The sequence below is a fragment of the Trichomycterus rosablanca genome, chromosome 22, assembly GCF_030014385.1.
Source record: "Trichomycterus rosablanca isolate fTriRos1 chromosome 22, fTriRos1.hap1, whole genome shotgun sequence".
Classification (NCBI taxonomy): domain Eukaryota; kingdom Metazoa; phylum Chordata; class Actinopteri; order Siluriformes; family Trichomycteridae; genus Trichomycterus; species Trichomycterus rosablanca.
This window is the reverse complement of record NC_086009.1, coordinates 7949896-8087577: the sequence shown is the minus strand read 5'-3', so window position 1 is coordinate 8087577 and position 137682 is coordinate 7949896. Positions and strand designations below refer to the sequence as shown.

The 137682-nt window shown below is 40.0% G+C and overlaps 4 protein-coding genes and 69 non-coding genes across 73 annotated transcripts in view; 70 read left to right on the top strand and 3 right to left on the bottom strand.

The window, feature by feature from the left end:
* The window catches only part of LOC134300312 (alpha-N-acetylneuraminide alpha-2,8-sialyltransferase-like), a 12213-nt gene extending 1025 nt beyond the window's left edge, over window positions 1–11188 (bottom strand). The window contains exons 1-6 of the mRNA XM_062985031.1: window positions 11106–11188; window positions 7804–7866; window positions 6068–6148; window positions 3671–3815; window positions 1654–1766; window positions 1–15 (exon numbers count right to left, since the gene is read on the bottom strand). The exon at window positions 1–15 is cut by the window's left edge and continues 78 nt beyond it. Of these exons, the coding sequence (XP_062841101.1) occupies window positions 1–15; window positions 1654–1766; window positions 3671–3815; window positions 6068–6148; window positions 7804–7866; window positions 11106–11188 (500 nt within the window). The remainder of the gene's footprint in view (window positions 16–1653; window positions 1767–3670; window positions 3816–6067; window positions 6149–7803; window positions 7867–11105) is intronic.
* A 12224-nt stretch (window positions 11189–23412) lies between these two features.
* Window positions 23413–73859, top strand: cacnb1 (calcium channel, voltage-dependent, beta 1 subunit). The gene is made up of 14 exons (XM_063018449.1): window positions 23413–23540; window positions 32727–32813; window positions 52626–52745; window positions 54423–54545; window positions 55723–55859; window positions 58136–58203; window positions 60218–60246; window positions 62882–62962; window positions 63227–63285; window positions 63433–63542; window positions 67616–67767; window positions 67869–67964; window positions 69361–69546; window positions 73198–73859. Exons 1-14 carry the CDS (start codon window positions 23451–23453, stop codon window positions 73669–73671), a joined length of 1812 nt encoding a protein of 603 aa, XP_062874519.1. The 5' UTR covers window positions 23413–23450; the 3' UTR covers window positions 73672–73859.
* An 8075-nt stretch (window positions 73860–81934) lies between these two features.
* Window positions 81935–88596, top strand: arl5c (ADP-ribosylation factor-like 5C). The gene is made up of 6 exons (XM_063018893.1): window positions 81935–82169; window positions 84472–84532; window positions 84643–84790; window positions 86447–86530; window positions 86653–86804; window positions 86963–88596. The coding sequence occupies exons 1-6, from the start codon at window positions 82124–82126 to the stop codon at window positions 87009–87011; spliced, it is 540 nt and encodes a 179-aa protein (XP_062874963.1). The 5' UTR covers window positions 81935–82123; the 3' UTR covers window positions 87012–88596.
* Window positions 88597–91403: 2807 nt separating this feature from the next.
* trnac-gca (transfer RNA cysteine (anticodon GCA)) lies at window positions 91404–91475 on the bottom strand. The gene has a single exon. It is a non-coding gene; the product is annotated as a tRNA-Cys (tRNA).
* A 145-nt stretch (window positions 91476–91620) lies between these two features.
* On the bottom strand, window positions 91621–91692 carry trnac-gca (transfer RNA cysteine (anticodon GCA)). Its single transcript has one exon. It is a non-coding gene; the product is annotated as a tRNA-Cys (tRNA).
* Window positions 91693–92181: 489 nt separating this feature from the next.
* On the top strand, window positions 92182–92253 carry trnac-gca (transfer RNA cysteine (anticodon GCA)). Its single transcript has one exon. It is a non-coding gene; the product is annotated as a tRNA-Cys (tRNA).
* Window positions 92254–92732: 479 nt separating this feature from the next.
* trnac-gca (transfer RNA cysteine (anticodon GCA)) lies at window positions 92733–92804 on the top strand. Its single transcript has one exon. It is a non-coding gene; the product is annotated as a tRNA-Cys (tRNA).
* A 146-nt stretch (window positions 92805–92950) lies between these two features.
* Window positions 92951–93022, top strand: trnac-gca (transfer RNA cysteine (anticodon GCA)). Its single transcript has one exon. It is a non-coding gene; the product is annotated as a tRNA-Cys (tRNA).
* Window positions 93023–93385: 363 nt separating this feature from the next.
* trnac-gca (transfer RNA cysteine (anticodon GCA)) lies at window positions 93386–93457 on the top strand. Its single transcript has one exon. It is a non-coding gene; the product is annotated as a tRNA-Cys (tRNA).
* A 148-nt stretch (window positions 93458–93605) lies between these two features.
* Window positions 93606–93677, top strand: trnac-gca (transfer RNA cysteine (anticodon GCA)). Its single transcript has one exon. It is a non-coding gene; the product is annotated as a tRNA-Cys (tRNA).
* Window positions 93678–93819: 142 nt separating this feature from the next.
* trnac-gca (transfer RNA cysteine (anticodon GCA)) lies at window positions 93820–93891 on the top strand. Its single transcript has one exon. It is a non-coding gene; the product is annotated as a tRNA-Cys (tRNA).
* A 124-nt stretch (window positions 93892–94015) lies between these two features.
* Window positions 94016–94087, top strand: trnac-gca (transfer RNA cysteine (anticodon GCA)). The gene has a single exon. It is a non-coding gene; the product is annotated as a tRNA-Cys (tRNA).
* A 145-nt stretch (window positions 94088–94232) lies between these two features.
* Window positions 94233–94304, top strand: trnac-gca (transfer RNA cysteine (anticodon GCA)). The gene has a single exon. It is a non-coding gene; the product is annotated as a tRNA-Cys (tRNA).
* A 144-nt stretch (window positions 94305–94448) lies between these two features.
* trnac-gca (transfer RNA cysteine (anticodon GCA)) lies at window positions 94449–94520 on the top strand. Its single transcript has one exon. It is a non-coding gene; the product is annotated as a tRNA-Cys (tRNA).
* Window positions 94521–95956: 1436 nt separating this feature from the next.
* trnac-gca (transfer RNA cysteine (anticodon GCA)) lies at window positions 95957–96028 on the top strand. The gene has a single exon. It is a non-coding gene; the product is annotated as a tRNA-Cys (tRNA).
* Window positions 96029–96171: 143 nt separating this feature from the next.
* On the top strand, window positions 96172–96243 carry trnac-gca (transfer RNA cysteine (anticodon GCA)). Its single transcript has one exon. It is a non-coding gene; the product is annotated as a tRNA-Cys (tRNA).
* A 125-nt stretch (window positions 96244–96368) lies between these two features.
* On the top strand, window positions 96369–96440 carry trnac-gca (transfer RNA cysteine (anticodon GCA)). The gene has a single exon. It is a non-coding gene; the product is annotated as a tRNA-Cys (tRNA).
* A 145-nt stretch (window positions 96441–96585) lies between these two features.
* Window positions 96586–96657, top strand: trnac-gca (transfer RNA cysteine (anticodon GCA)). The gene has a single exon. It is a non-coding gene; the product is annotated as a tRNA-Cys (tRNA).
* Window positions 96658–96803: 146 nt separating this feature from the next.
* On the top strand, window positions 96804–96875 carry trnac-gca (transfer RNA cysteine (anticodon GCA)). Its single transcript has one exon. It is a non-coding gene; the product is annotated as a tRNA-Cys (tRNA).
* Window positions 96876–97000: 125 nt separating this feature from the next.
* On the top strand, window positions 97001–97072 carry trnac-gca (transfer RNA cysteine (anticodon GCA)). The gene has a single exon. It is a non-coding gene; the product is annotated as a tRNA-Cys (tRNA).
* Window positions 97073–97217: 145 nt separating this feature from the next.
* trnac-gca (transfer RNA cysteine (anticodon GCA)) lies at window positions 97218–97289 on the top strand. The gene has a single exon. It is a non-coding gene; the product is annotated as a tRNA-Cys (tRNA).
* Window positions 97290–97656: 367 nt separating this feature from the next.
* On the top strand, window positions 97657–97728 carry trnac-gca (transfer RNA cysteine (anticodon GCA)). Its single transcript has one exon. It is a non-coding gene; the product is annotated as a tRNA-Cys (tRNA).
* A 145-nt stretch (window positions 97729–97873) lies between these two features.
* Window positions 97874–97945, top strand: trnac-gca (transfer RNA cysteine (anticodon GCA)). The gene has a single exon. It is a non-coding gene; the product is annotated as a tRNA-Cys (tRNA).
* A 146-nt stretch (window positions 97946–98091) lies between these two features.
* trnac-gca (transfer RNA cysteine (anticodon GCA)) lies at window positions 98092–98163 on the top strand. The gene has a single exon. It is a non-coding gene; the product is annotated as a tRNA-Cys (tRNA).
* A 363-nt stretch (window positions 98164–98526) lies between these two features.
* Window positions 98527–98598, top strand: trnac-gca (transfer RNA cysteine (anticodon GCA)). Its single transcript has one exon. It is a non-coding gene; the product is annotated as a tRNA-Cys (tRNA).
* Window positions 98599–98746: 148 nt separating this feature from the next.
* trnac-gca (transfer RNA cysteine (anticodon GCA)) lies at window positions 98747–98818 on the top strand. Its single transcript has one exon. It is a non-coding gene; the product is annotated as a tRNA-Cys (tRNA).
* Window positions 98819–98961: 143 nt separating this feature from the next.
* trnac-gca (transfer RNA cysteine (anticodon GCA)) lies at window positions 98962–99033 on the top strand. The gene has a single exon. It is a non-coding gene; the product is annotated as a tRNA-Cys (tRNA).
* A 125-nt stretch (window positions 99034–99158) lies between these two features.
* Window positions 99159–99230, top strand: trnac-gca (transfer RNA cysteine (anticodon GCA)). The gene has a single exon. It is a non-coding gene; the product is annotated as a tRNA-Cys (tRNA).
* Window positions 99231–99375: 145 nt separating this feature from the next.
* On the top strand, window positions 99376–99447 carry trnac-aca (transfer RNA cysteine (anticodon ACA)). The gene has a single exon. It is a non-coding gene; the product is annotated as a tRNA-Cys (tRNA).
* Window positions 99448–99594: 147 nt separating this feature from the next.
* Window positions 99595–99666, top strand: trnac-gca (transfer RNA cysteine (anticodon GCA)). Its single transcript has one exon. It is a non-coding gene; the product is annotated as a tRNA-Cys (tRNA).
* Window positions 99667–100030: 364 nt separating this feature from the next.
* On the top strand, window positions 100031–100102 carry trnac-gca (transfer RNA cysteine (anticodon GCA)). Its single transcript has one exon. It is a non-coding gene; the product is annotated as a tRNA-Cys (tRNA).
* A 143-nt stretch (window positions 100103–100245) lies between these two features.
* Window positions 100246–100317, top strand: trnac-gca (transfer RNA cysteine (anticodon GCA)). The gene has a single exon. It is a non-coding gene; the product is annotated as a tRNA-Cys (tRNA).
* A 125-nt stretch (window positions 100318–100442) lies between these two features.
* trnac-gca (transfer RNA cysteine (anticodon GCA)) lies at window positions 100443–100514 on the top strand. Its single transcript has one exon. It is a non-coding gene; the product is annotated as a tRNA-Cys (tRNA).
* Window positions 100515–100659: 145 nt separating this feature from the next.
* Window positions 100660–100731, top strand: trnac-aca (transfer RNA cysteine (anticodon ACA)). Its single transcript has one exon. It is a non-coding gene; the product is annotated as a tRNA-Cys (tRNA).
* Window positions 100732–100878: 147 nt separating this feature from the next.
* On the top strand, window positions 100879–100950 carry trnac-gca (transfer RNA cysteine (anticodon GCA)). Its single transcript has one exon. It is a non-coding gene; the product is annotated as a tRNA-Cys (tRNA).
* A 363-nt stretch (window positions 100951–101313) lies between these two features.
* trnac-gca (transfer RNA cysteine (anticodon GCA)) lies at window positions 101314–101385 on the top strand. The gene has a single exon. It is a non-coding gene; the product is annotated as a tRNA-Cys (tRNA).
* Window positions 101386–101533: 148 nt separating this feature from the next.
* Window positions 101534–101605, top strand: trnac-gca (transfer RNA cysteine (anticodon GCA)). Its single transcript has one exon. It is a non-coding gene; the product is annotated as a tRNA-Cys (tRNA).
* Window positions 101606–101748: 143 nt separating this feature from the next.
* Window positions 101749–101820, top strand: trnac-gca (transfer RNA cysteine (anticodon GCA)). The gene has a single exon. It is a non-coding gene; the product is annotated as a tRNA-Cys (tRNA).
* A 124-nt stretch (window positions 101821–101944) lies between these two features.
* On the top strand, window positions 101945–102016 carry trnac-gca (transfer RNA cysteine (anticodon GCA)). Its single transcript has one exon. It is a non-coding gene; the product is annotated as a tRNA-Cys (tRNA).
* Window positions 102017–102162: 146 nt separating this feature from the next.
* trnac-gca (transfer RNA cysteine (anticodon GCA)) lies at window positions 102163–102234 on the top strand. Its single transcript has one exon. It is a non-coding gene; the product is annotated as a tRNA-Cys (tRNA).
* A 148-nt stretch (window positions 102235–102382) lies between these two features.
* On the top strand, window positions 102383–102454 carry trnac-gca (transfer RNA cysteine (anticodon GCA)). Its single transcript has one exon. It is a non-coding gene; the product is annotated as a tRNA-Cys (tRNA).
* Window positions 102455–102600: 146 nt separating this feature from the next.
* trnac-gca (transfer RNA cysteine (anticodon GCA)) lies at window positions 102601–102672 on the top strand. The gene has a single exon. It is a non-coding gene; the product is annotated as a tRNA-Cys (tRNA).
* A 363-nt stretch (window positions 102673–103035) lies between these two features.
* Window positions 103036–103107, top strand: trnac-gca (transfer RNA cysteine (anticodon GCA)). Its single transcript has one exon. It is a non-coding gene; the product is annotated as a tRNA-Cys (tRNA).
* A 148-nt stretch (window positions 103108–103255) lies between these two features.
* trnac-gca (transfer RNA cysteine (anticodon GCA)) lies at window positions 103256–103327 on the top strand. Its single transcript has one exon. It is a non-coding gene; the product is annotated as a tRNA-Cys (tRNA).
* A 143-nt stretch (window positions 103328–103470) lies between these two features.
* On the top strand, window positions 103471–103542 carry trnac-gca (transfer RNA cysteine (anticodon GCA)). Its single transcript has one exon. It is a non-coding gene; the product is annotated as a tRNA-Cys (tRNA).
* A 125-nt stretch (window positions 103543–103667) lies between these two features.
* trnac-gca (transfer RNA cysteine (anticodon GCA)) lies at window positions 103668–103739 on the top strand. Its single transcript has one exon. It is a non-coding gene; the product is annotated as a tRNA-Cys (tRNA).
* Window positions 103740–103884: 145 nt separating this feature from the next.
* trnac-gca (transfer RNA cysteine (anticodon GCA)) lies at window positions 103885–103956 on the top strand. The gene has a single exon. It is a non-coding gene; the product is annotated as a tRNA-Cys (tRNA).
* A 146-nt stretch (window positions 103957–104102) lies between these two features.
* On the top strand, window positions 104103–104174 carry trnac-gca (transfer RNA cysteine (anticodon GCA)). Its single transcript has one exon. It is a non-coding gene; the product is annotated as a tRNA-Cys (tRNA).
* A 146-nt stretch (window positions 104175–104320) lies between these two features.
* On the top strand, window positions 104321–104392 carry trnac-gca (transfer RNA cysteine (anticodon GCA)). Its single transcript has one exon. It is a non-coding gene; the product is annotated as a tRNA-Cys (tRNA).
* A 362-nt stretch (window positions 104393–104754) lies between these two features.
* Window positions 104755–104826, top strand: trnac-gca (transfer RNA cysteine (anticodon GCA)). Its single transcript has one exon. It is a non-coding gene; the product is annotated as a tRNA-Cys (tRNA).
* Window positions 104827–104969: 143 nt separating this feature from the next.
* On the top strand, window positions 104970–105041 carry trnac-gca (transfer RNA cysteine (anticodon GCA)). Its single transcript has one exon. It is a non-coding gene; the product is annotated as a tRNA-Cys (tRNA).
* Window positions 105042–105166: 125 nt separating this feature from the next.
* On the top strand, window positions 105167–105238 carry trnac-gca (transfer RNA cysteine (anticodon GCA)). The gene has a single exon. It is a non-coding gene; the product is annotated as a tRNA-Cys (tRNA).
* A 145-nt stretch (window positions 105239–105383) lies between these two features.
* trnac-gca (transfer RNA cysteine (anticodon GCA)) lies at window positions 105384–105455 on the top strand. The gene has a single exon. It is a non-coding gene; the product is annotated as a tRNA-Cys (tRNA).
* A 146-nt stretch (window positions 105456–105601) lies between these two features.
* Window positions 105602–105673, top strand: trnac-gca (transfer RNA cysteine (anticodon GCA)). The gene has a single exon. It is a non-coding gene; the product is annotated as a tRNA-Cys (tRNA).
* A 363-nt stretch (window positions 105674–106036) lies between these two features.
* Window positions 106037–106110, top strand: trnac-gca (transfer RNA cysteine (anticodon GCA)). Its single transcript has one exon. It is a non-coding gene; the product is annotated as a tRNA-Cys (tRNA).
* Window positions 106111–106973: 863 nt separating this feature from the next.
* On the top strand, window positions 106974–107045 carry trnac-gca (transfer RNA cysteine (anticodon GCA)). The gene has a single exon. It is a non-coding gene; the product is annotated as a tRNA-Cys (tRNA).
* A 143-nt stretch (window positions 107046–107188) lies between these two features.
* trnac-gca (transfer RNA cysteine (anticodon GCA)) lies at window positions 107189–107260 on the top strand. Its single transcript has one exon. It is a non-coding gene; the product is annotated as a tRNA-Cys (tRNA).
* A 125-nt stretch (window positions 107261–107385) lies between these two features.
* Window positions 107386–107457, top strand: trnac-gca (transfer RNA cysteine (anticodon GCA)). Its single transcript has one exon. It is a non-coding gene; the product is annotated as a tRNA-Cys (tRNA).
* Window positions 107458–107602: 145 nt separating this feature from the next.
* On the top strand, window positions 107603–107674 carry trnac-gca (transfer RNA cysteine (anticodon GCA)). The gene has a single exon. It is a non-coding gene; the product is annotated as a tRNA-Cys (tRNA).
* Window positions 107675–107822: 148 nt separating this feature from the next.
* trnac-gca (transfer RNA cysteine (anticodon GCA)) lies at window positions 107823–107894 on the top strand. The gene has a single exon. It is a non-coding gene; the product is annotated as a tRNA-Cys (tRNA).
* Window positions 107895–108481: 587 nt separating this feature from the next.
* Window positions 108482–108553, top strand: trnac-gca (transfer RNA cysteine (anticodon GCA)). The gene has a single exon. It is a non-coding gene; the product is annotated as a tRNA-Cys (tRNA).
* A 148-nt stretch (window positions 108554–108701) lies between these two features.
* Window positions 108702–108773, top strand: trnac-gca (transfer RNA cysteine (anticodon GCA)). Its single transcript has one exon. It is a non-coding gene; the product is annotated as a tRNA-Cys (tRNA).
* A 145-nt stretch (window positions 108774–108918) lies between these two features.
* On the top strand, window positions 108919–108990 carry trnac-gca (transfer RNA cysteine (anticodon GCA)). The gene has a single exon. It is a non-coding gene; the product is annotated as a tRNA-Cys (tRNA).
* Window positions 108991–109135: 145 nt separating this feature from the next.
* Window positions 109136–109207, top strand: trnac-gca (transfer RNA cysteine (anticodon GCA)). The gene has a single exon. It is a non-coding gene; the product is annotated as a tRNA-Cys (tRNA).
* Window positions 109208–109570: 363 nt separating this feature from the next.
* On the top strand, window positions 109571–109642 carry trnac-gca (transfer RNA cysteine (anticodon GCA)). The gene has a single exon. It is a non-coding gene; the product is annotated as a tRNA-Cys (tRNA).
* A 124-nt stretch (window positions 109643–109766) lies between these two features.
* Window positions 109767–109838, top strand: trnac-gca (transfer RNA cysteine (anticodon GCA)). Its single transcript has one exon. It is a non-coding gene; the product is annotated as a tRNA-Cys (tRNA).
* Window positions 109839–109985: 147 nt separating this feature from the next.
* trnac-gca (transfer RNA cysteine (anticodon GCA)) lies at window positions 109986–110057 on the top strand. Its single transcript has one exon. It is a non-coding gene; the product is annotated as a tRNA-Cys (tRNA).
* A 143-nt stretch (window positions 110058–110200) lies between these two features.
* trnac-aca (transfer RNA cysteine (anticodon ACA)) lies at window positions 110201–110272 on the top strand. Its single transcript has one exon. It is a non-coding gene; the product is annotated as a tRNA-Cys (tRNA).
* Window positions 110273–110397: 125 nt separating this feature from the next.
* trnac-gca (transfer RNA cysteine (anticodon GCA)) lies at window positions 110398–110469 on the top strand. Its single transcript has one exon. It is a non-coding gene; the product is annotated as a tRNA-Cys (tRNA).
* A 145-nt stretch (window positions 110470–110614) lies between these two features.
* Window positions 110615–110686, top strand: trnac-gca (transfer RNA cysteine (anticodon GCA)). Its single transcript has one exon. It is a non-coding gene; the product is annotated as a tRNA-Cys (tRNA).
* Window positions 110687–110832: 146 nt separating this feature from the next.
* On the top strand, window positions 110833–110904 carry trnac-gca (transfer RNA cysteine (anticodon GCA)). The gene has a single exon. It is a non-coding gene; the product is annotated as a tRNA-Cys (tRNA).
* Window positions 110905–111267: 363 nt separating this feature from the next.
* Window positions 111268–111339, top strand: trnac-gca (transfer RNA cysteine (anticodon GCA)). Its single transcript has one exon. It is a non-coding gene; the product is annotated as a tRNA-Cys (tRNA).
* Window positions 111340–112943: 1604 nt separating this feature from the next.
* lasp1 (LIM and SH3 protein 1) lies at window positions 112944–132844 on the top strand. The gene is made up of 7 exons (XM_063019097.1): window positions 112944–113162; window positions 120383–120477; window positions 125161–125245; window positions 128314–128421; window positions 129387–129468; window positions 129665–129753; window positions 131361–132844. The coding sequence occupies exons 1-7, from the start codon at window positions 113094–113096 to the stop codon at window positions 131532–131534; spliced, it is 702 nt and encodes a 233-aa protein (XP_062875167.1). The 5' UTR covers window positions 112944–113093; the 3' UTR covers window positions 131535–132844.
* The last annotated feature ends 4838 nt before the right edge of the window (window positions 132845–137682 follow it).

The window sequence follows — 137682 nt, the reverse complement described above, 5'->3', positions numbered from 1 at the left end:
GGTGGAATATTGCACCTGAACCAGAACATTGGAGAAGGGCAGTTAAGGCTTAAGATAAACACCTGTGAACCTTTGTCAAGCACTACAATATTTACATTTTTACATTTACACTTTCAGCATTTAGCAGACGCTTTTATCCAAAGCGACTTACACAATGAGCGGAACACGATGAGCAATTGAGGGTTAAGGGCCTTGCTCAGGGACCCAACAGTGGCAACTTGGTGGTGGCGGGGCTTGAACCGGCAACCTTCTGCGTATACTAGTCCAGTACCTTAACCACCAAGCTATCACTGGCCACAATATGGATTTACATTCACAAAGCCTTATGTTAACCATGTCCAAAAGCGGCGTCAAGTTCTCTGGGCTCTGAGGTGTCTGGGATGGACCAGTGGAAACATGTATTGTGGTCAAACGTATCAGTATTTCAGATCTTTTTTGGAAAAAATTAACATCGTGTGCTCTGGACCGAAGACGAAAAGGACCATCTAGACTACAAGTCCAAAAATCAGGGTCCATCATGGTATGGGCTTGAGTCACTACCCTTGGAAAAGGTCATTTACACTTCTGTGATGGCAGCATTAATGCAGAAAAGATCCATTGAAAATCAAGAGCAACATATAGAGCTCTGTATAACTCTGTGGATCCTTTCTGCTGAAGAAAAAGTCGAGGACTAAAATTGTTTAAAGATTTGGGTAAATTGGTTAAAAGTTAAGATACCTTTCCAAAAAGGGGCTGTTCTCAATTTATTATGTTAGGGTTTTAGATTTAGAGCTAACTAGACATTCTTGTCAACTTGAAATTTAGTCTCATTGCTTTATGCTTCAATCAACAATGCTTCAAAGTCTGGAACATAAAATATTCCTTATTATTGTTTCCTAGCCATAGTATTGACATCGAGATCCTTGTTTCTTGTTAAAGCCAAGCCATAGTATTGACCTTGAGACCCATGTTCCTTGTTATAGCCCAGTCTTAGTATTGACCTTGAGACTCTTGTTCCTCTATGGGTTTTTTGTCTTTTTTTCTCAGATTTCTTCCCCCAATTTTCTCCTCTAATCTAGTCATATCCAATTACCCTGATTGCGTTATGCTTTACCTCTACCTATACAACACTCCACTGCTGATTGAGGAGCTTCGCAACTGACACACGCCCCCTCCGACACGTGCAGTAACCACTGCATCTTTTCACCTGCACAAGGTGAGTTAAAATGCGGACCAGGCTCGTGCACGGAGAGCCACACCCCGATGAGCATTATTCCCCAACTCTGCTCAGGCACCATAAATCAGCCAGCAGAGGAACCCTGGTCTGGCCAATCCCACCCTACAAACAACAGCCAATCGTTGTTCATGTAGCCGCCCAGCCCAGCCGGATGGCAGAGCTAAGGTTCGATACGATGCATTCGAAATCCCAGCTTGGGTGTGCCAGCGTGTTTTAACGCTGCGCCACCTGTGCGACTTGGTTTCTTTCTTTTGAAGAAAAAGTGAAGGAGGACTAAAATTGTTTAAAGATTTGGGTACATTGGTTAAAAGGTATCTCAATTTATTATATTAGGGTTTAAGATTAGAGCTAACTTAATGCTTCAGTCAACAATGCTTCAAAGTCTGGAACATGGTTAATTTTTCAAAAATTGTTCAAGGCTATTAAAGCCGTCGGACCTGATCACAAAATTGGCAGAGTCAATTTTCTGTCCACAGCTGCTGTTGGCAAGAATGCCTCCATTTCCCACCACAGAACATGACCTCTGTGTTGCATCTCCAAAGGGCGACTCCTAAACATGAAGAGAAGAAAGAAAAATTAGCTTGTGTTTAATGTGTAAGCTACGATGCTGAGCAAGAATAGCCTAGCCATAGTATTGACCTTGAGATCCTTGTTCCTTGCTATACACTAGCCATATTATTGACCTTAAGATCCTTGTTATTGCCTAGCCATAATATTGACCTTGAGATTTATGTTCCTTGTTATAGCCTAGCCATTTGATTGACCTTGAGATCCTTTTCCTTGCTGTATCTTAGTCATAATATTGACCTTGCGATCATTGTTATTGCCTAGCCATAGTATTGACCTTGAGATCCTTGTTCCTTGCCATATGATTGACCTTGAGATCCTTGTTGCTTGCTGTATCTTTGTCATAGTATTGACTTTGAGATCATTATTATTGCCTAGCCATGGAATTGACCTTGAGATCCTTGTTCCTTGTTATAACCTAGCCATAATTTTGACCTGGAGATCCTTGTTCCTTGTTATTGTCTAGTCATAATATTGACCTGGAGATTCTTGTTCCTTGTTATAACCTAGCCATAATTTTGACCTGGAGATCCTTGTTCCTTGTTATTGTCTAGTCATAATATTGACCTGGAGATTCTTGTTCCTTGTTATGACCTAGACATAGTATTGACCTTGAGATTCTTGTTCCTTGTTATAGCCTAGACATAGTATTGACCTTGAGATCCTTGTTCCTTGTCATTGCCTACCCATATAATTGACCTTGAGATCCTTGTTCCTTGTTATAGCCTAACCATAGTATTGACCTTGAGATCCTTATTCCTTGTTATAGTCTAACCATAGTATTGACCTTGAGATCCTTATTCCTTGCCATATTATTGACCTTGAGATCCTTGTTCCTTGCTGTATCTTAGTAATAGTATTGACCTTGAGATCATTGTTATTGCTTAGCCATAGTATTGACCTTGAGATCCTTGTTCCTTGCTGTATCCTAGTCATAGTATTGACCTTGAGATCCTTGTTCCTTGCCATATGATTGACCTTGAGATCTTTGTTCCTTGCTGTATCCTAGTCATAGTATTGACCTTGAGATCATTGTTATTGCCTAGCCATGGAATTGACCTTGTTCCTTGTTTTTGCTTAGCCATAGCATTGACCTTGAGATAATTGTTCCTTGTTATTACCTAGCCATAGTCTTAACCTTGAGATAATTGTTCCTTGTTATTACCTAGCCATAGTCTTAACCTTGAGATAATTGTTCCTTGTTATTACCTAGCCATAGTCTTGACCTTAAGATCTTTGTTCCTTGTAATTGCCTAGTCATAGTATTGACCTTAAAACCCTTGTTCCTTGTTATTGCTTAGCCATAGTACTGACCTTGAAACCCTTGTTCCTTGTTATAGCTTAATCATTGTATTGACCTTGAGATCCTTGTTATAGCTTATCCATAGTATTGACCTTGAGACATTTGTTCCTTGCTATAGCTTCTGTAGATCTATAGATCCTTGTTCCTTGTTATAGCCTAGCCATAGCATTGACCTTGAGATCCTTGTTCCTTGTTATAGCCTAGCCATAGTATTGACCTTGAGATCCTTGTTCCTTGTTATAGCCTAGCCACTTCCTGCAGAGTTTTAAAAGCATTGTTGGTCTGGTCTGATCTGATTCCAGGCTGTCAGTACCTAGGTACAAATGTCCCTTGACGTTAATCCTTTAAACCTTGTTGCCTGAACATGCCAGTGCATCAATTTCAATGTGTCTCATTTAGGGACAGGTAGCCTGTGGGACACACCCTAGCTCAAAGGCTTTTTGAAATCATTTATATGAAATACTCGAGGCAACAATGCAATCACTGGAGACCTCACACTGTTAGCCAACGTCCGAGTGTCCTTGTTTCCAGCCGACTGGACATAATGTACATACAATATCTGTATAAACACAACCACCACATACCTTGACAAATTGGCTAAATAGATCTTGTTTTACTTCCAGGGACCTTTTTGGCTCTCCATCATACACCAGTTTTGACCCCAGAGGTGTATTATCTTGTGTGACTACAGCCCTGGAACTGGCATTACACTTGTTGTTTAGCAATGACCTAAAGAAAAAAAGGTAAATATATATATATATATATACGTATATATATATATATATATACAGTGTATCACAAAAGTGAGTACACCCCTCACATTTCTGCAAATATTTTATTATATCTTTTCATGGGACAACACTATAGAAATAAAACTTGGATATAACTTAGAGTAGTCAGTGTACAGCTTGTATAGCAGTGTAGATTTACTGTCTTCTGAAAATAACTCAACACACAGCCATTAATGTCTAAATAGCTGGCAACATAAGTGAGTACACCCCACAGTGAACATGTCCAAATTGTGCCCAAAGTGTCAATATTTTGTGTGAGCACCATTATTATCCAGCACTGCCTTAACCCTCCTGGGCATGGAATTCACCAGAGCTGCACAGGTTGCTACTGGAATCCTCTTCCACTCCTCCATGATGACATCACGGAGCTGGTGGATGTTAGACACCTTGAACTCCTCCACCTTCCACTTGAGGATGCGCCACAGGTGCTCAATTGGGTTTAGTCCATCACCTTTACCTTCAGCTTCCTCAGCAAGGCAGTTGTCATCTTGGAGGTTGTGTTTGGGGTCGTTATCCTGTTGGAAAACTGCCATGAGGCCCAGTTTTCGAAGGGAGGGGATCATGCTCTGTTTCAGAATGTCACAGTACATGTTGGAATTCATGTTTCCCTCAATGAACTGCAGCTCCCCAGTGCCAGCAACACTCATGCAGCCCAAGACCATGATGCTACCACCACCATGCTTGACTGTAGGCAAGATACAGTTGTCTTGGTACTTCTCACCAGGGCGCCGCCACACATGCTGGACACCATCTGAGCCAAACAAGTTTATCTTGGTCTCGTCAGACCACAGGGCATTCCAGTAATCCCTGTTCTTGGACTACTTGTTTTCAGCAAACTGTTTGCTGGCTTTCTTGTGCGTCAGCTTCCTTCTGGGATGACGACCATGCAGACCGAGTTGATGCAGTGTGCGGCGTATGGTCTGAGCACTGACAGGCTGACCTCCCACGTCTTCAACCTCTGCAGCAATGCTGGCAGCACTCATGTGTCTATTTTTTAAAGCCAACCTCTGGATATGACGCCGAACACGTGGACTCAACTTCTTTGGTCGACCCTGGCGAAGCCTATTCCGAGTGGAACCTGTCCTGGAAAACCGCTGTATGACCTTGGCCACCATGCTGTAGCTCAGTTTCAGGGTGTTAGCAATCTTCTTATAGCCCAGGCCATCTTTGTGGAGAGCAACAATTCTATTTCTCACATCCTCAGAGAGTGCTTTGCCATGAGGTGCCATGTTGAATATCCAGTGGGCAGTATGAGAGAATTGTACCCAAAACACCAAATTTAACAGCCCTGCTCCCCATTTACTCCTGGGACCTTGACACATGACACCAGGGAGGGACAACGACACATTTGAGCACAATTTGGACATGTTCACTGTGGGGTGTACTCACTTATGTTGCCAGCTATTTAGACATTAATGGCTGTGTGTTGAGTTATTTTCAGAAGACAGTAAATCTACACTGTTATACAAGCTGTACACTGACTACTCTAAGTTATATCCAAGTTTCATGTCTATAGTGTTGTCCCATGAAAAGATATAATGAAATATTTGCAGAAATGTGAGGGGTGTACTCACTTTTGTGATACACTGTATATATATATATATATATATATATATATATATTTATTTTTATTTATATATGTATATATATATATATATACAGCCATAACATTAAAACCACTTCCTTGTTTCTACACACGTTGTCCATTTCATCAGCTCCACTTACCATATAGGAGCACTTTGTAGTTCTACAATTACTGACTGTAGTCCATCTGTTTCTCTCCATGCTTTGTTAGCCCCCTTTCATGCTGTTCTTTAATGGTCAGGACTCTCCCAGGACCACCACAAAGCAGGTATTATTTGGGTGGTGGATCATTCTCTGCACTGCAGCTGAGATGGTGGTGGTCCACTAACACACCACCACCATGTCAGTGTCACTGCAGTGCTGAGAATGATCCACCACCTAAATAATACCTGCTCTGTAGTGGTCCTGAGAGAGTCCTGACCATTGAAGAACAGGGTGAAAGGGGGCTAACAAAGCATGCAGAGAAACATATGGACTTGGTCAGTAATTGTAGAACTACAAAGTGCTTCTATATGTGGAGTGGAGCTGATAAAATGGACAGTGAGTGTAGAAACAGGGAGATGGTTTTAATGTTATAGCTGATCAGTGTGTGTTTTGCTTGATCACCTGAACTTTGTAAAATTGGTCTCATCCCTTCTCCATCTGGGAGAGTACGTTTTTAACAGTTGGCTAATAATGCTATTTTTCCTGAAACAGAAATACACACAAGAAAGGTAACAGGTAGATGATATTGGCATTACTGCGTCCACATAACATTGCTGTATGAAATTATATTTTTATTAATATGCAGTTCCCCAGTATCTTAATGTTTTTGTTTCATCTGACATCTAAATACAACCCTAAATCAGAAAGTTGGGACAGTATGGAAAATGCAAATAAAATAAAAATGCAGTGTACCTGATATTTATTGAACCTGAGATATTTCATGTTTTATCTGCTCAACTTCATTTTATTGGTTAATATACATTTATTCCTGAATTTCAGGCCTACAACACATTCCAAACAAAGTTGGGACGGGGGCAATTTAAAGCTAGTAATGATGTGAAAAAACTAAATAATTATGTGATTCTAGACAGGTGATTGTAATCATGGTTTGGTACAAAGGCAGCATCCAGGAAATATTGAGTCTTTGATGAGCAAAGATGATCAGAGGATCTCCAGCTTGTCAACAAATGTGTGAGAAAATGATTGAAATGTTTAAAAACAATGAACCTCAAAGAAAGATTGGAAGGGATTTACATATTTCTCCCTCTACAGTGCATGATATCATTAAGGAATCGGGAGGAATTTCAGTGCGTAAAGGCCAAGGTAGCAAGCTTAAGCTGAATGCTTGTGATCTTCGATCCCTCAGACGGCACTGCATTTAGAACCACCACTCAACAATAGCTGATATAACCACATGGGTGAGGGATTACTCTGGCAAACCTTTGTCGAGTACTACAATACACAGTTACATGCACAAATGCCCCTTAAAACTTTACTGTGCAAATAAAAAGCTTTATGTTAACCATGTCCAGAAGCGGTGTCGACTTCTCTGGGCTCGGAGGCATCTAGGATGGACCATCACACAGTGAAAACGTGTATTGTGGTCAGATGAATCAGCATTCCAGGTCTTTTTTGGAAAAAATTGGATGCCGTGTGCTCCGGACCAAAGACCAAAAGGACCATCCAGACTGTTATCAGAAACAAGTCCAAAATCCAGGGTGTGTCATGGTATGGGGCTGTGTCAGTGCTCTTGGCAAAGGTTGTTTACACTTCTTTGATGGCAGCATTAATGCAGAAAAGTACATTGAGATCTTAGAGCAACATGTGCTGCCTTCAAGACGTAATTTTTTCCAGGGACGTCCATGCATTTTTCAACAAGATGCTGCACACATTACAAAGGCATGGCTGTGAAAGAAGAGGGTACTGGTACTGGACTGGCCTGCCTGCCTGCCTGCCTGCAGTAGAAAATGTGTGGAGAATTTTGAAACGAAAAATGCGACCACGACGACCCTGAACTGTTTCACATCTTAAGATGCGTTTGCAGGAAGCCAAAACGTCTTTTAAGTGTGGTGAAAAGGAATGGCAACATTACAAAGTGGTAAATGCTTTACTGTCCAGACTGGCCTGAAATGCAGGAATGGATGTTTATTATTATGTTCATCCTGTCTGCAATCAAATTAAAGTCTAAGTAAATGTAAGAAACTCTGTGTTTTTTATTTTTTGCATTTTCCATGCTGTCCCAACTTTTTCTGATTTGGGGTTTTTCCCAAATGAAAGCGAGTTCTAGTCTGCCCTGGCTTTGTAGACGTTTCTTTCTATTTCTGACAGTAAACTGAGTAATGGGTCAAAGTTCTTACTTGCAGGTCTTGCAGGTGAAAATAGCTTTAAAAGGAATGGCATCAGTATGTGGTTTTTGCAGACTGTAATAAAAGAAAGTACAACAGAGATCATTAAAAATGTTATAAAATATACTGTTGAGGTCATGTCATGGCAGGATGGAACATTTTTGCCATGGCAGTAGTGCCAGAATTTTAATAATCTCAAGCAACTGGATTTAATACGCAACCTTATTGCAAATGGAATATGGCTTAGAGGAGTGTTGGCTCCTACATTGCCAAGCATGTAGTTGTCAGTGATGACATGGGGAGATTTTTTCTGCAGAAAATATCACCCCTGATTGACTGTCTTTATTATACGGCATTTTTGAAGTCTTTGTTGGTTTGATGTTTGCTTGACACAGTGTACCAACATCATGGAATTTAAAACCTGTTTTGGTGGTTTCACTGTTACATGGTTCAGACATGAATCGGTTTTCTTCAAAAAGTTGGCCAAGCCCACTGTTCCATGTACTTTAAAATACACCGATCAGGCATAACATTATGACCACCTTTCTTATTTTGTGTTGGTCCACTGTTTGCTGCCAAAACAGCCTTGACCTGTCGACCCCTGAAGGTGTGCTGTGGTATCCGGCACCAAGATGTTAGCAGCAGATCCTTTAACTCCTGTAAGTTGCGAGTGCATCCTGTTCCCATAGTGCATCCTGGTGCCATGTGTTCCATTTCCATTTCCAGCGTTTAGCAGACGCCTTTATCCAAAGCGACTTACAGTACTGTGACAATGTACAGTCTGGGTTAAGGGCCCAACAGCAGCAACCTGGCAGTGGTGAGGCTTGAACCAGCAACCTTCTGATTACTTGGCCAGTACTTCAATCGCTAGGCTACATCACAACGTCCCATGTTCTCCAGCTAAGCGACACACATGCACCCGGCCATTCATATGATGTAAAAGAAAACGTGATTCATCAGACCAGGCCACCTTCTTCTATTGCTCCGTGGTCCAGTTTCTATGCTCACGTGCCCATTGTTGACGCTTTCGGCGGTGGACAGGGGTCAGCATGGGAACCCTGACTGGTCTGCGGCTATGCAGCCCCAGACACAACAAACTGTGATACACTGTGTATTCTGACACCTTTCTATCAGAACCAGCATTAACGTCTTCAGCAGTTTGAGCTACAGTAGCTCGTCTGTTGGATCGGACCACACGGGCCAGCCTTCAATCCCCACGTGCATCAATGAGCCTTGGTTGCCCATGACCCTGTCGCTGGTTTAACACTGTTTCTTCATTGGACCACTTTTGATAGATACTGACCGCTGCCAGTTCCAGTTCCTATGCTCACATGCCCATTGTTGACGCTTTCGGCGGTGGACACCCTGACTGGTCTGCGGCTATGCAGAACCATACGCAACATACTGCGATGCGCTGTGTATTCTGACACCTTTCTATTAGAACCAGCATTCACTTCTTCAGCAGTTTGTTGATTCGGACCACACGGGTCAGCCTTCGCTCCCCACGTGCATCAATGAGTCTTGGCCGCCCATGACCCTGTCGCCGGTTTACTGTTCCTTCCTTGGACCACTTTTGATAGATGCTGACCAACTGCAGACCAGGAACACCCCACAAGAGCTGCAGTTTTGGAGATGCTCTGACCAAATCAGCAGAGCTGAGATTCGATATGACGTATTTGAGATCCCAGCTCCGGTTCCAGCGTGTGTTTTTACCGCTGCGCCACCTGAGCGGCCCCTCGTATTTTAGTACTTAACCCTTGTGTGGTGTTTGGGTCTGTGGGACACGTTTTCAATGTTTACCAAAAGAAAAATGATGCTATTTATTATTATCTTAACCTCAGGATCGTTTCTTTTGGTTCATTTTGTGTGAAGATCATATAAAATAACACATTTTTAATAAGTTCACACACACACACACATTTATATTACACATGTGGTGTTCGGGTCCACAGAACCCACAGGTATAAAAGTGTGTCCCTTTACTCTGTCCTATTACAACATGTCCTGCTGTGAGTGTGTGTGTCCCTGTGTGTGAGAGAGAGAGAGAGAGACAGACAGACAGACAGACAGACAGACAGACAGAAACAGAGAGAGAAACAGACAAACAGGCAAAGACAGATATATAAAAACAGACAGGCAGAGACAGGAAGACAGACAGACAGACAGACAGACAGACACAGCATACATGCATCAAATAAATGTATGCAACACACACACACACTTTTATACCCGACCCAAACACCACATGTGTAATATAAATGTGTGTGTGTGTGTTGCATACACTTATTTGATGCATGTATGCTGTGTCTGCGTCTCTGTCTGTCTGTCTGTCTGTCTGTCTGTCTGTCTGTCTGTCTGTCTGTCTGTCTGTCTGTCTGTCTGTCTCTCTTCCTGTCTCTGCCTGTCTGTCTCTCACACAGAGACACACACATTCACATCAGGACATGTTGTAGAAGGATAGAGTAAAGGGACACACTTTTATACCCGACCCAAACACCACATGTGTAATATAAATGTGTGTGTCCCTTTACTCTATCCTTCTACAACATGTCCTGATGTGAATGTGTGTGTCTCTGTGTGAGAGAGAGACAGACAAAGTGCCAATCAGAGAAAGAGGCAGGCAGACAGAGCGAAACAGATGAACAGACAGAGAGACAGAGAGAGAAACAGACAAACAGGCAGAGACAGATAGATAAAAACAGACAGGCAGAGACAGAGAAAAAAAACAGATAGACAGGCAGAGGCAGTCAGAGAGAGAAACAGACATACAGAGAGTTATACTGATACACAGAGACAGACAGAGACACAGACACAGCATACATGCATCAAATGAACAGAGAGAGAAACAGACAGGCAGAGACAGAAAGGAAGGCAGGCAGTCAGACAGCGAGAGACCGACATACAGAGAAACATACTGATACAGACAGACAGACAGACAGACAGACAGACAGACAGACAGACAGACAGACAGACAAAGAAACATTGGCTGAGTAAAAAACTATGAACACCATGAACACAATGAAACATGACTATAACATGCATGAACAACTTAAACTTTATTCCAAAACAGCATTTAAACAGTGGAAAAACCGTCCAGATGACTAATTGCATTGTGATAGATAAGATAAAATAAACTAGCAATAAATGATATCTATATGACTTGTGAGTTCTTAAGAACTCACATTTGTAACAACGTTTCCCAAAAATAAAACAAAGCAAAAATACCATAACTTGCATGTCTTTTACTAGTGTATAAAACATCTGAGCTTAATTGTATATGCATATGTACACGAGCAGGAGAAATATCTACCCACCTGTTATTCTGGAAAAAAAAGAGCAGCAGGCAGCAGGACGTGAAGCAGAGGAGAGCGAGTAGCCTGGAGTAAAAAGCTGCCATACCTTATACATGCACAGTGCTCTCTTTCTCAACAGGTGAGTATGATCTCTTTTACAGAAGCACAAAGTCCCTCTTGGTGTTTTCTGTCCTTCTCAGTTATCACATCCACAGGTTTTGACTGCGTATGAATATGTACAGTTGGAGGGTAAAGAGTACTAGCCCACTATTGTTTTTGTTATTTATTAGACTTTCATACTTTCATACTTTAAATGTACAAACATGTAACTGTACAGTCTCATCCGGTAATATTTACTGCAATTACACTTTTTTAAGTTTTTATATTACATACTACTTTTTTTATTCTATAACCATACTTCAATACTTTGTAATTTAATACTTTTGTACTTAATAGTTTTTTGCTTTAATTGTATCTCGAGCTGCTGTAATAATTGACTTTCCCTTTGGGATTAATAAAGTGATCTGTCTGTCTGTCTATCTGTCTATCTGTCCGTCCGTCCATCCATCTATCCTTCCATCTATCCATCTATCTGTCAGTCAGTCTCTCTGTCTATGTAGTATCTATCTATCTATCTGTCTGTCTATCTATCTGTCCGTTCGTCCGTCAGTCTGTCTGTCTATCTAGTATCTATCTATCTGTCTGTCTGTCTGTCTGTCTATCTAGTATCTATCTGTCTATCTATCTATCTGTCTGTCTGTCTGTCTGTCTGTCTATCTATCTGTCAGTCAGTCTCTCTGTCTATGTAGTATCTATCTATCTGTCTGTCTATCTGTCTGTCTATCTATCTGTCCGTCCGTCCGTCAGTCTGTCTATCTAGTATCTATCTGTCTGTCTGTCTGTCTGTCTGTCTATCTAGTATCTATCTGTCTGTCTGTCTGTCTATCTGTCTGTCCATCTGTCTATCTATCTAGTCCGTCTGTCCGTCCGTCCATCCATCTACCTACCTACCTACCCCCCCACCTAGGTAGGTACCTGGACAGCACGTTCGCTAAGTGGGTAGCACTGTCGCCTCACAGCAAGAAGGTTCTGGGTTCGATCCCCAGGTGGGGCAGTACGGGTGGAGTTTGCATGTTCTCCCTGTGTCTGCGTGGGTTTCCTCTGGGTTCTCTGGTTTCCTCCCACAGTCCAAAGACATGCAAGTGAGGTGAACTGGAGTCACTAAATTGTCCATGACTGTGTTCGATATAATCTTGTGAACTGATGAAACTTGTGTAATGAGTAACTACCGTTCCTGTCATGAATGTAACCACAGTGTAAAACATGACGTTAAAATCCTAATAAACAAACAAACAAACAAACCTACCTACCTATCTACCAACCAACCAAATAACCATCCATCCATCCATCCATCCATCCATCCATCCATCCATCCATCCATCCATCCATCCATCCATCCATCCATCTATCTATCTTATCCATCCATCCAATGTTCAAGGTTGTGCCAAGCTGATTTCATTTCAAATCTATTAAAACAACTGTAGTCAGAGGAACACTCAAATCCATAGAAATCGTTTTATCAATACAGTGGAACCTCGATTTTAACGGACCGCCACCAACTTTGGGGCTTTATGACTTTATGACACCTACATTCTAGATAAAGCTTCTTTGTTACTAAGAAACTGTGTAAAACTGTGTACTCATGGTGGAACATGTTTGGAGAAGATGAGTAATGTGTGTAAACCTCAGTAAAATATTGAAAGGAGTCGCGAACAATTCATCTAAGCCAGTCAGAAAAGAGGAAGTCTATTGGTCAATTGGTTCCTGTTTTATGTATCCCATACCCAATTTCACTACACTTTAATTAAAAAAATACAACCCCAATCAGAAAAAGCTGGGACAGTACGATAAATGCAAATAATAAAAAAACACAGTGTTTCTTACATTTACTTTGACTTTTATTTAATTGCAGACAGTTTGAACCTGAGATATTTCATGTTTTATCTGCTCAACTTCATTTCATTTATTAATAAACATCCATTCCTGCATTTCAGGCCTGCAACACATTCCAAAAAAAATTGGGACGGGGGCATAAATAATGATGTGATTCCAAACAGGTGATTGTAATCATGGTTTGGTACAAAAGCAGCATCCAGGAAAGGCTGAGTCTTTGATGAGCAAAGATGATCAGAGGATCTCCGGTTTGTCCACAAATGTGTGAGAAAACGATTTAAATGTTTAAAAACGATGAACCTCTATAAAAAGATTGGAAGGGATTTGCATATTTCTCCCTCTACAGTGCATAATATCATTCAACCATTCAATGAATCAGAAGGAATCTTAGTATGTAAAGGCCTAGGGCGCAACTTGAAGCCCTACAGACGGCACTGCATCAAGAACTGCCACTCAACAATAGCTGATGTAACCACATGTGTGAGGGATTACTTTGGCAAACCTTTGTCGAGCACTACAATACAGAGTTACATGCACAAATACCACTTAAAACTTTACTGTGCAAAAAAGAAGCCTCATGTTAACCATGTCCAAAAGCGGCGTCGACTGCTCTGGGCTCGGAGGCATCTAGGATGGACCATCACACAGTGGAAACGTGTATTGTGGTCAGATGAATCAGCATTCAAGTTTTTTTTTTTTTTCTTTCTTTTTTTTTTTGCAAAAAATGGACGCCATTCGCTCCGGACCAAAGACGAAAAGGACCATCCAGACTATTATCAGCAACAAGTCCAAAAGCCAGGGTCTGTCATGGTATGGGGCTGTGTCAGTGCCCTCATTTACACTTCTGTGATGGCAGCATTAATGCAGAAAAGTACATATAGAGAATGTGTGGAGAATTTTGAAAGGAAAATTGTGACAACGACGACCCCGTACTGTTGAACATCTTAAGAATTGTTTGCAGGAAGAATGGGACAAAATAAAACCCGAAACACTAAATCGCTTGGTATCCTTGGTGCCAAAACGTCGTTTAAGTGTGGTGAAAAGGAATGCCAACATTACAAAGTGGTAAATGCTTTACCGAATGTGTTGCAGGCCTGAAATACCTCAGGTTCATCCTGTCTGCAATCAAATAAAAGTCAAAGTAAATGTAAGAAACTTTCCATACTGTCCCAACATTCTAGGATGTGCATATTTATGGTAGGTTATCAAATACTTGTTATTAAGGTTGATCTGGCTGTCACAATGGGTTGGTTATGATGGTTTAGGCATTTTATGATGTTACTGTAACATTCTGTGTCATTAAATACTCCAGTAAACTGTGTTTTACTTGGGTGTGAATATTTGAGTGTAAATGTTTACTTGGGTGTGATTGTCACAGGAAGGCACAGGAAATTGTCACAGAAAAGGAAAGTGTTAGTGAATCTTTAACATATTAGTTATATAAAAAGTTCTAGATAAGTCATGACACAGTCAAGCCAGAATGTCTGCACACCCCTTTCACCCTCTCCACGTTTTATTACATTACAGACTCATTCCATAATAGATTAAGTTCATTTTTTGTCACACAATTCTACACAAAATAACCACAATGACAAAGTGAAAGCAGGTTTTTAGACATTTGTGCTAATTTATTAAAGATCAAAATGTAAAATATCATATGTACACAAGTGTGCACACCCTTTGATATGACACCCAAAAGTGAGCTGAGCTGCATTTTGTTTTCACTGATACTGCTTGAGATGTTTCTACAGTTTAATTGGAGTCCACCTGTGGTCAATTCAATTGATTCAATTGGACATGATTGGGGATTGCACATGCCTATATAAGGTCCAACAGTTGACAGTGCATATCAGAGCAAATTCCAAGCCATGGGGTAAAAGGAATTACCTATAATAGACCTGGCCTCCCGGCCAAACTGAGCTATCGGGGAAGACGGACCTTGGCCAGGGAGGTGAGCAGGAACCTGAGGGTCACTCTGACAGAGCTCCAGCGTATCCTTGTGGAGATGGGAGAACCTATCAGAAGATCAGCCATCCAGGCAGCACTCCACAAATCAAGCCTTTATGGTAGAGTGGCCAGACGAGTGGCGCTAAGGGAACTCAAAGCGACTTTACAAAATCCAGGACTGACAGACCAAAAAATCCAGTTGAGCAAGCTGAGCGTGACAATGGCAAGAAAAAACACCCTTAAAATTACAATCTTGAGAGAATCCTAACTCATAAATAATGTCTGTGGTGAGTTCTTGGCATTTTTGGAACAGACACGCCAGGTTTCCGTTTTATATAACAGGAACGGCATTGTTGGCACAGCAGACTGGTCTTGCCGGCTATAACCTCGTAGGGGTAAACAGGTTTTGGTCAGAACCTCCTTGGGGTAAATAACTATAAATGTAGTTTAACGTGAAATCATTAAGAGTAAAATGTCAGTTTGCAGAGAGTAGCATGAGACTCCAGCACCCCTAATTATTACAGCATAAATAAAAGGGAGAGATGGTTGGGGAGGCCGAATGAGATGCCGGCTGCTGAGGTGCATAGTGCGCAGAGGTCGCCAACTTTCTGCGGAGTCAATCGCTACAGACCTCCAAACTTCATGTGGCCTTCAGATTAGCTCAAGAACAGTGCGTAGAGAGCTTCATGGAATGGGTTTCCATGGCCGAGCAGCTGCATCCAAGCCTTACATCACCAAGCGCAATGCAAAGCGTCGGATGCAGTGGTGTAAAGCACGCCACCTCTGGACTCTGGAGTGACGAATCACATGTCTCCGTCTGGCAATCCGATGGACGAGACTGGGTTTGGTGGTTGCCAGGAGAACGGTACTTGTCTGTGTGCATTGTGCCAAGTGTAAAGTTTGGTGGAGGGGGGATTATGGTGTGGTATGGTATGTTGACAATTTCATGCTCCCAACTTTGTGGGAACAGTTTGACAGTCACGCATTTTTTTAGAAAAAGTATGGCTAAGGAATAAGCATACAAGAAATGCAAGTGAACTCCCTGTATATACAGACTTTTGTTGGATGTTCTAGCACGTAATAAATAAGTCAAACATCTGCCTAACGTCTTGTCTCTTTTAATAGTCTCATGTTTTATAAGTATAAATAAACATGTATGACCTTGTACCACTTATGCAAATAAAACCTACTGTATTTCATGGTGACAGCTTTCTTTCAGATTTGATATGGTTGGATAGTGTTCTGCACGCACATTTGAAAGTGAAGTCTTAGAATAATGTCATGTAGATGACCTTTTACTTTTCATCAAACTGATCTGTCAATAATCAGTATAATTATATATCATGTTTAATTTTACAACCCCAAATCAGAAAAAGTTGGCACAGCATGGAAAATGCAAATAAAATAAAAATGCAGTGTTCCTTACATTTACTTTGACTTTTATTTGATTGCAGACAGTCATGTTCACAAGATATGTCATGTTTTATCTGCTCAACTTCATTTCACTTATTATTAAACATCCATTCCTGCATTTCAGACCTGCAACACATTCCAAAAAAAGTTGGAACAGGGGCAATTTAGGGCTAGTAATGAGGTGGAAAAACTAAATAATGATGTGATTGTAATCATGGTTTGGTACAAAGCAGCAGCCAGGAAGGGCTGAGTCTTTGATGAGCAAAGATGATCAGAGGATCTCCAGTTTGTCCACAAATGCATGAGAAAAGTATTGAAATGTTTAAAACAATGCACCTCAAAGAAAGATTGGAAGGGATTTGCATATTTCTCCCTCTACAGTGCATAATATCATTAAACCATTCAAGAAATCGGGAGTAATTTCAGTGCGTAAAGGCCAAGGGCGCAAGCTTAAGCTGAACACCTGTGATCTTCGATGGCAAACCTTTGTCACACTGAACACTTTTTCCTGAAGTCTATTATTAGTTCTTTTCATAAGTTTTTGAGGAGTTCAGGGTGAGATTGTTATCTGAACACCACTCAGACAGTCCACTCAGACTTCATCCCTGTAGGCGGTCTCATCTCCTCCAGAGATAAGTCCAACCCCAGTTGTGTCGTCCTTGAACTTGATTATGGTGTTGCTGGACAGTCGTAAGTGCCCCCACCCACTCCAGCAAGACCATTAGTATTAGCAAAGGTGCAACCAAAAGTAGTGTTCCTATAAATAGGCTATAGGTTTTATACACTGATCAGCCATAACATTAAAACCACCTCCTTGTTTCTACACTCACTGTCTATTTTATTAGCTCCACTTACCATATAGAAGCACTTTGTAGTTCTACAATTACTGAGTGTAGTCCATCTATTTCTCTACATACTTTTGTAGCCTGCTTTCACCCTGTTCTTCAATGGTCAGGACCACCACAGAGCAGGTATTATTTATATATCAGAACCAACTGACAGTGAGTTTCAAGGTACTATTGTAGTTATATTATTTTATTACGGAAGGATGGGAGGTGCCCCGTGCCTCTCCACTTCTGCCAGGAACATAAAAAAGGCAACACCTGGCTGCCCAGAAAGGACAGACTGTGAGCCAAGAACTTGACAGGTGAAGTTAAGACAGAGATGCAGTTTCTCTTCTATGGAGGAGAATATAAAAACAGATTTTAAAATGTCAACACCTAATTTGAAACTCAGTCTCCAACCTAAAAAAAAACACGTCTTTCTTGTAGAAGGACACTGTGGGCAACCATCCCGGGGTAAGGCACGGTGGCTCAGTGGGTAGCACTGTCACCTCACAGCAAGAAGGTCCTTGGTTCGATCCTCAGCTGGGGAGGTATGGGTCCTTTCTGAGTGGAATTTGCATGTTCTCCGGTTTCTTCCCACAGTCCAAAGACATGCAAGTGAATTAGAGATCCAAAATTGTCCATGACTGTGTTTGACATTAAACTTGTGAACTAATTAATCTTTTCTGTCCGTTTCTGTGATGAATGTAACCAAAATAAGTAAAACATGACGTTAAAAACCCTAAAAACTAAAATAAATACAACAGTGCCAGTCCTGAACTTGCAGTGAATGGCCACTGGAAAGCACCATCTGCTGTGCTGTGCTGATCAACCGTATAAAAATGGCGACCTCACAACTTGAAAGCTAATAGTTAAAATAAGTCTAGGTTTAGTTTAACATGTTGACTTTCAAGTCATAAGCAGAAATAAAAGCAGAAATACCACATTTTAATACATAACTCTACATTAGAATGATAATTTAGGTTGAAATAGGTTTTGCTTTTACTTAGGGACATTTACTAACCTCCAAATGTAGCAATTGAGGTCTGGATCCATAAAGCTGGCCTTTTATCTTGGTGAAATGTCAAGATTTAGATTTTGGGGGAATTAAATTAAATTCACCAATAACATGTTTTCTTTCACTCACTCACTTGCGGGTTGCGGGTAGGGTTGCCAACTTTCAGAACTGGAAATAAGGAACACCCTGGGCTGGCAGGTTGGCGGAAGGCATAGGGTGGGGGTTGCTTTGGCGGGTGTTTACACCTATAAAAATATTACGGGTCTTGCACCGTCATAGGAACATTATTAAAACATTTAATATAGGCTGTTTAACATGTATTATTTTCGCTCTTTATAATAATAAATCAGAACCATATTTTAGGCAAAACAACATGCATGAAGAACATCATGTAACATTTTTTCTCAATAGTGCAAACTATTGCAAATTTCACTTTAAAAAAAAAATAAAACAGACCTTGTATTATAAAAAATGCTGAACATTTCTCACTCTTTTTCATAAATACTTGGATTTTTTTTGGTCTTGTTTAGTTTATGTGTTACAGTGGGCACTGTTTGAAATAAACTCAACTGTGTGGCATCATTTGCTGGCATGTTACTTTTTTGTATTATATTTTGGTAGAATTTCATATCACATGTACACTGTCAATTTGATATTTTCTTCCACAAAGTAATTTTAGTTAACCAAACTAGATTTCTTCTTAGGGTAATTTTGCTGTAGTTCAGCTTCTTCCAGTGTGGAGGTCTCAGTCTAATCTGCAGCATTTCTCTCCCATTGATAAAAAATACGGAATAAAGCGCACTATACACTATACATAATTATACATAATTATGCACTATACATAATCACCTGTCTTTAAACCCTAAATTGGGCCCGGGCTCAACCAAACAACATGGGGTTAACAGAAATACCATTATCTAGATCTGTTCAACACTTAATATAAGCCGTGTTTAATACACAGACATGTCCATTTCTTCACGTCATTAATAAGTATATTATCAGCTAAATTTATTTAATGATGTTCTATTTCTTTTTTACAGGTCCCTCTCTCTTTAAGTTTACAATGAGCCTTTCTGGTTACTATCACAGAGCAAAGTAAGTGTACTTTTTCACACATATTATAGCACATTTAACGTTTGCTTAAAATCTATCAAGTCTTTAAGGGTGAAAATGTGTCAGCAGTATTGGTGATGTAAAAAAATCACCTCCTGAAATCACATATAGGTAGAGGAACAGAATTACAATTAAAAGGTAGTGACATTAATAAGTGCAGGATTAGTTTCCATTTAAATACTTTCTTAATATGCAAGTCTTTAGTCTTGATGTCTGTCTTGTTCAGATTCTGACTGGATTTCCCAGTGTTTTTCTATATGGTGGCATGGTGGGGCATGCACAGCAAGAAGGTCCTGAATGACTAGGGTCCAAACCCATGTGTCCTCAGAGGTTTCCCAAAGAGCTGTGTGTGTCTCTCCTGTGATGGAATGGCGACCTGTCGAGGTGTTTCCTGCCTTTCGCCTAATTAATTAGACCCACCTTGACCCTTAACAGGATAAAGTGATTGTAAAACAGATAATGGATAAACAAATAAATGAAAGCTCTGCATTAATTCTATGCAGAAACAAACTCTCTGGGCCCAAGCTTATCTTAACATGGTCTCAAAGAAATGGAAATGTATATATGAGTCCACATTTCAGCTGACAAAATGGACCATCCAGACTGTCATTAGTGAAAGATGCAGCAGCAGCAGCCAACATCTGCCATAGTATGAGGGTGCATAGATGACTTGCTTAGCATGTGTAAAGGAACCAATGATGCAGTGGCATATATTCTGATTTTAGAGTGCCATGTGGTGCTATCAAATTGGCATCTGTTCCTGGGAAGTCCATGGTTATTTCGACATGCGTTACAATGGTATGACAAGTTGATTACAATTATTAAATACTCACCTCTTGCCAGAAAAATGTTCTTTATAAACGTTTTACTGGATATGATTAATCGCAGTATTAAATGATTGTGGCAGTATTAAAACTGTTTGAAAGACCATCTATCAGAAAGCTCGTTAGGAAACCATACTTTATGAATGACATTACTGTTTGTTTGTTAGGATTTTAACGTCATGTTTTACACTTTGGTTACATTCATGACAGGAACGGTAGTTACATTTACATTTTCGGCATTTAGCAGACACTTTTATCCAAAGCGACTTGCAGTCTAAGCAATTGAGGGTTAAGGGCCTTGCTCAAGGGGCTAACAGTTGCAACCTGACAGTGGTGAGGTTTGAACCAGCGACCTTCTGCTTACTAGTCCAGTACCTTAACCACTAGGCTACAACTGCTGAGTTACTAATTACACAAGATTCATCAGTTCACAAGGTTATATCAAACACAGTCTTGGACAATTTAGTATCTCCAATTCACCTCACTTGCATGTCTTTGGACTGTGGGAGGAAATCGGAGCACCCGGAGGAAACCCATGCGGAGAACATGCAAACTCCACACAGAAAGGACCCGGACCACCCCACCTGGGGATCTAACCCAGGACCTTCTTGCTGTGAGGCAACAGTGCTACCCACTTAACCACCGTGCCCGAACACTACTGTAAATAGCTTCATAGCACTTTTTGTCTAAGTATTGGGGTAACTGAAGGCAACCTTGTATCTTCTGTTATGTTTTTGAGAGGTTTGGAGGTACCCAGAGTATTTAGGGGAAACCCACAAGAACATATAGGCACTGTAACCTGATAAACTCATTAGCCTGGGTCTGTGTGGCACTGGTACTCTTTATTTACACATTTATTTATTTGTCTTTATTCAAATTAGAGGGGTGGCTCGGTGGGTAGCACTGTCGTCTCACAGCAAGAAGGTTCGATTCCTGGGTGGAGCATGGGTTTCTTCTAGGAGTGCCGGTTTTCTCCCACAGTCCAAAGACATGCAAGTGAGGTGAACTGGAGATACACAATTGCCCTTACTGTGTTTGACATTAAAAGACTTGAAGTGATGTATCCATTATGTAACCAGTAATTACCTGTCCTGTCATGAATGTAACCAAAGTGTGTATCCAAATAAATAAATATAAATTATTCAAATTATGGTCACGTTGGATATAAAACATCTTGGACAGGTCAAGACAAGCATTTGTAAAAGAGCAGAGCCTCGATCAGCCAATCACAGCAAGCCTCGCCAGCAAACGCTGTTAATTGATTACCAGGAGAAGAAAGCATGGGGCGTCGCCCGGACTAACAGCTGGAAGTTGAGCTCCAATGATTGTCTTTCTGGCTCTGTTCATTGAGTCATATCAGTTAACCGAGCTCACCAAAAAGAGCCGACTCCCGGGATCCAAAACTCCACTGCCTTTTTTTTAAAACGAGCTCAACAAGACACAGTGTAATGGATATTAATTTATAATATGAATATTGATTATTTTGTCTGTCTAAAACTTACACGTGTAAATATTTAACTCTACTGACTAATAAATGAATAATAAATGATTTAAAAATCATTACAAATAAAAAAATCTTTTAAAATACATAAAATGTATTTTATTTAAACAATTATTTGGATTTTTATCAGTGTATGACAACATATACTAAATAATGTGGACATATAATAATTATATAATACACCACAGATGCAAAAATATGGCAATTTGTAAGATATAAATCCTAAATGACAGGGAGTAGTTTCCAGACTAATTGTTTGTTAAGTCATGGACCCCTTTTAATCAATTTAAAAATGTCAACAGACATTTAATTGACTAGTATAATCTGTTTGAGAATTTATTCACATCATGTTAGGGATGAATTGGAATGCCAAGTGTGAACCAGGCATTCTTTTTTACCACCTGTGCCTGACCCCACAATTGCTGTTTTACAGTCACTGCACAGGAGGAAAACTGCACAGACACAGGGAGAACATGCACACTCCACATAGAAAGGACCCAGACCGCCCCACCTGGGGATCGAACCCAAGACCTTCTTGCTGTGAGGCGACAGTGCTACCCACCAAGCCACTGCATCCTATATTTATTTTGTTTATTTATTTTTTTGGACTTTAACGTCATGTTCCACACCTTGGCTTCACTCATGACAGGAACGGTAGTTACTCATTACACGGTTTCACCAGTTCACACAAGGCCATATCGAACACAGTCATGGACAATCTAGTATCCAATCTAGTATCTAATTTAGTATCTAATTTACCTCCACACAGAAAGGACCAGGACCGCCCCACCTGGGAATCGATCCCAGGACCTTCTTGCTGTAAGGTGACAGTGCTACCCACTTAGCCACCGTGCCGCCCACATCCTACATTCTTCTTCCTCGGCCTTTGTCCCGTTCGGTTGCGGGGTCGGCTCATGATCTGCATTGATTTGGCACAATCACACCGGATGCCCTTCCTGACACGACCCTCCCTATTTTATCCGGGCTTGGGACCGGCACTACAACGCACTGGATTGTGCATCTAGCGGCTAGGTATCTATAGGACAATTCAGTGTTTCCAATTAGCCTGGCTGCATGTTTTTGGACTGTGGGAGGAAACCGGAGCACCCGGAGGGAACCCACGCAGACACGGGGAGAACATGCAAACTCCAAAGAGAAAGGACCCGGACTGCTCCACCTGGGGATCGAGCCCAGGACCTTCTTGCTGTGAGGCGACAGTGCTACAGACTTAGCCACCGTGCCACCCGCATCCTATAATAAATAAATAAATAAATAAATAAATAAATAAATAAATAAATAAATAAATAAATAAATAAATAAATAAATAAATAAATAAATAAATAAATAAATAAATAAATAAATAAATAAAATATATGCTTTTTAAAAACAGATTGTGAAAAATCAACAATGTTTATATTTATTTTGAATAATTTTAAATTTTATTAAGGTCACCTGGTGTACCACCTGGCAGTAGTACTTGTACTACCAGTGGTTTTCGTACCAAAGTGCACGTCTGCACCGCGAGTCGACTCCCAGAGTGTACCAAAAAGAGCCGACTTAATGAACCGACTCTCTCGCGAACAACGCATCACTACCGAGAGCCGCGTCTATCGCCCGGTATTAGAAGAAGCGCTACAGTCCATGTAGCACGCTCAAGCAATAAAACCCTGGAAAAAAATACATAAATAAATAAATAAAATGTTTTGACAATTAATAACAATGAAATATAGTACCGAGCGGTAAATGAAATAATAAAGCTTGAAGCTGAAATCAATGGTACAGAAAGGGATGTCCAGGACGCCTTCCACATCTACGCAGGAAATCCAGATGGATATGTTCGACCACCATGGATCACTCACACAGGTAAGAAAAGCTAACAATTTCTCAAGGAAACTACAAATATATATATATATGTACATAAATATATCTATGTATACTAGACCAGGTGTTTGTAAAGTACAATTGTCCATACAAATAATAGAAAAAGCAAAGAAAACCAGCTATTAATGCAATTGGTCTTCTAATACAGCGTTAAATGATTCCTGTGTTCTGAACAGAATTCATGAATTCATTGTTTTTTTTGACACCTGACACTTAAACAAAGTGTATCTTTAACTCTATAACTTTAAAAGCACTTTAAGAAACGTAATACATTTAATTTTTATTGTGCAAATGTGTGTGATATAATGTAACATTGAAGGTATAACAATAACCATTAGGGTCCAGTTGTGTGTCTTGGTGATGTTCTCCTTAGTGATGCTCCTGTTGCATAAACCTGTTGGGTTTAAACATTTCACTCACACACACACACACACACACACACACACACACACACACACACACACTAAACACATCAGGATAAAACAGGAATGATGTCATTCAGTAGTCCAGCTTTATTTGGACCACACCCACATCCACCCTGAAAGCTACATATTGTACATTAGCAGTGCTGGTTCATATGACATTTCATTAATTACATTGATATTATTATAGTGTATTATAGTAACAATCAATATTTTCTATAATCTACAATTTGTGTGTTAGGCTACATAGTTATATTGTTACACTTATGTTAGTTATAAAATAAAATGCCTTTATTTGTCATATATACATACACACTGATCACCTCCTTGTTTCTACACAAATTGTCCATTTGATCAGCACTTTGTAGTTCTATAACTATTGATGTAGTCCATCTGTTTCTTTACATACTTTTTTAGCCTGCTTTCACCCTGTTCTTCAATGGTCAGGACCACCATAGAGCCGGTATTATTTGGGTAGTGGATCATTCTCAACACTACAGTGACAATGACATGGTGGTGGTGTGTTTGAGTGGACACGGTATTTAAAAACTCCAGCAGCGCTGCTGTATCTGATCCACTCATACCAGCACAACACACACTCTGTCCACTCTTATTAGACACTCCTACCCAGTTGGTCCACCTTGTAGATGTAAAGTCAGAGACGATCACTCTATAATCTATTGCTGCTGTTTGAGTTGGTCATCTTCTAGACCTCCATCAGTGGTCACAGGATGCTGCCCACGGGGCGCTGTTGGCTGGATATTTTTGGTTGGTGGAATATTCTCTCTCCAGCAGGGACAGTGAGGTGTTTAAAAACTCCATCAGCGCTGCTGTGTTCTATCTACTCATACCAGCACAACACACGCTAACACACCACCACTATGTCAGTGTCACTGCAGTGCTGAGAATGATCCACCACCCAAATAATACCTGATTTGTGGTGGTCCTGTGGGGGTCCAGACCATTGAAGAACAGCATGAAAGTGGGCTAACAAAGCATGCAGAGAAACAGATGGACTACAGTCAGTAATTGTAGAACTACAAAGTGCTCCTATATGGTAAGTGGAGCTGATAAAATGGACAGTGAGTGTAGAAACAAGGAGGTGGTTTTAATTGTATGGTTGATCAGTGTACAGACGTACAGTACAATGAAATTCTTTCTTCGCATATCTCGGCTTGTTTTGGAAGTGGGGGTCAGAGCGCAGGGTCAGCCATCATACAGCGCCCCTGAAGCAGAGAGAGTTAAGGGCCTTGCTCAGGGGCCCAACAGTAGCTGCATTGCAGAACTAGGATTCGAACTCTCAGCCTTTCAGTTAATAGCCCAAAGCTCTACCCACTAGGCTACCACTGTCCCAACTGTCACTGTAGCAGCAAGGTGGCATAACAGGTAATGTTGGTAACTCACTACTGCCTCAAGATCCAGAGCGTCAGTCCCTGTCTGTGTGAATTTTGCCATTTTTCTTTGCGTCCATTAGTTTTTTAAGGTTAACCCATTTCCCTCCCACTTAAAATACTAGTAGGTGGATTTGCAATTAGACATAGGCAGAGTTTGGTGGCCTCAGGCCTTGAAACAACAATGCACCACACTGTTTGACTTTTGGTATAATGTTGTTATCGTGGAATTATGTGGTGGCAAATGTAAGATGAGCCTTTATGATTATTTTGGTTAGCTGTTTTTTACTTTGCAGCTATGCCATCTTTGCCTAGTCTATTTTTATGGTGGGATTTTGAAAGCTAGTTTTATAAGACAAGTAAGACCTGCAGTTTCTTAGATAGTTGTCTGGGTTCTTTTGTACGAGTTGTTGATTTTGTTGGAGCAGGCACTTGTAGAAAAATTTATCTCTCTGTTACACTCCTCCACTGACAGGTAAAGAAGTTGAAGAAGTCCCATGACTTATTGTGTGGGTGGTAAATTTAAATAAGAATGTTTTATGTGATTGTATTTATTATTCATTTATTGTTTAGGTAGGGTAGGGTACGATTCACTGGGTGATAGGTCAGAAACATTTAGACAGGTCGCCAGTCCATTTCAAGGCAAACACACAAATAGGGTGTGTTCGAAAACCTAGTGAGCTCTCTACATAAACATCATTTTACGTCATCCTACGTGTGCTCCCGAATTCCTAGACGCCTTAAGATGATGTTTACTAAGGCACCTTAAAACTGAACGCTATTTTGACAGAATAACGAGTGAGCATCTGATGCTGCCTTAACAGTGAAGGCAATCCCAGCATTCAGTGCGGCACAACTTTTCTCAAAGAAAAGAGTTATAAATTATTATTGATTGTTAATTTGTATATTCTTGCACAAGTTTACTTACAAATTCAGGCTTGTCAGCGAATTTAACCCTTTTTGGTACACGGAGGGAGATGTTAGTTGACATGCTAGCGTGTTGTGCCACCCCATCCCATTGGTTTGAATGGCATGATGCTAACTGTGTTAGCTTAGTAAGCGAAACCCGATGTTATCCCTGTCTAAGTAGTGCGTTCGAATAACCTGCCTTATAAGTCGATGACTTATTAGAATCCTCTCTACTTAGGCAGCTGCCTGTGTAGGCAGTAAGACAGCAAGGCAGCTCACTAGGTTTTCGAACACACCCGTACATTTACATCTTGGGCAATTTTAGTAGCTCTGATTAACCTGACTGCATGATTTTGGACCTTCTTGCTATGAGGCAACAGTGCTACCCACCGAGCCACTGTGCCACTCTCTGATTGATTTTCTTAATATATATTAGCAGAGACTTAATAACACAGCTATTCACATTTATACATTTATTCTATTGCTACATCAGCTTTATAGCTTATGTCGTCCTGATGATAGTTATTTGTTTTTAATAATTGTATTTAACTTACGTTGAATTAAACATATTATTTAGTGCACTGCCCTAATAGCACTTTGTTCCCATCAACTGTTAAGACTTATTTTTCTAGAGATTCAGTGCCGACCCCTGAGACTAGTAAGCAATGAGCATTAGAGCTGGGCGGTTCCTGAATCACCTGGGTTAATGATTCGAATCTTCATACTGAATCAGGAATCAAGAGTCCGAGGTCTCAGTTAACCCGGATCCTATGAGTCCTGAAGTACACAAGGCGAGTGAACAGATGATTTGGCTGAATTGGCTTTACTCCAGTCTGTGAATCTAAGTAATAAGTTACATATTCTAATATACAAGCGTTAAACACACTGGTGTTCGTTATGTGGCTCATTTTATGCACATGCTATTATTATTATTATCAGTAGTAGTGGTATAGATTAGTAATGCAGCATATTTTCTTGTAAGCAAAACAACAACAAAATATAGTTATATTATTATTAAAATGCAAATGCTTACAGGCTACTTTAGGACTGTACCACTTAAGGAGTATCATAGCCCTTTGTTTTGGTGCCACTGTGGCTGCCTGACTGGGTCAAGTTACCATGGCAATTTGTTGTTGACCATCCCCCTTGAACCCTTGATCCATTAATATACCCGTCTGATTGGTAGTTGAGTCCACCCCCTCTCCCCCTTCCTTGTCCCTATCCCCTATGATCAAGATTCCACTTAGTAAAAAGTGTCAACTTGTCACTGACAAGAAAAGTGTGAGGTGCCAGGAGAATTAAGAGAGAAGGATTTATTTACAGAAGATGCGTGCATGGAAGACAAGTGATATCTGGATGCATTTTCATGCAGTACTTCAGTACAAGTGACTCAAGTGAACCGGATCAGATTACTGAGGGACTCAGATTAACCCGAGTCCATAAAATGACCCGAATTCACCACCACTAATGAGCATCATACCCCAGCATAACATTATACTTCATATAGTTACTACTGCCACCTTTTGTTTATTGGCCAGTTTTTTAAATTTTTGAATGACCGTGCCTTCACACACTATAAAATCAGATTTCAGTGCTACTAAGTGCAGCCTCAATTTTGTGTCACGATTTGTATATAAAGCATCTGCGTGTTTTGCGAGTGCTGTCGAGAGGTGTTCTATCTGAATCAGCTCTATACATAACAGTGTGGAGGCGGTGGAAAAGATGGTAAAGCCGGTCGTGTGTGAATGTGTGAGTGAGTGTGCAAGTGTGTCTGTAATGAGTGGGCGGTTTGGTAGGTGTGGATTAGGTGGTAGGTCTGGATTAAGAACGTGTGCGGGGGTGATTGCCAGTATTAGAACATTGATGGGTACAGTACATGGTCATCAGAATGAAGAGTCACCAGTGAAGGTGAAAATGATACTCAGCTCATGAGGCCACATGAGTCACTGGTTATTGATAGATCGCACATATTTTTTTTTAAACTGAAATCTCATTTTATTCTCTCATTTTGTTATTTTATCCACAGGAATATGTGCTTTAGGCATTTAAAGACCTTTTTTTGTCTGTGTGGGTTGGTGTGTGAGTGGAATATTGACAAGGATCTGATGGAGCGCATTTTACCTTAGCAGCATGGGTTTTATTCTATTTCCTTTGCTTTTTTTCATTTTCTTTTTAGTTCAAAGCTCATTTCTTTCTTAGGATTTATCTTCCTAACTGTTTCTTCTTTTCTTTTTTCCTTTAATTGTCTACCCTTGACTTACGAATTTAAGTGGTTCCGAAGGGCTGTTCTTAAGTCAAAATGTTCATTAGTTAAACCTATTTCTCATATTTTCCATAAGAAATAATGTAAATAGAATTAATTTGTGTCAGACCTCCCAAACCACCCCCTTACCTAACCTTTCTTAAATGCTCTTTTTTTGTTATAAATACAAGTATATTTTCCCTTAAATCTTAAATTATAGAATAGACATTCCTGTAATAAACAATAATAAACAACAATACACAGTAGTACTGTACTGTACATAAAACAACACACATCACATTTCAGTACAGTACGTGTGCTGTACCATACACCACAATAAATTTCCTTCTTTTTTTTTTTATAAAATGCATCTACCAGAAACAACAATAACTCTTATATTTCTCTATTATTTCCTTTTTTATTTCAATAGTGTTGTATTTTGTTGGTGTAATAGCTCAAAAGAATATTTTCCTTCTTCTCTCTCACTCACTGTCCCCTCTGTCTGATACACAGTGACGGCTACTGGCAGGAGTAATTACACAACACAACAAATAGTAATAGATTTGTTCATTTTCTCACCACTAAGCTTTCTCTGCACATTCTTTGGGGCCATTTTAATATAGAACTTTACAAAATATAAAGAAAACACTGACACCGTCCGCTGTCCGAATGTTCGCTTACTGTATACAGTCGACCCTTGAGTTTACCATACGAACAAATAACGGTTTACCATACGAACAAATTTTGGATTATGAACCGAAATTCTCGAAACACGTGACGTCACGAACAAGTTGACTCTGAGCGTCTCTCTCTCTCTGTATATATACAGTGAGTGAACATTAGCGGATGGTGTTTTTCCGGTGTTTTCAATATTAAAATGTGCCCAAATAAGGTGCAGAGAGAGTGCAGAGCTGAGAAAATGAAAAAAATCTATCACATTTGTTGTTGTATAGTTACTCCTGCCAGTAGCCGTCACTGTGTATCAGACAGAGGGGTCAGTGAGTGAGAGAGAAGAAGGAAGTCCGCTGAGTAAAGTATTCTTTCTTTCGTGCAATTACACCTACAAAATACAACACTATTGAAATAAGGAGGAAATTTATTATAGTGTTTGTGATGGTGTATTATGGTGTATGAAATGTAATGTGTGTTTATGTACAGTACAGTACTACTGTGTATTGTTTATTATTGTTTATTACAGTAATGTCTATTCTATAATTTAAGATAAGGGGAAAATATAGTTGTATTTATAACAAAAAAGACAAGTTAAGACATTAGAAAGGTTAGGTAAGGGGGAGGTTTGGGAGGACTGGCACAGATTAATTCTATTTACATTATTTCTTATGGGAAAAATAGGTTTAACTAATGAACATTTTGACTTAAGAACAGCCCTTCGGAACGTGTTTCGCGAATTTCGGTTCGTAATCCGAAATTAGTTTGTACGTTAAGTTAAAAAAGATCGTTCGTAACCCAAAATGTTCGTATGGTAAACCATTCGTAACTCAAGGGTTGACTGTACTTGCAGTTCTTTTTTTTGTTGCATATCCTCTCCTTTCATTTGATTTCTTTTCCCATCCTTTTATCCCCTAAATTTTTTAATGTCTTGTCTGACCCAGTCTTATCTCTCATATTTCTTTGTCTGGTCTTGTATCATCCCACCGTGTTGTCCTCTTTTCTCTCTGTTTTTGCCTTTCTCCTGTCTTCTGTTTATTTTTTCTTAATTTTATTACTTTTACTCTTCTCTCCTCTCTAATCTTCTCTTTTCTTCTTTTTATTCATTTCCTCTGTTGTTGTTGTTAGTTATTCTCTTGTTTTTGTTGTATTTTCTTGTTTCCCCTTTAGTTTGGCTTCTCTTCTACCCTTTTTTTCATTTTTTCTTTATGCACCTCTTACTTATTGGTCTTATCCTACTTACCCTAACCCTAACCCTAGTCTCCTTAGAGCAAGAAGGTCCTGGGTATGATTCCCAGGGTTCTTTTTGCGTGGAGTTCTGTTTTCATGTTCTCCCCGTGTCTGTGTGGGTTTCCTCCGGGTGCTCCGGTTTCCTCCCACAGTCCAAAGACATGCAAGTGAGGTGAATTGGAGACACTAAATTGTCCATGACTGTGTTCGATATAACCTTGTGAACTGATGAATCTTGTGTAATGAGTAACTACCGTTTCTGTCATTAATGTAACCACAGTGTGTAAAACATGACGTTAAAATCCTAGTAAACAAACAAAACAATACCTCTTACTTATCGTATGGGTAGTCGGGTAGAACTGTCGCCTCAGAGTGAGAAGGTCCTGGGTTAGATACCAGGTCCTGAGTGTCTGTGTGGGTTTTCTCCCACAGTCCGAAGACATGCAAGTGTAAGATGAATCATCCTCGGCTCAAAACTCGGCGTTGCCACTGGTCTGCTGGGCAACATCTAGCTGGCATAATTGGCAGTGCCTGCAGGGAGGGATGACCGGACTATGTGGGCGGGGTCTTCAAACGCTGAATAAGGACCCTGGTAGGCGGATAGAGGCGCCTGTGCATCATTCTATGTATTATTCCCTCCATGTCTGTCTTTCTCTGTTCTTTCTTCCCATTTCACATCTCTTTTTTTAAAGTTTCATTCAAATGATCTCCCCATGACTCCACCTCCTCCAGCATCTGCCATATATAATTAACAATTAGCCTCAGTTGGTGTTGGTCAACGGGAAGTTTCTCATTGACACAGTCCTCCTCCCACCCCTGACATTTGGTCGGTCTTTTTTTACCACCTGACAGTGATGTGTATATGCTGCACCCTTCTTTCCCAGTCCCTTATATGGAATATAAGCACACATTTTACCAGCAGCTGTATCTATGACCTTATTTGTGAAATTGTGATATACACTGATCAGCCATAACATAAAACCACCTCCTTGTTTCTACACACACTGTCCATTTTATCAGCTCCACTTAGTCCAGTAATCCATCTGTTTCTCTGCATGCTTTTTTTACCCTGCTTTTACCTTGTTCTTCAGTGGTCAGGACTCCCACAGGACCACCACAGAGTAGGTATTATTTGGGTGGTGGATCGTTCTCAGCACTACAGTGACAATGACACCTTGCAGATGTAAAGTCAGAGACGATCGCTCATCTATTGCTGCTGTTTGAGTCGGTCATCTTCTAGACCTTCATCATTGGTCACAGGACGCTGCCCACGGGGCGCTGTTGGCTGGATATTCTTGGTTGGTGGACTATTCTCAGTCCAGCAGTGACAGTGAGGTGTTTAAAAACTCCAGCAGCGCTGCTGTGTCTGATCCACTCATACCAGCACAACACACACTAACACACCACCACCATGTCAGTGTCACTGCAGTGCTGAGAATGATCCACCACCCAAATAAGGGGGCTAACAAATCATGCAGATAAACAGATGGACTACAGTCAGTAATTGTAGAACTACAAAGTGCTTTTATATGGTACAGTGAATGTAGGAACAAGGAGGTTGTTTAATGTTATGGCTGATCGGTGTATATAAATTGTAATAATTAATAATAATCTCTTATGTCTGTGCAAAATCAGACTGCTTTAGATTGATCATGCTTCATGCACTGCTTTGCATATATCCTAGACCGGGCACCAGTTTATACTGGGTATCACACACTCATTCACACCTCACGGTTGCCAATCCATACCTGAAATCTGTTGGATTAGTGAGAGAAAAGTGGAGTATACATGTCAAGATAAAAGCAATAACAAGAGCCTAGACCTGGGGCTGGTTGCACCAACAATATCAACACTATGTAAACATGTACTTACATTAGTGTGACTTGATTAACTTGAGAAAGGAAGGAAGAACCGTTGAGCTCTTTTATTAATTATGTGTGTGTGTGTGTGTGTGTGTGTGTGTGTGTGTGTGTGTGTGTGTATATAAGTGATGCTGTAGCACTGCCTGTTCTGTCAGGGCTTTTTATTGCCACTAAACCCAATTAGCCTTTCACAGGTCTCCATGGTGACGGAGTCTAGCGCTCGCGATCACAGCACATGACCTAGTCTAGGGCCAGCAGGTCACCGGCGGCAACGCAGACTAGTCATATTACAGGGTCCACGGTGTGCTGGCGGACATTTAGCAATCATGGATAATCATATCTGGACATCGGGACAGGACACGATGGACGGACAGTGTGCATCAGTGTGCCTGCGCGTGCACAGGGATCGTTTCTGATTTCCTCTGTTTCATTCTGTTTCTCAGGGAAAATACACGAAGAGGAAGAGTCGCTTTAAGCGTTCTGATGGCAGCACCTCTTCAGACACAACCTCAAACAGCTTTGTGAGACAGGTAAGGCAATAAAAATATTTTGTATACATTGAGATCATTTAGGTGTCTATTTTAATTTCCTTTTTTTTGTTTTAAAAGTGAATGATGAAATGGCCTGAATAATAATAAAACATACACACTAAATATTGGAGGTGGACCATGCAACATAAAAACAACCCAAAACATTCCAGTAAATCCACCAAGGAATGGCTCAAAAGAAAGAAATGGAGAGTTCTGGAATGGTCAAGTCAAAGCCCGGATCTTAATCCTATTGAGGTGCTGTGGGGTGATTTGAAACAGGCTGTGTATGAAAGAAACCCCTCAAACCTCACACAGCTGAAGAAATTCTGCATGTCAGAGGAAGGATCATGCAAAGCAAAAAAACCCAAGTGGGAGTAAGAATAAATTTTATTTAAATTAAAACGATAAATGACTATAATAGTTTGATTAAATTGGTTAAGGGTGCTTGGGTGACACAGTGGTGCTATCGCCTGGACTGGCGTCCACACAGAAATGATTGGCTATGGTTGGGCTGGAGTGTCCAAGATGTCGAAGTCTAAGGCAACTAAAAACACTACTCTGGTAACGGTTTGGAAAACTCCCTACCAGTAATGTAATGGAGTAATGTTGCCTCACCCCCAGTGTTCACTGTGTAGAACCAGGCCTGCCACAACCCTGACAGGAATAAAGTGCTTGATATTATATGTAAGACTCTACCTAATTCACATCCGTGAAAATCACGTCAAGGACCGTGGAATGATCTGTGTACCGTGTAATATGCATTAAAATTTAAGGTTTGTGTTTGACGATTTAATGTTTTTAATTCATGTAGTGTTCAAGTGCCTCACGTTTACTTGTTAATTTGCTCTATGAGGCGGTCCTAGCAATCCTACGGCAATTCAGTTATGCCAAGTTCGCTGTACAGTTCACACTACACGACTGGATCTCTTGCACTCGGGAGTCTTTTAAGTCATTATGTATTTCACACTACACGACTGATCGGCTATAGGGGGTCACACACTACCTGATCTATCACCATGAGGAATTGCAGGCGAGTCTGTCTGGTCTCCCAAAGTACGCTTTGTCACGAAAACACATGCGAGAAGTGACGAAGGGGTTCAATAATACCATGTCCAAAAATGCACGTCAACAATAAGCGAGCGATAAAAGTTGTTTATGCGCTGATGTAGGAAAAATAAATGAATCTGAGTGGATTTGGCAACACGACCAGCAGGGATCGTCTGTTCTGTAGTGAGTTGGAGGTTAATAAATATTTATGCAATACAGTGTTGGTATTATGGTTTGCCATGGACGATAAGTCACAAATACTGTAAAGCTTGTGTGTGTGCCGATGTATTCTGATTCTGATATAAATCATATACATTTACATTTACATTTTCAGCATTTAGCAGACGCTTTTATCCAAAGCGACTTACACAATGAGCAATTGAGGGTTAAGGGCCTTGCTCAGGGACCCAACAGTGGCAACTTGGTGGTGGCAGGGCTTGAACCGGCAACCTTCTGTTTACTAGTCCAGTACCTTAATCACTGAGCTATCACTGGCCGACTGCTCTGATGTCCAGTTAAGATGCCAGCATGCCCACTGTAGGTGATTTTGACAGTGAAGAGCACCTTGAGCACATTGACTGTCCTATAACTACACAGCGCTATACACAAAAGGGTTTCAATGCACAAAAGGGGTTCGTCTTGTGACACATTCACCTCATCACCAGTAATATATTGATCTGCACTTTGCGCCATGGTAGCCCTTCTGTCGGTCTGTATTCGGTATGTTAATTATTAACTGGTTGACCAATAATTGACAGAATAAATCATTGTTAAATGAATGACCCGTCCATATATGCCCCGTCCCACGTTTTTACACTCCTCCCCCGGGTTCCCCCTCACCCCGTATCTTGCATTCTCATTGGCTGTAATTCGACATAGCACTCGCTGCCACTTGCAACCTGCTCGCAATGCCTTTCACACTTTTTTAGTCGGCGACTGGTCCAGATGTTTAGCATGACCCACTGAGGGTGGGTGAGGGCGAGTCTCGAATCAGCAGTCTGACCTCTCACACTCTCAGTCCAAAAGAACACGTCATTCATTTAACAATGATTCATTCTGTCGATTATTGGTCAACCAGTTAATAATTAACATACCGAATACAGACCGACAGAAGGGCTACCGTGGCGCAAAGTGCAGATCAATATATTACTGGTGATGAGGTGAATGTGTCACAAGACGAACCCCTTTTGTGCATCGAACCCCTTTTGTGTATAGCGCTGTGTAGTTGTAGGACAGTCAATGTGCTCAAGGTGCTCTTCACTGTCAAAATCACCTACAGTGGGCATGCTGGCATCTTAACTGGACATCAGAGCATTAGTACAAGGTCGACTGGTCTGACAAATACAACTGTTTTTACTATATACTTTTAATAACGAACGATTCCCAGGTGGAGCGGTCCTGGTCCTTTCTGTGTGGAGTTTGCATGTTCTCCCCGTGTCTGCATGGGTTTCCTCTGGGAGCTCCAGTTTCCTCCCACAGTCCAAAGACATCCAAGTGAGGTGGGGGGGGGGGGGGGGGGGGTGCTGGAACCTATCCCAGCTTTTCAATGGGCGCAAGGCACACAGTAACACCTTGGACAGGGCGCCAGTCTATTGCAGGGCAGACACACACACACACGCACATTCACACACCTCTAGGGCAATTCAGCGTCTCCAATTAGCCTGACTGTCTTTGGACTGTGGGAAGAAACCGGAGCTCCCGGAGGAAACCCACGCAGACACGGGGAGAACATGCAAACTCCGCACAGAAAAGACCCGGACCACCCCGCCTGGGGATTGAACCCAGGACCTTCTTGCTGTGAGGCGACAGTGCTACCCACCGAGCCACAGTTCTGGCCGAGATTCTGTTTTAATACTGTTTTTACTATATACTTTTAATAACGAACATGGGCGGCACAGTGGCCCGGTGGGTAGCACTGTCGCCTCACAGCAAGAAGGTCCTTGGTTCGAATCCCAGGTGGAGCGGTCTGGGTCCTTTCTGTGTAGCGTTTGCATGTTCTCCCCGAGTCATTGTGGGTTTCCTCCATGCAAACTCCGCACAAAATTTGAACTGATGCATCTTGTGTAACCTGTAACTACCTGTCCTGTCATGAATGTAACCAAAGTGTATAAATCATGGCCTTAAAATATAAAATAATAAGGGACATTGTGAGCCTTAGCTAAAACAATGTCTGTGCTTTAAATTTTTGGCTCTACATCAGTTAATGGTAAAGAACAGAGTTAATTCTGGCCATTTATTACTCGCTTCGCTTCTTCGCTTCATTTAACTGAATAATCAGTCCCTGGGTACACAGTGTTCCATCACCTACACATTCTGCACCTGTAGCTCAGTCCCTCATGTTGACTTGACATTTTAAGAAAGGTTCCTGTGTCATGCTGAAATACTTCCTTTCCTTTCATGCGTCCTGTTTTCCATGCCCCTGCTGTATGACATTTGCCTGCCCGCGAGGGGTATCATACTAAGTGGTATCCCTCCCGTCCCCAAATACTGGGAACTTTACCTCCCAGATTTGGTACTATTATGTTTTATACCTTGACTCTAGGTGAGTTTGAACAAGGTCAGTGAATTGCTTTGTGATGTGAGACGATAAGCTGCAAAGCAAAATGTTAGGATAACAAGTTGCCACCCAAAAAAGGTCTCAAGGTCCTGGAAAATCAAGGTCCTGGAAAAAGGTTTTACAGTGTATCATGTGAAAGCAGCCTAAATTAGTTAGTAGAATGTGGTTTGGGACAAGGCTCACGTATCTGAAACTTAGTTGATATCGAACAGCACTCAGTAACAATAGTGCAGCATGTAAGGTGTACCCCCTACACCAAAAGGGTCTTTGGGATGTAGGTTTGAACCCATCTGTCTATGGGTTTCCTATGGTACTCTAGTGTCCTCCCACCTCTACTAAAACACACATACAGTGGTACCTTGAAACTCAACATCAGTTGGTTCTGGGAGTGGCGTTGAGTTTAAAAGGCGTCAAGTTTCAAGGTAGATTTTTCCATAAGGATGTATGTGGAAAGCTGTTAATGCGTTGGTCCCATGGAACTGCATATATTTTAGTCTAAAAAAATAATGTGGTTGTTTTTGACACTTATACACTGAAAATGACACAAATATAATAAAAACACTGAAATACAATTGAAAATTAATTATATAGGTAAAATCAATACGAAAATAGAATAAAACCTGCTCTTTACCTTTACTTCTTTATTGTTTCCTTATGTTTCTTAATCGTGGAGATGCTTGATCTTGGAATACCGTATTCCGTAAAGGCGCATTCACATGAGACACAGCAAAACCGCTTTTGGAGTGTGGCGGTGCACAAAGCTTAACATGACTTATTGTACTAAAACAACGAGCGAGGAATTTTATTAGTGGAGAGAATTTATGAGCAGTAATAATTAAGAGAGGTTTAGTGTTTCTATGTCGCTCTTTTAATACATTAAGTCACGTTAAGCTTTTTTTAACAATAAGCATTTTAGACGTTCTCAGAAAAGCTCATTCTTGCGATTTCTCAGCACCCTGAGCTGTAACACAAGTTTAAAAGTGAAACAGTGAGAACAATACATGTGGAGCTTTTAGAGTGGATTTGACGGTTATTCCACACAAATGCAGATTCGTCTCATATGCACACTTTGCGAAGCTGTGAACAAAGCGGCTGTTCATTGTTAATTGAAATTAAATAAATAAATTTTTTAATAAAAAGCTGAACACGTCGAGTTTAAGGGTCCAAATTTCTCGACGAAGGGCGTTGAGTTTCAAAGATTTTGAGCTTGGGGGACGTTGCGTTACAAGGTACCACTGTAGTTTGCTCTAACATGCACCTAGCTGTGAGTGACTAATGGCCTTTTATCACTGCACGGTACCCTATGGTGCAGGACATTTTGAAATCTATGAGCGCACATTTAGTGGTTGTTTCCATTCACAAGTCATCCACACTGTACCTTAGTACCAATGCTAAATATGGTCAACCTTCTTGGCCAGAGAGCAAGTGCGCTGGAGCTGGCAATATGGGTGGACAGGAAAACTGCAGACCATTGGATGATCCAATGCAATTGGTATGAGTCATTACAAACACGCTATTTATAACGTAAATGCAATTAAACTAAATGCTTAGTATAGGCTACAGCAGCGGTCCCCAACCTTTTTTGCACCATTGACCGGTTTCATAAGATATAATTTCACGGACCGACAGGGGCAGGAGAATTTAAAATAGAATAACAATAGAATGGAAAATCAGTGTGAATCCTGAGCTTTTTTTCGCTGCAACGAGACGCTGCTCCCACCTAGTGGTGACTGGGGACAATAACACCCAAAGAGCATTGGAAATTTAATTGCTCTTGCTCTTGTAGAGATCTCTAATTATTTATTATTTCTATGTGGCCCAGAAATAAATGACGGTCCGTGGCCCAGTGATTGGGGACCACTGGGCTACAGAACATAAAAGACCAAAACTGGAAATCATCCTGTTGTTGCTTTTGCTATTGTTGTTATTGCCCCTCCAACATTTATATGTACCCTTGTGCAGCTGACAAAGATAGGTACATACTGTATTGTAATGGAATGGAACAGGGGCATTAATGGATGAGTGATGCCCTGCAATGAATTGGCACCCTGTCAACATTCTGCTTTGTGCCCAATGTTTCTGGGTGACACCTAAGCCACCACTAAGTGGGTAGCACTGTCACCTCACAGCAAGAAGGTCCTGGGTTCGATCCCCAGGCGGGGCGGTCCGGGTCCTTTCTGTGCAGAGTTTGCATGTTCTCCCCGTGTCTGCGTGGGTATCCTCCGGGGGCTCCGGTTTCCTCCCACAGTCCAAAAACATCCAGTCAGGTTAATTGGAGACACTGAATTATCCTATGGGTAAATGGGTGTGTGTGGATGTGTGTGTGTGTGTGTGTGTGTGTATATGTGTCTGCCTTGCGATAGACTGGTGCCCTGTCCAGGGTATTACTGTGTGCTTTGCGCCCATTGAAAAAGCTGGGATAGGCTCCAGCACCCCACTGCAATCCACTGTGATTGGATAAGTGGTTAAGACAGTGAGTGAGACCTAAGCAACCAATTACAATAAATCAGAATATTCCAGAATGATGTGACTGAGTCATGTCAGTCAAGATCATATTCAGTCATGACTAAACAAGCCCATATTTTGTAGTACCAGCGATACAGATATAGTTAGGACTATCTCTTTTGTAAGGAGGTGTGAGGAAATACTGCGGACTGCTCTTATACAGCTATACGGCGAGGAAGTATACTGTATGTACATTTGGCTCCCCTGTCTTTGGCAGCCAAGGGCCTAGAAAAAAACCCACAGTGTAGGCCTCAGTCTCATACACACCCACGTGTGTACACACAGATGAACACACAGGCACACACGGTGCTATATCGGCCCAGGTTGCCATGGTGACAAGACCTCTGAATCATGCTGCGCCGTAGGAAGAGCAGAAGGGAAATGAAGCTCTGTGTGTGTGTGTGTGTGTGTTTGCGCATGTGTTTGTGTGTGTGATGAGCCATGAATGTAATGTGGAAGTCGCCGGGCACCCGAAACAGCCTGGGTTATATATCAGCGCCACTGTCAGCTACACATACACACACACACACACACACACACTCACACATGCATTCACTGGTGCTAGAACAATAGACCAGCTTTCTATGTGAGAAGACAGATAATGGACAGGCTATTATTTGATCACCCTCCCAGATGGCAGCTGCACAACAAAACATCACTGCCTTTTTTAACTCGTCTTGAAAGTATGTAATTTTAATTTGAGTAAAATTTTAATTAAAAGTGCCACAGGCATGGCAGAACAGATTTGTGCTATGCTCAAGAGGAACACTGTGGGTGTAAGAAAAGCAAACTAGATCTCTAATTATTATGTATTACTTTTTGAAAATTTGAAGAGGTCATCTGTTGGCTTTGTTCTGTCTAGTTTGACAGGGTCAGCTGTGTTCTTGTGAAGGAAATAAAACTTAAGATACACAGATCAGCCATAACATTAAAACCACCTCCTTATTTCTACACTCACTGTCCAATTTGTCAGCTCCACTTATTATATAGAAGCACTTTGTAGTTTCTCTGCATGCTTTGTTAGCCCCCTTTCATGCTGTTCTTCAATGGTCAGGACTCTCCCAGGACCACCACAGAGCAGGTATTATTTAGGTGGTGGATCATTCTCAGCACTGCAGTGCCACTGACATGGTGGTGGTGTGTTAGTGTGTGTTGTGCTGGTATGAGTGGATCAGACACAGCAGCGCTGTCACTGCTGGACTGAGAATAGTCCACCAACCAAAAATATTCAACCAACAGCGCCCCGTGGGCAGCGTCCTGTGACCACCGATGAAGGTCTACAAGATGACCAACTCAAACAGCAGCAATAGATGAGCGATTGTCTCTGACTTTACATCTACAAGGTGGACCAACTAGGTAGGAGTGTCTAATAGAGTGGACAGTGAGTGGAGACGGTATTTTAAAACTCCAGGAGCGCTGCTGGGTCTGATCCACTCATACCAGCACAACACACTAACACACCACCACCATGTCAGTGTCACTGCAGTGCTCTGAAAGATCCACCACCTAAATAATGCCTACTCTGTAGTGGTCCTGTGGGGGTCCTGACCATTAAAGAACAGGGTGAAAGCAGGGTAAAAAAGTATGTAGAGAAATAGATGGACTACAGTCAGTCATTGTAGAACTACAAAGTGTAGTGACTTGTCAGAACAAAATACATGTTTTTACTGCGCATATTGCTGCCATTTTTAGCTTTTAGGACACTTTTTCTGGGTGTAGTACCATATTAAAGTGCATTTGTGAATACTAGAACAGTATTCTGTATTCTGATGTGGAAGCTAATGTGGTAAAATCCATCAAAGAAGCATGTTGTTCTAATAATGTCTGAGAGTTTAAAGGCATTCATTGGTGGTTTCAGTCTTGCACTTTACTCAGATCTTTTTTTCAAATGTATTAAATTTTAATGATATTAAATGATAGTACTGTAAAGGGCAATTGCTTGTTGAGAAACATTATTCTTAAACTGTTAGATTATTTACTGATGCTAAAGTGGCTTTCCTTGTCCCATCCTTGCTTATGAAGGACTAGGCATTTTATACCCATTGCACATAGTTTTTAATTGTCCCCGTCCTTACTTTTTTGGAACATGTTGCAGGTATTGATTATAGAATGCATTTATATTAACAAAAAACAATAATGTTGGTTAAAGTAAGATATGAAATATATTTTCTATATATTATATATTTATATATACAGTATATATATATATATATATATATTATATTTTTTATAATATTAAAGTACTGTAACTTAATACTAACTTAGTGCAAACCAGTGAACATAATAAAGTGCTTAATGAGCGTTTGTGTTATATAACCAAGGCGAATTAATATAAACTAAGAAATACACCGACCAAGCATAACATTCTGACCACCTTCCTAATATTGTGTTAGTCCCCCTTTCGTTGCCAAAACAGCAAAACTGCAACTGTGATGCACTGTGTATTCTGACACCTTTCTATCAGAACCAGCATTAACGTGTTCAGCAATTTGAGCTACAGTAGCTCGTCTGTTGGATCAGACCACACGGGCCAGCCTTCGCTCCCCAAGTGCATCAATGAGCCTTGGCCGCCCATGGCTGTTCCTTCCTTGGACCACTTTTGATAGATACTGACCACTGCAGGCCGGGAACATCCCACAAGAGCTGCAGTTTTGGAGATGCTCTGATTCAGTCGTCTAGCCATCACAGTTTGGCCCTTGTCAAACTTGCTCAAATCCTTACACTCGCCCATTTTTCCTGCTTCTAACACATCAACTTCGAGGATAAAATGTTCACTTGCTGCCTAATATATCCCACCCACTATCGGGTGTCATGATGAAGGGATAATCAGTGTAATTCACTTCACCTGTCAGTGGTCATAATGTTATGCCTGGTATATATAAACATAAACATAAAGAAAGAGATAAGAAGATAATCAGATGTGTGGTTGAACACGGGTACTGCCAATAGTAGGTAGAAGGTGTAATATTTTTTTCTTGGTTAAATTACATCCTGGTGATTAAAGTGTGCCCCCTACTGGCAAGAAATACCAATCTCAAACTCCGTGATTAGGGCAGTGGTCACTCAGTAGTTAGCTTTCCAGGCTAGCAGTATGAAGGTTATGGGATTTAACCCCTAATCTGCAAAGGACCTGCTGGGCCCTTAACCCTTGTGGGTATTCTAACACTAAGTTCCAACCTTGGCATAATGGTGTCAGATATAACCAGATAAACAAGATTTAAAAGACGTTCACGGGTGGGTAAAAATTAATTTAAGGCCATGTGTTAGCAGAACTTGATATTATAAATGGTCACTTGTTGAAATAGTAGTATTTTGTATAAGGGTCTGAGTGTTCCATACATAGCTTTGCATCATCCATCATCCTCTGCTGTCCTCATACTGGTGGATTTTAGAAACACTGCTTAGACACTGTTCAGACGCTGGTAGAACCTCTTTGGTTGCACTAAATCGCCTGTTGGTGAGTGTCACATTGAACGTTTAAGACCGCCAATCCTTACTCATGACCAATCAAAATCTTTTTCAACGCCTGGCCGGTCTATAGCGGTTGGCTAGCGTAATAGACAGCTGCGCCACCCGCGCGCTGAACTGACAAGTGTTGAAAGAAAAGCAATAAAGTAAACAAAGACTTACAGCATTTTTAAACAATTATTAGACTGTCTGGCAATTTGTAATTTATATGTAATCTGTCACCTTTTCTTTGAATGCTTGTGCTTAATATGACAGTTTCTCGTGTATTTGCATTACACAGATAGTATAACAAAAGCTAAATAACTTTACTATAGCAATAAACATAAAGCATTGTTTTACTTTCCTTAACTTCAATTTGTTTGATAATTGTTGCTTCTTTTACCACTGAAAAATCCTATTTAGAGTGTGGGTACAATTCACCGTGCGAAAAGTAGGAAACACCCCCAAACAGGTGGCCAGTCAATCACAGGGCAATCACACACACACATTCACATTTAGGGGAATTCAGTAGCTCCATTTAACCTAACTACATGTCTGTTGATTGTGTGGGGAAACCGGATCTTCCAGAGGAAACCCACGCAATCACATGGAGAACATACCAAAATTCAGCACAGAGAGGACCCAGATCGCTCTACCAGGGAATTCGAACCCAGGCCCTTTTTGCTGTGAGGCAACAGTGCTACCCATCGAGTCACAGTGCCACCCTAGTTTGAAATTATTACTAATGATTTTGTAATTAGTTAACATTTGTGAGTTGAAGCTGTTTATGTATGAGAAAGTATATATATATATATATATAAAACTTATATAAACTTATAAACTTATTAAAAAGTAATATTTTAATAATAAAATCTATATATAAAACAATAAAATAATATAAAACAATATATATAAACTATATATAAAACAATAAAATTAACCATATATATATATATATATATATATATATATATATATATATATATATACTTATTAAAAAGTGATATTAATAATTAAATCTATATATAAAACAATAAAATAATAAAAACATATATAAAACAATATATATTATATATATAAAATATATATAAAACAATAAAATAACTATATATATACTGTATATATATATAAACGTATTAAAAAGTGATATTAATAATACAATCTATATATAAAACATATATAAAACAATATATAATATATATATATATATATATATATATATATATATATATATGAAACTATAAAATAACTATATATGTATTAACTTATTAAAAATATATTTTAATAATAAAATCTATGTATAAAACAATAAAATAATAAAAAAACATATAAAACAGTAAAATAAAATCATAAAAAACATATATAAAACAATCAAATAATTATATATATACATATATAAACTTATTAAAAAGTGATATTTTAATAATAAAATCTATATATAAAACAATAAAATAATAAAAAAAAACATATAAAACAGTAAAATAAAATCCTAAAAAACATATATAAAACAATATTTATAAAATATATATATAAAACAATAAAATAATTATATATACATATATAAACTTATTAAAAAGTGATATTTTAATTATAAAATCTATATATAAAATGATTTAAAAAAACACTTATTTTCTAATAAAAATTAATATTTAAAATATACCTACTAATATAATTATTTATTTTTAATGTTTACCTTTTTTGTTATTCTTTTGGGCATCCCAGGAACCTGGTTTTGATCCTGCTGGTAGATAGATTAACTACTGATTGTAGATTACCCCGATTGAAAATTGTTAAACAAAGTATAATTGCTGATCAGACTGTGGCTTCCAACACCATCCCAACCCTTACCAGGAGTAACTATTGAAGATACATGATTGAATAGTATTTGTACTGACGACATAATTCTCTGTTGAGCTGTAGTTGTTAATAAAGAACCCAGCCCTGTAATTCTGTCCACCTGTTAGGAATTCTTGGTTTAAAAAAACATGGCCTGACAAACCATGAGTTTGTAAATACGATTCCTGGCAGAATGTATGATTAGAAAAGTTTGTGGTAGTTATACTTGCCACTTTCTCCCTCAAACCCCAACTCTACACACACATAAACACACACTTTGGGTTTAGAACTGCATTCCCAGCCACGATTTGTTATACACCACCTCACACCACGGCTAAATTTGAAGAGAGAAAGGGGTGGGGGGAATTGCCCCTGCGTATAACAGCTAAATTTAACCCCCAGTTTGCAAATGTAGCACAAGTCCTGCAATCCGACTCCCCCTCCATCTTTCCCAGTGAACTGAGTTCAGGTTCCAGCTCCAGTGCATGTATGAGCAAGAGACAGAAAGAGAAGCAGAAAGACAGAAGAGGAATGCGGGTTGGGGGTTTGAGGTTGGCAAAGATATCGGACCTTTTCTATAACACTTTTAAAACTTTTTGGACACACGCTGACGCACACACCCTTGTGTGACGACACCACATTTGGAGTGGACTCTAAGTGAATCTGGGTGGCCGTGGCAAGGGAAGACTGCCATGGAGACAAACGAACGGATTCAGAGGCCCATCGTGGTAAGAAGGATCTGGAAATGCTTCACGTTGTGTGTGTTGCTTGGCTCATGTGGTTATACCTGTGTGAATTTATAGAAATATAATAGCCAGGTAGTGTTCAGGTCTCTAAGTTGAAAAGTTCGCGTGGCCTATTTCCTACTTCTCTTGGTCTCTCTTGTTCTCTGGCGTGTGCTTCCATTTGGGGTTGGGCAGCTGCATTGGCCCTGTGGGTTTAAATTAGACCTCCTGCACTGCACAGGGACCCTAAATCCACCATATGCCCAGACGATGTGTTCTTTTTTTTGTGTGTTCCTTTGATTGGTTGGAATTAATTTATATAGATCAGCCATAACATTAAAACCACCTCCTTGTTTCCTTGTGTCCATTTTATCAGCTCCACTTACAATATGGAAGCACTTTGTAGTTCTACAATTGACTGACTGTAGTCAGTCTGTTTCTCTACGTACCTTTTTAGTCTGTTTTTCAATGGTCAGGACCCCCACAGGACCACTACAGAGTAGGTATTATTTGGGTGGTGGATCATTCTCAGCACTGCAGTGACACTGACATGGTGGTGGTGTGTTAGTGTGTGTTGTGCTGGTATGAGTGGATCAGGCACAGCAGCGCTGCTGGAGTTTTTAAATACCGTGTCCACTCACTGTCCACTCTATTAGACACTCCTACCTAGTTGGTCCACCTTGTAGATGTAAAGTCAGAGACGATCGCTCATCTATTGCTGCTGTTTGAGTTGGTCATCTTCTAGACCTTTATCAGCGGTCACAGGATGCTGCCCACGGGGCGCTGTTGGCTGGATATTATATTTGGTTGGTGGAATATTCTCAGTCCAGCAGTGACAGTGAGGTGTTTAAAAACTCCATCAGCATTGCTGTGTCTTATCCACTCAAACCAGCAAAACACACACTATTGACCATTGAAGAACAGCATGAAAGGGGGCTAACAAAGTATGCAGAGAAACAGATGGACTACTGTCAGTAATTGTAGAACTACAAAGTGCTTCTATATGGTAAGTGGAGCTGATAAAATGTACAGTGAGTGTAGAAATAAGAAGGTGGTTTTATGTTATGGCTGATCGGTGTATATGTGTGTAGAATTTACTTACGGTGTTTCATTGGATTTAATAGTGATAAATAGAAGAAGAAAGTTTAATACATCTGATTAGAAGCTGGGCAGCACAATGGTACAGGGTGGAGTAGGTGCCGCATAGCAACATGGTTCTGGGTTCTGGCTTTGATTCTTGTTTCCAGTAACTGTCTATGAGGAGTTTTGTATTCTCTCTGTGTGTGTTGATAATCTCTTCCACCTCAGGAAAACATGCCAAAGAGGATTGGAAACACTATGCGTGTGTTGACGCACTATTTAGGGTGTAGTGATACTTTGCATACAATATTTCCATGACCTATCACAACCCTTGTCAGGATGTAGAAGTGCATGAAAATGAATGAATGAACATATGATTGAACACTGCATGTTTTTAGACTGTGGGAGGAAACCGGAGCTCCCGGAGGAAACCCACGCAGACATGGGGAGAACATGCAAACTCCACACAGAAAGGACCCGGACTGCCCCGCCTGGGGATCAAACCCAGGACCTTCTTGCTGTGAGGCGACAGTGCTACCCACCGAGCCACCGTGACTATTAGTTTCAGTAATTGTTAAATGTCATGTTCTCTTAAGTCACAGCAGATATTATTCAGATCTTGGAAACCTGTCATGATTCCAATTTCATTTAATCTGTGAATTAAATTGTTGAGGAATAGTAAGCTTTAAATTATAGTTTTGAGTTGCAATAATATGTGTGAAATTTTGGTAGCACTTGGTTGCATCTAATCTTGATGTTATTACTGATAAAGAACATGATATGTACGTGTGTGTGTGTGTGTGTGTGTGTGTGAAGTTAAGATTCCTAGAATAACAGAGTCATGACACCACACCACAGGATAGTTTTGTCTATTTTAATTGGCCATGTAGGAAACAAAAAAGTTTCAGTGGCCTAGTATGACACGTAACACTGCCCTAAATTCTTCAGAATCGAATGTGAATAGTGAATTACTGACACTGGCACACAGAGTTTAGAATGCCAGCGAAAGATGATAAGTTACATAAATGGATTGCATAAGTTGGCAAACGCTTCTCATCAACGCCACCTCCTTGTTTCTACACTCACTGTCCATTTTATCAGCTCCACTGACCATATAGAAGCACTTTTTAGTTCTACAATTACTGACTGTAGTCCATCTGTTTCTTTACATACTTTTTTTAGCCTGCTTTCACCCTGTTCTTTAATGGTCAGGACCCCCACAGGACCACTACAGAGCAGGTATTATTTAGGTGGTGGATCATTCTCAGCACTGCAGTGACACTGACATGGTGGTGGTGTGTTAGTGTGTGTTGTGCTGGTATGAGTGGATCAGACACAGCAATGCTGATGGAGTTTTTAAACACCTCACTGTCCCTGCTGGACTGAGAATCGTCCACCAACCAAAAATATCCAGCCAACAGCGCCCTGTGACCACTGATGAAGATCTCAAAGACGACTGACTCAAACAGCAGCAATAGATTAGCGATCGTCTCTGACTTTACATCTACAAGGTGGACTAACTAGGTAGGAGTGTCTAATAGAGTGGACAGTGAGTGGACACGGTATTTAAAAACTCCAGCAGCACTGCTGTGTCTGATCCACCATTGACCATTGAAGAACAGCATGAAAGGGGGCTAACAAAGCATGTAGAGAAACAGATGGACTACAGTCAGTAATTGTAGAACTACAAAGGGCTCCTATATGGTAAGTGGGGCTAATAAAATGGACAGTGAGTGCAGAAACAAGGAGGTGGTCAATGTTGGTTACTATCTAAGTATCATTAATTACTACCCAGTACCCACTACTGTTTATACTGTAGTATATTATACACCATTATACGACCCACGTTATGATCCATGATTTTTTATGCGACCCAGGCAACACAAACAATGCATCTGACCTCTCTGTTTTGCTCTGTACAATCTGGTTCTACTGTGGTTTACAAGATGTAACAAAGCCTCCACAAGGGGGAAGTTGCGTACAAGTTCATTGCACTATTTCACTGTCTTATCCGCTTATCCAATTAGGGTTGCGGGGTAAGGGGGGGGGGGGTTGGGTTGCTGGAGCCTATCCCAGCTTTTCAATGGCCGCAAGGCACACAGTAACACCCTGGACAGGACGCCAGTCCATTGCAGGGCAGACATACATACATACATACACACACCCATTCACCCATAGGGCAATTCACTGTCTCCAATTAACCTGACTGCATGTTTTTGGACTGTGGGAGGAAACCGGAGCTCCCGGAGGAAACCCACACAGACAAAGGAGAACATGCAAACTCAGCACAGAAAGGACCTGTACGGCCCCGCCTGGGGATCGAACCCAGGACCTTCTTGGTGTGAGGTGATAGTGCTACCCACCGAGCCACCGTGCCACTGTTAAAATTGGTTTATTTTTTTATTATTACTATTATTATTATTGTTGTTATTATTATTATTATTGTTATTATTGTTATTATTCTTATTATTATAATTATTATTATTGTTATTATTATTATTATTGTTATTTATTATTATTATTGTCACTATTATTATTGTTATTATTATTATTATTATTGTTGTTGTTGTTGTTGTTGTCATTATTATTATTGTTATTATTATCATTATTATTATTATTATTGTTATTATTATCATTATTATTAGTAGTAGTTGTATTATTATTATTATTATTTTTATCATTATTATCATTTTTATTATTATTATTATTGTTATTATTGTTATTATTATTATAATTATTATTATTATTATTATTATTATTATTGTTATTATTATTATTATTATTATTATTCTCTGCAACCCTGTTATACACCATTATGTACAATATATTATTAGTTTAATGGTAACAAATCAGGAGGTATTGATTATTTCTTTTTTTATCTATTTCTTTTTATATCTTCTTCCTATTTCTCCAGTCTCACACTGACTCTCTTGGGTTCCTGGCATACTTGAGCTAGCGTGTGAAGACAACTGTTAGGTGCAAAGGCTGCTCTTTGTAGAAACCAAAGGCATTTAGACAGCATGCTTAGTGAGAAAAAATGTGTTATTAAACAAAACAAAAATAAGTGGAAAAAATGAAGATGTCTCAGAAGGGCTATTCTATTTAGAATATCACTCAGATTAGAAGGCCAAAAATGTATGTGGACAAGCCTGCAAAATATTGAGTTCAGGCATTTTGGCCATACTCATTGCTAACTGTTTTAAAATCATTTATATAAAATGTATAATTTGCTCTTAATTTTAAGCAAACAGTATGGGTAATGGCTTTTTCTGGTTCAGCAAGGTCCAGTAAGACATTGTCAGGTTTGGTGTGAATGAATTCCAGTGGCCTGCACGAAGCCCTGACCTCAACCCCACTAAACACATTTGAGATTAATTGGATTGTTGGTTGTGAGCCAGGTCTTCTTGTCCAACATCAGTACCTGACCCCATTTTCAAAAAAGTTGGGACATTTAGCAAAATGCCGTAAAAAGCAAAAATCTGTGATTTGTTAATTCTCTTGAACCTTTATTTAACTGACAAAAGTACAAATAAATGACTTTTAATTTATTAGCTGACCTGAAGTCAGGATGGGGCAAAAAAAAATGAATGAACACCTAATAGAATATTTATCTTATATACTGTAGTTATAAAACATTCCACAATAAGGAGTTAGATTGATAACAGGTCAGGGGATCATTTGAGTATGAACTGATGATTCATCAAAGGCTTAGCAAAGATGGGTTACGGCTCACCAGTTTTTGCCAATCGTAAGATAATTAATTTTAAAGTCTTTGATCATCTACCATAAATAACATTTTAAAAAGATGGGAATCTTAGTCACATAAATACAGCCACATGACCTTTTACTTTAGAAAGCCATTGTTACTTAACACAGTTTGCTGCTGCATCAAGAAATGAGAACTAATGAGAAAGACATACATCAGTTCTATGCAGAACATCTAAGTTCTCATTTCAGATGGACTGAAAGACTGAAATTGTGCACATTAGCATTTGGCATTAGTGTTTATTTATAAGTTTTACAAATACTAACAGTGCCCGCTCCTTTTACTCATTTCTGCTATGAAACTACAGAGCTGGAAAAAATGCTTTAAACAGTTTACCTGATTTCATCCTAAAGAAAACACTATGTATATACAATACATTTTGTCATATACTGTAAAGTGTCAAATTAAACTGCTAGAACTGTATAATCAGGGTTGTCAGATATGTTACATAAGCCCTGCAAAATAGCTGTATTCTTTGTAGGTAGAAAAACTAATAATGAAATTCTACCCACATAAGCAGGTTAATAGAATAGAATGTCAAGATTTTCCCTAAATTCTGCATGTAGATGTAAATAAGTCTCGTGTCATGGACTGGCATAACAAGGTGTCTTCTAATCTTGTGACCAGCGTTTCTCCGAATAGGCTTGATTAGAAAGATGAAAAATCAAGATAAAATGAATTTACCTATCACAGATGGGTAGGTGTATTTTAACTAGGAACCATAAGAAAGGAAAATAATAACTAAAGGAACAAAATAATACTTTTCGAAAAATAAATAAAACAAACCCAAAGCCACAGCCTCAAGTGAAACACTAGGCGACAACACTCCATGCAATACAATGAGCACTTGGGTGCAACTCCACCCATCAACCCAAATGTTCAATGAAAAAACAATACAGGGGAAAACCCAGTAGTGCCTAAGATACCCAGAAACCTGCCACTCTAGCTATTGTTGTTCTCCACAAAGCTACTCATAACGTTATTTAGGGTTGTACTAAATCATAACATTTTTAAAGTTTGTCTTACTCTTCTTTCCGTCATCTTTTTTCTTCGCTACGAACACCTTTCCAGCTCCAGTTGAATTATGGGATAGATTAGTGAACCGCAAGTGTGCATTGTTTGCATTCGGACACACTAACCTCTCTCGTGTACTGCTTTTGTGTACTGTTTAGTTTGGAAGTATGTGATTTCGGGCGCAGCCTTTGTCATAATTGTTGATCAATGTTTAATAAGTTACAGTAAAAACAATGTAACCAAAACAGTGAATCAATTAATTCTACACTAAATTACATTCATACAAACAAATAATGACTTGAAATATTTTTACACCAAGTACCACTCTACCTATTTAATAGCTTGGTAAAAAAATAAATAAATAAAAAAACATGCACCAAACAGATTTATAAACAGTGTGCAGTGAGCACTTGCCTTGTTTTAAACTCTGTGATTATTCAGAATTGGGGTTTTTCTTCTCCCACCGACCTAGGATAATTAAATCCAAGTACAGATAAGTTGCTTTGTACCATTTCTTTGCTGTTTCTCTATATAATGCAGTGTGTTTGTTGAGATTTAAATCAAATATGACATGGGTGGATGATGTATAATCATTCGAATCTCTAACAAGGTAGTCTGGTCTGTCAGAAATGGCTTTATTCCTTCTGGCATCTGATTCATTCAGCCATGACGTAATGTCTTAAAAGTATTAAGGTTGAACAAGGGTGTGTGACACATAGTTGAAGAACTATATACTCTATTTTTATTTCCTTTAGTAACCATTATTTATTGTATTTAAATACAAATATAATAGCATTTTACATTCATTTTACATAAATATTACATATTATATAAGAAGTATATGTATCTTTGCCCATAAATTTGGCAAATGGTGATCAATTTTTTTAATTATTTGAAAATAATAATGTGAAAATTATAATTTTACAAGGTATTGTAGTTACATGCTTAAGGTGTGGTGGGCAATATAATAATCACCTTGTTGCAAATTCAATTCTGAATGCAACAGTGAAAGAATTTTAAAATTAATCAGCATTTGCCAAAGTTATGGGCAAAGAGAGGTCCTTTTTTGACTCTCAGTGTAGATTTAAAGCTATTCCTTTTCATTTTTTTCCATTCCTTTTTGTGAATGCAGCAAAGGTTATTTAGTTTACCACATGGGTATTGTGTATAAGCGAACCACTATGGCAAAGTGGCTGTTCAACCTCTATAAACTTATTTTGCTGCTTCACTGTATAACAGACCTGATTCCCTGTAAAATGTCTATAACATATGACTGAAGTTTATAAGCTTGACAGTCTCTAATAATGATCTGCATCTGTCTTTGCTGGTTTTAAACATACAATACCAGTTTCACAGTGGTCCTTACTTTTAACAACAGTGCCCGACCTCACTTACGGCTAAATAAAAAGTTTCTGCTAGTAAAAAGCCTTTCCAGGAAAAGTGTGAGTGGGGAGAAATAACATGTTAATGCACATGCCATGTAATGCAAGTGGCTACTTGATAAATGTATGTTAATACATAAATGATTCAGCTGATCCCGTTGTCACAGTGGATCCTTCATCTGCATATTTGATTTGGCACAGTTTTTTATGCTGGATGCCCTACCTGAAACAAACTTCCTATTTATCTGGGCCTGGGACCAGCTCTAAGGGCGCACTGATACCCCCCAATGGCCAGGTTCATGTAACACCAGCACCTTTTGCTCTTACCATACACAAGCTTACCACCTAATTCACATACCCACCAATTTAATAATCTAGATCATACATACATGCATACTAATAAGTTCTTCATTCATGGCCATCTTAAATCACTTTTCTACTTTTCTCATTTAGGGTTCAGCAGACTCCTACACCAGTCGTCCCTCAGACTCTGACGTCTCTCTGGAGGAGGATCCTGAGGCACTGAGGAAAGAAGCAGACAGACAGGCATTAGCCACCCTTGAGAAAGCCAAGGTATGTCATCTTTGCAGTTTTGTCCTCTAATTCTTCTAAATAAACACAGTTTATTGCAAAGCTGTTTCAGCATTCTTATGCTAATAACAAACTGGTGCCGATGTGCCAGGAGATTGTGGATTTCTTTATTTGTGAAACCAGTACAAAAGTATAACTTTAGCAAATCATGAACATCCCTCATTTTAACACGAGGAGGTTGCTATGGCCATAATATTTCGACTTTATTCTCAAAATTATTTTGACTTTATTCTCGAAATTATTTAAATTTTATTCTTGAAATTATTTTGACTTTATTCTCAAAATTATTTCGACTTTATTCTCAAAATTATTTCGACTTTATTCTCAAAATTATTTAAATTTTATTCTCAAAATGATTTTGATTTTATTCTCGAAATTATTTCAATTTTATTCTCAAAATTATTTAGACTTTTCTCGAAATTATTTCAGTTTTATTTTCAAAATTATTTTGACTTTAATTTTTAAAATTATTTAAATTTTATTCTAGAAATGATTTTGACTTTATTCTCAAAATTATTTCAACTTTATTCTCAAAATTATTTTGACTTTATTCTCAAAATTATTTTGACTTTATTCTCGAAATTATTTTGACTGTTCTTAAAATTATTTCAACTTTAGTCTCAAAATTGAAATTTATACGACTTTATTCTCGAAAATGAAACTTGAAATTATATTTTTTTACAGTGGCCCTAATACACCGTGGTACAATGTAGTCTGAGACACAGCTAAGCTCTTTTTCCCTCTGGTTTATCTCTCACAAATGGACTGTTACATTCCAGTTAGTGAGTGATGATTGTTCTTTAATCCAGGATAAACACTCCCTATCAATTAAGAGCTGAAATCAATACCTGGTAATAAATGTTAGGTTTTAATTGATGGAGGGTATGAAATCTTTAAGAATTATTATTATCATTATTGTTGTTGTTACACATCTATTTAATCAATGTATTTTTATTGACCTAGAGCTTCTTTACTTTTATTTTCCACAGGTTAAAGGTACACAACTAATTAAGTTCATAAAAACATTAAACGGGTGTTTGGGTGGCGCAGCGGTAAATTACACTAGCCCATTACTTCTAGGATCCAAGGTTCAAATCCCCACCAGTGCTATTGACAAGTCAGGCGTCTACTTACAGACATGATTGGCTATGTCTGAAAGATGTGGCCAAGGCCCTATGATGGATGGGTGTGTGTCAATGCTTTACGCCCACTGATTCTGGGTAAACCCAGCCCATCGCAACAAAATTAAATGGAATAAAATTCTATATAAGCAAGCGGTATGAAAATGGAAGAGAGCAATGTGACACAATGGATCATGCCGGGATTTTAGCGGTATAAAGCAGAAACAGTATAAAAATGGAAGGGAGTAATGTGACACAATTGACCTGGCCAGGCTTTTAAAGCAGCGAGTACCTCTAGGCTTAAAAACTGTTTTCACATTTGCATAAATGTACTGAACTCTGGATCCAACTAAACTCTGATCCTGAATAGAAAGCACAAATGTTAAAACAGTAAAAGTGTTCATGTAAATATACTCACTTTAGTCACTTTAGTCATTTAAAATTGACTGTCTTATTGAACTCTTGAATATGTATTACAAATGGATTAATATTATTATATATTATTATTATTTAAATATTATTCTGTCTTTTTCCTCAGACTAAGCCGGTTGCATTTGCTGTAAGGACTAATGTTGGTTATAACCCAGGTCCTAATGATGATGTACCAGTGCAGGGCATGGCAATCTCATTTGAAGCCAAAGATTTTCTGCACATTAAAGAGGTTAGTTCCACCCCTGGGGGACACAAACCAAGGCTGTTGCCATGAATTGAACGTTATAGGGGACCAAATCTTATTTAAGGGGTTGGATTGGGAGGGTATACTGATCAGCCATAACATTAAAACCACCTCCTTGTTTCTACACTCACTGTCCATTTTATCAGCTCCACATACCATATAGGAGCACTTTATAGTTTTACAATTACTGACTGTAGTCCATCTATTTCTCTACATAGCTTTTTAGCCTGCTTTCACCCTGTTCGTCAATGGTCAGGACCCCCACAGGGCAGGTATTATTTGGGTGGTGGATCATTCTCAGCACTGCAGTGACACTGACATGGTGGTGGTGTGTTAGTGTGGTGTGTGTTATGCTGGTATGAGTGGATCAGACACAGAAGCGCTGCTGGAGTTTTTAAATACCGTGTCCACTCACTGTCCACTCTATTAGACACTCCTACCTAGTTGGTCCACCTTGTAGATGTAAAGTCAGAGACGATCGCTCATCTATTGCTGCTGTTTGAGTTTCTAGACCTTCATCAGTGGTCACAGGACGCTGCCCATGGGGAGCTGTTAGCTGGATATATTTTTGGTTGGTGGACTGTTTTCAGTCCAGCAGTAACAGTGAGGTGTTTAAAAACTCTATCAGAGAATGATCTGAGAATGATCCAACACATAAATAATACCTGCTCTGTAGTGGTCCTGTGGGGGTCCTGACCATTGAAGAACAGCATGAAAGGGGGCTAACAAAGCATGTAGAGAAACAGATGTAAGTTGAGTGTGGAAACAAGGAGGTAATAATCCCATGCTGGTAAAGTTATATGGCAGAGGAGTTTTTTTAATATACACACTCATGTGAGCATACGCAACAATTAACCAACAATGAATTTGAATAAATTTTCAGGTTAAGGTGCATGCGTAAATAAGACTATAATTACATTCCCAGCCATTTTCCAATTCTTATATATTACACTGTAGTGTTTCATCATTTTATGCTTTTGTGGACATACTTTCGGCACAACAGATTGGCCTCTTTTTAAAACTGTGCAATATATTCAAGATACCAACCATTTACAAACACACAACCTTTTTTTTTTCAACTTATGCCTAAATATAAAAGCATGTGCTTGTGACTGCTGGTGTAAAAATAACGGATGCAAAGCGTATGTCTTTCTGCCAACAGAAGTATAATAATAACTGGTGGATAGGACGTTTGGTAAAGGAGGGCTGTGAGGTGGGATTCATCCCCAGTCCAGTGAAGCTGGAGAGCACTCGACAACTACAGGAGCAGAGAAGCAGACAGAATCGCCTCAGCTCCAGGTAGTAGCAATTCAGTATGATACTTTTGTTCATATTATCTTAACAGATAGTAGCAAACCAAGAGGATTCAGCCCCTCATGTACATTCAGTATGACAATTTCTATGTCCAGGATTGGCTCATTATTTAAAATGAGTTACATTTAATTCTATTCCAATGGTTCCGTCAGTATTGCTTACATGAAACCAGTCCACAAATCCTTTCAGTTTGTCCAAATAAGCAGCTGATTACACTCATTAAATTCATCCTAAGCTGCAAACAAGTCATTTTTAATAGTCAGAATTTATAAACACATACATCCAGCAAGCTAGCTTACATGCTGACAATGCTAACAAAGACAAAATGAAAGCAGCCCCATAACACCACCAACCATATCTAGTGGATGTAGACATACAGTCTATTTATGGTCTGCATTATAATAAAAATGCAATAAAAATGTTCAATATAAAAAGTTATAGTAGCATATTTGGGCAGCTCTTATGTAAAGATATTTAACCAGTCATCCAACAGGTCATTCATTCAATCTTAGCATGATATATTTGTTACTCACAACTCACAGCTTTGGACCAAAATATGATCATTTTAAGATGGAATTGTACAATTATTAGAATTTAAACATTTATTGAATAATAATGAGAAAAAAAGAAGAAAAAATGTAAAAAAAAAAAAAAAAAAGTATTCAACAAGAAGTCTCAGTAAACACTCACTCACTGTCTCACTCACCCCTTATCCAATTATGGTGGGGGCGGGGGGGGGTGATGGAGCCTATCCCAGCTTTTCAATGGGCACAAGGCACACAGTAACACCCTGGATGGGGCGCCAGTCCATCGCAGGGCAGACACACATACACACACCCATTCACCTTCAGTGTCTCCAATTAACCTGACTTCATGTTTTTGGACTGGGGGAGGAAACCGGAGCTCCCGGAGGAAACCCACACAGATACAGGGAAAACATGCAAACTCCAGACAGAACCGGAACTGTGAGGCGACAGTGCTAACTCGGTAAACAGAGAAATAATATTTATTGATACATACAAGCTATTCTGTTAACACATTAATCTTGAGTGATACATCAGCTTTCAGCTCATTGAGGTTTGGTGGCGTATGGGATTAAGATCTGGAGACTGATTTCTTAACCAAGCTTTGGTTGATTTGGAAGTGTGCTTGCGATCACTGTCTTGCTGGAAAGTCTGATTATCACCAAGATTCAATTTTAGAACAGATGGCATAACATTCATTTTCAAATTGCCTTGGTAATTCTGTGAATCTATGATGCCAGTCACATGGTCAAGATTACCAATTCCTTCAGCTGAAAAACATTCCCATGTCATCACTTGACACACCTAGATGCTTGACTGTAAAAATATTCTTCTGTTTATAAAATTGCCTTTGTCGCATCATACAAACCACTGATCCAAATGGTCAAACAGTTTCAATTTTAATTTATTACTTCATATAATTGTTGCCCAATACATATGGACCATTCCTATGCTTCTTGGTAAATATTGGCGTACATTGTGGAGTCCAGCCATTAAGTCCTTTTTTGTGAAGTGATCTTTAAACCATTGGGGACTCAATAACCACCCTTAATCATATTGTAACCCAATTTTAGGTCATATAGACTACCACTAGGTTTAGGCTTGAGTTTAGCTTTACTATGTAGGGGTTGAATAACTGTGACATGGCAATATTAACAAAATATCCTTCTACTCTAAAATCATCATCGTTTATCATTTGTTTTCTTAATTTACTGTATATTTTAACTGATAAAGACTTAATTTAAAGCTAAATCTAAATCTAGACAAGTTATTGGTACTCCGTATTGTCAGGGAAAAACCAACAGCTCCGATTCCCACATTTACAGTATTTTCCTCAATCACTGATTTACTATACTTTTATATTTTCATTGGAAACGGTGAGGGCAGGGAGGAGTAGTAATTGATCTTGTCTGAATGACTGAGAGAGAGCTTATGGTCCGGATTTAGTGCCTTCTGATTTCCACCTTTTTGGACTGCTCAAAGAAGCTTTAAGGGAAAGAAGATTTTCATGTGGTGATGATGTGAAAGCAGTGGTGCATCAGTGGCATTAAAAAGTTGGTACAATGCTGGGAAGGTGACTAGATAGAAAAGTGATGTAATTTGTTTTTGAAAGTCTTAATAAATAGAGTTAAAAAAGTGTGGAAACTTTTTAAAGAACCCTTGTAAATAAATTGGTATTAAATCAACAAAACAGTCAAAGAATGAGTTCTTTAGCAATGTATTATCTTTCTTTTGTAGTAAATCTGGCGGAAGCTCCAGTCTGGATGTTGCCTCAGGAACACGCAGACCAACTCCACCTGGGACAGGTACAGTAACACAGCAAAATTTAGAAAGTTTCACCTCACTGAGCTCCTGTGGAGAAACATAATCTTATTGATTGCCACTAATACGTTTTGTAGGAAATCCCACGGGTTCCACTTTGGGAGTTTTTAGCCAATATCGATTGCCAGTTCCCACCCACTGATTCCTCCCTATTGCACAACAGCTATTAAGCTTTGAGGGTATGGGCTATGATGTATTTCCTTTGAGACGTGTTAGCCAGCCACACCTTCTTCGGTATGGCTTATTATGCTATGATTAATGGGAGAAAAAGAAATGCCATCCCACTAGAGCCAAGTATGCTTTAGGTTTTGGATGGCAATGTTCTGTCTGCGATTCAATTCATAATCTTTAAATATTAGACATAGAGAATTCCCATTTTTTGCACCACTCGGGAGCCACTGTACTCCTCCCTCCTCTCTCTTTAACGTCTATTCTATTCATTCCACGTCCTATATTTCCCTTTTTGTGCAACCTTTTGTTTGACTGTCACCCAGCTGTTGATTGTTTTTGCTTTTGTTCTTGTTCATGTTTCAGTCTCCACCTATTATACATTGTTTTTCTACTTCTTAGCATTTGTTCTGCCCACACATTTTTTTCTCTCCCTCTTACGCATACTGTCTTTCTTTCTTACTGCCTCTTAATTCCTTTGCCTCTTCATCAATCTGGCCTGTCATCTCCCAATTGGTGCGGTTCCACGTTTAGCTGATATGGCAGCACTTTACGATGATTCATCTGACATTGAGGAGGTGGAGCATGTTGACAACCGGGACCGCAAGGGCGTGGCCAGCAATGTCACCTCCCCTCAGGGCAACGTACCCCGTCTGCCATTCTTTAAGAAGGTAACCGTAGTGGTAGTGTTTGATTTCGAGTGCACCAGGGAATGCCCTTGCTATTATATTATAACATTAAAACCACCTCCTCGTTTCTACACTCGCTGTCCATTTTATCAGCTCCACTTACCATATAGAAGCACTTTGTAGTTCTACAATTACTGACTGTCATCCATATGTTTCTCTACATACTTTTTTATGATCAGGAGCCCCACAGGACCACCACAGAGCAGGTATTATTTAGGTGGTGGATCATTCTCAGCACTGCAGTGACACTGACATGATGGTGGTGTGTTAGTGTGTGTTGTGCTGGTATGAGTGGATCAGACACAGCAGCACTCCTGGAGTTTTTAAATACCGTGTCCACTCACTGTCCACTCTATTAGACACTCCTTGTAGATGTAAAGTCAGAGACGAACGCTCATCTATTGCTGCTGTTTGAGTTGGTCATCTTTTAGACCTTTGTCAGTGGTCACAGGACGCTGCCCACAGAGCACTGTTGGTATTATATTTTTGGTTGGTGGACCATTCTCAGTCCAGCAGTGACAGTGAGGTGTTTAAAAACTCAATCAGCGGTGCTGTGTCTTATCCACTCATACCAGCACAAAACACACTAACACACCACCACCATGTCAGTGTCACTGCAGTGCTGAGAATGATCCACCACCCAAATAATACCTACTCTGTGGTGGTCCTGGGAGAGTCCTGACCATTGAAGAACAGCATGAAAAGGGGCTAACAAAGTGAGAGAAACAGATGGACTACAGTCAGTAAGTGCTTCTATATGGTAAGTGGAGCTGATAACATGGACTGTGTGTAGAAACAAGGAGGTGGTTTTAATGTTATGGCTGATCAGTGTAAGTATATGTAGCTAGTATTTCTTTGCGCTCTGGGGTTTGATGCTGGCATGATTGCACTTAACTAATTGAATGTTAAGGTGTGTGTTCTTGAAAGGCTATGGCTCACATTCACTACACCCATGACCACCAATGATTCACGCCACGTTCTTCCTTCTCCTAGGCTTTGTTTTACTGACTAACTCAGGCCGTCAAGTCTGCCTAACATTTTAACAGCCTGTCAATAACATCATCTGCTTTGTGCTTTTGTTTTCTCCTTCCTTTGTGTTTGCTTGCTCTCTCACTTGGTGTGGATGTGCGCCAAATGTAAGGTGGCCCAGTCAAACAGAAACAGAAGTCGGTGAGTCACCACAGCATATAACTTTAACCTTTCGACCTCATTTTACTATTTTTCTGGTTGTTCGTGATTCAAGATGTGCACCCTTCCAAATTTCTTCAGCCTCTTTTTCACCTCCTACAAGAAACCAGTCACTTACTTCTCAGCTTAGTATGACTAACACTGGATCTTATTGATGGGCGAGTGTAGGTGCTGCTTTCCAGCATCTGAGGGAGGTTAGCCAGGTTTACTTTCCTTAACATTTAGAACGTTTAGCTGACTTCATCCAGATCCATTTAAAGAAGTGCTTTGTGCTTTTCGCTGTGGAAATTTTTTTACTCAAGTTCAAACGGTCTAACTTAAACCCTGTTAGAAGGTAATATGGGTAAGGAGAAGTAGAATCAAATATTTTTTAAAATAGAGTTAAGTGCAGTAAACAAGTACTGTACCTAAATAAACCCAAGACTTTCAGAGGAACTACACTCATTAGCCATAACATCAAAACCACCTCAACTTACTGTCCATTTTATCAGCTCCACTTACCATATAGAAGCACTTTATAGTTCTACAATTACTGACTGTAGTCCATCTATTTCTCTACATACCTTTTAGTCTGCTTTCACCCTGTTCTTCAACGGCCAGGACCCCCACAGGACCACCACAGAGCAGGTCTTATTTAGGTGGTGGATCATTCTCAGCACTGCAGTGACACTGACATGGTGGTTGTGTGTTAGTGTGTGTTGTGCTGGTATGAGTGGATCAGGCACAGCAGCGCTGCTGGAGTTTTTAAATACCGTGTCCACTCACTGTCCACTCTGTTAGACACTCCTACCTAGTTGGTCCACCTTGTAGATGTAAAGTCAGAGACGATCGCTCATCTATTGCTGCTGTTTGAGTTGGTCATCTTCTAGACCTTCATCAGTGGTCACAGGACGCTGCCCACGAGGTGCTGTTGGCTGGATATTTTTGGTTTGTGGACTATTGTCAGTCCAGTCAGTTTAAATTCCTAGTAAATAGAGTTTTAAAAAGTGCGGAAACTTTTTGAAGAACCCTCATACTTTGCGAGAAACTGGAATGAAATCTAGCTCACATTTATTGAAAATTTTAACATACAGTTTATTAAAAGAGTGTCCTCATAGACATATTTACAACTTACAAGAATGGGTGCCGCCATTTGGTTTTCCAGAATGCCATATGTCACTCTCATGAGGGCTGGGGACGCTGTTGTTCTGGATGCACCCAGGATGCACAGTGCTGCCCGCTAAATAATGTAATTGTGAAGAATTGAATGAATGTAAATGGTATTGTGTGAGAAGAGTATACAGTGATGTATGTAATGATTGGGGTAGCTGGTGGTTTGGGGACTCCTGCTCCACCCCGTTCAATAAAAGAGCATAAAAAATAATTTCCTCTGGTCTGGACACTATATATTGTGGCTGATGCCACAGTATATTGAAAACACGCTGTTTTTATTGGTCTTATTAGGATGATGCATCGGCAGACGACAGGCACAAACATGCTTAATAAAAATTACGCTTCATCTGTTGAAGTCCACTGGAATTTAATGTCAGAACACACACTCATAGGCATGCATCAGCCAATTTGGGCTGATTCTTAGTCAGACATTGAGGAAACTGTGTTGGCAATAGTGGCTTTCTGCTCACTTTTAAAGCTGCATTATTCAAGCACAAAATCTGTTTTCTGGTGCAACTGTATTGAGTACAACTGAGTCTTTGTATGTTTGCATGTTTTGTGACCTTGTGATGACTTCTGTTCTTCTGCATGTATAAATTTTGTTATGTAATCCAGGTACCAAAGTGTATTCATATCTTTTAGAACCCTTCATACCACCCTCAGGTGGCGCAGAGTTAAAACACACGCTGGAACATTAGAGCTGGGTTCTCGAGTACACCGTATCGAGTCTCAGCTCTGCCTGCTGGCTGGACTGAGCTGCCACCTGAACGACGATTGGCCTGTTGTTCAGATAGGGGTGGAATCTTAAAATGCCAGATAGGGACTCTCTCATGACTAATGCAATCACGACCTCTGCTGGCTGATTGATGAGACGGGAAAAGAGTGCTGTCAGGGTGTGTGTCTCCGTACACAGTGCTGATCTGCAATGCACCCGTCAAAATGCATACGGCTGCTGTCCACGTGTCGGCGGGGGCGTGGGTTAGCTTCGTTCTCCTCAATCAGAGATTGATCGGCATTGGTGAAGAGGAAGCATGATGCAATCGGGCAATTGGACGCGCTAAAAAGGGAGAAAATGCATAAACAAAAAATATATATAAAAAATGTGTTTTAATTTAGTTTTGTCTGTGCAATACTGGAAACATATCCTCACTATGTTGTTGTCACTACGAGTTAAGAGCCCTTTTGTTGGCATGTCTCTAGCAATATCATGTCATCAGGGGATTACCAGAGAACGCAAATACAAACTGACAAACATCCTATTAATACTTGTGCCTTTCAGAATCACTTTCTTTATGTCTCACTTCGTTGGTATGAATGTCACTTACATTAAAACAGTAAATAAGAAAGATTTCTTACACCTTTATTGAGAGATTCACACATTCACATGTCCCAAAATTGCTTTTGCGATAGAGTGTAAATGTCTACCATTGTGTGTAATTTGCTGATGTATGGATGTGATCTTTAGATGGAACATGTTCCTCCCTATGACGTGGTGCCTTCTATGAGACCCATAATCCTGGTGGGGCCATCACTCAAAGGCTATGAGGTACAGTTAACACTGTTCTGCTCGCTAAGGTCAGTGGGTAGCTCATCCATTTGTGTGGATGTAAAATAAGTAGTTTGCATCCTGGAGGGAATAGTGGTCTTTAATTAACTGAAGGCCAAGTGGTACAGAAATGCTGACAGCAGTAGCAGACGAAGCTGTAAATGGCTTCGGCATCTGTCAACCATAAATCACATATTTGTTATAGTAGTATATACAAGAATATATTTTTATTACCCAGTTTATACACCGTGTGTTATTGTTTAGGTGACTGATATGATGCAGAAAGCTCTTTTTGACTTCTTGAAACACAAGTTTGAAGGCAGGTAGGTGCCCAGGGTTTTTTTTTTATAACCATTACTGTGGCTAGTGATGCTTTAAATGTTCCCTATAAGCTGATATACGTCCTGATTCTTGTCACATAAAAGGAGCATAAAACGATTCTGATGCCGCTGTGTTATTTTTTATTGCAGGATATCCATCACACGGGTCACAGCAGATATCTCGCTTGCCAAGCGCTCGGTCCTTAACAATCCCAGCAAACACACAATCATTGAGCGTTCCAGCACCAGATCCAGTCTGGGTATGATGAGCTTTCTATCTGTTTCTCACTTACACACAAATTGACAGTAATATAATTTTAAGTTCATTTTACTTTATAATACGAAATCATTTTAGAAACAACATTTAAAAATCAAATCACTGAATACAGCTCAAGCAATTGAGGGTTAAGGGCCTTGCTCAGGGGCCCAACAGTGGCAATAGTGGGGCTTAAACAGGCAATCTTATGATTGATTACTAGTCCAGCTCTTACCCACTGAGCTACCACTGCCCCCAACATACCAGTCAGCCCAACCAGTCCTTAATCTAGTCGTATCCAATTACCCTGATTGCATTACGCTTCCCCTCTACCGATACAACCTGATGACTGAGGAGCGCCGCAACTGGCACACGCCCCCTCCGACACGTGTGCAGTACCGACTGCATCTTTTTACCTGTAGAGGCTAGTTTATATGCGGATCAGCCCTGTGTACATTGAGCCACACCCTGGTGAAGACAAAGTGTGGTCCTAAAAGTTATTAAAGAATTTCAATATCACAGGGCACTTGGGTGGCACAGGGTAAATTATGCTAACCCACCACTGCTGGGATCCAGGGTTCGAATCTGCAGTCAGGTGTCTATATACAGACATTATTGTCTATGTCTAAGGATTAGTGGGATGGATTGGCATCTTCTCTGGACATTACGGTGTTACGGAAACCAGACCCACTGTGACCCTGACCAGGATAAAGTGGTGGTATAAAATTAAATGAATGAAAATGCATTTTTTACTAGAAATGTATTGACGTGTATTATTTATTCACTTTTCTACTAATGATAGTGGCAGTACATCAGTAAAGATAAACACACTTGATGCAGTGCTGATATATTCCAGTGAGGCACTTACGCATTTATATTCACAAGTTTTCTTCCAAAGAAAACACAAGACTTTTTCCAGAGTCTCTTGTTGCACTGTGGACATTGTGTCATAACATATTCTGGAACATATATTCCTGTGAGCTGTTGTGCCTGATCAGCTTCTGTCTTTCTGGCTCTGTTCATACACCTCTCTTCCTCCTACATCCTCCTCCCTTTGCTTATTTCTTCTCTCTTCATCTCAGACGTACTAGGTACGTATCTCCTCATCTCGCACCTCTTTTTACAAACATTTCATTTGCATCGCTGACCTTTATCTCTTTCTAATGCTTTATCAGAGGCTCTTTAACTTGCTTGTTGCATGCTTGGTCTAGAAGTGAAGTGAATTTATTTGTGAATTTAATATTTTAAATAAATTCACGTGCCAATTTTTAATAGTATCTACCTAACTGCATTTACATGGCAGAAATGCAAAGCATGTAATTTTGACCAAAATTGTGGAAGTGATGGGAGTGTAAAGCACCCAGTGAGAGCAGAAAACATTATAAAAATATATACGACCTGAAGCCAATAAACAAACGTTTTTTCAAGCAACCCACATTTTGTCTATGTATTTTACTGCGACCCAGGCAACACAAACAATGGATCAAAACGATACACAAAACAAAATATACTTCATTAATAAATAATGGTGGCAATCTGGTCCCACTGTGGTTTACAAGATGTAATGTAAAGCCTTCACAAGGAACATCTGTGTACAAGTGCATTTTGTGTTTATTTACCCATTAAAATCATTATTATATATTTTTGGCTCTTGACCCACCCAAGGGTTTAAAAACCATGATCTGCAGTGAAGTGACAAATTGAATTCAGTTCAGGTTGTGTCTTCTGGTATCATCATATAGTCGTATAGAGGATGTCATATAGCCATTAATACTGATTAATGATTAGAGCAGCACGTCAACTGTATGTGTCTTTTTATGGACAATTATACACTTCCCAATTACCATATACATACAGATTACCAATTACCAAATACATAAAGAATTGCTTTTTTCCTTATCTGGTCCAACTGTGGTTTACAAGATGTAATGTAAAGCCTCCACAAGGGGTGCTTGTGTACAAGTTCATTTTGAGTTTATTTACCTGTTAAAATATGTTTATTTATTTATTTTATTGCTATTATTATTGACCCACCCAAGGTTTGAAAACCCTTATCTACACAGGGAAGTTACAAATTGAATTGCGTTCAGATTGTGTCTCCTCGTATCATCGACTTTTTATTACCAGTAATACACGATACTAATACCAATAATAATACCCATGACCATAAAAACATAAGGAATTACTAGTTGCTTTTTTCTTATCTGGTCCCTCTATGGTTTACAAGATGTAATGTAAAACCTCCACAAGGAGTGTTTGTGTACAAGTTCATTTTGTATAATTATTATTATATTTTTTTGCTATTAATATCCATTTTTTTGGCTCTTGACCCACCCAAGGGTTTGAAAACCCTGATCTATTCAGTGAAGTGACAAATTGACTTCAGTTCAGTTAATGATCACAGCAGGATGTCAACTGTATGTGTCAATAATAGACTTCCCAATGACCATAAATACATAATGGGTTACTAGTTGTTGTTTTTTTTAATCAATGCATTTGCTTGGTTAAATAAATTTTCGTCATATTCATTTATCAAAAAACACAGTCCTCACAATTCAACACATGTATGTTATATTTACATAAATGTATTCTTGAAATGGCACTGTGGCTTGGTGGGTAGCACTGTCGCCTCACAGCAAGAAGGTCCTTGGTTTGATCCCCTTGGCGGTCCGGGTGCTTTCTGTGTGGAGTTTGCATGTTCTCCCAGTGTCTGCGTGGGTTTCCTCTAGGAGCTCCAGTTTTCTCCCACAGTCCAAAAACATGCAGTCAGGTTAATTGGAGACACTGAATAGCCCTATTGGTGAATGGGTGTGTGTATGTGTGTCTGCCCTGCGATGGACTGGCGCTCCGTCCAGGGTGTTACCATGGTGCTTTGCACACACACACACACACACCCCACCCCCACCCCGCGACCCTAATTGGATAAGCAGTTAAGAAAGTGAGTGATTGAGTGAGTGAGTGAGTATTCTTAAAATTGAAAGCCATTTGATATTCAAAAATGGCTATATCCATGCTGCTTAGGTTTTGAACTGGAAAGTAACGTATTGACACTTTAACAATGTTTACACCACTTATAACACTGAACAAAAGTACTATGCTGTTTTTAGTGGAGATCACAATCATTGTATCTCCTGTACATTGTATCCACAGATTAAAGTCCCTTTTCTATTTCATAAACTGATAATAACAAGACGGATTAGAAATTATAAATAAATAATCAGTCTACAATAATGCATGTTGGTTTTAGAGACTTCATTAGACTAACTAATGGAGCCCAGTAATTTTTCAAGAAAATGGTAAAGCGTCTATGTAAAACTGACGTTTCATAGGTCATATTAATAAGAAAAAATAGTCAGGGAATAAAACTGTCTCTTTATTTTCCTTTTTTTTACACACTTACTAAAATGCACATGGGAAACATTAGCTATAGTCTATAACTGCACTGGAACATGGCGTACCTACAAGACGATTGTTATAATAATCTTGACAAGAAGAAGTACACAGTGTTTACACAAACCCACCAAATGCCGTGCCTTGCCTTTCATTCATACCAGTGTCTCACACACACACTATGATCCCAATTGCGCTGTCACAATGGTCTACCACTTATACTATCAATGCAGCTGTGATCCTGTAATGGTCTTTTGCCATTGATTCAGTAGCAACTTGCTATAGTATGCTACAGTAATTGTTTACGTACAGGTGTGTACAGGTGCATGTAATGGGTGTGGGTATGACAACTGGTTTGCTGTGTATGCTTAACTGATCACAAGCTTGAATCAGTTCAGGTGTGTTGATAGCAAGAAAAACAAGGTGTGGCTTTGCTGTGTGTTACTAAAAACAGCATTTGGAGCCTCTGCTCTAACAGACCATAATAACTTCCACATGTATGATACTAACACACCACGTTTTTGAGTTTTGAGTGCAGTGGTTCTTTAAAGTAGATATGTCTCTTTCTCAAACAATTAAACACCGGTCGTTGTTGTTTTATTTTTATGAACATACATGAGTTGTAAACAGATCGTTTTTTGGTGTGTGTGTGTGTGTGTGTACTTTAATCTGTTTTGTCTTCATCAGCTGAGGTTCAGAGTGAAATTGAAAGGATCTTCGAGTTGGCTCGGACTCTGCAGCTGGTGGCCTTGGATGCTGACACCATTAACCATCCATCTCAACTTGCCAAAACCTCACTGGCACCTATAATAGTTTACATCAAAATCGCCTCTCCAAAGGTATTCAGATTACACCTATGTTCACTTTTTAATGTTTCAACGTGATGCTTGTAGCTTTTTGCTCTTACTTTTTCTCTTTCTTTAATTTTTTTGATGTTAAGGTCTTGCAAAGGCTGATTAAGTCCAGAGGCAAATCTCAGGCCAAACATCTCAACGTACAGATGGTGGCAGCAGACAAACTAGCCCAGTGTCCCCCTGTAAGTATTTGTTAGCCAAAACCTGGTCCTTAGACCATATTATTTGCATTAATATTGTAGCATTATTAATGTCATTGTTAATGTATATATACAGACGAGGCATAACATTATAACCACTGACAGGTGAAGTGAATAACACTGATTATCTCTTCATTATGGCACCTGTTAGTAGGTGGGATATATCAGGCAGCTAGTGAACATTTTATCCTCAAAGTTGATGTTAGAAGCAGGAAAAATGGGCAAGTGTAAGACTTTGACTGATTTTAACAAGGGCCAAATTGTAATGGCTAGACGACTGGGTCAGAGCGATGGTCAGTATCTATCAAAAGTGGAAAGAACAGTGATAAACCGGCGACAGGGTCATGGGCGGCCAAGGCTCATTGATGCACGTGGGGAGCGAAGGTTGGCCCGTGTTGTCCGATCCAACAGACAAGCTACTGTAGCTCAGATTGCTGAAGATGTTTGTTGCGTATGGGGCTGCACAGTCACAGACCAAGGGTTGAGCTTGAACCAGCAATTTTCCTAGTACTAGACCAGGTACCTTAACCACTGAGTTACCACTGTAGTGGTGGGTACATGACCATGAGCTTGTCGGACATCCCATTCCATAAGCATAGCCATGCCATATAAGGTCGTCCGCCCACTTTTGGCCAGCAATATGTGTTAAAGATGGTCTATACGGGCCACTGGGGTCCATCTCTACCTATATGGACCTCTCTTTGTACACAGTGGGGGAAAATAAGTGGGAAATAAATAAGTTCAATATTTAATAATAGCAGAACCAACTGGAGAAAATTTTTGTCATCAGTCAGTCCTGGTTTTCGTTCTCGAAATATATTTTAATTCTCTTTTCTCCTCCCCAAAAAACTGACACGTGTGACGCAGTGGTAAAACAATCTTGCCCACCAGTGCTGAAATCTTAAGCTCTAGAGTTCGAATCTCAGCTCTGCTATCAGCCAGATGGGCGCCTACACAGACTCATGCTTGGCTGTGTACCTGTGGAGGGGAGGGACGATGGCTGAAAAAGGGTTCCTCACAAATTGCTGGGACAAAAGCGTTTGCATGGGGGGCGGACAATCACGGATGACAGAGCATGGCTCTCTGGACATGATACTGCGCTTTGTGAGACCCCGCCCCTGACAGGTGAAAACAAGTGCTCAGTGGCTGCACATATGACGAGAGGATTTTATGACAGTTTTGGCGGGGGTGAGGGTGGTTGCAGCACTCCAATTGGATTGGGTGCTAAAGGGGAAACACTAATAAAGAATTGATCATAAAACTATTTAAATGGGTTACTAAGGGCATGATCAAAAAATGTTGCAATAGCCTAATGACATCTTTTAAGAGTGATGGCTATTCCTTCAATTCTCACGAATCCTCTCTCTACCCCGCACAGGAACTCTTTGACATCATATTAGATGAAAACCAACTGGAAGACGCGTGTGAACACCTGGCAGATTATTTGGAGGCATACTGGAAGGCCACACACCCTCCGAGCAGCAACCCTCCGAATCCCCTGCTGAACCGCACCATGGCTACGGCAGCCCTGGCCGCCTCACCTGAGCCTGTCTCCAACCTGCAGGTACAGGTCCTTACCTCGCTCCGTCGCAACATGGAGCTTATGGATGGCTCCATCCCTGTGAGGGAGGGCTACGAGGAGGAACATGCCTTTTAACAAGGATTAAGGGGCATAAACGCGGCTGTGGAGAGAAGTCAGACAGCCAGTCTGTTTTGCAGTGGCATGAAGAAAAAGTACAGATAGCTGCTGAACAGATCGGAATCTACTAGTGCAACTATTCTCGTGCGCCTCCTCTCCTTTGATACTGATAACTGATCGACACATGATACTCAAATAGGCACATAACCATACAACACAACACAACAACATTGTATGTTCGTCGCCCATCTAACCTAGAGCCCTTCCCCGACACAACACCCATACACACAGCTTTAAATTCCCACTGGCCCTTTATCGCATGGGAAACATGGCCCAGATCTCTCCCTCTTTTCAGGTTGCCATGGCTCCAGCCCTTTAAAACATGCTTGCCTTCTCACCTTATTAACACCACGCTTCCAGTCTCATTTATTGCGCTTAATGTGAGTGTTGTGCACCCAAGTTCAATTACCGAGTGTGTGTGTGTGTGTGTGTTTTGACTGCAATTCGAACAAAGCAAAATTCCCAGTCTCCACCTTAATAGTTGTCAAGGAGACGAGAGCTGTCGTCATGGCAGCATAATATAATGAATAATTCGATAAAGGATGCTAGATGTGATCGTATACACAGAGCACCAACAAATCTGACACGTCTTTCACTCTTAGACACACCGATCAGCCATAACATCAGAACCACTTACCATATAGGAGCACTTTGTAGTTCTGCAGTTACTGACTGTAGTCCATCTGTTTCTCTGCATGCTTTGTTAGCCCCCTTTCATGCTGTTCTTCAATGGTCATTTAGGTGATGGATCATTCTCAGCACTGCAGTGACACTGACATGGTAGTTTTGTGTTAGTGTGTGTTGTGCTGGTATGAGTCCACCAACCAAAAATATATCCAGCCAACAGCACCCCTGGGTAGCGTCCTGTGACCACTGATGAAGGTCTAGAAGATGACCAACTCAAACAGCAGCAATAGATGAGCCATTGTCTCTGACTTTAGGAGTGTCTAATAGAGTGGACAGTGAGTGGACACTGTATTTAAAAACTCCAGCAGCGCTGCTGTGTCTGATCCACTCATACCAGCACAACACACACTAACACACCACCACCATGTCAGTGTCATTGCAGTGCTGAGAATGATCCATCACCTAAATAATCCCTGCTCTGTGGTGGTCCTGTGGGGTCCTGACGATTGAAGAACAGGGTGAAAGCAGGTTAAAAAAAATATGCAGAGAAACAGATGGACTACAGTCAGTAATTATAGAACTACAAAGTGCTTCTATATGGTAAGTGGAGCTGATAAGATGGACAGTGAGTGTAGAAACAAGGAGGTGGTTTTAATGTTATGGTTGATTGGTGTACTGTATATTCACAATTTACGTTAAATAAAATCTGGCCACTAGAGGGCAGTAATACGGCAGCAGGGTTTCTCAACTGGTTCATTTTACTATGCCTTTAGGATTAAACAGTGGATTGACGTGTTTTGAAAGTACTTTAAACACTCTCTTTTACAAAACTGTTTGAGGTAAAACCTGAGGTAAACACAAATGACCTGTTTTGTGTCTTTTACCTTGCAACTTAACATGGTATTTTACTGCGTTGAACCCTTTTACACACAAAATATAATGTCTAACAGATTTAACATTAAAGATTTGGTGTCATCTGGACTTAAACACCTGACTTTATTGGCTATATACTCAACGTTTTGTCTTACACCCACTAGGCATAACATTATGACCACTGACAGGTGAAGGGAATAACACTGAGTTAATGAGTGGGATATATTAGGCAACAAGTGAACATTTTATCCTCAAAGTTGATGTATTAGAAGCAGAAAAAATGGGCAAGCGTAAGGATCTGGGCGAGTTTGACAAGGGCCAAATTGTGATGGCTTGATAACTGGGTCAGAGCATCTCCAAAACTGCAGCTCTTGTGGGGTGTTCCCGATCTGCAGTGGTCAGTATCTATCAAAAGTGTTCCAAGAAAGGAACAGTGGTAAACCGGCGACGGGGTCATGGGCGGCCAAGGCTCATTGATGCACGTGGGGAGCGAAGGCTGGCCCGTGTGGTCCGATCCAACAGACAAGCTACTGTAGCTCAAACTGCTGAAGAAGTTCATGCTGGTTCTGATAGAACGGTGTCAGAATACACAGTGCATCACAGTCTGTTGCATATGGGGCTGCATAGCAGCAGACCAGTCAGGGTGGCCATGCTGACCCCTGTCCACCACCGGAACTAAACCACGGAGCAAAGCATCCCATTGTTAACCATTCTTTATTGCAAATGTATGTCTGAATCAATTATAGCATTTTTATACTATAAAATGAGTATAGAAAAACCTTAATCATTAATCAGATAAGCAATGTTTCAAATAAGTGCTATAATTTTTACAGGTGTGTTTCTGTAACATTACTAAACACCGTACTGTATTTTGACTTCACGCTCAATCTGATGCAGACAGCCTAAAATTATACTATGTCTAAATGATGGATATGGCCATAGCATTTTAACTTTACGGTGCGTTCACACTTAATGACTACCTTGTAAATTACCAGGTACAGTATGTGTTTAAAAGGGGTTCAGCAGTTAACCAGTCATATAGCTAACCCAGCATGGAGGTTGAGGTCTGTTTGCTTAGTCTGTTCAGTTATTTATAGTAAATTGATACACCATACACTATATGCTAAAATATCTTGCTTTTTTTAGACAACCCTACTTTTATTTGTGTTTGTTAGTAAATTAGTATTATCTGTAGGCTGTCATTGCTACTTTTTACTTACACCCCACCCCTTACACACTCCTAATTACATCGATCAGCCATAACATTAAAACCACCTTGTTTTTACACACATTGTCCATTTTGTCGGCTTCACTTACCATATAGAAGCACTTTGTAGTTCTACAATTACTGACTGTAGTCCATCTGTTTCTCTGCATGCTTTGTTAGCCCCCTTTCATGCTGTTCTTCAATGGTCAGGACTCTCCCAGGACCACTACAGGTATTATTTGGGTGGTGGATCATTCTCAGCACTGCAGTGACACTGACATGGTATGCAAACAGTTATGCAAACAAAGTATGCAAACAGTCAGTAATTGTAGAACTTCAATATGTGTAGAAACAAGTAGGTGGTTTTAATGTTATGGCTGATCAGTGTATACTAATAATACAAATTCATGTTTCAGGTTTAGGTAGTCATTTTTATTTTGGGTTTAAACACATAGGTTAGTTTTTTTTCAATCTGTAAATATATTTAGCCTATCTGTCCTCCCCACCAATCTACAAAAGTAAGGTCTGCTAAAGAAATTAGCTTTAGACTGTATGTTTATGTGGACCAGGGATCTGAGGACAATTGTATAGTGTACTAGTCTGTCTCATGTAAATATCTAACTACTGTCATTGGCCTTTAAGGGTACACAATGATATAGCATTTTAATGTATGGGGGTGTATAATAGTACTGCATGTGTGTCAAACTTAAATGCTAACCTTTGCACTAACCTACTGCTCGCTCTGTTTGTGTTTTTCTGCATGTTGATTGGCCTGACTGTGTGATTTTTCGGGGCATGGCTTGGCACAGGGCCCGTTTCTCGTGCACACCGAGCCGAAGAGGGAGGGGCCTATCATGGAACGGGCTGTATCCCAGGACTATCAGACCGTCCTGGAAGGCAAGCAGCCCCTGCGTTCCTCGCGCAGCCAGTTACACGCCGGGGGGAGGAGCTTATCACGGCAAGACACCTTCGATTCGGAGACCCAGGGCAGCCGAGACTCGGCCTACACCGACGACATGGAGACGGATCCATACGAGGAGCCCGACTCCTGCCGCAGTCGCCTGAACCCTGCCCACCACGCTCCACGACAGGCGTCCTGGGAGGACGAAGGGGCGGAGCCGGATCAGGAGAACCTCAACTTAGCGCCGCAACCAACCAATCAGCACCACCGTGGACGGGGCAAGCTGAGGGAACGCTACTGTCAAGACGTAGAGGCCGGCGAAGATACGGTGGGCCACAACCAAAACCAGGAGGAGTGGAGCAGGGATGTGTACATCCGCTAAAGCCAGTACCTTGGAGAGGAGGGCAGAGAGAATCATGTCCGGAGAGGGGATGGGGAATTGAAAAAGGGGGCAACAGGGTTTGAAGTGTTGATGTCTAAAGCCGGATCTGTTTACAACCCATATAACAAATCATTACAGGCAAATGCTGTACAGTTTATATTTTTACCATGCGCATAATGACAACCAAGCGTTCACTTATAATGCATTCAGCCAATCTTAGTTCAGGGTGTTGGAAAGCAAAAACATGCTCGTTTCACTTTTTTATCTTCATGTTTTCTTTGTATAGTCCTGCATGATCCTTTACCAGTAAAAGAACAGTTAATGTTAATGACAGTTAAGTAAGAGTTGGTATATTTAACCACAAACTTGTGAGTATGTGTGTGTGAGTGAGTGGGTGGGTAGGTGTGCATTGGTGTGTGAGTCGTCATCTGTAGTCTTAATTGGGTTCTATGTGGTTCTTGATGAGACTGGATTTCCAATAGGGCTTGGGAATATGATATCACAACTTGGTTAGCCTCCATATGCCCAGGATCACTGTTTCCGCTGGCTACTTTAAAAGTATTCTCACCAAAGCCATATGAATCAAATGTTTTGCCTAATGAATCAAGTATAAAATAGAATCAAAGGCAAAATTACATCTAGCTTTACTTTATTTTTGTTCATTTGAAATTTGAGTATTTATTCATTTACCACATACAGTGGTACCTTGTAACTCAACGTCCTCTAAACTCAAAATCTTTGAAACTCAGTGCCCTTCGTCAAGAAATTTGTACCCTTAAACTCAACGTGTTCAGTTTGTTTTTAAAACATTTATTTATTTAATTTCAGATTAATAATAAACAGCCGCGGTAATACGTCATCAAAGTGCGAATATGAGACGAATCTGCATTTGTGTGGAATAACCGTCAGATTCACTCTGAAAGCTGCACATGTATCTGTGTTTAGCTGGATTTTCCTCACTGTTTCACTTTTAAACTTGTGTTACAGCTCAGGGTGCTGAGATATTGTGAGAATCAGCTTTTTATTTCACTCATTTTCTTATAGTGATGGGAATTTCGGCTCCTTTTAGAGAGCCGGTTCTTTTGGCTCGGCTCACTAAAAAGAGCCGGCTCTTTCGGCTCCCAAGTGGCTCCTTAGATTTTTTTGTTGCTTAAATTAATTTATTACCAAATTACATGTAAAATGAATTATTAATGTAAAAACATTGTATCAAATGTTTATTATTTAAATGGCTTTATTTATATACTCAACATGGAACAGAGTGCTACAACAATAAAATATAAAATGCAAAAACAAAGACCCATCTCAATTAGACAAAAAGGTCTGATTGTGTATATTATTTGTAAATTTGCATCTAGAGTGAAACAACACAACATCAACAAGCATCACTCAACAAATTATAAATGAATCTGCCCTGATCTGCCCTGTTGGAAAAGATTCTCTCTGAGGGTACAGATGTTGCTACAATACACAGTCTATGTGCCATCACATGTATAAGATGTGGTTAGACTGAATACTTGGTCTCCTACCAGCTCAGTGGGTCTGCACTTCTCTGTAAAAGGGGCTTCTCGTGTCCAAACTTTACTATGTTTCCTGTCACTCATTTTCCTCACCTTTCTAGCATGTAATGTCTGGCTATGTAAAGCACCGAGTTCTCGCTCTCGCTCTCTCTCTCTCCTGTTCGTGATCTCATTGTGTGTGTGTATGTGTGTGTGTGTGTGTCTGTAACCCCTCCCCTCCTGCTCAGTGTAAACACACAAACGCCACTACGCATCTTGACCAATCACGTGCGGCTTTAACAGAAAAAGAAAACGGAAAAAAAACCCGAATCGGCTCCCAATTAGGAGCCGGATCCCGTCGTTCACTTTAAAAAGCCGGCTCTTAGAGCCGGATCGTTCGCGACCGACCCATCACTATTTTCTTAACCGCTTATCCAGTCAGGGTCACGGGGGGGTGCTGGAGCCTATCCCAGCTTTTCAATGGGCGCAAGGCACACAGTAGCACCCTGGACGGGGCGCCAGTCCATCGCAGGGCAGACACACATACACACAGTGTCTCCAATTAACCCGACTGCATGTTTTTGGACTGTGGGAGGAAACCAGAGCTTCCGGAGGAAACCCACGCAGACACGGAAAGAACAGGCAAACTCCGCACAGAAAGGACCCGGACCGCCCCGCCTGGGGGTCGAACCTAGGACCCTCTTGCTGTGAGGCGACAGTGCTACCCACCGAGCCACCGTGCCGCCCCCTTTTTATTTCAGTGTTTTTATATTATATTTGTGTTATTTTCAGTGTATACGTGTCAAACAACCCCATTATTTTACACAAGCCTAAAATGTATGCAAGTCCATGGGACCATGGAACGCATTAGCAGGTTTCTCATACATCCTTATGGGAAAAAATACCTTTAAACTCAACGCTACCCCCAGAACCAACTGACTTTGAGTTTTAAGGTACCACTGTGCTTACAATGTAATGGCATGAATAACCAAATGAACACCTTAAGAAAAAAAAAAGACTTACAAAACTGTGATGGATTGGCACCCTGTCCCGGGTATTCCTGCCTTGCGGCCAGTGTTTCCCGGTGGAACTGGAACTGACCAGGATAAAGCAGTTAATGAAAATTAACCAAAAAAATTATGCTAATACATCACTAATTATTCTCAATACTAACTTTCTTGCAATGTAATGATATAACAAGGCTACTCATACTCACAAAATGCTAAATCTGTCCCATTTTGTTCCATTCCCAAGCCCTATTTAACCTTGCTGGGCCTTCAGTTCTCATTTTTTAAGATTTTTGTATGGATTTAGGAATTGAATGAGGTATAAAGTAAATTTACAGCACCACAATGCTGTTTCCTATTTTGGTGTGAATGATGCACATTCACGTGTTATATTCATAAACTACAAGCAAAGCCCTCAATTTATTTAATTGGAACTTAAATAGTACCAGTGAAAATAAGGAATGCAGCGGATACATGTAACATATTGTCTGGAATTGATAGCGGTAGAAGATTTCTAATATTGAAACTCTCTGCAAAAAGCTGCCAATGTTTTTTTTTTGTTTTTTTTGTTTTGTATATAATTTCTTGAATGATTACTTTGGATATTATTTATGCTTATAATACTGGAAACTGTAATACATCATTTGCCTGTTAAAGTTCCATTGCTGCTATGTTTTTTTTCCAGCCTGTACAGTGTGCTGTTCTAAAACTCACATTTAGTAAGGTGGCTGATACACATTAACAAATGTATTATTATGCAAGAACTTCAAAAATGCTTTATAATGTGTAATATGATTTGTCCAACTTTAAATGAAAACAGACTATACCAAACATACTGGATAAGAACTTTAAACAATGGTCTAAAGCTGGGTTTTTACTACAGTTTTGAGGCCCACTGCACTGCAGTTTCCAGTTGTTCCTGCTCCCAAAACACTTGGACATACACCAATCAGCCATAACATTGGTTCTACACACATTGTCCATTTTATCAGCTCCACTTACCATATAGAAGCACTTTGTAGTACTACAGTTACTGACTGTAGTCCATCTGTTTCTCTGCATGCTTTGTTAGCCCCCTTTCATGCTGTTCTTTAATGGTCAGGACTCTCCCAGGACCACTACAGAGCAGGTATTATTTGGGTGGTGGCTCATTATCAGCACTGCAGTGACACTGACATGGTGGTGGTGTGTTAGTGTGTGTTGTGCTGGTATAAGTGGATCACTGTCACTGCTGGACTGAAAAAAGTCCACCAACCAAAAATATCCAGCCAACAGTGCCCCATAGGCTGCGTCCTGTGACCACTGATGAAGGTCTAGAAGATGACCAACTCAAACAGCAGCATTAGATGATCGATCGTCTCTGACTTTACATCTACAAGGTGAACCAACTAGGTAGGAGTGTCTAATAGAGTGGACAGTGAGTGGACACAGTATTTAAAAACTCCAGCAGTGCTGTTGTGTCTGATCCACTCATACCAGCACCATGTCAGTGCTCTGTGGTGGTCCTGTGGGGGTCCTGACCATTGAAGAACAGGGTGAAAGCAGGCTAAAAAGGTATGTAGAGGAATAGATAGACTACATTCAGTAATTGTAGAACTACAACATACTTCTATATGGTAAGTGGAGCTGATAAAACGGACAGTGTGTAGAAACAAGGAGGTGGTTTTAATGTTAGAATTATGTTTTTTTTAATGCCATACTTAAAAGCACTCTTTGGAACGTGATAAATGCATTTCAGAATCAAAGCAAGTGTTTTAATGCAGGAAAAATCTGAATCTTTGCAGGCCAGTAGGCCTTCAGGACTGTAGTTGAGATCCCCTGGTCTAAATCTCTTTAAGACCTAAGACAAGGTTAACACAGAGGACTTAGTCTCTATTATAAGTCTCGTCAAGTCTACTAGTAAATTGTATTTATGCGGCACTGTTTCGTCACACCGTTCTGTGTCCTAATCTTTCTAATGCACCACTGCAGTCCGATGGACAAGCTGTCTCGTTCACACGCCGGTCACGTAATCACAAGTGCCAAAATATTTCATAAAACCACACCCACTACGCATGATGGGTTGTCTTAACTCTGTACCACACATATTTTATTGTGTATGGGCTATTAAAGGTTACTTTAATTGCTGTAAAATGCATGATTACTCTAATTTTACACAAAGTTTTACACATAAATGAAGAGAACTTACACCCAGGTATAAACACACAGCGAGCCTTCTACTACCTTTTCTCCTGCTCTTTTGATGTGCAGGAAGAGTGCCATTGAATGTCTAACGGGCCTATTTTTACTCATATTTTAAATGGACATCATGCTGATGATGAAATTTAGTAAATGTACAAGTAAATAGCTTACTAAACAATGTTACTGTTGCATTATCGCAATTGTTATTGTATGACTAACAAAACATAAAAAACAATGTAATATTCGGTGCCTGATTGTAGCTCATTTTGCTTTTCTGCCTTCCGTTTTTAATCTGTGGGTAAATTCGTATTTTAATTAAAATTTTAATCAGAACTCATTTTTGTCTTTGAAATCTTTTTTTTAATTATTATTATTGTTTCAGGCTGTGGAAAGCACATACTAAGTTCAGTGATTAAACAAAGAACGAGTGCAAAGGGAAGCATACAGTAGCAAGACGAGGGGCAGACAATAAAATATACTGCACCATGATGGTGAAAAGAACAAAGACTTTGTATGACAATAAAACAAAAGAGGAAACGATCAGACAAGCACTCTGGAATAAGAAAGAAGTAACAGACTTACTGGCGTGAAGAGGGTGAAGGAAGAACAATAAGTGGCAAACCACTGAATGTGTGATTTCACACGTTCGCTCACAGGTTACCGACTTGCACACCAATAGATCATAAAGTTTTCTGCAAGATTGGGGTGGGGGTGGAACACATAACATAATATTTTATTTAGGTTTGGCTTCTTGGAAGCCTTGAGCAACATTCAGGATTATATTTACTCCTACAGACCTTGGAATAAATGTTAATACCAAATGCTAATTGTTTTTATTATTTTTTTAAAAGTCAATGTAGGTCAATCATAATTTAGAATTTCCATTCAGCATATGCATAACACAGCAGTCACGTGAGTGGAGTGTTTAAAAACTGCTGGTGGTGGTTTTTTTTATGTAGGCATATTTCCTACACACACTGGTACTTACGTATTGTGATAAAGAATTTCAAATCTTGGTTTGCCACAATGACTCAATTATGTAATACATGTTTATGTAAAACGGAAGTGGATGTGCTGACTAGGCCTAACCACACATCTGCTATATGTTCCAGATATGAAAACATACACCAGCGTCTCTAAAAAAAATGACTAATTGAGAGGATCTTTGAAGAGGAAAACAAAAACCTGTTTTTAATTAGAGCTACAAAACTGCAGACAGTTTCTTTTACACAGAATTGTACTTAACTGTGACACCAAGGCCTTACTGTAGTAATTTTATAATCCAATTATTTCATAGACATACAGTATATACCACATATACCTATATACCACATCACATAGCAAAATCTTCACATATTGCACTACAGCTGACAAGTTAAATAACAACATTGCCACTTTATTTGCATTTACAATTTAAATCAATTGTGTTTTATATGCTGGGTCAAAAATACACAATATATTTATCCTTGTCAGGGTCTTTGTGGGTGTAATTAATTGAAAAAAGGCAGGAACAAGCGCTGACAGATCGCACACACACTTAGGGCAGTTTTTAGTAGTTAAAATTGGCCTGACTGTATGTCTTTGGACTTGTGGGAGGTAACCAGAACACCAAGGGGAAACCCATGTAAACACAGGAAAACACCTAGGGATTACTGTCAGGCTGGTAATCAAACCCAGTTTGATCTCACTTCCCTCAATGAAACCTTTAAACTAAATATCAGCAAATTTAAGGTTGGTTTAAATGTAAAAAAATTTTGGATTTAATGTCTAATTCTTATGGTTTTATAATTATATAGGCTGAAAAGTTGGTACTTGGCTGTGTACAGTAAATAATAGTTTACTGTTAGGACATTGTTGGCTTAGGGGCCACACGGTGGGTAGCACTGTCGCCTCACAGCAAGAAGGTCCTGGTTTGATCCCTGGGTGGGGCGGTCCGGGTCCTTTCTGTGTGTTCTCCCCGTTTCCTCCCACAGTCCAAAGACATGCAAGTGAGGTGAATTGGAGACACTAAATTGTCCATGACTGTGTTTGATATAACCTTGTGAACTGATGAATCTTGTGTAATGAGTAACTACCGTTCCTGTCGGTAGTGTAAAACATGTTAAAATCCTAATCAACAACAACAAACATTGTTGGCTTAGTGGTTAAGGCACTGGACTACTAATCAGAAAGTTGCTGGGTCAGGCCTCACCACTGCCAAGTTGACACTGTTGGGCCCCCGAGCAAGGCCCTTCACCTAAATTGCTCTAATTGCATTCCTTTATTATTGTAAGCCACTTAAATGTATGCGCTAAATGCTGTAAGCCAGTGTTTATGGCTCTGTGCTTTTAATTGAAGGTTGGGGGTTTGAATCATCCCCCTGCTGGGTCCTTAACCATCTTGGATCCAGGGATGCCATATAATGTTTGTTCCCAGCTTCCAAACATGCCAAAATAGATAAAGAAAAGAATTTAAATGCACTGTATGTACTGTAGAGAATTGAATAATACAAGGAAGTCATTTTTCTATTAAAATTAAGAATGTCTTTACCAACGATTCAAAGGGGTACATTCTTTCACCCTCAGTGAAACCCTTAAACTAAATCTAACCAAATTTAGTGTTGGTTTAAATTTAAATATCCTTTGGATTAAATATCTCATTCTTATGGTTTTATAATTATATAGGCTGAAAAGTTGGTACTTGGCTGTGTAAATAAGAGCAACGCTTTAAATGGGCAGTGATAGCTCACTATATGGGCATTGTTTGCTTAAGGGTTAAGGTACTGGACTATTAATCAAAAAGTTGCTGGGTCTGTTGGACCCCCAAGCAAGGCCCTTCACCTGAATTGCTCTAATTGCATTCCTTTATCATATCCACTTTGGATATTTGATAAATGTATGTGCTAAATGCTGTAAGCCAGTTCAATCAAAGGTTGGGGGTTTGAATAATTTCCCTGGCAAATAACCACTCCTTAACCATCTTGGATCCAGGGATGCTATTTAGTGTTTGTTCCCAGCTTCCAAACAAGCCCAAATAGATAAAGAAACAAATGTAAATTTACTGTATGTACTGTAGAGAATTGAATAATACAAAGGGAGTCATTCCACCCACCTTTACCAACACTTCTAAAGTACATTCTCAGGAATTAGGGCTTGTTCGATTGGCATCATGCCACACAGCAGCTGGTTCATTAATGATCTTGTGTATGAATCAGTGCCAAACCTAAGGTGTATTCTCGCTTTCGTTTTTGTTCAATAATACCCACCGCAACCCTGACCAGGGTGAATATAATTTTTTATGATTGACATGAACGTTCACAGGAAATTCACCGTGTTTTCCTCCTCTGATAATTTGGAACTTTACAGGTTAGGTTGTAGGAATTCCCTCAGCAAAACGATACCACACAAACTGTGACGTCAATACGACACCGCCCCTGTCCATATATGGATTCAAATTGTGGATTTTTAAATAATGAGGCGCGTCGGTTGGTCAAGTGACCAATCAGAGTGGCTAAAAAAATGTTGCGTCTTTAGAGTTCAGTCTGTGCGTCAGATCAGTCCCGCCCATACGGAGTGGAAAGAACTCGGAGTGATCGAACAGTCGCGCATTACGAGCAACCGGTGAACCGTGGAGTGTGTTTATGTCACACACAGGCTAAAACTCGATATCGGTTATTTTGTATTTACCTCACAGTGTCTAATTTTTCAGTTTTTAAAAAGAACCGGGTTCACTGAGAACAGCTTTTAGTCAGAACCAGCGTTGTATTTTCATTCGTTGTAAATAAACATGGGAATGATTTTTGCTAAGCTAATGACGGTGTTCGGAGACAGAGGTAAGACACTGTTTTAGTATTTATTTGTATTTTGTATTTATGGCTTCTTAGTAACATAAATATATTACATTATGTAGTCTTTAGTGTAAGTTATTGTTCCCCAGCCTATCTAGTTCTCACTATGTGTACAATATTCAAGAGTAGTGGGCTCCTATCATAATGGCTTTATTTCCCTGATTTATTGAATCGATTTTTTCATCAGGACTCTAATAGGCAATGGACTAGTAATCAGAAGGTCACTGGTTCAAGTCCCACCACTGCCAGCTTGCTGCTGTTGGGCCCTTAATTGCTTAGATTGTATACTGTCACAGTGCTGTAAGTCGCTTTGGACAAAGGTGTCTGCTAAATAAAGAAAATGTAAATGTTACATGCAGTATACACTTATACCATGTGTATTGTTTGAATAATAAAGACACCTGTATTTTAGGTACGTGTTAGTATGACAAACAAATTTCTGTTTTTCTGGGTCAACAAATTTCTGTTGAATATTTACTTTATAACAGACAAAAGCACAAATAAACGCTTTTTGATTTTTTTCACCTATCAAAAATCTGAGACAGAGGTATTTTGCCACTTTGTTTAATCATTTTTCCTATTAGTTACACAGTTTAATCATTTGGGAACTGAGGATAGTACATTTCATGAGTGATACAAGACTTCAGCTGCTTAACAGTCTGTGGTCACCCTTGTCTGATTCTTACCTTCATTATGCACCATACATTTTTAATAGAAAACAGATTTGGACTGCAGGCAGGCCAGTCAAGCACACACACATTGTACATTACATTTTTATCATGCGCTTTTATTTATTCATGACTTACACTAGTGTGACAGCATACAGTCTAAACAATTGAGGGTTAAGGATCTTGCTCAAGGGCCCAACAGTGACAACCTGGCAGTGGTGGGGCTTGAACCAGTGACCTTTTGCTTACTAGTCCAGTACCTTAACCACTAGGCTACAGCTACACTTATTGTCTAAGAAGCGCGCTGTTTTCCAAAGCACTCCCAAATGTATGTGTGGACATATTTATTACCGTAGCGTGGCATTCAACATTTGTTTCCAATATTGCCCTAAACAGACTGTAAGTTCCCCAGATTGCCCGAATCTTATGTACGATAGCTGGTAAAACACCCTTATTATTAGCAAACTTGAGCTGAGATTTTAAGATGCTCTTTTTGTACGAAGTACGGGAACTGAGGACAGTAATTGTCACAGTTTTGCGAGCAAAGATTTTGCCCATTTATGTCTGTAGTTACCCCTGTCTGTCTGTTATTCTTCCCTTCTTAATTCACCATACTTTTAAAATTAGAAACAGATTTGGACTCCAGACAGTCCAGTCAAGCACACACGCTCTTTGTCAATGAAGCCACGGTGTTTTGCTCCTGCAAGACTGTGTTTAAAGTTATCTAAAGCACTGATCACAAATTTATGTGGCCATATTTATTACAGTAGCCCTGCAGTTTCTCAAGGTTACACACATTCAACATTTGTTTCCAACATTGCTCTGTACGGGCAAGTTCTCCATATTGCCTGAAGCTAGCTGGTAAAACACCCTTATTATTAGCAAACTCGAGCTGAGATTTTGAGATGCTCTTTCTGAACTAACAAAGTATGGCACACAATGGTGAGCCACAACCCATCTTTGCTTGCCAAGAGCCTTTTGTGGATCCTTCTTTTATACCCAGTCATGATACCCTTACATTTTCGTTCTTTTTTGCCTTGGTGCCAACTTTGTCTGGGTATTACTATACAAAACTTTCTCAGTTTAGTTCCAGCTTCAGTTCGAGTGTATTGTCATTTTAACTCTATACAAGTACACATTAAAACGAAACACCATTCCACCAAGACCAGGGTGCTACACAGATACGAGGGACCTATTTGGACCTAAAAGGTAAATGGACGGTTGTGCCAAAACGAAAGCAAATGAATGTGAAATCCCCTTTAGTCTGACAGTAAACCTGAACTGATATGCATCAGTGGTTATAGAACTAGTTCTTCACGTGAGAAAAGTTCATGACACAAAACTGCAGAGAAAGATTAAGACACTCTGTTTTGTACCTGTTACATAGATAACACTCAATTGCGCAACCTTTTTGTGCTGTCAGCAAGTTAAAAGTGCACATGTATTTTTCTTGCTGTGTAAGCCAGGCTAGTTATCGTTTCTGTTTCGTAATTACTCTATAGGGTGTTAAAATTATGCACCATGAATCTAGAATTCCCCATACACATTTAGCCACTACACAGGTTAACAAATCAGCATTGGTGTCTTCTACCTGTGTGTGACTGCTTTCTCTCTTCCAGAGCACAAAGTGATCATCGTTGGCTTGGATAACGCTGGGAAGACGACTATCCTTTATCAGTTGTAAGTATTTTAATTTACAAATGCTTTTACTGTTCAGAAATGAAGCTTCTTATGCAGATAAACAGTTAAGGATTGCTTAAATGATTCTTTCCTTTTGCTCTTTTTTTTAGCCTGACTAAAGAGGCAGTACACACCACTCCTACAATTGGCAGCAACGTGGAGGAAATTGCTGTGAAGAAAACACGCTTTCTTGTTTGGGACATTGGTGGTCAGGAGGCGCTCCGGGCCAGCTGGAGTACCTACTACTGCAATACAGAGGTTTGTGTGTGTATGTGTTTTTGTGTTTGTTTGTTTGTCTGTCTGGCATAGTCTCCCAATGCTTGTGTGAGTTTCCTTTGCCCCTAGGTCTGAGTTAGTTAGTGGATAGACTCCATGTATTGCCCTTTAATGCATAATATATGTAAAATTACAATGAACATGGTAAAAAAGGATATAGATTGAACTGGGAATGTATAGCTGTGACAGAAACAAATTATCCATATTTACAAAAGTAATGGCTGTGGTAAAATATTTATTTTGTCTTCTAACAAAATGGAAAAATCTAGACAGATTAGTCAACTTACCCTTACTCTAGTTTCTGATATTTAAATGGTGTAGGCATTTAAATGCCACATGACTTTAAAATGCTTGCCTTGCATTATACTAAGGTTGTCTCCTACAATAGCAATACCAAAGCTCTAAGTGTCTGTCAATACCTTGAACCAAATAGTTTAATTGAATCTCTGCAACCCTGTTAAACATTATTATTAAACTCTTTAAATTGCGTCTTTATGGATCTCACTTTGTGCGCAGGGACACAGTCTTGCACAGTTCTTGCACAGTTGTATGCATATTATTTGTTCATATACCAGGTTAGCAATAGGTGTGGCTGAAACACCTGAACTAAATGATTACAATGGATTTCTTACCTTTGGCCAACTGTACTGACTCAGCATTTTGGCCATGTACTAGCCTAAACAACATTACTGAAATACAGCATTGAGATGTCTCTACTTTTATATCTGTAAAGAACGATGCCAAAGCACTAATATCATGCTGACATTTGATTAAAATCAAACAAACACACATTTACACTGATCAGCCATAACATTAAAACCACCTCCTTGTTTCTACACTCACTGTCTATTTTATCAGCTCCACTTACCATATAGGAGCACTTTGTAGTTCTACAATTACAGACTGTAGTCCATCTGTTTCTCTACATATTTTAGCCTGCTTTCAGCCTGTTGTTCAATGGCCAGGACCCCCACAGAGTGACACTGACATGGTGGTGGTGTGTTAGTGTGTGTTGTGCTGGTATGAGTGGATCAGACACAGCAGCGTTTCTGAGGTTTTAAATACCGTGTCCACTCACTGTCCACTCTTATTAGACACTCCTACATAGTTGGTCCACCTTGTAGATGTAAAGTCAGAGACGATCGCTCATCTATTGCTGCTGTTTGAGTCGGTCATCTTGTAGACCTTCATCAGTGGTCACAGGACGCTGCCCACGGGGTGCTGTTGGCTGGATATTTTTGGTTGGTGGACTATACTAAGTCCAGCAGTGACAGGAAGGTGTTTAAAAACTCCAGCAGCACTGCTGTGTCTTATCCACTCATACCAGCACAACACTCGCTAACACACCACCACCATGTCAGTGTCACTGCAGTGCTGAGAATGATCCACCACCTTCTTACCATGGAAGAACAGGATGAAAGCAGGTTAAAAAAAAGTATGTTAAGATATAGATGGACAACAGTCAGTAAGTGTGTCTATATGGTAAGTGGAGCTGATAAAATGGACAGTGAGTGTAGAAACAAGAAGGTGGTTTCAATGTTCTGGCTGATCAGTGTATATTCAGAGTCTTTCTTGTGGTTATATTGTAGGGAGTAAGTTAGGAAATATTTAAAGACAGATTCTTTCTTTATCTCGCAGATTGTGATCCTGGTGGTTGATAGTACAGATCGGGAGCGTTTAACACTTACAAAAGATGAGCTTCATCGAATGCTTGCACATGAGGTGAGTAATTAGCTGTATATCATAACAAGAGAGCACAGTCTATAAAGTGTCCACGTTTATCTATTTGGTCATCGGTATGTGCTGTACTTCATCTTAATCTAGTACTTTTTGTTACATCACAGGATCTGCAGAACGCGTCGGTCCTGGTGTTAGCTAATAAGCAGGACATGAAGAACAGCATGTCACCAGCGGAGATTTCCCACAGTCTTACTCTTGGTTCTCTCACAGCACATTCCTGGCATGTCCAAGCCTGCTGTGCGCTTACTGGCGAGGGGTAAGTGTGTGTTTGTTTGTTCATTTATTTGATATCTTTAATATAGTTGCTTTTCATGCCTGTGATCATTTAGTAAGCCGTTAAAGTGTATGCAAGTTTAAACAACGTTGTTTGTGATTTATGTAATTAATTTATGTATGTGTTTTTCTTCTCTCTAGTTTACTGGCGAGCCTGGACTGGATGCGATCTCGGGTTTTAGCCAACTAATTATGCAGTGGTTCACGGTAACTCTTCAGAGCCGGTCCGTGTGCCAGATGTGCCTTCATCCTAACTCATCACTCAAGGCCAGAGATGGAGTTGGCGCCAATTCCAAATCCAGTTCACTTGAACACGACACACCGAACGCAAGCCGTAGCCTAGTGGTTAAGGTACTGGATTAGTAACCAGAAAGTCGCTGGTTCAAGCCCCACCACTGCCAGGTTGCTGCTGTTGAGCCCTTGAGCAAGGCCCTTAACCCTCAATTGCTCAGACTGTACGCTGTTACTGTAATGTGAGTCGCTTTGGATAAAGGCGTCTGCTAAATGCCGAAAATGTAAATGTAATGTAAATGTAAATGAACGCACCACCTGCTCAAGCGTTTGGCGAAGTGACTCAAATCTAGCACGTGTGTATAAATCCACATGTGCGTGTGTATTATCTCTTTTTTAGAGGTCCGCGTTAATAATGTTACCAGCAGATTGTGTTAACCAGGACGTGGGAGTTCTGGTCAAACTGAACCGTGTTTTCGCTCAGTTGCACTACAGACTATTTTACTTCAATACGAGTAAGGATTACCGCCTAAGCACAACCAGTTAGTGTTAGGTTCCAAATTTATATGGAAGTTGCTGCTCAGTCCTCAAGCTATTGAAGCATTACTTTGTGTATATTTGTATTGTTATTTATTTGTGATGAACACAATGTGTTTTGAATACGTTTTTGCATTATTTTGTACAGATTAAAATTCCAAAAAATAAAAAACAACCTTCAAAAGGTTGGGTGGATTTTAAAATGAATGTTTACAATAGTTTCGGGCTATAGAAAGCTTGTCTGTAACCATGTGTTCACTTTTGCAAGCAAGATATCAACAGGTGACTCATTTATTTTCTATCTACATGCTTGATACACAGCTGCAGTTGAAGCAAACATCATAAAGATGGACTTGCAACATTTATTTGATGCGGTTCAGCTGCAAATCCTACTGACTTGCAGTAGATCGAATGGACCAAAACTATGTCCCAAGTGTCTGAAGTCATCCTCAGAGATGTCATCCTCCCAGCACGTTTGCCGAGTTTGGCTTCTATTTTGCTATGTGACACACACAAAAGTAGAAACACAAGCTTAGAAACAATAATTTTTAGATGTTAAATAAAAAAAGCAAAGCATGTTGCAGTATGTAAATCAATCAGCAGCATTTCCCGGTCATTGCCCACCCCCAAGGAAAACAGCAGCTGCTCCATCACATCCAGTAAAGAAAATAATGAAAAATGACACTTGCTACATGTCGCCTGGTAGTATCAGTATGCCCTACACTAAGAAAATGAAAGACATTGTGTTCAATATACTGTAGATGTGCACTAAATTAATATTTTAATATTAATTTTAGTCACTGCACAATAATAGAAATCTATTTTGATTGATGACCTGTAGAAAAAAAGGCCAATCCCAAACCCAGTCTATAGGGCATAATGTGTAACTTAAAGCTTTAATAAGTAAGAAAATTATGTATGTTATTGGACTGAACATCTGTGGGAAATGCTATACGGCACACTCCGCCACCAACATCAGCAATTACAGTAAAATATTTTTGGAACAATGCTGTTCTATGTCTTCATTACAATCCCAGTCTCTATCCGACGGCCCATTAGCACCTTCTGATTGATTTGAACTATACTAAGACCCTTTGTGTATGTTTTTTTATTCCTTCACCCATCAGTAGATTTTCCTTTTATTCAGAAATCCAAATGTTGTAATAACTTGTTGTAATAAGTTAAATGTATAAATTAGGCACAATAATAATAGAACAATAATTGTAACAACATTTTAGCAGCCACAGCATACAACTTACTGTTTCAAGACAAGAATTTTTATATTTTGTACTTCGGGCACGTTGGTGAAACAGCTGCAAAATACTCTAAATGCCTGAAAGCACTGCTGAGATTCAAACCCTGGATCCCAGCAGTGCTATCGTGTATCTACATAGACATAATTGGCATAATTGGAGTCTGAGGGAGCCGAATAGCCAAGCCATTTGGAGATGCACTTGACAGTGTGCTCACAGCGCCGGTCCCAAGCCCAGTAAAACTTTGATTTGGCACAAAACCGACTGCCCTTCGGTTATGTGGCAAATGATGATCTGCTGTGGTAACCCTAATGCAGGAGCAGCCAAAAATGGGGAAAAAAAACTTTTTGCACTTCATTCACCTTGAGGCTGGGGGCTTATTGCTACTTACCTCAGGCCTATGGCCTAGTGTGCTGCTGACCTTTTTAAAGTGCCACCAGTTAGATATGTTATATGGTAAAGCACCAGATCCTCCACCAAGTGGGTCTAATACACTGTGCCTGGTTATCTCAAAATCTATGTCTAACCATTACACGGCCAGGCGTTAGGCCAAGCTGAAAATTGAACTCCAGTGCTCTTACAGTCTTCAGCAAACCTCAGCTTATCCCTTCTTCGCACATCTTCAGCTTTGTCAGGTAAGACTAATTCTAACTGCCGTTTGCTGTTCTTTACGTAGGTTGTTCTGTGTCATTCTATAGTTTTTGAGTGACATTTAAGTAAACTGGTGAGCATCCCGGTTAGTTAAGAATCTTTTTGCCCTTTGCCAGTCTGTAGCTTTGGTATTCCCAATGTCTGCTGCTTGACCTTTTTTTTTTGCTATTTTGTTTATGCATTTTACCCTTTTTCTCCCAATTTAGCGTAGTTAATGCGTCTTTCGCTGCTGGAGACTCCTATTGTGTCTGAGGAGAGTATATTCACCTGCCTCACGCTCCCTCCGACGCTTGCAAAGTACCCCTTCTTATTTGCCCACACGTTCAGTGAATTCACATATGAGGCCAGTATTCACGCTATGCACTGATCTCTGCGCTCCTCCAATTTCTGTACCCACATTAGTCCAGTCTTTCACCCTCCCGACAGACCTTAAACGGCCAATTTTGTCTGCTGCAGGCATTGCCTATTATGCCCACTAAGGTGCCGACCGGTAGCAGAGCTGAAGCTTGAACTTGGGAGTTCAGAATCTCAGTGCTGGTGTGCTAACAGATTATACCGCTGTGCCATCTGGGTGCCCCACTTGACCTTTTTTTTTTTTATGTTTTCTTATCTTTATGCATTTTGCAAGTCCGATTGCCCTTTTTAGTAAGTCCGATTGCCCGATTGCGTCATGCTTCCTCTCTCCACCAATGCCGATCCCTGCTCTGATTGAGGAGAACAAAGCTAACCCACGCCCCCTCCGACACGTGGGCAGCATGCCATATGCATCTTATCACCTACACTTTGACGAGTGCCCTTTACTCTTTTCTAATCAATCAGCCAGCAGAGGTCGTAATTGCACCAGTCATGAGAGAGAGAGACCCCATCCGGCTTAGCCCCGCCCATATCTGAATAACAGGCCAATCGTTGTTCATGTGGCCTAAGCCTTAGCCGGCAGGCAGAGCTAAGATTCGATACGATACGATGTATTCGAGATCCCAGCTGTGGTTCCAGCGTGTGTTTTTGTTTTTTTTATCGATGCGCCACCTGAGCGGCCCCGCTTGACCTTTTTTAAGGGTGGAACCTAATGCTCACCGTATCCTTCCGCCAGTAAAGCTAGAATTGAGGAATAATGATCATTGCATTGTCAATTGATATCCTTAGACTGCTTTTAAAAGGTGCTTTTGTAGTGGTTTTAATTCGTTCCAGGGAGAGATTTTCCCAATTCTTTCCAGTAACCACCTAGCATTAGTCAATTTTAACAAACAAGCATTAAATCAAAAAGTAAAACGTCACTGAATTTGTATCAACTGGTCTTTATGTTATTTCATAAAACAGCTTTATAGTAAAGTAGAACAGTAAGTTAAACATTAACACCGTGAGCGTAATCAGTTCAGCATTCAAACTTTAGATTACGAACAGTTGATTGCGAGTACTAACTGAATTTGCTAATCAGTTGCAGTGGGAATATCACAGTTTTTTTGACGACATTACAGGCACAGAAAGCCTGGTGAGGCACAATGAAGTCTACCTTAAGTTTACTTAAAGTCTTGATGTATGTCTATTTATTTATTTTATTTATTTTAATTTTTATTGATTGTGCCCGACTGCTAATTATTGAAAGTGTTTTCAACTGCACAATTGATTAGACAGGCGCTGACTAGCTGACCACATGCCCACCAAACGAAGACTGCTAGGAATAATACTGCCCTTTACTGCCCTAACAGGTACAGGATGATTTTTAAGACGTGTGGTCATATGTAATAAAAGTGCAACAAAATATTTATTGTTATCCTGGAGTTAATGATTGTCGTGCATTGCCCCACAGTGACATCTGGTGGGGCAAGACAGGTCAAGTCTGATTATACAGAAAAATTTTACTGCCCTTTAGTTAAACGTGGCACCAACAGTATAAGACTAGGGGAATTTTTAGGGGGCACCCAGATTTGAACTGGGGACCTCTTGATCTGCAGTCAAATGCTCTACCACTGAGCTATACCCCCACACATAGGGGGACAAATTTCATTAGATTTAAAAACTTCAACCAGGAATAGTAGTAAAGCAACTGAAAATTGGCTGGTTAAACAGAAAATCATAGTGAGCTTTAATTTAACGTGGCACCAAAATTTTAGAGCTAGTGAAATATTGAGGGGGCACCCAGATTTGAACTGGGGACCTCTTGATCTGCAGTCAAATGCTCTACCACTGAGCTATACCCCCATCCATAGGGGCCAATTTTTATTAGATCTCAAAATCCAACCAGGAATAGTAGCAACACAACTGATAAATTGGCTAGGTTTTATTGACATTAGATTACTAAATCTATATCACTCCAAGAATGATCAGTAAATCTATACCAAACTTTGATAAAGAGGGGGCACCCAGATTTGAACTGGGGACCTCTTGATCTGCAGTCAAATGCTATACCCCCACCCATAGGGGCCAATTTTTATTAGGTCTCAAAATCCAACCAGGAATAGTAGCAACACAACTGACAAAATGGCTGGTTAAACAGAAAAATTGTACTGCCCATTAGTTAAATATGGCCCCAAAAGTTTAAAACTATAGAGGGCCAATTATTTTTAAAACTTTGGTGTCATGTTTAATTAAAGCGCACCATGACTTTTATGTTTAATCAGCCAATTTCATCAGTTTCTTTGCTATTCTTGATCTGATTTTGAGATCTAATGAAAGTTTGTTCCTGTGGGGGGGGGTATAGCTCAGTGGTAGAGCATTTGACTGCAGATCAAGAGGTCCCCAGTTCAAATCTGGGTGCCCCCTCAAGATTTAAATCTTTTGGTGCCACGTTTATAACGTGTACTATGACTTTTCTGTTTAACCAGCCAATTTTGTCAGTTGCATTGCTACTATTTTTGGTCGGATTTTGCGGTCCAATGAAAATCTGCCCCTATGGGTGGGGGTATAGCTTTTTTGATGCCATGTTTAAAATAAGGCAACACAGTTCCTCCAGTTAATCAGCCAATTTGTCATGTGCATTGCTACTATTCTTGGTAGGATTTTGAGATCTAATGATTGTTTGCCCCTACAGGTGGGGGTATAGCTCAGTGGTAGAGCGTTTGTCTGCAGATCAAGATGTGACCAGTACGAATCTGGGTGCCCCCTCAAAATTACTTAAAATTTTGGTGCCACGTTTAACTAATGGGCAGTACAATTTTTCTGTGTAACCAGTCAATTTGTCAGTTTCTTTGCTTCTATTCTTGGTTGGATTTTGAGATCTAATGAAAAGGACCTCTACATGTGGGGGTATAGCTCAGTGGTAGAGCATTTGACTGCAGATCAAGAGGTCCCCAGTTCAAATCTGGGTGCCCCCTCATGACCTCTTTAGTTTTAAAATTTTGGTGCCACGTTTAACTAATGGGCAGTACAATTTTTTTGTTTAACCAGCCAATTTTGTCAGTTGCATTGCTACTATTCTTGGTTGGATTTTGAGATCTAATGATAATTGACTCTTACAGGTGGGGGTATAGCTCAGTGGTAGAGCATTTGACTGCAGATCAAGAGGTCCCCAGTTCAAATCTGGGTGCTCCCTCATGATTACTTTAATCTTAAAATTTTGGTGCCACGTTTAACTAAAGGCCACACAGTTCCTCCGGTTAACCAGCCAATTTGTCAGTTGCATTGCTACTATTCCTGGTCAGATTTTGTGATCTAATTAAAATTTTTAAGACTAAAGAAATCTTATCTAGCTCAGTGGTAGAGCGTTTGTCTGCAGATCAAGATGTGACCAGTACGAATCTGGGTGCCCCCTCCAAATTACTTTAGTCTTAAAATTTTGGTGCCACGTTTAACTAATGGGCAGTACAATTTTTCTGTGTAACCAGTCAATTTGTCAGTTTCTTTGCTTCTATTCTTGGTTGGATTTTGAGATGTGATGAAAAGGATCTCTATATGTGGGGGTATAGCTCAGTGGTAGAGCGTTTGACTGCAGATCAAGATGTCCCCAGTTCAAATCTGGGTGCCCCCTCAAGATTTCCCTAGTTTAAAAACTTTGGTGCCATGTTTAACTAAAGGGCACAATGACTTTTCTGTTTAACCAGCCAATTTTGTCAGCTTATTTGCTATTATTCTTGGTTGGATTTTTAGATCTAATGAAAATTGTTTACCCTATGGATGGGGGTATAGCTCAGTGGTAGAGCATTTGACTGCAGATCAAGAGGTCCCCAGTTCAAATCTGGGTGCCCCCTCAAGATTTTTACTTTAAAAATTTTGGTGCCACGTTTAACTAAAGGCCACACAGTTCCTGCGGTTAACCAGCCAATTTGTCAGTTGCATTACTACTATTCTTGGTCGGATTTTGAGATCTAATGACAAATTGCCCTTGTGGGTGGGGGTATAGCTCAGTGGTAGAGCGTTTGACTGCAGATCAAGAGGTCTTCAGTTCAAATCTGGGTGCCCCCTCAAGACTTCTTTAGTCTTAAAATTTTGGTGCCACGTTTAACTAAAGTGCAGTACAATTTTTCAGTTTAGCCAGCCAGTTTTGTCAGTGGATTTTGAGATCTAATGAATATCAGCCAGTGTAGTAGGGGGTGTAGCTCAGTGGTAGAGCATTTGACTGCAGATCAAGAGGTCCCTAGTTCAAATCTGGGTGCCCCCTCAAGATTTTCCTACTTTTAAAACTTTGATGCCACATTTAATTAAAGCGCACCATGACTTTTCTGTTTAACCAGCCAATTTGTGACGTGCAGTGCTACAATTCTTGGTTGGATTTTGAGATCGAATGAAAAATGGCCTTTGCGCTTGGGGGTATTGCTCAGTGGTAGAGCATTTGACTGCAGATCAAGAGGTCCCCAGTTCAAATCTGGGTGCCCCCTCATGATCTCTTTAGTTTTAAAATGTTGGTGCCACGTTTAACTAATGGGCAGTACAATTTTTCTGTGTAACCAGTCAATTTGTCAGTTTCTTTGCTTCTATTCTTGGTTGGATTTTGAGATCTAATGAAAAGGACCTCTATATGTGGGGGTATAGCTCAGTGGTAGAGCGTTTGACTGCAGATCAAGATGTCCCCAGTTCAAATCTGGGTGCCACCTCAAGATTTCCCTAGTTTAAAAACTTTGGTGCCATGTTTAACTAAAGGGCACAATGACTTTTCTGTTTAACCAGCCAATTTTGTCATCTTATTTGCTATTATTCTTGGTTGGATTTTTAGATCTAATAAAAATTGTTTACCCTATGCAGGGCTCTAGACTAACTTTTTGCACTGGTTGCACTGGTGCGCCTAACTTTTTTTCTTAGGTGCACCAGCACAAAAGTTAGGTGCACCCAAATTTTCGACCGCATCGCATTTAACACCGCAGTTTTACAGGTTCACTTTTTTTTTTTTAAATCACTGTCCACACAGGCAATATTGACTTGTAAATAACTAACAATTTGGTCAACATGGCCTTGTCTGATGATCTGTTTGCTGCTGCCTGCCGCTGAAAGGCAGTGGGGAGAGGGGGACACTTGGGCAGTGCATTTATCGCGGCATGTAATGTGTTTTATAGATGCATTGGGCTTTTTCAGCCTTTCAATTCGAAATGTATTAGAACCAGTCACAAATACACTATTGCCGGCCACTGTCTTCCCATGCTCTTTACAGTTAATATACTGTAGTAATTATACAGTTAATTATAGTATTATAGACTAATTATAGCACACTTATAAAAATTATAAAAATAATAGAGTAAATGTGTATGTATGTGTGTATATCTATTTATGTGTGTGTGTATATTTAAAATTATATGTATATGTTTGTGTGTGTGTTAGAGTGTAATCTTAAATGCAGTGCATTATATTATCGGCTTTACTGGATCTTTTACACAGATTCCCAAAATCGCTTGCGGTGCACTCACTGCGTATTTTGACTACATGTATTGTAATATATTTTGGTCTTTTAGTTATTTTTATATTTTACTTAACGAAAATATTGTCGTGTTTTTACTTCCACTATCGCGGCACTTTACCGCTAGCATTAGCCCCTTGCTACTGTAGAGGGTCGGCTCACCTAGCCGCTGTCCGGTGGGGATGCTGCGGGTCTTTTGCTGTGCGGTGGTGGAGGTGTGGGAATAAAGGCACACGGCAGGGTAGAGTCACTTTAACTGTTTAGTCAGGACTTCAGTGAGCGTTACAACACTTTACACCGCCGAGCTCCAGAACCCGAACTTCCATTCTGGGGACATCCGGCGAGTCTCATATACAAAACTAAACTTACTGCAGAACATCCGCACATGTAGAAACCTGGTGCTGCATTCTGATTGGCTGAGCTGAATGTCGCTCACATATCACCGCTACAATAATGTCCCGCCCTTCACTATCTCTGATTGGTTTAGACCATGTTATTGGCCTAATGTGTGTCTGTTGTTTTTTTTTTCCCTCGGACGCCTGGTCGCACCGGTGCGACCTGAGATTTTTTTTAGTCGCACCATTGAGAAATTAGGTCGCATGTGCGACCAAATTGGTCGCACTCTAGAGCCCTGCTATGGATGGGGGTATAGCTCAGTGGTAGAGCATTTGACTGCAGATCAAGAGGTCCCCAGTTCAAATCTGGGTGCCCCCTCAAGATTTCTTACTTTAAAACTTTTGGTGCCACGTTTAACTAAAGGCCACACAGTTCCTGCGGTTAACCAGCCAATTTGTCAGTTGCATTACTACTATTCTTGGTCGGATTTTGAGATCTAATGACAAATTGCCCTTGTGTGTGGGGGTATAGCTCAGTGGTAGAGCGTTTGACTGCAGATCAAGAGGTCTTCAGTTCAAATCTGGGTGCCCCCCTCAAGACTTCTTTAGTCTTAAAATTTTGGTGCCACGTTTAACTAAAGTGCAGTACAATTTTTCAGTTTAGCCAGCCAGTTTTGTCAGTGGATTTTGAGATCTAATGAAAATCAGCCAGTGTAGTTGGGGGTATAGCTCAGTGGTAGAGCATTTGACTGCAGATCAAGAGGTCTCTAGTTCAAATCTGGGTGCCCCCTCAAGATTTTCCTACTTTTAAAACTTTGATGCCACATTTAATTAAAGCGCACCATGACTTTTCTGTTTAACCAGCCGATTTGTCACGTGCAGTGCTACAATTCTTGGTTGGATTTTGAGATCGAATGAAAAACGGCCTTTGCACTTGGGGGTATAGCTCAGTGGTAGAGCATTTGACTGCAGATCGAGAGGTCCCCAGTTCAAATCTGGGTGCCCCCTCATGATCTCTTTAGTTTTAAAATTTTGGTGCCACGTTTAACTAATGGGCAGTACAATTTTTCTGTTTAACCTGTCAATTTTGTCAGTTGCATTGCTACTATTCTTGGTTGGATTTTGAGATCGAATGATAATTGACTCTTACAGGTGGGGGTATAGCTCAGTGGTAGGGCATTTGACTGCAGATCAAAAGGTCTTCAGTTCAAATCTGGGTGCCCCCCTCAAGACTTCTTTAGTCTTAAAATTTTGGTGCCACGTTTAACTAAAGTGCAGTACAATTTTTCAGTTTAGCCAGCCAGTTTTGTCAGTGGATTTTGAGATCTAATGAAAATCAGCCAGTGTAGTTGGGGGTATAGCTCAGTGGTAGAGCATTTGACTGCAGATCAAGAGGTCTCTAGTTCAAATCTGGGTGCCCCCTCAAGATTTTCCTACTTTTAAAACTTTGATGCCACATTTAATTAAAGCGCACCATGACTTTTCTGTTTAACCAGCCAATTTGTCACGTGCAGTGCTACAATTCTTGGTTGGATTTTGAGATCGAATGAAAAACGGCCTTTGCACTTGGGGGTATAGCTCAGTGGTAGAGCATTTGACTGCAGATCAAGAGGTCCCCAGTTCGAATCTGGGTGCTCCCTCATGATTACTTTAATCTTAAAATTTTGGTGCCACGTTTAACTAAAGGCCACACAGTTCCTCCGGTTAACCAGCCAATTTGTCAGTTGCAATGCTACTATTCCTGGTCAGATTTTGTGATCTAATTAAAATTTTTAAGACTAAAGAAATCTTATCTAGCTCAGTGGTAGAGCGTTTGTCTGCAGATCAAGATGTCCCCAGTTCAAATCTGGGTGCCCCCTCAAGATTTCCCTAGTTTAAAAACTTTGGTGCCATGTTTAACTAAAGGGCACAATGACTTTTCTGTTTAACCAGCCAATTTTGTCAGCTTATTTGCTATTATTCTTGGTTGGATTTTTAGATCTAATGAAAATTGATTACCCTATGGATGGGGGTATAGCTCAGTGGTAGAGCATTTGACTGCAGATCAAGAGGTCCCCAGTTCAAATCTGGGTGCCCCCTCAAGATTTTCCTACTTTTAAAACTTTGATGCCACATTTAATTAAAGCGCACCATGACTTTTCTGTTTAACCAGCCAATTTGTGACGTGCAGTGCTACAATTCTTGGTTGGATTTTGAGATCGAATGAAAAATTGCCTTTGCACTTGGGGGTATTGCTCAGTGGTAGAGCATTTGACTGCAGATCAAGAGGTCCCCAGTTCAAATCTGGGTGCCCCCTCATGACCTCTTTAGTTTTAAAATTTTGGTGCCACGTTTAACTAATGGGCAGTACAATTTTTTTGTTTAACCAGCCAATTTTGTCAGTTGCATTGCTACTATTCTTGGTTGGATTTTGAGATCTAATGATAATTGACTCTTACAGGTGGGGGTATAGCTCAGTGGTAGAGCATTTGACTGCAGATCAAGAGGTCGCCAGTTCAAATCTGGGTGCTCCCTCATGATTACTTTAATCTTAAAATTTTGGTGCCACGTTTAACTAAAGGCCACACAGTTCCTCCGGTTAACCAGCCAATTTGTCAGTTGCATTGCTACTATTCCTGGTCAGATTTTGTGATCTAATTAAAATTTTTAAGACTAAAGAAATCTTATCTAGCTCAGTGGTAGAGCGTTTGTCTGCAGATCAAGATGTGACCAGTACGAATCTGGGTGCCCCCTCCAAATTACTTTAGTCTTAAAATTTTGGTGCCACGTTTAACTAATGGGCAGTACAATTTTTCTGTGTAACCAGTCAATTTGTCAGTTTCTTTGCTTCTATTCTTGGTTGGATTTTGAGATCTAATGAAAAGGACCTCTATATGTGGGGGTATAGCTCAGTGGTAGAGCGTTTGACTGCAGATCAAGATGTCCCCAGTTCAAATCTGGGTGCCACCTCAAGATTTCCCTAGTTTAAAAACTTTGGTGCCATGTTTAACTAAAGAGCACAATGACTTTTCTGTTTAACCAGCCAATTTTGTCATCTTATTTGCTATTATTCTTGGTTGGATTTTTAGATCTAATGAAAATTGATTACCCTATGGATGGGGGTATAGCTCAGTGGTAGAGCATTTGACTGCAGATCAAGAGGTCCCCAGTTCAAATCTGGGTGCCCCCTCAAGATTTCTTACTTTAAAACTTTTGGTGCCACGTTTAACTAAAGGCCACACAGTTCTTGCGGTTAACCAGCCAATTTGTCAGTTGCATTACTACTATTCTTGGTCGGATTTTGAGATCTAATGACAAATTGCCCTTGTGTGTGGGGGTATAGCTCAGTGGTAGAGCGTTTGACTGCAGATCAAGAGGTCTTCAGTTCAAATCTGGGTGCCCCCCTCAAGACTTCTTTAGTCTTAAAATTTTGGTGCCACGTTTAACTAAAGTGCAGTACAATTTTTCAGTTTAGCCAGCCAGTTTTGTCAGTGGATTTTGAGATCTAATGAAAATCAGCCAGTGTAGTTGGGGGTATAGCTCAGTGGTAGAGCATTTGACTGCAGATCAAGAGGTCTCTAGTTCAAATCTGGGTGCCCCCTCAAGATTTTCCTACTTTTAAAACTTTGATGCCACATTTAATTAAAGCGCACCATGACTTTTCTGTTTAACCAGCCAATTTGTGACGTGCAGTGCTACAATTCTTGGTTGGATTTTGAGATCGAATGAAAAATTGCCTTTGCGCTTGGGGGTATAGCTCAGTGGTAGAGCATTTGACTACAGATCAAGAGGTCCCCAGTTCAAATCTGGGTGCCCCCTCATGATCTCTTTAGTTTTAAAATTTTGGTGCCACGTTTAACTAATGGGCAGTACAATTTTTCTGTTTAACCAGTCAATTTTTGTCAGTTGCATTGCTACTATTCTTGGTTGGATTTTGAGATCTAATGATAATTGACTCTTACAGGTGGGGGTATAGCTCAGTGGTAGAGCATTTGACTGCAGATCAAGAGGTCCCCAGTTCAAATCTGGGTGCTCCCTCATGATTACTTTAATCTTAAAATTTTGGTGCCACGTTTAACTAAAGGCCACACAGTTCCAGAGTGTTAACCAGCCAATTTGTCAGTTGCATTGCTACTATTCCTGGTCAGATTTTGTGATCTAATTAAAATTTTTAAGACTAAAGAAATCTTATCTAGCTCAGTGGTAGAGCGTTTGTCTGCAGATCAAGATGTGACCAGTACGAATCTGGGTGCCTTCTCCAAATTACTTTAGTCTTAAAATTTTGGTGCCACGTTTAACTAATGGGCAGTACAATTTTTCTGTGTAACCAGTCAATTTGTCAGTTTCTTTGCTTCTATTCTTGGTTGGATTTTGAGATCTAATGAAAAGGACCTCTATATGTGGGGGTATAGCTCAGTGGTAGAGCATTTGACTGCAGATCAAGAGGTCCCCAGTTCAAATCTGGGTGCCCCCTCAAGATTTCTTACTTTAAAACTTTTGGTGCCACGTTTAACTAAAGGCCACACAGTTCTTGCGGTTAACCAGCCAATTTGTCAGTTGCATTACTACTATTCTTGGTCGGATTTTGAGATCTAATGACAAATTGCCCTTGTGTGTGGGGGTATAGCTCAGTGGTAGAGCGTTTGACTGCAGATCAAGAGGTCTTCAGTTCAAATCTGGGTGCCCCCCTCAAGACTTCTTTAGTCTTAAAATTTTGGTGCCACGTTTAACTAAAGTGCAGTACAATTTTTCAGTTTAGCCAGCCAGTTTTGTCAGTGGATTTTGAGATCTAATGAAAATCAGCCAGTGTAGTTGGGGGTATAGCTCAGTGGTAGAGCATTTGACTGCAGATCAAGAGGTCTCTAGTTCAAATCTGGGTGCCCCCTCAAGATTTTCCTACTTTTAAAACTTTGATGCCACATTTAATTAAAGCGCACCATGACTTTTCTGTTTAACCAGCCAATTTGTGACGTGCAGTGCTACAATTCTTGGTTGGATTTTGAGATCGAATGAAAAATTGCCTTTGCGCTTGGGGGTATAGCTCAGTGGTAGAGCATTTGACTACAGATCAAGAGGTCCCCAGTTCAAATCTGGGTGCCCCCTCATGATCTCTTTAGTTTTAAAATTTTGGTGCCACGTTTAACTAATGGGCAGTACAATTTTTCTGTTTAACCAGTCAATTTTTGTCAGTTGCATTGCTACTATTCTTGGTTGGATTTTGAGATCTAATGATAATTGACTCTTACAGGTGGGGGTATAGCTCAGTGGTAGAGCATTTGACTGCAGATCAAGAGGTCCCCAGTTCAAATCTGGGTGCTCCCTCATGATTACTTTAATCTTAAAATTTTGGTGCCACGTTTAACTAAAGGCCACACAGTTCCTCCGGTTAACCAGCCAATTTGTCAGTTGCATTGCTACTATTCCTGGTCAGATTTTGTGATCTAATTAAAATTTTTAAGACTAAAGAAATCTTATCTAGCTCAGTGGTAGAGCGTTTGTCTGCAGATCAAGATGTGACCAGTACGAATCTGGGTGCCTTCTCCAAATTACTTTAGTCTTAAAATTTTGGTGCCACGTTTAACTAATGGGCAGTACAATTTTTCTGTGTAACCAGTCAATTTGTCAGTTTCTTTGCTTCTATTCTTGGTTGGATTTTGAGATCTAATGAAAAGGACCTCTATATGTGGGGGTATAGCTCAGTGGTAGAGCGTTTGACTGCAGATCAAGATGTCCCCAGTTCAAATCTGGGTGCCCCCTCAAGATTTCCCTAGTTTAAAAACTTTGGTGCCATGTTTAACTAAAGGGCACAATGACTTTTCTGTTTAACCAGCCAATTTTGTCAGCTTATTTGCTATTATTTTTGGTTGGATTTTTAGATCTAATGAAAATTGATTACCCTATGGATGGGGGTATAGCTCAGTGGTAGAGCATTTGACTGCAGATCAAGAGGTCCCCAGTTCAAATCTGGGTGCCCCCTCAAGATTTCTTACTTTAAAACTTTTGGTGCCACGTTTAACTAAAGGCCACACAGTTCCTGCGGTTAACCAGCCAATTTGTCAGTTGCATTACTACTATTCTTGGTCGGATTTTTAGATCTAATGACAAATTGCCCTTGTGGGTGGGGGTATAGCTCAGTGGTAGCGCATTTGACTGCAGATCAAGAGGTCTTCAGTTCAAATCTGGGTGCCCCCTCAAGACTTCTTTAGTCTTAAAATTTTGGTGCCACGTTTAACTAAAGTGCAGTACAATTTTTCAGTTTAGCCAGCCAGTTTTGTCAGTGGATTTTGAGATCTAATGAAAATCAGCCAGTGTAGTAGGGGGTATAGCTCAGTGGAAGAGCATTTGACTGCAGATCAAGAGGTCCCAAGTTCAAATCTGGGTGCCCCCTCAAGATTTTCCTACTTTTAAAACTTTGATGCCACATTTAATTAAAGCGCACCATGACTTTTCTGTTTAACCAGCCAATTTGTGACGTGCAGTGCTACAATTCTTGGTTGGATTATGAGATCGAATGAAAAATGGCCTTTGTGCTTGGGGGGTATAGCTCAGTGGTAGAGCATTTGACTGCAGATCAAGAGGTCCCCAGTTCAAATCTGGGTGCCCCCTCAAGATTTCCCTAGTTTAAAAACTTTGGTGCCATGTTTAACTAAAGGGCACAATGACTTTTCTGTTTAACCAGCCAATTTTGTCAGCTTATTTGCTATTATTCTTGGTTGGATTTTTAGATCTAATGAAAATTGATTACCCTATGGATGGGGGTATAGCTCAGTGGTAGAGCATTTGACTGCAGATCAAGAGGTCCCCAGTTCAAATCTGGGTGCCCCCTCATGATCTCTTTAGTTTTAAAATTTTGGTGCCACGTTTAACTAATGGGCAGTACAATTTTTCTGTTTAACCTGTCAATTTTGTCAGTTGCATTGCTACTATTCTTGGTTGGATTTTGAGATCGAATGATAATTGACTCTTACAGGTGGGGGTATAGCTCAGTGGTAGAGCATTTGACTGCAGATCAAGAGGTCCCCAGTTCGAATCTGGGTGCTCCCTCATGATTACTTTAATCTTAAAATTTTGGTGCCACGTTTAACTAAAGGCCACACAGTTCCTCCGGTTAACCAGCCAATTTGTCAGTTGCAATGCTACTATTCCTGGTCAGATTTTGTGATCTAATTAAAATTTTTAAGACTAAAGAAATCTTATCTAGCTCAGTGGTAGAGCGTTTGTCTGCAGATCAAGATGTGACCAGTACGAATCTGGGTGCCCCCTCCAAATTACTTTAGTCTTAAAATTTTGGTGCCACGTTTAACTAATGGGCAGTACAATTTTTCTGTGTAACCAGTCAATTTGTCAGTTTCTTTGCTTCTATTCTTGGTTGGATTTTGAGATCTAATGAAAAGGACCTCTATATGTGGGGGTATAGCTCAGTGGTAGAGCGTTTGACTGCAGATCAAGATGTCCCCAGTTCAAATCTGGGTGCCCCCTCAAGATTTCCCTAGTTTAAAAACTTTGGTGCCATGTTTAACTAAAGGGCACAATGACTTTTCTGTTTAACCAGCCAATTTTGTCAGCTTATTTGCTATTATTCTTGGTTGGATTTTTAGATCTAATGAAAATTGATTACCCTATGGATGGGGGTATAGCTCAGTGGTAGAGCATTTGACTGCAGATCAAGAGGTCCCCAGTTCAAATCTGGGTGCGCCCTCAAGATTTCTTACTTTAAAACTTTTGGTGCCACTTTTAACTAAAGGCCACACAGTTCCTGCGGTTAACCAGTCAATTTGTCAGTTGCATTACTACTATTCTTGGTCGGATTTTGAGATCTAATGACAACTTGCCCTTGTGTGTGGGGGTATAGCTCAGTGGTAGAGCGTTTGACTGCAGATCAAGAGGTCTTCAGTTCAAATCTGGGTGCCCCCCTCAACACTTCTTTAGTCTTAAAATTTTGGTGCCACGTTTAACTAAAGTGCAGTACAATTTTTCAGTTTAGCCAGCCAGTTTTGTCAGTGGATTTTGAGATCTAATGAAAATCAGCCAGTGTAGTTGGGGGTATAGCTCAGTGGTAGAGCATTTGACTGCAGATCAAGAGGTCTCTAGTTCAAATCTGGGTGCCCCCTCAAGATTTTCCTACTTTTAAAACTTTGATGCCACATTTAATTAAAGCGCACCATGACTTTTCTGTTTAACCAGCCAATTTGTCACGTGCAGTGCTACAATTCTTGGTTGGTTTTTGAGATCGAATGAAAAACGGCATTTGCACTTGGGGGTATAGCTCAGTGGTAGAGCATTTGACTGCAGATCAAGAGGTCCCCAGTTCAAATCTGGGTGCCCCCTCATGATCTCTTTAGTTTAAAAATTTTGGTGCCACGTTTAACTAATGGGCAGTACAATTTTTCTGTTTAACCTGTCAATTTTGTCAGTTGCATTGCTACTATTCTTGGTTGGATTTTGAGATCGAATGATAATTGACTCTTACAAGTGGGGGTATAGCTCAGTGGTAGAGCATTTGACTGCAGATCGAGAGGTCCCCAGTTCAAATATGGGTGCCCCCTCATGACCTCTTTAGTTTTAAAATTTTGGTGCCACGTTTAACTAATGGGCAGTACAATTTTTTTGTTTAACCAGCCAATTTTGTCAGTTGCATTGCTACTATTCTTGGTTGGATTTTGAGATCTAATGATAATTGACTCTTACAGGTGGGGGTATAGCTCAGTGGTAGAGCATTTGACTGCAGATCAAGAGGTCCCCAGTTCAAATCTGGGTGCTCCCTCATGATTACTTTAATCTTAAAATTTTGGTGCCACGTTTAACTAAAGGCCACACAGTTCCTCCGGTTAACCAGCCAATTTGTCAGTTGCATTGCTACTATTCCTGGTCAGATTTTGTGATGTAATTAAAATTTTTAAGACTAAAGAAATCTTATCTAGCTCAGTGGTAGAGCGTTTGTCTGCAGATCAAGATGTGACCAGTACGAATCTGGGTGCCCCCTCCAAATTACTTTAGTCTTAAAATTTTGGTGCCACGTTTAACTAATGGGCAGTACAATTTTTCTGTGTAACCAGTCAATTTGTCAGTTTCTTTGCTTCTATTCTTGGTTGGATTTTGAGATCTAATGAAAAGGACCTCTATATGTGGGGTATAGCTCAGTGGTAGAGCGTTTGACTGCAGATCAAGAGGTCCCCAGTTCAAATCTGGGTGCCCCCTCAAGATTTCTTACTTTAAAGCTTTTGGTGCCACGTTTAACTAAAGGCCACACAGTTCCTGCGGTTAACCAGCCAATTTGTCAGTTGCATTACTACTATTCTTGGTCGGATTTTGAGATCTAATGACAAATTGCCCTTGTGTGTGGGGGTATAGCTCAGTGGTAGAGCGTTTGACTGCAGATCAAGAGGTCCCCAGTTCAAATCTGGGTGCCCCCCTCAAGACTTCTTTAGTCTTAAAATTTTGGTGCCACGTTTAACTAAAGTGCAGTACAATTTTTCAGTTTAGCCAGCCAGTTTTGTCAGTGGATTTTGAGATCTAATGAAAATCAGCCAGTGTAGTTGGGGGTATAGCTCAGTGGTAGAGCATTTGACTGCAGATCAAGAGGTCTCTAGTTCAAATCTGGGTGCCCCCTCAAGATTTTCCTACTTTTAAAACTTTGATGCCACATTTAATTAAAGCGCACCATGACTTTTCTGTTTAACCAGCCAATTTGTCACGTGCAGTGCTACAATTCTTGGTTGGATTTTGAGATCGAATGAAAAACGGCCTTTGCACTTGGGGGTATTGCTCAGTGGTAGAGCATTTGACTGCAGATCAAGAGGTCCCCAGTTCAAATCTGGGTGCCCCCTCATGATCTCTTTAGTTTTAAAATTTTGGTGCCACGTTTAACTAATGGGCAGTACAATTTTTCTGTTTAACCTGTCAATTTTGTCAGTTGCATTGCTACTATTCTTGGTTGGATTTTGAGATCGAATGATAATTGACTCTTACAGGTGGGGGTATAGCTCAGTGGTAGAGCATTTGACTGCAGATCAAGAGGTCCCCAGTTCGAATCTGGGTGCTCCCTCATGAGTATTTTAATCTTAAAATTTTGGTGCCACGTTTAACTAAAGGCCACACAGTTCCTCCGGTTAACCAGCCAATTTGTCAGTTGCAATGCTACTATTCCTGGTCAGATTTTGTGATCTAATTAAAATTTTTAAGACTAAAGAAATCTTATCTAGCTCAGTGGTAGAGCGTTTGTCTGCAGATCAAGATGTGACCAGTACGAATCTGGGTGCCCCCTCCAAATTACTTTAGTCTTAAAATTTTGGTGCCACGTTTAACTAATGGGCAGTACAATTTTTCTGTGTAACCAGTCAATTTGTCAGTTTCTTTGCTTCTATTCTTGGTTGGATTTTGAGATCTAATGAAAAGGACCTCTATATGTGGGGGTATAGCTCAGTGGTAGAGCGTTTGACTGCAGATCAAGATGTCCCCAGTTCAAATCTGGGTGCAGCCCCGGTTCTAGACTGCTTTGCTTGGGGGGGCAGTAAAACCTAATGAGGGGGCATGTTGATAGTCATGTTTTTGAAGCCAGAAATATATTCAAGGCTTGATTTGTGCATGAATGATGACAGCCAAGCTATTGATACTGGCTTAAAGTGATGTATGAGGTAAAGAAATAAAAATGCATGTTTTCGAACTTAAACTTAAAACCCAATGATTAAAAAATACATGTTGATTATGTAAATGGAGAAAAAAGATTATCTAATTGTATTTCATTTTTATACGCCCCCTTAATTAAATTGCCATTAGTTCATTAGCCTAACCGCTAACGGCTAATAAAATAATTTAAGCAACACCTATGTAAGAGGTAAGTAACATTAAAGCAACGAAAAACCACAGTTAAGCAAATATTACCATGTGGAAGTCAGTTTAAACTCAGAAGAGTGTTTACCAGTATACCTGCCTCTCGCTCACACTAACAGAACATATACTGCCGAACTGAACTGTTTGGGGCAGTCTGCCGATTTTTATACGACTCAAAGAGCCAATCAGGAATAAGCAAGGAAATATCTTCACACTGTAAAACAAAATGCATTTTTGTGATTGGTTCAGAGATAATTTTAAAAATAGCCGTTGCTTGCATTGTGCTTGGGGGGGCAAAGACACAATTTGGGGGGGCAATGCCCCCCTCAGCCCCCCCCCTAGCGCCGGCCCTGTCTGGGTGCCCCCTCAAGATTTCCCTAGTTTAAAAACTTTGGTGCCATGTTTAACTAAAGGGCACAATGACTTTTCTGTTTAACCAGCCAATTTTGTCAGCTTATTTGCTATTATTCTTGGTTGGATTTTTAGATCTAATGAAAATTGATTACCCTACGGATGGGGGTATAGCTCAGTGGTAGAGCATTTGACTGCAGATCAAGAGGTCCCCAGTTCAAATTTGGGTGCCCCTTCAAGATTTCTTACTTTAAAACTTTTGGTGCCACGTTTAACTAAAGGCCACACAGTTCCTGCGGTTAAACAGCCAATTTGTCAGTTGCATTACTACTATTCTTGGTCGGATTTTTAAATCTAATGACAAATTGCTCTTGTGGGAGGGGGTATAGCTCAGTGGTAGAGCGTTTGACTGCAGATCAAGAGGTCTTCAGTTCAAATCTGGGTGCCCCCCTCAAGACTTCTTTAGTCTTAAAATTTTGGTGCCACGTTTAACTAAAGTGCAGTACAATTTTTCAGTTTAGCCAGCCAGTTTTGTCAGTGGATTTTGAGATCTAATGAAAATCAGCCATTGTAGTAGGGGGTATAGCTCAGTGGTAGAGCATTTGACTGCAGATCAAGAGGTCCCTAGTTCAAATCTGGGTGCCCCCTCAAGATTTTCCTACTTTTAAAACTTTGATGCCACATTTAATTAAAGCGCACCATGACTTTTCTGTTTAACCAGCCAATTTGTGACGTGCAGTGCTACAATTCTTGGTTGGATTTTGAGATCGAATGAAAAATGGCCTTTGCGCTTGGGGGTATAGCTCAGTGGTAGAGCATTTGACTGCAGATCAAGATGTCCCCAGTTCAAATCTGGGTGCCCCCTCAAGATTTCCCTAGTTTAAAAGCTTTGGTGCCATGTTTAACTAAAGGGCACAATGACTTTTCTGTTTAACCAGCCAATTTTGTCAGCTTATTTGCTATTATTCTTGGTTGGATTTTTAGATCTAATGAAAATTGATTACCCTATGGATGGGGGTATAGCTCAGTGGTAGAGCATTTGACTGCAGATCAAGAGGTCCCCAGTTCAAATCTGGGTGCCCCCTCATGACCTCTTTAGTTTTAAAATTTTGGTGCCACGTTTAACTAATGGGCAGTACAATTTTTCTGTTTAACCAGCCAATTTTGCCAGTTGCATTGCTACTATTCTTGGTTGGATTTTGAGATCTAATGATAATTGACTCTGACAGATAATTGACTCTTACAGGCTCAGTGGTAGAGCATTTGACTGCAGATCAAGAGGTCGCCAGTTCAAAACTGGGTGCTCCCTCATGATTACTTTAATCTTAAAATTTTGGTGCCACGTTTAACTAAAGGCCACACAGTTCCTCCGGTTAACCAGCCAATTTGTCAGTTGCATTGCTACTATTCCTGGTCAGATTTTGTGATCTAATTAAAATTTTTAAGACTAAAGAAATCTTATCTAGCTCAGTGGTAGAGCGTTTGTCTGCAGATCAAGATGTGACCAGTACGAATCTGGGTGCCCCCTCCAAATTACTTTAGTCTTAAAATTTTGGTGCCACGTTTAACTAATGGGCAGTACAATTTTTCTGTGTAAACAGTCAATTTGTCAGTTTCTTTGCTTCTATTCTTGGTTGGATTTTGAGATCTAATGAAAAGGACCTCTATATGTGGGGGTATAGCTCAGTGGTAGAGCGTTTGACTGCAGATCAAGATGTCCTCAGTTCAAATCTGGGTGCCCCCTCAAGATTTCCCTAGTTTAAAAACTTTGGTGCCATGCTTAACTAAAGGGCACAATGACTTTTCTGTTTAACCAGCCAATTTTGTCAGCTTATTTGCTATTATTCTTGGTTGGATTTTTAGATCTAATGAAAATTGATTACCCTATGGATGGGGGTATAGCTCAGTGGTAGAGCATTTGACTGCAGATCAAGAGGTCCCCAGTTCAAATCTGGGTGCCCCCTCAAGATTTTCCTACTTTTAAAACTTTGATGCCACATTTAATTAAAGCGCACCATGACTTTTCTGTTTAACCAGCCAATTTGTCACGTGCAGTGCTACAATTCTTGGTTGGATTTTGAGATCGAATGAAAAATTGCTTTTGCGCTTGGGGGTATTGCTCAGTGGTAGCGCATTTGACTGCAGATCAAGAGGTCCCCAGTTCAAATCTGGGTGCCCCCTCAAGATTTTCCTACTTTTAAAACTTTGATGCCACATTTAATTAAAGCGCACCATGACTTTTCTGTTTAACCAGCCAATTTGTGACGTGCAGTGCTACAATTCTTGGTTGGATTTTGAGATCGAATGAAAAATTGCCTTTGCGCTTGGGGGTATTGCTCAGTGGTAGAGCATTTGACTGCAGATCAAGAGGTCGCCAGTTCAAATCTGGGTGCTCCCTCATGATTACTTTAATCTTAAAATTTTGGTGCCACGTTTAACTAAAGGCCACACAGTTCCTCCGGTTAACCAGCCAATTTGTCAGTTGCATTGCTACTATTCCTGGTCAGATTTTGTGATCTAATTAAAATTTTTAAGACTAAAGAAATCTTATCTAGCTCAGTGGTAGAGCGTTTGTCTGCAGATCAAGATGTGACCAGTATGAATCTGGGTGCCCCCTCCAAATTACTTTAGTCTTAAAATTTTGGTGCCACGTTTAACTAATGGGCAGTACAATTTTTCTGTGTAACCAGTCAATTTGTCAGTTTCTTTGCTTCTATTCTTGGTTGGATTTTGAGATCTAATGAAAAGGACCTCTATATGTGGGGGTATAGCTCAGTGGTAGAGCGTTTGACTGCAGATCAAGAGGTCTTCAGTTCAAATCTGGGTGCCCCCTCAAGACTTCTTTAGTCTTAAAATTTTGGTGCCACGTTTAACTAAAGTGCAGTACAATTTTTCAGTTTAGCCAGCCAGTTTTGTCAGTGGATTTTGAGATCTAATGAAAATCAGCCATTGTAGTAGGGGGTATAGCTCAGTGGTAGAGCATTTGACTGCAGATCAAGATGTCCTCAGTTCAAATCTGGGTGCCCCCCAAGATTTCCCTAGTTTAAAAACTTTGGTGCCATGCTTAACTAAAGAGCACAATGACTTTTCTGTTTAACCAGCCAATTTTGTCAGCTTATTTGCTATTATTCTTGGTTGGATTTTTAGATCTAATGAAAATTGATTACCCTATGGATGGGGGTATAGCTCAGTGGTAGAGCATTTGACTGCAGATCAAGAGGTCCCCAGTTCAAATCTGGGTGCCCCCTCAAGATTTCTTACTTTAAAACTTTTGGTGCCACGTTTAACTAAAGGCCACACAGTTCCTGCGGTTAACCAGTCAATTTGTCAGTTGCATTACTACTATTCTTGGTCGGATTTTGAGATCTAATGACAACTTGCCCTTGTGGGTGGGGGTATAGCTAAGTGGTAGAGCGTTTGACTACAGATCAAGAGGTCTTCAGTTCAAATCTGGGTGCCCCCCTCAAGACTTCTTTAGTCTTAAAATTTTGGTGCCATGTTTAACTAAAGTGCAGTACAATTTTTCAGTTTAGCCAGCCAGTTTTGTCAGTGGATTTTGAGAGCTAATGAAAATCTGCCAGTGTAGTTGGGGGTATAGCTCAGTGGTAGAGCATTTGACTGCAGATCAAGAGGTCCCTAGTTCAACTCTGGGTGCCCCCTCAAGATTTTCCTACTTTTAAAACTTTGATGCCACATTTAATTAAAGCGCACCATGACTTTTCTGTTTAACCAGCCAATTTGTGACGTGCAGTGCTACAATTCTTGGTTGGATTTTGAGATCGAATGAAAAATTGCCTTTGCGCTTGGGGGTATTGCTCAGTGGTAGAGCATTTGACTGCAGATCAAGAGGTCCCCAGTTCAAATATGGGTGCCCCCTCATGACCTCTTTAGTTTTAAAATTTTGGTGCCACGTTTAACTAATGGGCAGTACAATTTTTCTGTTTAACCAGCCAATTTTGTCAGTTGCATTGCTACTATTCTTGGTTGGATTTTGAGATCTAATGATAATTGACTCTTACAGGTGGGGGTATAGCTCAGTGGTAGAGCATTTGACTGCAGATCAAGAGGTCCCCAGTTCAAATCTGGGTGCTCCCTCATGATTACTTTAATCTTAAAATTTTGGTGCCACGTTTAACTAAAGGCCACACAGTTCCTCCGGTTAACCAGCCAATTTGTCAGTTGCATTGCTACTATTCCTGGTCAGATTTTGTGATCTAATTAAAATTTTTAAGACTAAAGAAATCTTATCTAGCTCAGTGGTAGAGCGTTTGTCTGCAGATCAAGATGTGACCAGTACGAATCTGGGTGCCCCCTCCAAATTACTTTAGTCTTAAAATTTTGGTGCCACGTTTAACTAATGGGCAGTACAATTTTTCTGTGTAACCAGTCAATTTGTCAGTTTCTTTGCTTCTATTCTTGGTTGGATTTTGAGATCTAATGAAAAGGACCTCTATATGTGGGGGTATAGCTCAGTGGTAGAGCGTTTGACTGCAGATCAAGATGTCCCCAGTTCAAATCTGGGTGCCCCCTCAAGATTTCCCTAGTTTAAAAACTTTGGTGCCATGTTTAACTAAAGGGCACAATGACTTTTCTGTTTAACCAGCCAATTTTGTCAGCTTATTTGCTATTATTCTTGGTTGGATTTTTAGATCTAATGAAAATTGATTACCCTATGGATGGGGGTATAGCTCAGTGGTAGAGCATTTGACTGCAGATCAAGAGCACAAAAAAAAAACAGATGCACAAAAATGTACCAGAAAGAAAAGTTACAACCTATATGTAGATCTAAAAAGTTGGAAATTCAGACCTTCTCTGTTATTTTAATTTTTCATTTTTAAAAATCACTTTCCTACCTCCTTTTATACATTTTGTTTATATTTTTACAACATAAGCACATAACATGGTAAAATTATGCAAATGACTAATTTTAAAATTCAATTAAAACAAGTCGAATTGTTATAGACCAATTTTATAGGTCTTAATAAATAAGCAAATCAAATTATTATCAAATCACCCCATCAGACACTTGAAGAATACTTCTACTTCTACTTATTGACTTTATGAGGCTCAGACAAAAACTAGAGTAAATGTAAATTTGATTTGATTATTTTATTTGACTTCAAAATAGACACTTTACGTAGGTTTGCAATCCTATTATTCTAAATTCCTAAGATAAAATAGTCTCAAAATCACAAGATGAGTACTAGTGTTCTTTATGATTGTGGGGGTGGCATTTGATAACAGTTTGAATTGACTTTTTAATAAGTTTACTATCCCATCACCCCAGATTACTACAGTAAAAATGTCTGAAATGTATTTCATTAATAAAAGAGTTAATGCTCTTAAAGAAAATAGTGGAGTGGTTTGATAACAATTTGATTTGCTTATTTTATTAGACCTTTCAAATTGGTCTATAACAATCCCACTTGTTTTAATGGAATTTTAAAATTAACCATTTGCATAATTTTGCATAATTTGCATAATTTTACCACGTTTTGTGCTTTTGTTGCCAAAATATATATTATATAATATATAATACATAGTATATTAAGCTGTAAAGAGATGCTTTATCCTCTTTAATGCTTCGCAACTGTATTACTGTAAGACGGGGTTTAGGCGCACAGTCAAACTTTTAGAGCAGATAGCGTGACCGCGGTCGGACTTTACATTTACATTTACATTTTCAGCATTTAGCAGACGGCTTTATCCAAAGCGACTTACATTACAGTTACAGTATACAGTCTGAGCAACTGAGGGTTAAGGGCCTTGCTCAAGGGCCCAACAGCAGCAAGCTAGCAGTGGTGGGGCTTGAACCAGCAACCTTTGGATTACTAGTCATGTGCCTTAACCACTAGGCTACGGCTTTAAAACTAAGAGTTTTTATATTTAAGAATTTAATTTAATTTGATCTAAGAATTTTTTATATTTATTCAAATACCAAATCGATTCTGATTGAGAGTAGATAAAATTGGCTAATTAATTTAACTAGGAAGCCGCGAACAAATTTAATGAATTGAGCTACCACTCCTGGTGGGCGATAGCGCGCTCCCGAGTCAGGTTTTCTCTTCACGGGATCGCGCACCGCAGAACAAACTCGTGTCGTGCTCGCGCTTTCCGCGCACGTCTGGTCGTTCGGTGACAGACAGCGGTGCAAAACATCAACAGCCACCGCCTGTACTGGATTTACTGTTACTGATAACGAATCTATCTACTGTTTTGTTTTAAATAACGGTTCTCTGTTCAAACTATTTTAATTTTATTTGGACGCACTAAGACTCATCAAAATGAATCCGTTGTGTGGTAGATGTAACCGAGTCGTGTATCCTACGGAAAAAGTGAATTGCCTTGACAAGGTAAGCTAACCAAGATATAGTAAGCAATGTAGAGTGAACTCACTAGTATGCACAATTGTTCCTTATAACAGACACAATTGTAAACATTCTATGGAAACCCTAACGCTACTTTTTGGGTCCTGTTTTGGTCGGAACGGAAGTGGAACCAGCTACCTAGCTAGCACCGTAAGGCTAGTTACATACATACATAGATAGGTAACGTTAGCTAGCTATGGTGGAGCATTACTGTTCGGCTGCACGTTTTTAGTGGCACGTTTTTTTTAAACGCTGACTTTGAACCATAAATGCACGTTTTCGTTTCTGGAAATGAATAATACAGATAATTGTTTGTTTAGCTTGTTAAATATTAGCTAAACAGAGAGTGCTGGGCGGGGGCGCGCCTGTGTGCGCGCGCGCGGCCTTCCTTCACTGTGCTGAACAGGAGACGAGCAGCATTCTGACGTGTCATCCAGTCTCCTACTCAAACTCACTATAAAACCACATCAATTCATCATTTTTAATTAAAGTACATTTTAATTTGGCTTACACATTATGTTAAACACAACCTAGTTGTTTAAATTATTGTTTTAACAAATTAGGAATATATTGTAATATTTGTATCTGTTATATATTGCTTACATGTACTTACAATCTGTAATACATTTAGTATACAAAAAGGCATTTTTAAGTGCAGTAGACCCTTGACTTACAAATTTAATTGGCTGTCCTTAAGTCAAAATGTTCGTTAGTTAAACCTATTTTTCCCATAAGAAATAATGAAAATAGAATTAATCTGTGCCAGACCTCCCAAACCACCCCCTTACATAACCTTCCTAATGTCTTAAATGGTCTTTTTTGTTATAAATAAAACTATATTTTCCCCTTTTCCTCCTTAAATTATAGAATAGATAATACTGTAATAAACAATAATGAACAACAATACACAGTAGTACTGTACATAAGAAACACACATCACATTTCAGTACAGTACGTGTGCTGTACCATACACCGTAATACATTTCCTTCTTTTTTTATCAAATGTATCTACCAGAAACAACGACAACTCTCATATTTCTCAGTAGTGTTGTATTTTGTAGGTGTAATTGCACGAAAGAATAACTTCCTTCTTCTCTCTCACTCACTGCACTATTGGCAGGAGTAATTATACAACACAACAAATAGTAATAGATTTGTTCATTTTCTCACCACTAAGCTTTCTCTGCGCATTCTTTGGGGCCTTTTTTATACAAAATATAAAGAAAACACCAAAAAAACACTGTCCACTGTCCGAATGTTTGCTCACTGTATATATATATATATATATATATATATATATATATATATATATATATATATATACAGTGTGTATATATATATATAGAGAGGGAGAAAGAGAGAGAGAGAGAGAGAGAGACAGTCAGAGTCAACTTGTTCGTGACGTCATGTGTTTCGCGAATTTCGGTTCGTAATCCGAAATTTGTTTGTATGTTAGTTGAAAAAGATCGTTCGTAACCCAAAATGTTGGTATGGTAAACCATTCGTAACTCAGGGGTCTACTGTACCAAACAGTCCATGATGTTTAGGGTGTCTGTACGTCGTTTTAAAACAACTCAGTTGAAGACAATGGCAGGAAATAATAATAACATCAACACTTATAACTACGCTGCCCTGCTTTGTGGATCAAATCACAAATTCCCTTCTTTAGGGCATTTACATTAATAATAACAACACTTACCAAAAAGATAAAAATAGTACAAACTGTTTTGTAAATGCAATAAAACATGAGGTTCAAAGGTCCATTCGGGCAGCACAGTGGCTAAGTGGGTAGCACTGTCACCTCACAGCAAGAAGGTCCTGGGTTCGATCCCCAGGTGGGGCGGTCCGGGTCCTTTCTGTGTGGAGTTTGCATGTTCTCCCTGTGTCTGCGTGGGTTTACTCCGGGTGCTCGGGTTTCCTCACAGTGAGGTAAATTGGAAACACTAAATTGTCCATGACTATGTTTGATATAACCTTGAGAAGTGATGAACCTTGTGTAGTGAGTAACTACCGTTCCTGTCATGAAGTGTCAGTGTTAAAACATGATGTTAAAATCCTAATAAACAAACAAAGGTCCATTCTCTTATACATTTATATAAGCGTCTAAAATACAAAGAAATTACATTTAATAATTTCACCACCCATCTTGATGATTGTATTTAGCAAATGTATACATATTTCAAATTTGATGACCATAACACATTGAAAAAGTAGGGATGAGGCAAAATAAGAGTGAATAGAATATTCATTTTACACTGTTTTAAAATATTTCACAATAAGCAGATACATTTTTAACATATAATGGTATCATGAGTTGGTATAATATAAAAGGAGGATCCACCAAAGGCTTAGTCTTTTCAAGATGGGTTGTGACTCACCACTTTGTGCCAGTCTTGATCAAGAAGTGCAACTTGAAGCTCTATTATGCAAAGAAAAAACAAAACATTAAGTCTATGCAAAAACGATGGCGTGTTCACTGGGCCAGATCCAATTTCTGATTAAACGAAAGACAGTGAAAACATGTGCTGTGGTCAAATGATTCCACGTTTGGGCTAGTTATTAGGGAAAAAAAACAAGAGCATCCTGATTGTTATCAGCAAAGCCAACATTTGTCATGGTATGAGGGTGCATCAGCACCCATGGGATAGGTGACTAGCGTATGTGTGAATGTACCATTGTACCATCTTGTATCAAGCAACAATGGGCAACAACTCCGCTTGCAAAACAGTAGCAATTAGTATACCGCAGGGATGTAACGATACACTCTACCCACGATGCGATACGATTCACGATACTGGGTTCACGATACGATTTTTTCCGTACAATACGAACTAGTTTTCTTTTATTATTTCTCTTTAAAATAAAATAAAATCTTGTATTTGTGCTTATCTTTTATTTTATCTAAATAACGAATGCCCTTTTATTTCTGAGGTAGGTACAAACTATGCCAAATAATGCTTATTGTGTAAAAAAAAACTTAAATGAAATTTTAAAGCAAATCCAACGTTATGTAAATAAATAAATAATACAAATAAAGAAAGTATCCTCACATCAATAAATCTGGCTAGAAAATCCCCCTACCTGGCAACTTTGTGAAGTGCCATCAACCAGGCGAGGTGAATAGCGCCAGTGCCCTCTGCCTTCGATTCATCTTAAATGAATAACCGATTCGAATCGTCTTGTGGTGCATCGTTACATCCCTAGTATCCCCAGTTTGTGTGCGTGCATCCAAGTTTCAAGACGTGTTTTGAATGTGTAGAATAACAATTACTTTTGTACTGAATTCTGGTTGGTCTTAGCACATCAATTCATTGACTTTACCCATCAGCTTAGTAAGGGCATTGTGGTTCAGAAACAATTAGTTTAATTGTTTTATGTATTGTTTTGATCTGGCAGTTTGGTTGTAAATCTTCCTAGCAGAAATATGAGAATATGAGAATGCGGTCATTCAGTTTGTCCATGCACTGTGAGAGAGTTTGATGTTTACTCAAGGTCTTTCAAGTTTTTCACATGTTAATTCTGTAGCCACTATCATGTACAATTTACCTACTACTCCAGCTTCAGCTGCAGACATATTTAAGGATCTTTGAGTTATATTTAAAAGTGTATTACCATAGCAAAATAGAATGTTTAGAATGATTTCTTTCGGAAATAGCTTGAATGGGTGGATTTTTTTTTTCTTTTTTGACATACAGAGATACAATCTACCCCAGAGATACAGTCTGCCAATCTTAGGCCGGGGTGCTAATGTGTGTAATGGACTTTAAAAATCGATTGCTGTGTTGAACAGAGTTGCTTTGGGCAAACTAGTCGTGAATCATGATTGGCAGGCACTTAAGCAAAAAGCCTCCTGCATATTTACATTTATACATTTGGCAGACACTTTAATCCAAAGTAACTTATAAGTCAGTGGCGTCCAAACTTTTTTCTAGGAGGGTGTCCGAGGGCCAACAGTCGCTGATTACATTATTTTAAACAATAAAATATGCATATACATACGCTGTTATTTAATCATTTTCACACAGCAAACAACAACCAAATGTAAACATTCAGGTGAACAAATCAGAACATGCAGAACAAGCTATTAGAATTTATAACTGAACTTTAAAACTTTCAGAAGCTCTGTAAATAAAAGACAAGGCGCATTTAGAAAAATAAAGCTTAGTCGTTGTTTTAGTACCATACGTTACGTTAAATTTTGTCCACGTTAATTGTTGTTTGTACAGCCTGTGTCGCTTTAATCACGTCATATCAGTGAGTATGTCTCATTGACGGTTTTGCCGCTTCTCAAGTCAAGTCAAGTCAAATGTATTTATATAGCACTTTTTACAATGGACATTGTCTCAAAGCAACTTTACAGAATCCAGGACCAACAGACCGGAAACCCCCTATTGAGCAAGCCGAGGGTGGCAGTTGCAAGGCAAATCTCCCTTAAAATTACAGGAAGAAACCTTGAGAGGAACCAGACTCAGCAGGGACCCGTTCTTCTTGGGTTCTTCACAAATCATACAAACACAAAATTTAATTGAACTGAAAGTTATAACTAGCAAAAAAATAATTGGAGTTCTTCATTATTTAGTCCAGTCTGTGATGAAGCCCATTGTAAGTTCTGGGCATTTTTGGTGCGAACACGTCAGGTGTCCGTCACATCTAGTAGAAGCGGCATTGTTGGCACAGCAGTCTCAACTTGCAGTCTTTAACCTCGAGAGGGTGAAAAGGTTTCCGTCAGAACCACCTCGGGGTAAAACAACAAAGGATGTAGTTACAATGTGAAATCGTTAAGAGTAAAATATCAGTTTTACAGACAGTAGCTTTAGACTCCGGCACATAACTAAGTTTGCTTGTTTAGTTTGAAAAGACTAATCGAAAGCCTGAGTAAATAAATATGTTTTCAATCATGTGGATGCGTACTTACACAGTGTTGCTGCCACCATCTGTTTAAAATCGGAATTGCATCTTGAATTAGTATAGTAGTATCTATTTTTTTTCTGTTTGACTGTGCTGGCGGGCCACAAGTAATGCAGTCTAAGACAGAAGACGCGGGCCATATAAAATCCGACCTCGGGCCATGATTGGCCCGCATTCTGGACTTTGGACATGCCTGTTATAGGTGAAACAGGGCACAAACCAAGCTGACTGTTAAGGGTCTTGCTCAGGTGGCAAACAGATGCTTCCTGAGATGATAAGGCCTGAACTTTCAGCCTTAACACTAGTGGTCTAATAGTGGTTTCTGTTCTACTATTGTCATTCTGCTTCATCAAACATGTCAGTTGACGTTCTTTGAATCATCTCTGATAAGTTCTCATGTCTGTTACAGAGCAATCAGATAAACAGACTCACAGGACTGCTGTGTTATTCTTTTTGGGATCTTTTTTAAAAAGGCAGAAAGCCACTGGGTTATATTAAGCATATGATTCACTTCTTTGTGACAAAATTGTTATTTGTTCTGATTGTAACCTTACTTTATTTTTGTTTTATAGCAGTGACACACTGACACATGCATGCTGCTCTGTTATAATTGGCTTATTCACACACACACACACACACACACACACACACACACACACAAAAAGACTTAAACTTACGCTTAAATTCTGTGTCTGAATGAATATAATTGTAATGCATCTTTTGTTTTACATTTATATATTTTGTTGCGTTACACAACATGTAAATGTCCATAATAATAAAACAAAGTAGAAGTAAATGTATATCTTATTTACTGTAAACTAAACCACTGGAACACATTAACACATACTTCACACTTCAATGAGCACTTAAAGGCATTTTAAACTAAGGCTATTAGATGTGTTTTATTTTAGCTCTGAGCGTTATCGGTAAATCAAATTAAATGAACGTAAAATGACATTTGGAGAAAAAATAATTAGATGCAAAACATTATAGTAAACCCATACCACTGCTACGTGTGCATGGAGGCTTTTTAATAAGCTGTGCGGTGATCTCTGATAAACTTATGTTAACATTAAAATCCACCCACTTAAACATTAAAACCCGGAGGTCAAAATCCAGTCATTGTATACAGAGTCAATTAGAGAAAGAGCACTGCTGTTCTAATATGATCAGACAAACTGTGTTATGCATTCGTATTATTAAAATCGTGAATGAAGGATTAGAAATTAAATTCACAAAAGGCCTGCACAGAGAGAGACAGGAGATAATGGGACAGAGTGTGACTCTCCATGCACAAAGCTGATCCACATATAAATCCGCCTCGCGCAGGTAAAAAGATGTAGTCGGCTACTGCACACGTGTCGGGGGTGTGTGTGTTAGTCACGGCTTTTCTCAGTCAGTAGTGGAGGTCAACATTAGCGGAGGGGAAGCGTCTGAATGTTAATTTCTGCATTTGTGGATGTGTGTGTGATTTAGAAAATCTTTTAAAAATGTGGATATTTTGCATCATAGCATGTTTAGTTGGCAAATGTTATAAACTGTTTTGTAGCAACTTTAAAATGTAAACTGATTTTGCTCACAGTGTTTCTGTTTATTTTACTGTTTTACTGCCATATTTGCTACCTTACACTGTTTAACAATCTACAAAACCTGTGTATAGGTTTGTACCCCTGATGCTAGAAGCTAACTTTTAATTGGATAAAAGGAATTTGTAGGTGCTCAGGTGGCGCAGCAGTAAAACACGCTAGCACACCAGACCTGACTTCTCAAACCCGTGAGTTCGAATCTTAGTTCTTGACTCGCCCGTCAGGGTTGGATCCCGAAGGGGCTTCCTCATAACTGATGCCATTATGACCTCTGCTGGCTGATCGATGGCGTCTGCGTCAGAGGCGAGGAATAATAAAGATCAGTGCGTGACTCCCCGTGCACGAGACTGAGCCCTATACGAACCCGTCTTGTGCAAGTAAAAAGGTGCAGTCGGCTACTGCACACGTGTCGGAGGGAGCGTGTGTTAGTCACGGCTCTCCTTGATCAGGAGTGGAGGTCATCAGCAGTATAGAGGAAGCGTAATGAAATAGGGTAACTGGACATGACATGACTGCATTTCTGTTTTTGCTTATATGTTGTTATTGTATATGTAACACATATTTTAGACCTACAGCGGGATTTTGTAATTGATGTGAGAGCCTGGCTAGTGTGTAATACCCTTGTGTGATTGGTAGAGCTATTTCGAGTTTGTATAAAGGAAGTAGTGTGCACTAAGCTTTAATAAGTCTGTCTTACCCCTTCTCTCTTAGTTCTGGCATAAAGGATGCTTCAGCTGTGAAGTGTGCAAGATGACTCTAAACATGAAGAACTACAAAGGCTTTGATAAGAAACCATACTGCAATGCGTAAGTATCTTGCTATTGTGTTAGAGTTCTAGGTAATGTTCTAAACCTAAGGCTAGTCCAGAATATGCACAGATGCTCCCATTTACTCATTCCAACAGCATTCTTATCTCTGGAATCTGTTCAATTTAATTTAGAGACAGTGAAAACAATGCATTTAGAGACAAAGATTGGCACATGAAACTTGTAAACCTTAGAAGTTTCATACAAGTCTTAAAAATAAATTAAGAAATCCCAATTAAACAAATGAGGGTAAAATTGAGGTCTATTGAGGATCCATTGTTATACACTGATCAGTCATAACATTAAAACCACCTCCTTGTTTCTACACTCACTGTCTGTAGTCCATCTATTTCTCTACATACCTTTTTAGCCTGCTTTCACGCTGTTCTTCAATGGTCAGGACCCCCACTGGACCACCACAGAGCAGATATTATTTATGTGGTGGATGATTCTTAGCACTGCAGTGACACTGACATGGTGGTGGTGTGTTAGTGTGTGCTTTGATGAGTGGATCAGACACAGCAGCGCTGCTGGAGTTTTTAAATACCGTGTCCACTCACTGTCCACTCTATTAGACACTCCTACCTAGTTGGTCCACCTTGTAGATGTAAAGTCAGAGACGATCGCTCATCTGTTGCCGCTGTTTGAGTTGGTCATCTTCTAGACCTTCATCAGTGGTCACAGGACGCTGTTGGCTGAATATTTTTGGTTGGTGGACTATTCTCAGTCCAGCAGTGACAGTGAGGTGCTTAAAAACTCCAGCAGCACTGCTGTATCTGATCCGCTCATACCAGCACAACACACACTAACACACCACCACCATGTCAGTGTCACTGCAGTGCTGAGAATGATCCACCACCTAAATAATACCTACTCTGTGGTGGTCCTGGGAGAGTCCTGACCATTGAAGAACAGCATGAAAGGGGGCTAACAAAGCATGCAGAGAAACAGATGGACTACAGTCAGTAATTGTAGAACTACAAAGTGCTCCTATATGGTAAGTGGAGCTGATAAAATGGACAGTGAGTGTAGAAACAAGGAGGTGGTTTTAATGTTATGGCTGATCGGTGTATATTTGTGAGTGACAAAAGTATGTTAACTGTTATTCATCGATGGTCAACTGTTAACCATCAAGCAAATAACAACCAATGTAAAATATCAAACACATAACTGCAGTTTATTTCATGAAAGGTTTGTGCATAAACTCGCTTGGTTCTGGTTGTTATTTGCATTAGAGAGAACATAAAAGCATACAGACCGCAGATACACTTCAGCAATGCAAAATATGTAATACATACCTGTGAGGGAAACTGACATGGAATGAATGAATGTTTAGTGTATCCACGATTTTCCTGAACTTTGACCTTTCCCGTGATTCGTAGCTGAAGCCGGTTTTTGACTTCCGGTTACAGTGTTTACGTTCTGAACGACAGAAGTAGTGGTCATTCGTAACTGGTTTTTTTTAACAAACATGGCCAAAAGCACTCGGTGGTTGAATAGTAAGTGTAGAGCGACTGTCTATGTATGCATTTTGTTAGACGAGTGCACTGTGTACCCTTATTCCCTCCTCTCGGTGTGTTGTTGGAACGCACTCTGCTCACTCGCATGTTCTGCGTCTCTGCAAGCTGATACTCCGAACAATAAAGCAGTTTTGTTTGAGTTAAAACTGAGTCCTTTCTTAATTCCTAGCACTTGACAGTAAGGACATTTTAAGAAGCTGTGATGACCGTGTTCTGACAGTGTCCCACCCTAACACGCTTACAGAGTGGGTAGATGACATGAGGTTAGCTATATTGATGTACGTAAGTGAACCATTTCGTCTTTTCCGAAGCTGTAGACGGTGAGGAGCTACAGAATTATAAAAGCACAGAGGCTTACATGCGTAGGAATTGCTGAAGGTAAACATCAGGCGTGGGTAATGCTGAGGGAAAGTGGAGTAGTCGAGACGGTGGGTTACTCGAGCATTGCAGGGTAAGGGAAGCTGTGGAAGGTAGGGAGGGATGAACCGAGGAACATTCTAATAGCTGTGAAACACTGGAAATAATAAACAATGTATCACGACTGATTTGTTGATTGTTTTTACTTCTACAACAGTGTATACTTATATTGGTTCATGAGTGGATGTAAAGCAGGAAAGGGGAGCTGAAGGGACAGAATAAAACGCGTTGCGTTGTTTAATTTACTAAAACAATGAACTGGGAACAACAAACAGGGTATTTACACCCGTTCAGTATTCACTTGCACAAGCCGTGTCTGTCTGGGTGTCCGGATTTAAATGTTATTAATTTTGTCCAATTTCTGCAACGCTCTCTAAAATTTTGGACTATACAAAGTGAAACTGCATTATACGATATTATAAATGTTTTATTATTATTTAATTAATAAATATTATATTATTGATATAATTAATATGATTATTATTATATTATTATGGAATGTAACGCGTAAGGCGCAGCGCACCGACAATGTTTACAAATCCGCTGCTGTTAAAAGCTCGTACTTTCCAATAACAGCTTCAATTTCTTTCAGTTGTTGTGGCACCCGAGAGCGGCACACGTCGAGCCCGAGCTCATATTTAAACCATGCAGTCCTTACCAAAAGTAGTTTAATAATGTTGTAGTTAGTACTACAGCAAATCTAACGCGACCGGAAACGAAAAACCGGCAAACGGAAATAGGGAGGTGTCATGGCAGCCCCCATTGTGTTGCCAGGAAAATCGTGGATAGAGGCTTATGCGGAAATCTGGACACCACTGGTCAGATCTGCAAAGGAAAAACTGTTGCACTTACACTGTGCACTTGTGTAGGCAGAGAATGGCATGTTCTTTTTTTTCTGTAGAGGAAATGTTTCTATTAAAAAGTATGGGATGTAACGATACACTCTACCCGCGATGCGATTCACGATACTGGGTTCACGGTACGTTTTTTTCTCGATTTTTTTAAAACACAATTACATTGAAGACAATATATGACAAACATTCCTTTTTTATTTTTATTTTAAAAATAAGATACTGTATTTGTGCTTATCTTTTATTCATCGAAATAATGAATGTGCCGCTCAGGTGGCGCAGCGGTAAAAACACACACTGGAACCAGAGCTGGGATCTCTAATACATCGTATCGAATCTCAGCTCTGCCTGCCGGCTAAGGCTGAACGGCCACATGAACGACGATTGGCCCGTTGTTCAGATATGGGCGGGACTAAGCCGGATGGGGTGTCTCTCTCATAACTGGTGCAATTACGACCTTTGATGGCACTTGCACAGAGATGAGAAAAGAGTGCTGTCAGGGTGTGTCTGTCCGTACACAACACTGAGCTGCACTGCACTCGTCAAAGTCCAGGTGAAAAGATGCATACGGCATGCTGCCCACGTGTCGGAGGGGGCGTGGGTTAGCTGCGTTCTCCTCAATCAGAGCAGGGATCAGCATTGGTGGAGGGGAAGCATGACACAATCGGGCAACTGGATGCGCTGAAGGGAGAAAAAGGGGAGAAAATGCATAAACAAAAATATTTTTAAAAAATAAATAAATAACGAATGTCCTTTTATTTCAAACAAACTATGCAAAACAATGCTGCACATTTCCCTTTTTGTGTAAAAAAAAAAAACTGAAATGAAATTTTAAAACAAATCCCACATTAAATAAATAATTATACAACAGTTAGTTCCGACCTTACAATCTGATCGGTTGAGAAGCGTTCTAACTGCGCTGATATTTGTGATAACAGCACGGCCTTTTCACACCACAACTGTATTACTCCGCTGACGCGTTGCCAGTAACGACAAGCCGCCGGTTGTTTTGTAGGCCTATTTGTGCTCATACACATCCAGAAATTGATAAAATGGATCACTTTTAATTCTTAATTAATTTTATTTTTAGCTTTTTCTCCTTTTCCTTTCATCTTCGCTTATTCATATTTGCTTATTATTTTTATTCCAAACTAGCATTACTTTGTAGTGTTAAACTATATGCCTTTTTTAGCCTACTGTGTTAAGGCAGGGTAGGGAATTTTTACCGTTGCATAGCAGCAACTCATTGGTTGTGGAACTACTTTTTGGCGGAAGGTATTGTCAGTATTAAAGCATATTCAGTATGAAATTCAGGGCTTCTTTGATTTATTTTCTTGCTTTATTTTGTAAAAACTGTTGTATAAAAGCAATAGAACACTTGAGGTCGTGTGTTATCGCGAATAACATTATCGCCTTCAGCTCGTGCCTGCGACCAAATCACAGCCGTGATGTTATTCGCGATAACACACTCCCTCTCGTGTTCTATTGCTTAAATGAACAATACAAATAAAGAAAGTATCCTCACAAATAAATTTGGCTGGGAAATTCTGAACCTGGCAACCCTTTAGTGACGTCAACCAAGCGAGGTAAATAGCGATTTGAATCGATACACACGTGAATCGATTTTTAACTGTCTTCTGGTGCATCGTTACATCCCTATAACAAGAAATGAACATCAGTCAACATGTAAGCCGTCCAGGGGTGTCCAAACTTGTCCATTAGGCTGTAAATTTACACAAACAAATTTTGTATCATGTGATTTGCATCTGTTTTGTATGTTATGTCATTATCTATGTGTGAGTGTTAAAAAGTATGAGTATGTGGTGGTGGGGGGGGTTGCTAGGAGTGTGATTACAGGTTTGCAGCGGTGGCTAATTTTGGGGTGTATGTTACAGACACTACCCTAAAACGTCATTCACGAGTGTTGCTGACACTCCAGAAAACCTGCGCCTGAAACAGCAGAGCAAGATGCAGAGCCAGGTAAAGCGCACACTTTTTTATGTGCTTTTATAAAGACAGAATTATAAATTTCATAATTGTTCTCATTCTTTTACACATCTGTCTGCTTCATATCAGTTGTGTGCTTCACTTTTACTCTGTTTCTTGTTTATAGTGTTATGTTTCCATCCTCCCCTAGGCTGTGTTCACATGATATGCTCCCGCTTACCTGTCAACTGTGAAACCTTGAGCGGTTACTGTGTCCTTTGCTTAAAGTGATGATGTTTTATTAACCCATTTCCCCTTTTTTATCTTCTCATCTCTCCAAATGACGACCACTGCCAGAGCGTTCTTACTTTAAACTTAAATATATTTCATACTAAACGGCATGTGAATAATAAGACAATACTGTCAGTCACTATGGTGTATCGTTTACAAGCAATGGAGCTTAGCATGGCTCTGTACACTATACAGCTGTGTGTAGGAACCCGACCCTGGCAGGCGTTGTCCCGGATAGCCAGCTGTCCTTCTTGGCTCATGTTGCTAACCTGACAATATCATGCCTGTTCCTCCTTTACAACATCAAAGGATTTGACCATTTCGGTCTATAGAAGCCTCCTGGAACTCTCTCTTAGCAGGTGCCCCCATGTCCACTGTTAAACCCCTGCAACTGATCCAAAGTGCAGCTGCCCACCTGGTTTGGTTTTCAACCAACCTAAATGCTGCAACTTCACCCAATGATGGTTGCCGCTCAGGTGGCGCAGCTGTAAAAACACACGCTGGCACACCAGAGCTCGGATCTCGAATACATCATATCGAATCTCAGCTCTGCCTGCCTGCCGGGCTGGGCAGCCACATGAACGATGATTGGTCTGTTGTTCATATAGGAACAGGGCATTAAGCCGGATAGGGACTCTCTCATAACTGACGCAACTACGACCTCTGCTGGCTGGTTGATGGCGCCTGCGCAAAGGCGGGGAAAAGAGTGCGGATCAGGGTGTGTCTCTCCGTACACAGAGCTGACTGAGTGCCCTAAATATCAAGGGGAAAGACAAAAATTCTCCATAACCAGAACAATGAAAGACATTTTTTAACCTTGGAAAAACAGAAAAACTTTTAAAATTCTTTACAATTACTAAATTAGGAATATACATATAATATCAGAGACTACGTAACAGATACAAAACACCCACATAAACCTTTCCTGCCGTGAATATAACTCACAAGAGTAAACACGGCGTTAAAAAGAAAAGAAAAGAAAGTCTAGTGTAGGTGAAAAGATCCATACGACTGCTGCCCACGTGTCGGAGGGGGCGTGGGTTAGCTTCGTTCTCCTCGAATCAGAGCCGGGGCCGGCATTATTGGAGAGGAAGCATGACGCAATCGGACAATTGGACGCGCTAAAAGTCGGGAGAAAATGCATAAACAACATATAAAAAAAAAAAACAGTGATGGTTTCCTACAAAGCTAAAATGGATCAGCTCCAATCTACCTTAGAGAACTTCTAAAACCCTGTTCTGTATCAAGCAACCTTTGAGCCACAAGTCTTTTGCTTGTCTTGATCCTCCACCCACAACTCAAGGAAGACAGGCATCAAGGCTCTTTTCTGTACTAGGTGTTGGAATGAACTGTCTGGTCGAACATCTAAGTCTCTCACCATCTAAAACCAGCCTTGTCACTAAGCACCTAAATTGAACTAACATGTATTTACTAATCATTTACACTATACTTTGGTTCTTTAACTGTACTTTGGTTCTTACAAGGTTCCCCTTAGATTCATGTTCTTGTACTAGAGTAAGGAGATGTTTACTGAGAAAGCATTTCTGGATAAGAGCGTCTGCTAAATGCTGAACATGTAAATATAAATTATGAGAAGCGGCCACTGATTGGACACGTGTCAAAGGGGTGTGTGGTTATCCAGCTCTCGCTGATTATGTCGGGGTTTGTGCAAGCGGCAGCAGATTTACCGTTGGAAATTGAAACTGACTAGTTTGGGAGATAGAAAGGGAGTAAATCCAGAAATCTAAATAAATAATATTTTAATATAAGATTTTAGTCTTTTGTTTTAGTGAACAATGGTCAAATCTACATCGATCAGCCATAACATTAAAACCACCTCCTTGTTTCTACACTCACTGTGCATTTTATCAGCTTCACTTACCATGTAGAAGCACTTTGTAGTTCTGCAATTACTGACTGTAGTCCATCTGTTTCTCTACATACTTTTTTAACCTCCTTTTACTCTGTTTTTCAATGGTCAGGACGACCACAGAGTAGGTATTATTTAGGTGGTGGATCATTCTCAGCACTGCAGTGACACTAACATGGTGGTGGTGTGTTAGTGTGTGTTGTGCTGGTATGAGTGGATCAAACACAGCAGCACTGCTGGAGTTTTTAAACACCTCACTGTCACTGCTGGACTGAGAATATCCAGCCAACGGCGCCCCTTGGACAGCGTCCTGTGACCACTGATGAAGGTCTAGAAGATGACCAACTCAAACAGCAGCAATAGATGAGCGATCGTCTCTGACTTTACATCTACAAGGTGGACCAACTAGGTAGGAGTGTCTAATAGAGTGGACAGCGAGTGGACACGGTGTTTAAAAACTCCAGCAGCGCTGCTGTGTCTGATCCACTCATAGCAGCACAACACACACTAACACACCACCACCATGTCAGTGTCACTGCAGTGCTGAGAATGATCCATCCTGTGGGGGTCCTGACCATTAAAGAACAGAGTAAAAGGAGGTTAAAAAAGTATGTCAAGAAACAGATGGACTACAGTCAGTAATTGTAGAACTACAAAGTGCGTCTATATGGTAAGTGAAGCTGATAAAATGGACAGTGAGTGTAGAAACGAGAAGCTGGTTTTAATGTTATGGCTGATCAGTGTATAGTAATTTGAAACCTGTTCATTCTTTCAGTACTTGTTCCACTTGTTCTTTTTCAGTTTGTTGGTTATTCATTCTACGTAAAATATTGTTACTGTTTTTAAAAGCTTCCGTTTAAAACCTGAGTGTGTTTTCTGGGTGTGCACAGATTTTATTGGTGTGTTAAAAGAATAAAAAAATAACGTTGCTACCTAATCTCTTTCTTTGTGTGTGTTGTAGGTGCTTTACAAAGAGGAGTTTGAAAAGAACAAAGGAAAAGGGTTTAGTGTTGTAGCTGACACGCCAGAGTTGCAGAGAATCAAGAAAACACAAGACCAGATCAGCAACGTAAGTCTAAAGTCAGATTATTTTAATAGACAATAGGGCAATGTGGCATATTTGTGGTTTATACTACTGAATAACTCCAGCTTGTTCCGAAAAAGTAGGAACATGGACATGTTTACCACCGAGTTACATGACTTTCCCTTTTAACAGCAATCTGTAATCATTTAGCAACCGACACCAATCATTGTAGTTCAACACTTAAGCTGCTAACAGTCCAGATTCTCCATTCTTGTATATTGCTGTATATTTTCAATAGTAGACAGGCCTAGGCTGCAACCAGGCTCGGAAATGTGGCTTTGTGTTGTCTTGCTTAAACAAGCAGGGAAGACCCTTAAAAAGACATTGTCTAGCTAAATGTGTACGCACCCCTTGAATTAATCATTCTCGGTGGCGCAGCGGTAAAAACACAGGCTGGGCTGGGCAGCCACATGAACAACGATTGGCCTGTTGTTCAGATAGGGGTGGGATATTAAAAGCCGGATAGGGACTCTCTCATAACTAATGCAATTACGACCTCTGCTGGCAGATTGATGGCACTTGCACAGAGATGGGAAAAGAGTGCTGTCAGGGTGTGTCTCTCCGTACACAGTGCCGATCCGCATTGCACTCGTCAAGGTGTAGGTGACAAAATGCTTCGTTCTCCTCAATCAGAGCAGGGCATTGGTGGAAAGGAAGCATGATGCAATCGGGCAATTGGACGTGCTAATAGGGAGAAAAAGGGGAGAAAATGCATAAACAAAATAAATTATAATTAATGGTGCCGTTCAGTTGTGCAGGCTGTCCATGCCACTGGCACCGATACCCTCTTATTTAGAGCTTCCGCATTCCAATCAATCTGGGTGGTCCTGTTTTTCTTTGGCCCCAGGATTACTATGTCCATTATTAGCTGATTGGCTGACGAAATACGGTGTGTCTTTATTCATGTGACCTTTTTTTGTGCGTGTATGTTTGTGTGTGTGCACTTGCAGATTAAGTATCATGAGGATTTTGAGAAGAGCAGAATGGGAGGAGAAGCTCCCCATCCACTGCCTCAGCAAAAAACAGCTCCAGGTATATACAACCCTCTTCAACTACAACCAGCAGCCAGTTGTGTTAGTGTGGACACCCCACTAGGGTGGTGGCTCTGCTGAGATTTGAACTTGTGAGCTTGGACACCCCACAGTGATATGCTAGCGTGTCATTTTGAATCTGGTCATTAATGCTAGGTCACTGTTACAATTCACACATTTTTTCCCCTTTTTTACAGCGTATCAACCTCAAGCTACATCAAAGAATTATCATTATGAGCCTGAACCAGTGCGCCCGGCTGCTGCAGCTCCCCCTCCTAGCTCTGGGGTAATTTATAACACACACACACAGGCCTTTGAAATGCACACAATATCTCTACCGATCAGAGGCCCTCTTTTGTACTCTAAATAGTTCAGCATAAATACCATGTTTTCCTGTACTGCTCAGGCCTTAAAGAGCACACTACTCCCAAGAGTATGAGTTCTTTTCATTTTAGCCCAGCTATTCTGCTATCAGATTCTTTTTCGGAGTCCACCTCTACTTAGTGTAATTTTTAGTTCAGTTTGCTTCATTGTTAAGGGTATTTGACTAAATGTCAGAGAATATATGTTGGGATTTAATCTTCGTCTGCTGACTAATGTGTCTACTGGTAGAGAATTGACTTGTTGATTCATTTTTATTAAACACAGTTTTCGCCAACCTTCCAACAAAGATCATTTTATGCTGTTTAGTATCAGGTTATTTAGGCAAAGGGTGTTCGGTCTGCCATGTGGGAAAAAGACCGGACTAAAAGTTGGTGCAGTCTTTGACGCTATGCAAGAATTCTGGTTTGTAACCCAAGGCACCTGTACAGAAAATGGAGGAGCACGGAGATTAGTGTGTGGCTCTCCGCGCATGAGGCCAGTATTTACTGAAAATTCGGGAGAATAAGAAGGGGCCGGTGGACTGCACACGTGTCAGAGGGAGTGTGAGTAAGGCAAAAATACCCTCCCCAGATACAACTGGAGTCTCCAGCAGTGGAAGACAAATTAACTACACTAAATTGGGAGAAAAGGGGAGAAAATGCATAAACAAAATAGCAAAAAATAAATTACTTATGCAAAACCGATCATAGGTAACTTATAACCCCAGTCTCATTTTCTTCTTTGTGGTGTTTGCTATGCTACAGATCTGATAGATGAAGTTTAAAAAAAACAAACAAACCTTACACGATTTACCTGTCATGCCGTTCAGGTGGCGCAGCGGTAAAAAGCACACGCTGCAACCAGAGCTGGATCTCGAATACATGGTATCGAATCCAGCAATATGAACAACGATTGGCCTCTTGTTCAGTTGGGGGGCGGGACAAAAAGCCGGATGTGGGTCCCTCTCTGTCAGAATGGTGCAATTACGACCTCGATGTGTAGGTGGCAAGATGCATACGGCTTGCTGCTCATATGTCGGAGGGGATGTGGGTTAGCTTTGATCTCCTTACATGATTTACCTGTCATGCTTAAAATGTTTCTGTAATTGCTGCTCAGGTGGCGCAACCAAAAAAAACACACGCTGGAACCCCAGAGCTGGGATCTCGAATACATCGTGTCGAGTCTCACCTCTGCCTGCCGTCTGGGCTGAGCAACCACATGATTAACGATTGGCCTGTTGTTCAGATAGGGGTGGGATATTAAAAGCCGGATAGGGTCTCTCTCTCATGACTGATGCAATTACGACCTCTGTTGGCTGATTGATGCCGCCTGCACAGAGATGGGAAAAGAGTGCTGTCGGGGTGTGTCTCTCCGTACACAGAGCTGATCCGCATTGCACTTGCAATTGGTACATTGGTGGAGAGGAAGCATGACGCAATCTGACAATTGGACGTGCTAAAAGGAGAGAAAATGTTTCTATAATTGTTGTTTTCTACCTCAAGTGATTGTGCATCTTTGCTTGTTCTGTAGAGGCGCTATCGGGCCGTGTATGACTACGTCGCAGCTGATGAAGATGAAGTTTCATTCGTGGACGGAGACGTGATCGGAGACGTGCAACCCATCGATGAAGGATGGATGTATGGAAGAGTGGAGCGCACTGGCCAGCAGGGCATGCTTCCCGCTAACTATGTGGAGGCCATCTGAGAAAGTGAATGAGAAAGGGATAGAGTAAGAGAGAGGGATAGAGAGAAATGGATAAAAGAAAGCCCCTGCTATTTCTTATTTCAAGAACTTTTTTTCTTTCTTTCTTTCTCATTCGTGCTATCTTATTAAAGCATCTACGCTGACGATCCATACGCCGAACTCAACCGAACATGCATCCATTATCGAGCACATGTAGTGTATAGACATGCACACGCAGGCTGTACACCTGCTTCTTGCTCTGCCTGCTCTGTCTCTCTCTGTTACTCCTTCTGTTGCTCTGTGTCTTTTCTCGTCGTTCTGTCTTGGAGCGGTGCTGTCACAAGTGGCACTTAATGTCTTAACGGCATACCCAGACACACCCACGCAGACCTCTAACCATTTTTTTTTTCTTCCGAGGCCTGATCTATATATAGCACTTCGTGAACAGACTTGTCTTAGCCTCGTCAATCATTCCACGGTTGCCATGACAATGAGAATCTTTTTATTTTTATTTAGTGTTTTTTTCTTCTTCTTTTTTTTTTGCAGCTCGTCATAAATATCTGTCATTCTAGCCCACGTGGGCATCTCAGTTGACGTGACGTAGTATTGACGCTTGAACATGAGACTTCTGAGCATTCCATTTGTCCTACTCAAGTCTTAACATATTCATCAGACCTCATGGGTATTGTAGTGAAACTGGAATACATGTATTTAAAAAAAAAAAAAAAAAAAAAAACCTCTTCTGGCCTCTGTCCTTGTGTGAATGGTGTGATTGGTGTCTCCATTCCGCATCTTCATCCCTTCACATTTCACACCTTGTCTCTGTGCTCTAACAGATGTGCGTGTGTTTAGAGTCTTTTGTTGCTCGCACTTACTGTTCAAGCTGTAGTCCTTACTCCTCTCGATGGCGAAAATAGACCCGCAGCACTCACACTTCACAACTTAACAATAAGAGAAGCCAAAGCACAATCGGAGGACTATTTTAGAAGACCAGTTAAGCCTAGTCTAGGACTAAATATCACTGTTGACATTGACACTCTGTGGAAGAAATGCTTTGTAGTCGTTGACTAAGCTGAATCTGTGCCTGAAAACTAGCCCTAGATCTTTCTTTTTTTTTTTTTTTTTTTACTATTTCAGTTTTCTTATGTTTTGTAACATTCCATGTGCATTGTATGATGTATCCCAGCATGTATCTGCACTTTTCTATATGAAGTAATTGTTTTTTTTCCCTTACATTCCATTACCCTCCATTACCTTGTTGGTATTGTATGAACTGGATTTGTAATGTCAGTTAATCCCTGTGTAATAAAACAGATCTATTTGTATATCAAGGCAGGCCAGATTGTCACTAGAGACCATGTCATACTGTTGCGTAATTGAAAATGAGAAGATCTTAAGACTGTATGTAACATAAGACATCCGAAATACATGCTTCAAACAAAAAAAAACTGATTGTAGTCTTAACGTTAACGTTGATCTCCATTTTTTTTACCTACTTTACTTGACCTACAATTTCTCATAGTGTTTTTCCAAGTATACATAAAATTTTGACTTCGGCTGTACATTTAATGCACATCTTAAGAGTCATATACACCGATCAGCCATAACATTAAAACCACCTCCTTGTTTCTACACTCACTGTCCATTTTATCAGCTCCACTTACCATATAGAAGCACTTTGTAGTTCAGGACCCCCACAGGACCACTACAGAGTAAGTATTATTTGGGTGGTGGATCATTCTCTGCACTGAAGTAACAATGACATGGTGGTGGTGTGTTAGTGTGTGCTGTGCTGGTATGAGTGGATCAGACACAGCAAAGGTGCTGGAGTTTTTAAATACCGTGTCCACTCACTGTCCACTCTATTAGACACTCCTACCTAGTTGGTCCACCTAAAGTCAGAGACGATCGCTCATCTATTGCTGCTGTTCGAGTTGGTCATCTTCTAGACCTTCATCAGTGGTCACAGGACTCTGCCCACGGGGCGCTGTTGGCTGGATATATTTTTGGTTGGTGGACTATTCTCAGTCCAGCAGTGACAGTGAGGTGTTTAAAAAAATCCATCAGCGCTGCTGTGTCTGATCCACTCATACCAGCACAACACACACTAACACACCACTAACATGTCATTGTCACTGCAGTGCTGAGAATCATCCACCACCTAAATAATACGCTGACCATTGAAGAACAGCATGAAAGGGGGCTAACAAAGTATGCAGAGAAACAGATGGAATACAGTCAGTAATTGTGGAACTACAAAGTGCTCCTATATGGTAAGTGGAGCTGATAAAGTGGTCAGAGTGTAGAAACAAGGAGGTGGTTTTAATGTTATGGCTGATCAGTGTATGTAGTCACTGCTTTAAAGGACAGAAATCTTGCATTGGGAGCTCAGCAGCCTGTGGTTATATCTGACCTTTCATTTACTGCGAGCCACTATACACTCTTAATTACTTGCTTCTTAATAGCTTTATATATAGCTTAATAGCATATACAAGAAGTAAATTGCAAATCAATTCAGTGTCCAAGTGTGGAAATGATCACGGGTATTTTTAAGACAACGGTGATGTGTATGTACGTCCCTAAAAAAGATGACGTCTTGAAGGCAGCGTATGTTGCTTTAAATCTCAATGTACTTTTCTGCATTAATGTTGCCATCACAGAAGTGTAAATGACCTTTTACCAAGGGCACTAACACAGCCCATACCAGGACAGACCCTGGCTTTTCGACTTGTTTCTGATAACAGTCTGGATGGTCTTTGTCATTAGTTTCTTCCAAAAAAAGATCTGGATCGCTGAATTCTCTGACGACAATGCATGTTACCACTGTGTGATGGTCCATTTCAGATGCCTCCGAGCCCAGAGAATGTGACTACGCTTCTAGACATGGTTAACATAAGGCTTCTTTTTTTTTTTTTGCACAGTAAAGTTTTAAGTGGCATTTGTGAATGTAACTCTGCATTGTAGTGCTTGACAAAGGTTTGTCAGAGTAATTCCTCACCCATGTGGTTCTATCAGTTTCTGTTCATCTTTTTTTGTCCGCAAACCAGCTGCAAGTTATCAGCCAATCATCTGAGCCACAAGTAGTACAACAGGACAATTATATCGAATTATATCCGATCAGAAAGGTCACTAGGAACCATTTCAAAGCAGCTTCTGGCCACACCAGTTGGTCACAACAAAAAAATGCTTGTTTTATATAAACTTGTGGAGAAAATATGTTACATTTTCTGTAGTTTGTTGCCAATATAACCAACAAATTATGTTCTGACAACCCTCTACCTAATGCTAGTTTAAAACATACAAACATTTAGTTTTGTAGAGTATGCAAAAAATGAATTAAAAACTTCAATGAACTGCTTAATTAAAAGGCCGCTATTAAAAGTGGGTAGTAACATGCCACATGGGTCACATGATTTAAAAAAAAATTATACTATTTAATCAGTTGGAAATTGATACTAATTGTATACAGTTTTGCGAGTGGAATGTTTTTGCATTTTTTGCTGCATACCAGTCTTCAGCTGCTCAACAGTCCGTGGTCGCTGTTGTCTGATTCTCCTCTTCATGATGCGTCATACATTTTGTATGACACTAGGAGACAGATCTGGACTGCAGGCAGGTCAGTCAAGCACAAACACACTGTGTCTATGAAGCCACGCTGTTGTAACTTCAAATGAGGCCTGGCATTGTCCTGTCCCTGGGAAAAGATGTAATCTTGGTGACAGCATATGTCTATCCAAAAATAATTTTAAGACTCATCAATGGTACCTTCACATATATGCAGATCACCCATGCCATTACAGATGCTGGTTTTTGTTTCAGTTTTTTTGTTGGTAACCGTCTGGATGGTCTTGACCACAGTGTTTTGGTCCATTATAGAAAACTTCAAGCCCAGAGAACGCACTGGCATTTCTGCTCAAAATTAAAAATGTTGCATTTTTTGATGCAAGGCCAGTTTATTTGTATAGCACCTTTCATACACAGTGGCAATTCAAAGTGCTTTACATAAGGCAAACATTTAGTTACAATTTGGGAAATACGAAATTAAAACAAGAGAGATAAGCAGTTAAAACATGAAAACTAAAAGAAAATATACACTACAATTTAGAATGTACACTACTCTATAAAAATAATTATTAAGAGCATGAAAAACTAAAAGAAATATGGTAAAATGAGGGTAATAGCAAAGATTTCGAGCTCAATCATAGGCACAAGAAAAAAGAAAAGTTTTTAACCTGGATTTAAACATTTCTACATTTGAGGAACATCTAATATCTCCTGGCAGTCTGTTCCAGTTATATGCAGCCCAACAGCTAAATGCTGCTTCACCGTGTTTAGTTTGGACTCTGGGCTCAACTAGCTGACCTGAGTCCAGTAAAAGCAGTTTATGACCTAGGTTGTGCATTACACCCTTGTCTGGGGATCAATAAGTGAGATAATTCGCTGTCAAGGCCAGAAATACATTAATGTCATTGTTCAAACAGTTTATGTTACTGCCAAGAAACGGCGCAGTGATTAGTGGATAAACACTGTCCATATATAAGACTACCTGATTACATGAGCTTAAAAAATTGTGCAGTCTTGGAGAGGACTGAATGGATTGTGTTTGTGTGAACACAAACCTTTATTCCCCTGGATCAGCCCATACACCCCCCCCCCCCCCCCCCTCCTCTCCTGCTGGTCATTTGCAAATCATGATAGTGAATCAGTGGCAGACTATGTTAAGTGACAATGTTTTTCTAAAGTATTCCCACGTCTATGTGCCTATCATCTTGTTTCTGAAACAGTACCAACTGAGGGCTTGATGCTCACATTCAGCAGTGGTTTCCACCCCTGGCCTTTAAGCATCAAGATTTCCTCTGACACGGTGAATCTTTTTGTAATATTATGACCTGTAGATGGTGAAAGACCTATTCTTTGCTATCTTGTACTGAGAAACATTGTCTTTGAACTGACTGACAACTAGGGGTGGAACACGACCCATCCTAGCTTGCAAAGATTGAGCCATTGGTGGATGCTTCTTTTATACTCAGTGTTGATGACTACGCCTGTTAACCTACCAGTAAAACTGCTGATTGTGGAAGCTTCCAGAATTGTGTTACTTGTATAACCATAACCTTTTTTGCCCCTGTCCAATTTTTTTTTTTTTGTAGTAGGTTGCAGGCATCACGTTTTATTGTTTTTTTTTTAGTTTGATTATTTTTTACAAATTTTCATTACAAATAATAGTTCAAACAATTTTCCAAATGACAGTTATTAGTTTTTATTACTACATAAAACATGAAAACATTTGACTTGATTTGAGCAGGTAATATTTAGGTGGTGGATCATTCTCAGCACTGCAGTGACACTGACATGGTGGTGGTGTGTTAGTGTGTGTTGTGCTGGTACGAGTGGCTCAGACACAGCAGCGCTGCTGGAGTTTTTAAACACCGTGTCCACTCACTGTCCACTCTATTAGACACTCCTACCTAGTTGGTCCACCTTGTAGATGTAAAGTCAGAGACGATCGATCATCTATTGCTGCTGTCTGAGTTGGTCTTCTTCTAGACCTTGTGGTCACAGGACGCTGCCTACGGGGCGCTGTTGGCTGGATATTTTTGGTTGGTGGACTATTCTCAGTCCAGCAGTGACAGTGAGGTGTTTAAAAACTCCAGCAGTGCTGCTGTGTCTGATCCACTCATACCAGCACAACACACACTAACACACCACCACCATGTCAGTGTCACTGCAGTGCTGAGAATGATCCACCACCCAAATAATACCTGCTCTGTAGTGATCCTGAGAGTCCTGACCATTGAAGGACAGCATGAAAGGGGGCTAACAAAGCATGTAGAGAAACAGATGGACTACTGTCAGTAATTGTAGAATTATTATTATAGATTATTATTAAAAATGGACAAGAAACAAGGAGGTGGTTTTAATATTATGGCTGATCGGTGTATATATATAATATATATATATATAGAGAGAGAGAGAGAGAAATGCCAACCAAAATGCCAACTCTCTCCTTTAATATAAGGGATCCTTGGATTTGGAAGGAGGGGGGCCAGCGGAAATGTTCTAGAAAGTCGGAGGGGATGGTCTGTACCGGAAACCATCGTTTCCAGTAAAATTACATGTCTTCCGCTCATCCATAAACAGCTCGAACGGACCACCTTCATCCCCCCTG

Excerpts from the sequence above, each read along its gene's own strand:
- arl5c (XM_063018893.1), top strand. The coding sequence starts at position 82,124 with ATGGGAATGATTTTTGCTAAGCTAATGACGGTGTTCGGAGACAGAG. Across the intron at positions 82,170-84,471 it reads GACGGTGTTCGGAGACAGAG|AGCACAAAGTGATCATCGTT; the intron begins GTAAGACACTGT and ends TCTCTCTTCCAG. Across the intron at positions 86,531-86,652 it reads ATCGAATGCTTGCACATGAG|GATCTGCAGAACGCGTCGGT; the intron begins GTGAGTAATTAG and ends GTTACATCACAG.
- cacnb1 (XM_063018449.1), top strand. The coding sequence starts at position 23,451 with ATGGTACAGAAAGGGATGTCCAGGACGCCTTCCACATCTACGCAGGAA. Across the intron at positions 58,204-60,217 it reads ACCAACTCCACCTGGGACAG|GTGGCCCAGTCAAACAGAAA; the intron begins GTACAGTAACAC and ends GCCAAATGTAAG. Across the intron at positions 63,543-67,615 it reads CAGCACCAGATCCAGTCTGG|CTGAGGTTCAGAGTGAAATT; the intron begins GTATGATGAGCT and ends TGTCTTCATCAG.
- lasp1 (XM_063019097.1), top strand. The coding sequence starts at position 113,094 with ATGAATCCGTTGTGTGGTAGATGTAACCGAGTCGTGTATCCTACGGAA. Across the intron at positions 125,246-128,313 it reads AGAGCAAGATGCAGAGCCAG|GTGCTTTACAAAGAGGAGTT; the intron begins GTAAAGCGCACA and ends TGTGTGTTGTAG. Across the intron at positions 128,422-129,386 it reads CACAAGACCAGATCAGCAAC|ATTAAGTATCATGAGGATTT; the intron begins GTAAGTCTAAAG and ends GTGCACTTGCAG.